This window comes from Rhinolophus ferrumequinum, chromosome 7, assembly GCF_004115265.2.
Source record: "Rhinolophus ferrumequinum isolate MPI-CBG mRhiFer1 chromosome 7, mRhiFer1_v1.p, whole genome shotgun sequence".
Classification (NCBI taxonomy): domain Eukaryota; kingdom Metazoa; phylum Chordata; class Mammalia; order Chiroptera; family Rhinolophidae; genus Rhinolophus; species Rhinolophus ferrumequinum.
This window is the reverse complement of record NC_046290.1, coordinates 11,544,742-11,688,920: the sequence shown is the minus strand read 5'-3', so window position 1 is coordinate 11,688,920 and position 144,179 is coordinate 11,544,742. Positions and strand designations below refer to the sequence as shown.

Genomic DNA, 144,179 nt, shown 5'->3' with positions numbered 1-144,179 from the left:
AACATGCATTAGTTTCACCTGGAAAAGGTCAAAGACAAGGTTTTCTCACATCACTTCAGTGTAGAAGGGCAATGATTTGGTCACAGTCATAGATTATATTGTCCTATTTGTCAACCTGTTGCAAGCCACCTTCAATCTTAGTAATTGTGGGGTGCAAGAGCTTGGGGAGATGTAAGGGAAATGCAGCACAGAAGAACTGCTAGGAGATTCTTGGTTTTGCATGTGAAAACTATGATTCCAGTTTACTAAAGACGAGCCTACCAACACCTGGAGACTGATAGCTGTTTTCAGTTAAGTTTCCCTGTTTTCAAGCTTTGCCAAAATGTCACTGCATGCTGCCCAAAGTTCCAGAAATACAACTGACAGCCAACTTCACCTCAACTACTTTGATTAGTAATCTCAACATTTGCTTGTATTTTTATCTATTTTCTACTAGACACAGATTTGTGACATGATATTAATAATCTTATTATGATTAAAGAGATTACCTTCTGAATGCATAGTTGGTTGTAATACATAGTCCACTCAATTTAATAGGTTTGCACAAAATGACATGAAAGCTGTGAACAAAGAAAAAATCTGAGAAGAAGAAAATGGGACTACACAGGCCAGGTATCCTCCAAGAATTTTGGAGTAAGCTGTCACAATGCCATCTTTGGCCCTCCAAAGAAAAATGTGTTCAGTTAAGAACCAGGGGTTAAGGTCTGGAAATTTGGAACCACACACAATTCTACTCCTGTGTGGGAGAGAGGGAAAAAGAAGAAGAAGGAGGAAGAGGAAGAAAAGGAGGAGGAGGAGGCGGAGAAGGAGGGGAAGAAGGAGGGAGGGAAGGAAGGGAGGGAGAAGGAGAAGGCCCACATCATAAAGTACCTTCCAGCACTTCACATATAATTTCAACAGGAATTGATGTGCTATTCAGTGAGCAAAGAAAAAAGTCAACATCTTCTTATTACAAATAAAGTCCTGAATAAGCTACTCATTTGGAGCTGGGAAAGTATCCAGGTGAGGAACTGAGAAGTACAGATTGTATTTTTAGATTCTAGAGAATGTTAGCATCAGATTTTTAGATGAGGTGTTCATGCTTTATTTCCTTGATTAAGGCAGCACCATGCTGCTTTTTAAACAGTGATACATGCCTGTGGCTTAGGCTTGGCTACCCCAACCAAATTAGATGGCTCTTATTGTGATAAATTACATTATTCGGGGTTGTTATTTGCCAACAACGACAAATTGGCTATGTGAGCAGAAATGGGATTTAGTCAAGGATAATAGGTAGCGCTCAGAATCTTCAGATGAGTCAGGGAATAGGTTTATAGGTCGGCTTTGTGACCAGGTACAAAACTTAAGTTATACTATCCTATGGCTACTGATATTGTCCCAAAGCAAGAGTCTTGGCCCAGTAGCGCATGACTCTGAGGCCAGTCATGCTTTCCACCTCTGCTCTCAGTTGCCAGCTTCCTCACCAAGCCAGCATGGAAACCACATGCACGGCCCCTGCTTCCTTTGGTTGTTCTTTCTAAATCCAAGCCCAACACCAATGCATCCCATCCCACAGTCTAGGTCACATGCCTTTTCTTAGTTGCAAAGGATACTACCATGCCAAGCCCTTTTGGAGCCAAAGGAAAAAGGGAAATATCTGTAAAGCTGATCTTGGCTCCCTTTAAAATTTTATCTATCATTGCTTTTGGAATTTTGTATTTTTTAAAAAACAATGCATTAAAATATTATTTATCGTGATGGCTGAGATTTTTGGTACTCCCTTAATTTTTTCTCCCGAGATATGTGCCTCACCTTGGTCCCAGCCCTGACAAAAGAAGCTAGGAAAGTGAGCTTCTGGACTGAAAGGTGATGTGGAACACAGAATGATGGCCGCAGAGACGTCCATATTCTATCCCCAGGACCTGAGAATTTATTTACCTCCTTACATGGAAAAAGGGACTTTGCAGATGTGATTTGAGATCTTGATATGGGAAAATTATGCTAGCTCGGCTAGATGGGCCTTATCTAATCACTAAAGTGTTTATGGGAGGGAGGCAGGAGAGCTGGAGTAAGAGAGAAAGAGATGGGAAGATAGAAGTCAGGAACAGAGAGAAATTTGAAGACCCCAAGCTGCTGGCTTTGAACACAGAGGATGGGCCCTCAAGCTAAGGAATATAGGCAGGCTCTAAAAGCTAAAAAAAAAAAAAAAAAAAAAAAAAAAGCCAGGAAACAGATTCTAGAAACTCCAGAAGGAATGTCTGGCACCTTGATTTTAACCCATAGAGACTGATCTTGGACTTCTTTTTTTTGAGTAACAGCAATAGAAACCTAATACAGGTGGGCAATTGTCCAGACATGGTAAGTGTTCAAAATGCATGAGGCAGTCAGACAGCCTGACAGCAGCCCAAGCTCTGAAGATTTTACATTTTCAGCCTATACTTTCACCTTTTTACTCTAGTGTTGATATACTGCTGTGGTTCTTATAATCAGGCTTCAGACAAACAGTACTTGTCAGGTGAAATGATGAATTCTCTGCTTCGCTTCCAACCATCCATTCACCAAGAGTTGACTCATTTTGTGCATCTCTGTTCAATTTTCCTAGGTTGATTTTCAGTTGTTACAGTGCAGAGGGTTTTTTCTCTATTGCTTTCCAAACGTTCAAAACCAAGACACAGAACCAGAGTTTTACATTCCTCCCAAGAACACCAGCAACAAAAGGCAGAGTAGTTTTCTCTCATGCTTTTTTTTTTTTAAGAAAACAATGACTTTATGTCTCTGTTAAAAATGGTGTTAACTTACTCTAATGTAAGTGTCCTTATTGGAATAATAACAACAAAACCTACTCTGCTTGCCTTGTGCTTTGTTTTCCATGAAAAACTGAAACTTCGTAACATTATAAAAGATAATTTCCCTGTTTCTTAGAAAAAAACATTGTGTTCTTTACCCCAGGATAAATAGAGTACACGGTGCTTTCAGCAACTAACTGAAGGCTACATTAGCTCATTTAATAAAGATGGTCTCTAACATAAATACAGATTATATTCCAAAAGTTCATTTGTTGGTCAGTCATTTGGAATTCATTTTCTCGTAGTAACAATATGATTGTTAACCCGTAATAATCATTGCAATCTCACTGTGACAACATAGAGCAAGTTTTATCTTTGTAGAAGTTGCTGCATGAATTCCATCTCAATGAGGAATTCAGTTTGTCCAGCAGATCATTTGCAGAGCACATAGCATGATGTGCCCTCAAGTTTTGTGTGATTAAGGAGGCTGAGCGAGGAGAAGTTTCAGGGCTGTGTGAAAGTTTCTCTGAATGCCGAGATGAGACTAGACTCAGGAAAGGACAAGTATTTTCTGGGGACAAAAATTTCACGAAGTTTAATACAGTTCACTAATGTCTTTGGTGGGGGCGGGTTATGGGTGCAGAGGGGAGGGTGGCTATGGAGGGGATGAGATCAGGTACAATACGCCACATCAAGCCTGGCAAAGGGCAAACCACACCGCAGGGTGTGGTTTAACCATATTCAGTAAGAACAAATGAGAACCTCAGTTCTCCGCTCCAATTCCCACCTGAAATCTGCTTCGTATCCTTGAGACCTGAGCTCTCAGCCATCAAGTGAATAATTTAATCCCAAATTATTCCTTTGTTTTCATATTCTCAAGTAAAGAGTCTCATTCAGGATGGGGCTGACAGAGGAGGGGAAATAAACCTAAACCAGAGTCACTCCATGAGAAAAGACGCTCGTGATTACATACACACAGCATTTTTCCAATGTATAATTCTGAACTGTTTGCCCTGGAGCACGACTCCAGAGAACACAGCTCCAGGCAATGTAATAATGCTCATGGTGGCCCCCAGAGGTGTACAGAGGGTGGCCCTGAAGTCAGGTTTATTTTCTCTTGAGGAAATGGGAGCTATATTGTATGTGAAAGTGGCAAGTAAACAAAAAGTCACCCATTATTTATGCTAATTTATTTATGAATAATACATGTACTATGATATCCATGTATCATGCACATTATAATATAAAACAGAGTTTTAAAGAAAAATTTTAAATATATACATATATGCATATGCACATATATATGTGTGTGTATATATATATGTATACAGGCATCACACACACACACACACACACACACACACACACACACTCCCCTAATAACTTCTTTCCCAATGCTGTGTGCACTCTGCGTTAGAGCCACTGGCCTAATGTACCATAATTCCCTCCTAACTGATCTTCCTAATTCCACTTTTGTTTCCTGTAATCTATTTTCCACAGAAAAATTAAATTAGGTCATGACATTCCTCTGCTTAAAACTCTCCCATGGCTTTATATTGCACTAAAATCTAAATTCCTTCTCCTGACCTACACAGTTGTCCATGTGCGTCCTGCCACTTCTCTGAAGCTCTCCCTCTGAGCTTTGCCACAGGGACCTTCTTTCTCTTCCTCCAACATGCCACACCCACCCCCAACCTGGGGCTTTGAATCAACTCTTCTCTCTTCCCTCAATGCTCTTCCCTAGGTCTTCACAAGTCTAACTGCCCTGGGCATACAGACCTCGAATAAGTGGCCCCTCTAAACGGGACTGTCTCTAATCCCCTCAGCTAAGGTGCTGACTGGTCACTATTTAGCCCATCGCCTTGGTGGAACTCTCAGCCCAGCATTGGCCTGCCATGTGATGTTCATTTGTGTGTGCATGTTCATATGTTTGTCTATTTGTGTATTGTCAAACAAGAGTAGAGAACTTATGTATCGCATTGATGGTGAGGTTTGACTCATAGTAAGCCTCAAAAATGTTTACTAAGTAAAGGAATGAAGGAAGTAATTCATTAATAGAAATTTGATGAACTGTTGATTTGAAGTCAGTTAAATCAAGCAGAGTATAATTTTATTAAGTCTATTTTTACTTAATTCCTTCTCACAACCAACCTATGAGAAAAAAAAAAAAAAAAAAGATGGCTTTATAGAAATAGCCTGACAAAGGCTCAGACTTCTTTGGGCTTTTTTGTTTGTTTGTTTTGTTTTGTTTTTTTAATTTAATTTTATTTTTTTATATTAGTTTCAGGTGTATGAAACATCATAATGATTAGACATTTACACCCCTCACAAAGTGATAGCCGCCCACGTCTACTACCCCTCTGACATCGTATAGAGCTGTTACAATTCCCCTATGCTGTACTTTACATTCCCTATGCTGTACTTTAATTATAAAAGACATTCAATATTATTTCACATCAGCTTCAGGGGTACAGCACAGTGCTCAGGCATCTACACAATCTACAAAGTAATCCCCCAATAAGTCCCATATCCTACATAATATTTTATGGATTATATTCCATGCACTGTATGTCACATCCCCATGACTATTGTGTAACTACCAATATGGACTTTCTAATCCCTTCACCTTTTCCCACAGCCCCCCACGCCGCCCCCAGCTAGCCATCATCATTTTTTTTTCTCTGTGTCTCTGAGTTCTAGAGAACATTATGCGAAGTGAAATAAGTCAGACTGAGGAAGACAGACTTCTCTGAAACACCTATAAGAAAGGAGTGTGAGGCTAACAAGAGAATCACAGACTTCCAAAAATAAACATCCCTTTATAAATAGGCAATCTGCCATGCTTTGTAAGGGAGCTCTAAAACCCCATTACCGAGCCATTTCTAGGAAACCTCAGTGATGTGTGTATTATTCAATAGTCTCTAATTGGCTGTGTTCTTTAAAGGACTTAAATAAATAACAGGCCTTATCTGATGTGAACTGTATCCAAAACTTGTCATTTGAAGGCGATAATGCTGACAGATATCACACTGGGAAAGGAATGTTGAACTTTTCTCTGCTATTCAACAAGATATTTGAGAGAAAAAAGTTAACTCACATTTGCTTATTGGAAAGGATTAAGATACGAGAGAAATAGCCTCACAGAATGCTAATATCTAGACAAATTGTTAAAATATAAAAGACAAAAATATTCTGAAACAGTCTGATATCAGATTCTATGTTATTATTTTGCAGACAGAATTCTCATTCAAAAACATGAATTGTACGTGGCATGAAGTAGAATGAGAATTTAATATCATAATCAGCTCTAGGCAAAATCATGTATTAGGAAGAGTTTGAGGTCCATGTCCCTAACCAAATTCCTTCTCTCTCTCCCCCCACCCCATATACACACACACACGTACATGTCCCATCCAATTTTTAAACATCCAGGAAAGTGTTTGATAATAATTTATTAACATTTTAATATGAATTTACATTGGTGTCCTAACTCTTCCAGAAACATTTTTATGTCTTTTTAACTATAGAATAAAATGTTTTGTCTCTCTGAAAAGGGCATTTGAATATTGAACATGGAGTCAAGGACGTAATTTTGGAGACAGAACCTTATCTCTTTCCTGAAATCACACCATTTGAGTAACCTTTTATTCATTCTAAGTGTGTCATTTTGGAAAAACAGCTCCACTCATCCAGAAGAGAGTTTTGCCCTCGTCATCCAGTTGGATGGAACCATTAACAGAAACAGAGACTCAAGAACTTCCACCTGTCATCTGGAAACACAAACACACCCACACGCTCACCCACCTTCTTTTGACTAACAGCTCAGATAATGGTGCTGAATTCAGTATCAATTTCTTAATTATTCATTTTGACTGTGTTTCAGTGAAAACAAAGACATTTTTATCCCCCTTGCTTTCCCACATTTTCCTTCAAAAGGAAGATCCTGTCAGAAACTACAGTGACTTGTTAGCAATCTAGTGCTTTTCAGCAAGCTACTAGGTGCTACTCAAAACACAGCCTCGGAAGAGTTTCATGTGCAGAAAACTAGCATCTTAAAGAAGCAGCCCGGACAGAGCTCGGTAGACCCAACTGAATACAAAGATAGAGGAAAAGAACAGGGTTTTGAAATAAAATAGAAATGATGCACAGCTGGCCTCCCACAAGCTCCAGGCTCGCCCCCTCTCACTGTTCTCCCCTATTGTGCAGGACTGCTCGCAGGCAAGAGGTCTTCAGATTGAGGGTGTTCAAAGCCTACAAATGAGCTTCCTAACCCTCCTGTCCCTGGCCCTATCTTTAGCAGGGAATCCGCTTTTTATTTTTGTTTTTGTAACTCCGGTACCCATTCCAACGTCAGGCAGTGTCAATGACTTTTGAGGGTTGGACAAAGGAACAGAAGCTGATTGGTCCAGGAATCAGGCTGAACCAATCAGCGCCCTTTCCTTATATTTTGGAATTTGAAACTACACACAAGTGTTACTTTCTACATAGTACAGCAGCAAGATGTAGAGTAGGAGCTGCCCGAAGGCTTGGTGTCGCCATGTGAAAAATGCTAGTCTGAGTGAAGGAGGCCAATACAGAGAGAGAAACAGAAATGAGAAGCAGAAGGGAAGAACCCTGGTGAGATTTGTGTCTGTCTTGCACCCAGCTGTGTCCACACCCCTGCCCTTCCCTTAACCTCGCAGGCCTTTCAGAAATCCCCCTTTTGCCTAAGCTGTGGTTAAGTTCAATTTCTATAGTTTGCCATGAGAAAGATTCTAAATACCCTAGTGTGTGTTCTGTTTTCCCAGCTATATCATAAGGGTCTTGAGAATAAGAATTCATGCCCTATTATTCCAGAATCCTCCATGATACACACACTATGGCATTTGGTACTCAAAAGGCATTCAGTCAACACACGGATGCTTTCCAGAGAAGATGTTCAGTGTCTCCCAGTGTCATGTAGGAGCAAGACAGATGTAAGATGTGTTTAGACAGGCGTGGAGCTGGGAGAGTGTTGAACAACCAAACTGGGATAAAGGTTCCCATAGTGGCCAGTCTTCATGGTGGCCCCCAATGATTCCCATGTCCTGATATTCATATCTTTTATAGTTCCTTCCTACACTGTACCAGGGTTGGTCTATGTGACAAATAGTATGCATCAGAAGTAATGGGCTGTCACTTCTAATATTTGGTTATAAATGACTGCAGCTTCCATCTTAAGCACTCTATGGCTCGCCAGTCCACTTTCTGGGATATCACTGACTCTGGGGAAAGCCAGTGAGGAACTGGGGCCTGTTGACACCGCATGCGTGAGCTTGAATGCAGATCCTTTCAACCCAGTCACGTGCTGAGATGACTGCAGCCCTAGCCAGCTCTGTGGCGACAACGTTCTGAGCATCCCTAAGCCAGAATCCCCGATCTAAGCCGCTCCCAGATTTCTGACCCTCAGAAACTGTGAAATGATACATTTTTTCTTTGTTTTAAACAGTAAAGTTTAGGGGGGGGGTAATCAATAACCAATACAGCTTCCATGGTCTCATAAATAAGTCAAGGGTCCAGAGGGGTCCAAGATAATGATGATAATGATTCCTACCTAGGAATTTCCATTGTCAGGGTTGACACTGGAAGCCAGAAGATACAAAACATACAAAGCAACAACAACAACAATAGAATAGGGTATTCAAGGGAGTCAGAGGGCTTGGAGATGATTGCAAATGGAAAGAAATTTCAATGTCATTTTTGCTATGAGCCAAACCACGTCTTTGGAATCAAGATATCAATACCAAAGTGAGAAAAAGAGCTCTGAGGCCTCAGTGGCTCAAAATGGCCCTAGGAGGCCTGAACAATCAGAACATAGGAGAATGCTTCCTCCTCCAAGAGAATGGTTTGCTCTGCACCTCATTAAAATTTGTATTGCACGTGTGTGATTCTGTGCCTACCAGAAAGCACAGCAGGAAGTTACAACTTATAATCAGTGTGTCATTCACTGGTAGGGCAGGGGCTGGAGACCTTGAAGGCTATTCTTTGAAATTTTTTCAGGAATTTAATTTTTATACCTCTCTAGCATTTGACACCCTCCAAAACCGACCAAACCCATATGTCTTCAGCACAGACACTTCACTGCCATCAGTTCATTGCCACTCTCACTCTTGTGTGTTCCAGGTCTAAATCACCTGTTTTTCTTAAATCCTTCAAATTCTATTGATTCTCTTAGACTCATTTTAAGCCTCTTATCACCCCTGAAATTTGACCAACTTTCTAGCCCACACTTGTCTTTCCATTCTCTAAAAGTCTCTAGCATTTAGAATGTAAACCACATAAATTCATGCCCAGTTACATACTGTGCGACTGACTTTTCCCCAAAATGCCTTACCTTCTCCCAAGACTGTAAGATATAGTTCTTTGGTAGTGTCAAGGTCACTGGTGTCCAAATACAATCACATCTCAAAATCACCTTTGATGCCTTTTCAAGGGTTTCTAAAATGAAAATACAGATTTCAAGTCCCCATGTCAGATTTATTGACTAAGAACTTGGGGGAGTGTTATCCAGGAGAATATCAAGTTATTGTTATGTTAAGCTAAGCCTGCACAGCTCCACAGAATCATGTTGGGAGCATTACTAAATGTTCAAGAAGAATTGTTTGGTAAACTGAACTGACTCTTCTAATTTGTCCCGTTGTTCTTGCTTGGAAGTGATGGCAGATGCTGCAGAAACAGGAACACCAACAGAGAATATCTAACCAACTGGAATTCTGACTGTGAAAAACCAATTTAGTCATTCCTTGCCTGGTTAGAATTCAATTCTTTACACGCCCAGGGTAGAGGAATAGATAGGTGATAAAGCAAATGCAGTAAGATGCTAATAGTACAATCTAGCTGATGAGTATATCGATGCTCACTTAAAATTCTATTAAACATATAGTACGTTAAAATTTTCCCGTCATGAAATGTTGAAAATGTGAAAAAATAAATTCCTACACATTCAGAACATTTGGCCTACCCACACATTTATTCTCTGGATTAGATTTATTCTTCTTTCTTTCTTTTGTCATTCTCACTCTTGATTATGGTCACTGAAAAAAAAAAAAAAAAAGAAAGAAAAAAATCTCGAAAGAAGCCTCCGTCATCAAGAATATGTCTCTTGGACCTGAGCTTAGTTGAATCTTTTATGAGAAATATTTTCATCTTGCAAAAGATCGACTTTGATGCTTGGGCTATACCTGCTGCCTTTGGCGCTTTAGTATAACAGCCAATCTACATAAAATAATTCCATACCAAAGGTGAAAATTATGATAAGTATACTGAAGAGTGCAATGCAAGATATGACAAAGTAAAGAATATGTGAAGTATTCAAGTTGTTCAATACTATTTTAGCATCAGCAGTCCCCAAAATGATAAGCTGGCACAACAGTAGATATGTTTCAATAAACAATTAAATTTAATATGATATAAGTATTTATATATTGATCCAAAACTGAATAGTTTCTATTGCCAGTTCAATAAGTATGTCCAATGGGCCTAAAATGGACAGTACCAAGAATGAGCAATCTATCAAAACACAACTACTGTGTATATCTGATTATATCGAAGTGCCATTTAACAAACTGTGAGAGAAGGTATGGAGGGGTTCTCTGGAGAGTTTAGTATATGTCTGTGGCTTTATACTGTCTTGATTATATTTATGAGTCGATCATATTAATGACCATATTATAACAATAGTGAAGAATCCAATATGCACTCCCAGCTCATATGGTAATGGCCATATTTTTTTAACCTCACTTACACGACTGTTTCAACAAAAATGTACATATGTTAACAAGGTTCTACCCTGAAATGACTCTCTTTTTCTCACTAAATATTCACCAGTGGAGTCCTTTCCTGCCAACAAAGTTATTTATGATTCCTCAAACACGTCTCACACTTACTTGCCTCTATGCTTTTAGCCTTTTTGTTCTCCCACAGAATACTCTAATACTCCCTGTCCATCTCCGCACCTTCACCTCCACCAACACTATTTGTACTCAATGATTGCTTCCTGTGAAACCTTCTGGATCGCTTCACTCCAGAGTCACTTTTCCCCCTCCTGAATTTCTTTGGTGCATATGCTCTGCAATATTTATTTGGGAACTAATGAGAATTTCTTTCTCTCGTATATTTTCTAAGTCATCACTTATGTACGATTTGCCTTGCCAATTGTTTGACATCTTTTTAGAGAAGACTTGATCTTACATTTCTTTGTGAGCCCAACAAGGTCTTAGTACTGGGAGATTAATCATGTACACGTGTGGCTTGATTATTGTTTATTTATGGAAGAAGGAATAGGAAAGAGATATGTAAGAATGAAAGCTAACATTTACTGTTTTCTATCTGCCAGGTACTTACTCTTCAGGCTACTATTTGTGTATCATTTAATCTTCTCAATATCCTAGGAGATAGATTCACTTATTATTCTCATTTTATAAAAGGAAGCATGTTCTTTAAGGAAAATGTCCTTCGCAGCACCACTGAGCTCCCCACGTCCCACTCATCCCCAGGGTTGACTTCAGCATTGCCTGGGGCTACTGGTGACTCCTGGCAATTCTGTCCTACCTGAAAATCTGGTTCGACTGAAAATGGTCTTATCAGCCTAGTTTCTAAGCCATGGGGCAAACACAAATAGCTTGGCCCTACCTGTTCCCATTTAAAGATTTGTGGTGAGAGACATAAAAATACCCATGTTAATGATAGGTAGGCAAACAAATTCAACTTTGAAGAGAATGAAATATGAGAATATATATAATCTTTTGTGTAAGGCAAACTATGTTGACTTACTGAAACCAATTTCCAGGATAACATCAACTTAAAAAAAAAAAAAGCAAACATTTATTTGATTGACAAATACCTGTGCATTTTCTGCAACAATCAATTTAAAAATCAGAAACTCCAAAGTAATCACAACTTGTGTTCACCTTGCTTCAGGCTACAGCCTCCTAACGCACCCAAGGAACTTCAACTATTCTAAAAAGCATAGTAACGACCATTAACCATTTCCATCTTAAAAGCAGAGCTATTCTAGGCTCTAGAAAGCTACACAAGAAAGTGAAACTCGGTTGTAGCCATAAATACATGGCTACGAGAAGAGCCTCTAAAAAACAAACTTCATCAAATGAATTGATCTCTCTCGTCCTCCTTTAGGGGATATCCAGGACATTCATAACTTATAAGAAAATTAATTATGAAACAAAGCATCCAGGAGTTTCCCTATATTCACATAAAAAATTAACGTTAATAACATTAGAGTTCCCTTCTATGGCACCTGCCTCTGACTGTCCCAGTTAATTAAAGCTTACACATGGCTTTAGCCTGGAGCAATCCTTTGAATCATATTCCCTACCTAGGTCCTCTGCGCCCAGAGATGTTGTGCTGACGGTTTTATTTCCCTGATGAACTGAAGTGATTGAACCAAAGAATGCAAAACAAGCAGTCCTCACCCTGTCATTTTCCCTTACAGTTGTCCTTTGGTGAAAATATAACTACTCTCTCAGGCTGGCTCAAAAGAAATTAAGAACCAGTAAGAGAACAGCGTTTAACAGGAAAATTTGTTGAAGTGACCACTTGGAGAGGGGTCTTGAGACATAATTTTGAAGCCAAAATTTTAGTTTATGCTTAAATTATACATTATAGTGTTATGGTTTCATAATGGTTAAAGTGATTGCAAAGTTGTACAAGGAAGGAAGGAAGGAAGGGAGAAAGGAAGGGAGGAAGGGAGGAAGTACCACAAAGTAAGGATTTCTGATGGCGCAAATTCTCAGATTTTGTTCTCATATGGTTGTAGTCAATGCATCAGGGCAGCAGGCCTCTGAAGCCAAGTCTCTGAAATTTAAGGAGAAAGTCAGAGGAGATCATGTATGCAATGAAATCTAAAGGTTTTTTTTAAAGGAGGTAGAGGGGAAGAGACGGTCAAGCATATAGGAAGAGAAACCAAGTTAGAGACACTTTGTAAGTATGGCACCAATGAGGTTAGTATAATTTCCAATTCTACTAGAGAAGACTAAACAATAACCACAGTAAAATGAACCATGATGGCATCAGCTATATGTTCCCCACTATTGTGAACTGACTTAAATCAACTTGTCTGCTCAGCAGCTACCAGCTTCTTTCAGTTCAAGTTGGGCGGTACTGTGGTAATCATCAGTGTTATTTTACAAACATTCAGATAATCCCCTCTGGGACACAAGGTAAAATTGTGCTTCCTGACACGTGGTCAGTTGAGTCATGTGACCAGCCCTAGCCAATGACTTGGGAGGAGCTGTTTAATCACCAGCATGATACTTACTAGGCTGCCAGGACGCTCACATAGGCACGGCAAGCAGTAACACTGCATCAGCCCTGATGAGAAGTGAGATCAGCTATGATGCAGAGCCTCCGATCCACCCACGCGGACACGGAATTTTGACCAAAAAATGACAACCTTTGTTGTTTGAAGCCATAGCAAAACCTAGCCCAGTCGATCTCAAAAAGTAGTCCCCAGCCAGTAGTAGAAGCAGCACCTGGGAGCCTGTGAGCAATGTAAATTCTCAACCCCCACCCAAGTCCTACTGACTCAGAAACTCAGGGGTTGGGGCCCAGCCATGTGTGTTTTAACCAGCTGCTCACTAGAGTTGGAAAACCAAGGACCTACTAACCCACCTTTCCAGACACAGAGCTACATGACTCTTCACCCAAAGCTCAATGTCAGGTGGTAGATGACAAAAAAAGCAAGTCTCTGTCCATTTTCTGATAAATGCAGGAATTTTTACTAGCAAGCAGGTGCTAAACAGTCATGAGATCTATTCTCATACTTCAGGAAAGTCCCCTCCCTACCCTTGGGCACTCTGACAAGAACCTTACATGAAACTTTCAGTCTCAGGCCAATAAAAGGATATTTTTACAAACAGGACCATCCAGGTCCTGAGGAGATATCAGCATCCTCCTTGAAGCCTAATGATGCCGGACTATGACGGCTGTAGACTTTGAGCTCTCCATTGACCGACCGTGGCAGCACGCTGGGCTTGCTAGGTCCTGTGCCTTGTTCACTAAAAACATAGGGACACAGCCAAGGTTTCACTTTGAAAACCACTCACAGCACCAGTGAAAAATTGTTTTCTGCATCCCGGTTGCAAATTAATAAATCTCTTAACATAGATTTCCAGAGATTTGAAGTGGTAATCGGCTTCTTAATATGAGACTTCACATGTTAACTGTTCACCCTAGCATGTGAATTCTGACGAAGGCACTTCAACTACGTCCATGGTATAGATTACAGTGAATTTTAACACAGGTGCTTCATAATATGTGTACACTAGGAAATATTATAACAACAAGTTATAGATTCCACAGGATATAGTTTGGGAAAAACACAAGAATCTGAGTTTGTCAGGGTATCAAACTCAAGAATCATTCAAAAAATAAAAAATAATCCTAACAGCCAGTGCTGATGGACTAACTGGGTAAAAATATGTGTAGAATACAGAGGAAATTTATCAAGCTGCTGTATTTTCTTGGCAACGGCCGGTGGTACAATCCCATGCTCACCAAGCAAGCCCTATCACTTGGTCTCCTTGCATGACCCAGGCCTCAGCAGCAGAGTGTCCTAAGTAAAAAGGTAATTCCAATTAGCCTAGTAGATACCTTCAAATTATAAAGTACAGATCACCATTAAGGTGATCTGAACATGCTCTGAAAATGCACCCCCCTTCCTTTGCCAAAGATGCCTATGTCCTAATCCCAGAACCTGGGAATAAGTTCCCTTTCATGGTGAAAGAGATTTTGCAGATGTGGTTAAATTAAGGATTTTGAGATGGGGAGATTATCCTGGATTAGTTGGGTGGGTTCAACGTAATCACACTGGTCCTTACAAGAGGAAGCCAGGAGGGCCAACCTCAGAGGAGAAGCGCTGATGGAAGCAGAGTTCAGAGAGGATTGAAGATGCTACAGGCTGGCTTTGTAGAAGAAGGAAGGGGCCATGAGCCAAGGAATACAGGCAGCCACTGAAAGCTGGAAAAGGCAAGGATACAGTGTCCCCTCGATCCTCCAGAAGGTGCCAGCCCTGCAGACACCTTGACTTTAGCCCAACGACCCTGATTTCAGACTTCTGACCTCCAGACTGTAAGATAATAAATATGTTTTTTTAAGCCACTGAGTTTGTGGTAATTTGTTGCAGCAACAATCAAACTAAAACAGTAAGTGTGCTTTATTTTACAGTCTGACAACCTTTGGGTGAACTGAAAATTTAGATTTCTGAAAGTTAAAAACTGAGCCCTGGGCCTGTGATGAACCCCTGTGATGTTCATTCATTCTCTCTCTCTCTCTCTCTCTCTCTCTCTCTCTCTCATCATGATCATCCACACAGCTTGAGAAAAATTAGAAAATAGGGACTGATTGTGTTCTTTACTTTGACTGTCTAGATATAATGAAAAAACACAAAGCTTCTATAGTTTACTGAGCTAATGTCTTCAATCACCTATAACAGAAAAAAAAAAAAGCCCGGAATTTTAAAAACTAGTCGAATCAGCTATAACGCATTTCAGGTACCAAATTTCCTCTATTTGACCCCTAGGAGAGTATCTCTGTGCCAAACCACTCTTATGAAAGATTTAAGAAGCTTAGTGATCTATTTGTCTAGCCCACTTAAGATCTACAGCCACAGATCAGAAAGGGCGTACGGAGAGCAGCTTGCTAAAAGAGATCAAATAGTAACAGAAAAGAAGTGAGAGGTCACAACGTGCTAGCATAAATGAGACATTAAAAACTCTTCTTAAAAATTGGACCCCAGAATTTAGGAGGAAAACAAAGGCAGCAGCCTGGGGCCATTCACTGAAGGATCCACCAGACCTAGACATGTCAGCGAGCTCCGGGCACTAAATGCGTTACATCACAGCACGCTGTCTGGTGCTTCTTACGAGCCAAAGTTACCAGGATGGCATTCCAGTGTGGCTTTTGTAAAATGCTTAATAAGGTCGAGAGGTATGTTCTGTAGTTGTAAAGATAATTAAATATATGTTTTAATGCTTAACAGGGTAAAATCCCTTAAGAACTCACTTCATGGGAAGCCAAATAAATGAAGCGTTAAAATTTTATTAATTTCATGCTAGTTAGTAATACTGAGAAATCAGAACTCCTTTCACTCCCTTTAATTCTTTCTTCCTTCCTTTCTCTCTCTCTCTCTCTCTCTCTCTCTCTCTCTCTCTCTCTCTCTCTCTCTCTCTTTCTTTCTTTCTCTCTCAAGAGTTACAAAGATTGAGGAAATCGAAACACCGAATGCAAGGACCGCCCCAATTCATCGCGCCCTTTGTGGTATTGCCCCACAGGAGAAGATTTGAAAGACCAGTATCACAGGCAGGATTTCACTCATCTTAGAATCTGCATATTTTACCTGGCAGGCTCTATAAAAGAGGTCTGATCCTGCCCAAGGAATAGGGAAGGAAGGTGTAACAAGAAAGCATTTTGCGCATCAGTTCTCATCTCCTGAGGCACTCAAAGCTTGGAACCCAAGCAGAGGTCATCAAGATAGTATTCAGATGTCAGATGTCATCTAGAGTCAAGTTTTAAAAAGTCACTTTAAAAACTGCTGCCCTAAACATAACTTCCTTTTCCAGGTGAAAGTTAAACCAATTTATATGACCCTACAAGTTTGCAGATGCCCTAAGCCCTTTAAAACGAGGATATGAAGTCATATTTTTGGCATATACAGATCTCCACTACCCCCAGTCCTGAGTTTCCTCAGGTGAGAATTAAGTCCATGAAATGGTTTGGTAATCATCTTTGCATATCATACAAACTGGTATGTTACATAAGTACTTAATATTCCCCAGGGACTCTGTTGGAGAAAGAAACTGGGCAACTAAAGGGTACAGCAATAAACCAGAGTCTTTCTCATCTCCAGGCTCCAGATAATTCTCACTGAGTGTCTCCAGTCAACCCAAATTCCAGAAAACAAACAAAAAAAAAAAAAAATGCTAAATGTTTCCAAAGCTTCAAACACAAAGGAGAATATGAATCACAAATCAGATACCAACTTTGTGGGCAGATAAATGGGCATTTTATTACATCCTTTATACTCAGGCTTACTGACTCTTCACCATAATGATGCCGTAAAGCCCCTTCTGCATCTATTTATTTGAAATACCACACAATCTTTTGGGGTTCTTCTATGCAACCAAAAGTTCTGGTCACTGAGACTATACCAATGAATAAGTTCCACGTAGTCCTTCCCCTCAGATAGCACAGCAATTGAACATGGGAAGAGAAAATTACAATAAAATGTGAAATGTGCTCTAATGAGAGTAATATGGGGTCCTATGGAAGTTTATAAAAGGGGCTGCATCAAATGTGAGTTGAGAAGGATAAGTGGGAGTTAGCAGCAGAAGGTGGAAGCTGGGCATGGGAGAGCTTAAAGGAAGTAGAAATTGCAGGAGCAAAGAGCTAGTGATGAAAATGTGAACTGGGCATTGCATTGATCCAAAGAGTAATGAGACGTCTTTGAAGGGTTTTAAATGTGCTAGCATCATCAGCAGGGCAGTGTTCAGAAAGATACCTCTGGCTGCAGCGTAGTGAATTCTGGAAAGCCTGAGAAAAGAAGACTTATTAGGAAGGTGTGGAATCTCTCATAGAGGATCCTCAGAACATCAGAGTGATGGGGAAACACACCCTGGGCAATATGCTGACTTCTCCTGAATTAGGCTCGGTGGTGAACGGCCTGGTATACAAAGGTCGGACAATTAGGTTCGGGAACTTTCCACTGTGTAAGCACATGGTGGAAAGTTCACCAACTTAATTGTCCGGCCTTCATATATCTATCAGGGGTGTCAATCTGACATTTCTGAAGGTTAAATCTAGTGACAAATGAATATTCCTGGCTTGAACAGTGATCATTTTTAATAAACTCAGTGGTCTTTTTAATATAGAGCTTGTCCTTTCCACCACTCTCTATTTTCCTGAAGTTGACCCAATTTATACATGTTACCAGCATGGTAACTATGGACATTTGAGTTTGTGACCCTATGAGATAAAGCATAAAACTTTTTCACATTTAATCTATAAAATCATCATTGTCCTGCTGGGCATTTGGGTCTTCATTATATGAATGATCCTATCATGTGCCTGGCAGACATTTTGGGCTCAAAAAAAGTATAAAGTATTATTCCTATCCCCAAAGTAGCTATACTTTGTCATCAAAAAAAGTACATAAACTATATTTTTTTGGAGAAGGTATAAAAAGAGGGGGATCAAATGTACGGTGATGGAAGGGGAGCTGACTCTGGGTGGTGAACACACAGTGTGATTTATGGAGGATGTGATACAGAATTGCACAACTGAAATCTATGTAATTCTACTAACAATTGTCACCCCCAATAAATTAAAAATAAATTAAAAAAAAAAAAAAAACCACTCTGAATATTTAAAAAAAAAAAAAAAAAGATAATCAGCAAAAAATTTGAATTAACATTTCACCAATGAAGTTATACATTAAAATGAGGCTTAACGTCATTAAGGAAAAGCAAATGAAAACCACAGTGAAATACCGCTTCACACATACTAGAATGGCTATACGCAAAAGGGCGGTAGCAAGTGTTGATGAGAAGAACGTAGAAACACTGGACCCCTCACACATTGCTGGTGGGATGTGGCATGATGCAGCCACTTTGCAGGACAGTTTGGCTGCTACTTAAAAAGTGAAATATGAAGTTACCGTATGACTCAGCAATTCCCTCTTAGGAAATTATTCAAGAGAAATAAAAACATATGTCCAGGGCCGGCCCGGTGGCTCAGGCGGTTAGAGCTCCATGCTCCTAACTCCGAAGGCTGCCGGTTCGATTCCCACATGGGCCAGTGGGCTCTCAACCACAAGGTTGCCAGTTCAATTCCTCAAGTCCCGCAAGGGATGGTGGGCTGCGTCCCCTGCAACTAGCAATGGCAACGGCAACTGGACCTGGAGCTGAGCTGCGCCCTCCACAACTAAGACTGAAAGAACAACAACTTGAAGCTGAATGGCACCCTCCACAACTAAGATTGAAAAGACAACAACTTGACTTGGAAAAAAGTCCTGGAAGTACACTCTGTTCCCCAACAAAGTCCTGTTCCTCTTCCCCAATAAAATCTTTAAAAAAAAACATATGTCCACATGAATGTTCATAGTAATGTATTCATAATAGCCAAAACAATGGGAACAATTCAAATGACTATTTATTGTTAAATGGACAAACAGATGGGATATCCATACAGTAGAATATTGCTGGGCAAGAGAAGTGAAGTATTACTATATCCTACAACAGGGATGACCCTCAAAAACATACACTAAGTGACAGAAGCCAGTCACAAAAGACCACATAGTGTACGATTCCATTTACTTGCAAAGTCTAGAAAAAGCAAATCTGTAGAGTTAGACCATTAGTTGCCTTGGGCAGGGTGTAGGAATGTGGAGTAACTGCAAATTAGGGGATAATAGAAATGTTCTAAAATTGGATTGTGCTGATGGTCACACAACTGCAAATTTACTAAAAAAACATTTAATTGTATATTTTAAATGATTGAATATATGGAATATAAATTATATCTAATAGGGCTGTTTTTAAAAAGATAATCAGATTTTATGAAATATACGAAAGGTAAAATCAATGGTTTAAGAAAATGGTCTTCAAACTTTTAATGTCATGTTATCATGTACCCCACTCATTAAAAATACAAGCGCTTATCCTGAAAAAATAAATATAAATATAAATAAATACACATACACACAAAGAGTGCCAAAAAAATGTATACACATTTTAAGAAAGGAAAACTGTATTAAAATTGTAATACTCAATATGTACCAACAACAAAAGATGAATACAAGTCACATTTGACTTCTGCAATTATAAGAGGTGCTCAAAGCGGTTACCATCAGTGTCCAGACATGTCTGATTACGGGAAACTATTGCTTAAGCAATGTTGACCAAAGTATCCACTTGTATACATTTTTTTTGGCGCCGCTGGTATCTTCACACATAATAAAATGAACAAATGTATCACTATATTACATGGAGCATAATACATATCCCCAAAAAATCAAAATAAAAGAAGTGGAGATTTAAAACACATAAGTAGGTAATATTTTAATACAAAATTATTGATTTGATCACGAGGTTTTTAAAGACAAAGGGATCTAGGGGTTAGAATTAGCAAACAAAGTGAATTCCAGAACAATAAACGTGAGTATGGGAAGCTGCCAAAATTGACTAAGGATTCTGTTACGGGTTTATTATGCGTGGGAGAAGAGCACCCATGCATACTAAACCCTCAGAATATTCATCAATTTGAAAATCATGTCCAAAATGATGTTGTATTTGCCTGATGAACAATGGAATGCCCATCAAAATAAGCCCAGCTGTTCGGAGGATGGCAAATACTCAGGAACATGAGACTACAACATTGTTAATAATGAATGTCTAAGAGGAGAGTTCAAAACAAGAGGACAGAGAAAGAAAAAATTGAAGGAAGGATTCACATTAAGAGAAAGTTTTCTACACAATGTGAACTGTTGCTTCCAGGTGGAATGGATTTAGTCACATCCCTCGGTCTAACCACCTACTGTGAACAAAAAGTTAATTACAAGAAAGATTGTGCCAGGTTCACCTGGAGTTATAATAGCTATTAAATCTTTAAATAAGTTTGCTACATCCACACCTGCACCACTAGCTCAGCTTGACCAGGGAGACTGCTCCACTGGGCCCCACAGGACACCTACTACATAAGGCCGCTCTACTAAGACCAGGAGACATAGCAGCTCTACATAGTACATAAAAACAAACACAGAGAGGCAGCCAAAATAGGGCAAAAAACAAACATATCACAAATGGAAAAAAAAAAAAAAAAACAGAACAAAGCTCCAGAAAAAGAACTAAACAAAATGTAGACAAGCAATCTACCAGACACAGAGTTCAAAACACTCGTTACAAGGATGCTCAATAATCTCAGGGAGAACTTCAACAAAGATATAGGAAACATGAAAAATGGAGATAGAAAACATAAAAAAGAACCAGTCAGAAATGAAAAATACAATAACTGAATTAAAGAATACATTAGAGGCAATCAACAGTAGATGATGTAGAGGATTAAATAAGCAATTTAGAACACAAGGTAGCAAAAAACACACAATCAGAACAGCAAAAAGAGAAAAGAATTTTTAAAACTGAGGATAGTTTAAGAGACCTCTGGGACACCATCAAGTATAACAACATTCACATCATAGGGGTACCAGAAGGAGAAGTAAGAAAGCAAGGAATTGAAAATCTATTTGAAGAAATAACGATGGAAAACTTCCCTAATCTGGTGACGGAAATAGACATACAACCCTAGGAAGCGCAGACAGCCCCAACCAAAATGAGCCCAAAGAGACCACCCCAATGCACATCGTAATTAAAGTGCCAAAGGTCAAAGACAAAGAGAAAACTTTTTAAGCAGCAAGAGAAAAGTATTAGTTACCTACAAGTGAGTTCCCATACGACTGTCAGTTGATTTCTCAACAGATATTTGTAGGTCATAGGGACTGGCAGTAAATATTTAAAGTGATGAAAAGCAAGGACCTACAACAAGATCTCTCTCCCAGCAAAGCTATCATTTAGAATCTAAGGACAGACAAGGAGCTTCCCAAACAAAAAAAGTGGAAGGAGTTCATAACCAACAAACCAGTATTGCAAGAAATATTAAAGGGACTTCTTTAAAAAGAAGAAAGAGAACAAGATAAAAAATATGAATAATAAAATGGCAATAACTATGTGTCTATCAACAACTACTTTAAGTGTACATAGATTAAATGTTCCAATCAAAAGACCTAGGGTGGCTAAATGAATCAGAAAACAAGACCATTACATATGCTGCCTATAAGAGACCCACAAAAGACACACACAAACTGAATGAAAGTAAAGAGGCGGAAAAAGATATTTCATGAAAATGGAAACAAAACAAAAAAAGATGGGATAGTAATACTTATACCAGACAAAATAGACTTTAAAACAAAGGCTATAGGAGATCCAAGATGACAGAGTAGATAAACACTGTACATGCTTTCTTTCATGAACACATTAAAATTACAACTACATTATATAGAACAATCAACTTGGAGAACCAGCTGAAGTCTAGCTAAATAGAAGTTTTATAACTAAGGATATAAAGAAGAAGCCACATTGAGACTGGTAGGAGGGGCAGAGACATGAAACAGGTTGTCCCCAAACCTCCCTGTGGCAGTTGAGAATCAAGAGGAATATCTTGGCTGCAGAGGGGCCCCCTAGAGGAGTAAGGAACCCCAGCTCTACACCAGGTTCCCCAGCCTGCAGTACTGTTGCTGGGAAAAGGAGCCTCTACATCTGGCTGTGACAGTGGGAATTTCACCATCCGGGTGGGACAGAATGCTGCAGGAAACTCAGACATCCTCGTAAAGGGCCTGCACACAGACTCACTTGCTCACAGGCACTCACCCTGGGCTCTATTAGAGAAACGGTGATTTGGGGGCTGTCAGAGACATTCGGAGAACAGACAGAGGTGTGTGGCTTCAAGCAAAGGCTGAAGGACAGTTGCCATTTTCCCTGTGAGAAGGCCTTCTCCATGCAGCTGGCAGATGGGCGCCATCTTTCTTGTGTAGAGCCTGCCCCCATAGGCCAAGTCTGAATCTGATTGGTCTGCTGAGTCCCACTGCTCCATCCTACTGACTCATTGGGAACCCACCCTACCCAACTCCTCCAATTCAGGAGGCAATTGCTCTCTAGCAACCAGCCCTACCCACATTGCACTCTTTCATAGAAAACTATCAAAGTCCATGAGCCCTAGGCCTGTGGTGACTGCCCTCAGTGTGCTCTGAGACTTCTGCTGAGTAGCTCCAGGTTCAGCACTGGCAAGAAATCAGAATCTACATTAACATGGTGACCACAGCTCTTCCCATTACAGTGACTCCCTGAGACCTTGCCTCACCCAACTTGTGTACCACACAAGGCTTTATCAGTGGCTGAACCTTAAGGCAGCCAGCAGGTAGCAGCAGCCCTTGAGGTGTCATGGATTTTTGCAGAGCTACCCCAGGCCTGGTACTGGTGGCAGCCATCCTCAGTTTTCAGCGCGGCCTCTTCCATACTACTCCAGGTTTAGCACAGGCAGCAAACAACCACAGATCACTTTGTATCTCCTACCAGGTAGTTCCTGATAAGTCACAGTCAGTGGCTGACCTGGGCCTGCACTGCAGCCCCTCCCAAGAGGCCCTAGAACCAATATACTTGGAGGTTGGCTTCAGATCACAGCAGAGCACTGCCCAATTAGTCCCACAAGTGGCACACACAAAGGGTGGTCTCAACAGGCACCAGCGCCTGCTGGGGTGAATCCCACTCAGTGGGGTAAGACCCCCGCACAACAGCCTGTAAGCTATTGACATGGCCAAACACCACAGCCATCAGTCCGAGGGCCAATCCAACCCACTGATGTGCCAGTAACAATCAAGGCTCAACTATACAGGACAGTACACACAACCCACACAAGGGACACTCCTGGATCATCCATCCAGTGCAGGTAACCAGGGAGACTGTGCCACTAGGCCCCACAGGGCACCTACTACATAAGGCCACCTGGCCAAAACTGGAAGACATAGAACGTAATCTAGTACATAGAACCAAACACAGAGAGACAGCCAAAATGAGAAAACCAAGAAATACATCCCAAATGAAAGAACAGGAGAAAACTGCAGGAAAAAAATTAAATAAAATAAAGGAAAGCAACCGACCAGATACAGAGTTCAAAACAACAGTAATAAGGACACTCAACTGACTTAGTGAGAATTTCAACAGAGAGATGGCAAGCATAAAGAGGGACATAAAAACTATTAAAAAAAAAAAAGCAGTCAGAAGTGAAGAACACAATAACAAATGAAGAATGTACTAGAAGGAATCACCAGCAGACTAAATGAAGCAGAGGATAGTATACTTGATTTAGAAGACAAGGTAGCAGAAAACACCCAATTGGAACAGCAAAAAGAAAAAAGAAACCCAAAAAAAATGAGAATAGTTCAAGAGACAAGAAAAAGGTAAAGGAGTTCATTACCACCAAACCAGTATTACGAGGAATGTTAGAGGGATTTCTTTAAGATGGAAAAGAAAGAAGGAAGGAAGGAAGGAAGGAAGGAAGGAAGGAAGGAAGGAAGGAAGGAAGGAAGGAAGGAAGGAAGGAAGGAAGGAAGGAAGAAAAAAAGATCAAAATTGTGAATAATAAAATGGCAATAGCTACGTATCTATCAACAACTGCTTTCAATGTAAATGGATTAAAGGCTTCAATCAAAAGACATAGGAGGGCTGAATGGATAAGAAAAAAAAAGACCCTTACATATGCTGCCTACAAGAGACTCACTTCAGATTGAAAGACACATGCAGACTGAAAATAAAGGGGTGGGAAAAGATATTTTATGAAAATGAAAACAAAAATAAAGAGAGAAAATGCTGGGGTAGCAATACTTATACCAGACAAAATAGACTTTAAAACAAAAGTGATACCAAAGAACAAAGAAGGACCCAGTAATCCCACTTCAGGGTATTTATCTGAAGAAACACAAATGCTACTTCAAGGGGACATGTGCATCCGTATGTTCATTGCAGCATTATTTACAATGGCCAAGATGTGGAGGCAGCCTGGGTGTTTGTTGATGGGTGAATGGATAAAAAGTAGGTCGAGTACATTTATATAATGGAATATTGCTCAGCCATAGAAGGGAATAGGTCCTTGCCATCTGCGGCAGCATGGATGGACCTGGAGGGTATTGTGCTGAGTGGAGTAAGTCAGACAGAGAAAAACAGATGCAATGTGATTTCAATTATATGTTGAATCAAAAGAACAAAATCAACAAAACAGAAACAAATTCATAGATACAGAGAATATTTTGAGGATTGACAGATGGGCAGGGGTTTGGGAGGATGGATAAAAAGGGAAAGGAATTAAGAAGTACAAATTGGTAGTTACAAAATAGTCATAGGGATGTAAAGTAGAGCATAAGGAATATAGTCAATAATATTGTAATAACTGTATGGTGTCAGATGGGTACTAGATTTATCAGGTTATCATTTCATATGTTATATATTTAATCACTATGTTGCACACCTGAAACTAATATAATATTGTAGGTGAACTGTAATTGAAAAAATTTAAAAAAATATTTTTTAATAAATAAGTAGATAGATACATAAAATTTGCCACATCCATTGGTGTTTATCCTTAACTTATTTTCCCGAGGTTTCACATTGCAAAAATAATGATTTCTGTTGGCTTTGATGTTTACAATATGATACTTGCAGTGAGTTACAAATAAAAAATGAATATAACCAAGACAGAGGGATCTTATTAGCGAGTTAGGAGAGAGAGATAAAATTGGATGCGGAATTTAGGGCCCAATCCTAAAGAGCCTTAAAACAAAATTATGGAGTTTGGAATTTTTCTATATAGACTCCATGGGGGCCACTAAATGTTTTTTGAGCACAGAGCAAATCTGAACTGTATGGCTCTTGATGGAATTAATGGAGTGCCACACACAGATGGACAGGTGTGTGGAGGGAGGAGAGGCGGTATTCTAAGTGATTAGAATTGTGACAAAACACAGCCCTACACAGGCTGGAGTTGAGGGCCTAGACCAAAATAGAGGCAATGAGAACAGCAGGAAAACAACAGCAGAAAGTGAAGAATGTCTAGTTGGTTGATGGTAATGTCGGAGTTTATAAATCTTGGTGCCCAAAACTCTCCAATACCAGGTTAGAGGTCAAGTTCAACTGAAGTGTACAAAGGTAATCTACAAGCTAATGCTCCACTGAGCTCCTCTGGACTAAATGTGTGGCCTGGGGCCCTTTGGAGCAGCCCCAACACCCTGAACTGCTTTATCTTTTTTAGTCCAAGGAAAGCATCTGCCTGTCCTGTCCTGCCTCATTGATACTCAGTAGCACTCTTAAAGAGGAAAGTCCAGAAGGACATGTCACCAAGATTTTGTAAAGTACTAAATAAAATCACCTTATTTGAAAAGGGGGACTTCCTCCCCATCCACATTTGAGGAATTTTGTAAGCAGGACTCAGTAAGAATTAAAAGATTCATAGAATCCTTATCCAATGATTTGAACTTAAGTGTGTTGTGGTTTACAACTGTCTCCAGCCACTCTGGGAGAGTCAAGATTATGGTATTTTCAAGAGCCTGATATCTACCGTGCTACCCCAAAAATAAGACCTAGCCAGATAATCAGCTCTAATGCGTCTTTTGGAGCAAAAATTAATATAAGACCCAGTCTTATTTTACTATAAGACCAGATAAATATAATATAAGACCGGGTCTTATATTAATTTTTGCTCCAAAAGACGCTTTAGAGCTGATTGTCTGGCTCTTATTTTCGGGGAAACACGGCTACATGTTCTATACATGCACAGAGGCTATACCCAAGTGACCAAAATAGACACAATAATCTCTATATAAAATAAAAAGCTAATCATCCATCTATGTATTTCTACTGCTATTACAAATCACTCTGGAGTAAATACTTGGAAGTCTGTCTTAATATTCCATTTTTTTACTTGCATACATAAAAACTCATAGATTTGGATTTAATTAGTGGACCAAACTAAAAAAAGAGGAAACATAAACACGATGTTTTCTATTACCTGGTAGTAAAATTCAAAACTTTAAGATAAAATTATCTACCAGATATATTCTTCCACCTTCCAACATTGTTGTGTTTTCAAGTTGATAAATGGTGCTGGCCACTCAGTCAAATTATAGAACTTGGTTTCCTTCATCTGAGTATTTATATTTGCCAGACATTCAACTTCCTATAGAGTCTGTCCTAAAGATCACACCCATAAAAATCACCACCTTCATCTGTCACTTCCCTTAGTGAATCACTTCTTTTTGGGTCTAAAGAAACATTTTCCTGTTCTGAAGATCAAAAACAGAAACCATATCTTCTAGGTATTAATCAGGTCATTAGTATCCCTTGTTGGAATGTGCAAAGAATACCTTTTTGGACAATGTATTACCTCCATTGCTGCAAGAATTGAGCATTTAGTACATGGTCAGATGAAGTTAATGCTTTTTTAACATGTTTTATAATACAATAAAATAGAAAATTTTGGCATGCAAATCTGTATATCATCATTATATAGAGAATGTCTGTTTTATTAAAGATGTATGCTGAAATATTTATGAACAAGGCTCATGATAGCTGCAACTAATTTTCAAAAGATTCTAAAAAGAGAGACAAATGGAAAAATGGATGGATGGATGGATGGATGGATGAAGAGACAGAGGGACAAGGAATGATTAGATGGATGGATAAATAGATGGATGGATAAAGCAAATATAGGGAAATGGTAACAATCTGTTGAATCTATCTGGGTAGATAGATACCGTGTTTTCCCGAAAATAAGAGCGGGTCTTATATTAATTTTTGCTCCATTCGGGCTTATTTTCAGGGGATGTCTTATTTTTTCATGTACAACAATCTACATTTATTCAAATACAGTCATGTCATCTTCTTCTGGAACATGATCATAATGTACTAAATGTGTCCATCTGGCTGATGATCTTAACTGGGGCTTATTTTGGGAGTAGGTCTTATTTTCGGGGAAACACGATAGGTGTTCACTGAACTATTCCTTAAACTCCCTGTACCTTGAAATTTTTGATCATAAAAGTTATGAGAAAAAGTAATCTGTATAAATCGAACAAAGACCTGCTCCTCAGTCCTAGGTCTTTTCTCCTTCCAAAATTTCCCACATTTTCCCTCCTTCTTTACACCAGCTGCTGCCCTATTCTCTTCTCAGAGAGCAGGGGACACAAATGAGGTTTCCTACCTTCTTCTTCAGTGGGCACTTTTGGAAAGCTGCTCTTTGTGGGGAACCAGAACTAGGTTATCTAAGATAAAACTTTTACTAATAATTAACCATAGTTCTTATTGAAATGTAGACCTCCCTTTGTATTGGTTGCCATTTGAAATGTCCGTGATGCTCCTCCTTCACTCTTTGGTGCTGAGTCTGGAACTCAGCCAGTCTTTCCCCGTATGGGCTCGTGCACACACAGGTGCATACACACACACACACACACACACACGCACACACACACTCCATTCTCCCCGCCCCACTGAAGGTGGTCCAGCGGGCCACCTTAGAATTGAGCAGTGAAATGATGAAGAAAACCACACAAGTACACAAGTACACTAACACTACATCCTTGGAAGAGATTGAGAATTCATTGACATCTCTCCTAGGGAAAAGCAACGTACGATTGTGTCATTTTCAGACACTCACGCAATTAAATTAACGTAAAACTAAAACCAAAATGAAGTATTCCTCTTCATGCTAAAAGTAGTTCCCTTAAGTAGTCGGTGTACAGTTGGCTGCTTCCACAGCACGTTAAGTGATTTAAAAGATTCACTTTAACACAAACCATGGTTTTGGTGGTGATCATGCCAGGCTTAAGCACATACGCGTACTGCCTCAGAAGAAGGCGGATGGTTGCCGGGCAAAGGAAAAAACAGAATCATCTTATTTTGCTAGAGGCAGGACAATGGTGCTCCGATTCCTTGCTTCCGTTCGCAGCACGCCCACGCGTCTTTTACTCATGAAATATTAAGAGAGGACCCTTTTCAGGAAGTGAAAGTCTGAACTTGACAGACATATAATCTCATCTACAATGACAACTGCCACGTTCCTAACCACAAGTATGCATTTCCACAATTTGCAATAATTGACCACACACATGCCAAAGCGTTCTCGACAGAACAGCAGCAGGTCTGTCGTCCGCCCCACAGCCTTTCCCACCAAAACGAGGCCCACAATCAAATGCTAAGAAAAATATATTCCCTGAATCCTGAAACAAAAATATGAATGCAAACTATATGGAAGTAATGTTCCCCGGAGCAGATACACGTAAACCTAGTTTGCATATGGAAATCAAGGTGGCTTTGCTTCCTTGCACATTATGCTAAAACAAAGGTTAACAACGTCCTTGACCCTGAGTTCCACCAGCAGATAAGAGACCCTCAATGACACTGAAGGACCCAAGCTGGCCTCAGAAGAGGGAGAGAAGGTAAAGGAGATGGAGGAAGAGGATAAAGGGACAAAGGGTTTAGAGCCGGAGCGAGCAAACTCTTTCTCAAAGAGGTCAGATAGTATATGTTTAGATTTGGTGGGCCATTTGGTCTCTGTTACAACTGCCTAGCTCTGCCCTTGCAGTGTGAAAGCAGTCAGAGATGATCTATAAGTGAAGGGGTGTGACCACGTCAGAATAAAACTATGGACAGACACTGAAACCTGAACATAAGATGATTTTTACATGTCACGAAATAGTATTCCCTTTTTTAACGATTTAAAAATAGAAAAACCATGGTTTACTCACCAGCCATCCGATATAAGACAGGCCAGACCTGGCTCACGGGATGTGGTTTGCAGACTTCTGATTTAGAGTGTTGATTTTCAAACTTGAGCGTGCATCAGAATCACCTGCAGGACGGGTTAACATGCCTATTCCCGGAAACCACCCCAGAGTTTCTGATCCCAAAAACCTGGGGTGAGCCTGACCATATACATTTCTCACAAGTTCCAGGTGATGCTCGCGCTGCCAAGAGCACACATAAACCATCAACAGGTGAAAAAGCAACAGAAAGGGAGGCAGGGAGGAAAGTGCCCCCACTGACCAGGATAGAGCAGCAATAACCACTTTGATGTCACTTGGTAAAACCAATATAAGTTTTGTACACAAATCAAGAGGCCGAAAATGATGAACCTTATTGAGTTTCAATCATCAATATCATTTGTGGCTGGGAAGTTCTACACTCAGACACCTACAGAACTAACTCTTTCACTTCCTTCAAATCTTTGCTCAGATGATACCTTCTCTGCAAGACCTATCACCCCAATCACCTGTTAACATTGTGTATGAATACTGCCCCCAGTCTCCACATCCACCCCAGCCCTTTTCCCTTACCGTGTTTCCCCGAAAATAAGACCGGGTCTTATATTAAGTTTTGCTCCAAAAGACGCATTAGGGCTTATGTTCAGGGGATGTCCTCCTGGAAAATCATGCTAGGGCTTATTTTCCGGTTAGGTCTTATTTTCGGGGAAACATGGTATTTCTCAGCACTTGTCACCTCTAACACACATATAATCAGCCGGCTTGTTGTGGGTATTATCTTCTCCCCATCCCACTCCTCACATGTTCCTATATCCTAAAATATGGTCCATTAGGGAGAGGAAAACAGATGTGTGTTGTGATGGATTGAATGATTGTGTCTCTCCAATATTCATATATGGAAACCTAATCCCCAGGGTGATGGTATGAGGAGCTGGGAACCTTTGGGAGGCGATTAGAGCATGATGGTAGAGCCCTCATGAATGAGATTAGTGTCCTTATAAAAGACACCAGACAGCCCTCCAGCCTTGTCTTCCACCACGTGGGGACATAGCAAGAAGTCAGTCACCCCATCAGGAGAGAGCCTCACCAGAACCCAGCTCTGATGCCACCCTGATCACAGACTTCCAGCCTCCAAAACTGGGAGAAATAATTTCTGTTGTTTAGAAGCCACTTTGTTATAACCACCTGAACAGACCAAGACAATATGTCTGTATCCCAAATACAAAGAACCACGCCTGGCATTTTTATAAACACTTCCATATTCTTGAATGAGTGGAGGTGTCAGTGGTACCAATCTATTTGGATTTAAAATAAGAAAATATATGAAGACAGTCTGACACTTCGATACAAACAGCTGTTTGCTTTCTCACAGTGCATCTCAGAGATCACCAAAAAAACCTGAGGATGCACCATTCTGTAAACTGTATCATCCTGGAGCTGCAAGCTTAGTCTCAAGCATCACAATTTAGCATCCAAAAGAGCACAAGCAACCCTCTCATCAAACCACTTCCTGTTACAGAAGTTAAAGGACTTTGTCATCGTTTTTTAACTCCAATCCATCCCCAAATCCTAATTTCAAGGATTTCCTCATGACTAGCACTGTCTTAGTCTCCTCAGGCTGCCGTAACAAAATACTATAGACTGAGTGTCATAAACAACAGAAACATATGTTCTCCCAGTTCTGGAGGCTGGAAGTCCAAGACCAAGGTGCCAGCATGGTCTGGTTAGGGTAACAACCTTCTTTCTGGCTTATAGATGGCCACTGCAGGGGTTCAGAACAGGCCTCCCCAAGAAGGGCCATTTTGGCATGTGAATTATTTTGAGCTGAAGTCAGTCAAGACCCTGGGGGCTCATGAGAAACTTCTACCTCTCCCTTAAGGAATTTAAATTAGGGGTTCTGCTTAGAGTAAGAGTTATCACCAGAAATTACTTTTTATGACCTATCTTTGGGCAGGACAAACATCTAATTACTAAACATCTGCTGTTCTTACATCCTGAGAACGACCTTCCTCTTCTCTGAAGCCCCAAGGTGCCTTAATTCATTCTTAGCTCAGAATGTCATATGCACCTCGTTTTCCCTCTTGTGTATGTGGGGTTCCTATATATGTGTATGGAATTAAATTTAGTCATTTTCTTTTGTTAATCTGTCTCATGTCTATTTGATTATTAGACCAGCCAGAAGAACCTAGAAGGGTAGAGAAAGTTTCTTCCTCCTTTATACTGTGGACGTACCAACCATATATTAAGAGGAAGTACTAAACACACCAGATTACTTTGTGAATTCAGCCAAAATATTAATTCACTCAACTAATTTTGTATGGTAAATATTTTTAAATATAATTTAACAACTTAAAAAAAATTTAACAGAGTTGAATTAAAACCCAAGCTTTTTGAGAAATATCAGTTCTTAAAGATGACTTACCCAAATGACAAGTTTCACATGCTTTCCTGCACATAGCATTTTACACATTATAGGTGTTTCATAAATGTTTGCAGAAAATAAAAATAAGAAATCAGGATTGACAGAGGGGGCCTGAGGCCTTACCTAGTTCAATAAAACACTTGTGAACAGAACTGCTGTTATTTGGGATCATGTCTGGTTTAATCTATTCTATTATAACCACACAAATTAAACTATGCTTGGCCAAATATTGTATTTCCTTAAATTGGCTCCTCCCCCAATTCAAAAATATTGCCAAGGAATCTCCTCATTTTCTTTAAAATATCACAAAACTCTCAGAGAACTGTGATGCTAAGCTGTCGCATTCTCCATCTTGCCCCGTTTCTATGCATCTTCCCCAGGAGTATACCCATAACCCTCCACGTCCTGCATTTCGTTCAGCCTTGCCTTGTAGGAAGTCATTTTTTTTTAGACCCTAATGTTGCATTTAAAACAAAAGCAAACTAGTACCGGGTACATTAACTTTCCCAAAAGGCACACTCCTTTCTTTGACTTGCATATTATTTATACAAACACATTTAATTTTTTACAAATGTTTCCAGCCTTGGTGGCAGTGAGATTGTAAATTACCTGCAAGGAAGAATCTGCTAAAAATTGTAGTAGCGAACTCAGCTGTTCTTTAGTCTTTCCCTTCCTTGGTTCCCTGTTCATTCTGGTAGGTAGTAGATGTGTTTTACAAACTGATAAAGGAGTTTCATTTACTCAGTTATGAACCAATCGGCTTTCTTAGAAATTGACAGGAACTCTTGAAAAAACAAAAACTGCTCAAAGTTCTAGTGTACAATGAAACCCAAAACAATTTATTTTAAAGGGACTTGTGGCTGTTGGCTGCCTTATATATGTCAGTGGCCCTGTATTGCAATGTTTGGATATTGGGCGGGGGAAGTAATCTTACCTTCCAGTATCTCATATTGTTTGGAACAGGTAGAGAGATGTTTCCTTAGTCCAAGGAAAGGTTTCATTAGAAACAGCTTGCATTGTGTAAACATAAATGAATAGCATTTCCTTCACAGCTGATCCGCTTTGACACATAAGCATGAAATAGCATATTCATGGAAATAGACTTTGCACAGACATGCCTGAGTTTTTGGACTAACACACCATAGAATGGAGCACCCATTATCGATCCTAGAGCAGTGAAATTCCAGGTCAAGCACAGTAACTCTTTCCTTCCATCTGGATAACACTTCTGTAGCTGAGAGTAAATCATAAGTAACCCGAAAGAGTTAACTTCCCTCCAAATCCTGGCAGTTAGCCCATAGAACTGCAGAATCCTTTAGAGTTGAAAATATTTCATCTAGTAGGAGGGCTGACACAAACGCTATAGGAATAGCCTACACAAGCAGCCAGGTTTTCCACGTCAGCTGAAGCCATGTTCTCCTGGAACCTGGTTTCACTCAGAGGTAACCTGTCCCCTCTGCAAAGGAACTACCCCAGTTCTGACTGTTTCACACCAGTATGTGCACTGCTCTCAGAGGACAATATCACCTCAAGTGTTTCTTGTCAACACTCATCTTCTAATCTTTCAGCTCGATTCACCTGCAGGAGCTGTTTAGGGGGTACGCTTGTCTTTCCACTTACTATAACTTCTCAGTGGTACATGGGCAGAACAAGCATGACTTCAATGGAGGTGGTTATGTTTTGGGGTTTGGGGGTTCAGGGAGATTTCTTATAGTTTCTTATTTTCTAAACTGCCAGGTGTCATTTAGGTGACACTTCTATTCTAGGTTCTTCAAGTGGTGCTTATGGCCATTTCATTTCAGCGGTCACATTGATGACGAAACACTGGATATCAACCCCATCCTTGCGGGTGTAGTTTTGTCTCTAATTCACTCTCCAGTACGAAGCATTCTCTTTGTCACTCTCCCAATAGATGTTGTGAAGTCTTCTGGTTTAGTCCAATTTGTCAGTTTATTCTTAGGGAGTTTTCAACCTAGAAAGCAGGCATCGTTAACACCTTTATTACTTGATAATGTAATATGCAAAACATTTTGCAGTTACCTATTTTATCTTAGACTATCTCACACTTATCATTAATCTACAACCTTCTATTACAATTCTTAAATATATTGTACATGCCCATGCCACTACATAAATATTCATAATGTAGAGTCAACTTAAGATTGCCACCTGTCAACCATCTGTGCTGATCTGCCATCATTCTTCCTGACATGTGTGAATTTCAGCTCAACCAGGAGTTCCACCAATGAATCCAAGAGGTCACTTTTCCATATTTTACTGCCTATAAATTTTATAAAAAACTGAGGCCTAAAGAATTTAACTAATTTGCACAATGGAACAACAGTTGTAAGGATTGTAACCCAGTTCTCACTCTCACTCTCACTCTGCTTATTTGATTAAAGTGAAGAACCATATGGAATATACAGCCAGATTCTATGCAGGTGGGGGATACAGGGAGAGGGGAGTAGATTCCAGTCCTGGGATAAGAGGGGAAAAGATGTGTATAAAATTATAAATAGTATGAAGCAAATTGTAAGAAAAAGTTAAAGTATGGTAAAAAATAATAATGCATATTTCAAAGAATCTATATAGAAAGAGGAAAGAAAAATACATTCTATAAGAGAATAAGAAACGTTCCCGAAAAGGAGAAAAAAACTAAGAACAAGAAATATTGGTCACATTTATACAATGACCTTTAGACTTTAAAAAAAAAATCAACCCCATTTTTGTTTTCATTGCAAAACAGTATGTGTCCCTGAGTATGTACTCAACAAATGTTTGTTGAATTGAATTTAAATTACTTTAGTTTGGCAAAATTATTTCTTATTCATAGTGCTCTGCGGAAAAAAATCATTAAATAGATTTTCATCCTGCCTTTCGTAAATATCTCTATAGTGCTGGCCCAATTGAGGTTTTTCTTTTGCAAGATTAGGTTTTGTTGTCTGTTGTAACCAACTTCTCTGCTCTTGTACTGCAAGAGAGACCTGCCAGGTTCCTACTGTCAGATTTCAAGGATTTCAGCAAACATGTTAAGTGTCTTGAAGCCAACTAGTTTCTTCAAGGAGCCAGCTGAACCCTGATTTTTGTTTGCATGATATTACTGTTGCTGCTCTCTTTGAAACACCCCAAGCAGAGGAGAACAGCATTTTTGCTTGGACTCTAATTCCATGTTTTTATTTATTTAGAGTTTGCATATGCCTTACACATTATTATAAATAAGAGAAATCTTTGGGAGAACTTTAGAACTCTAATTGGAGAGATCCTTGCAATTAGATCTTTCACTGATGGGCAGCCGTAAACATCCATTTAAGATGCTATCAACCTTGAGAATTTTTTTAATACAGTGCTAAATATCTTAAGAAGTTTACATCAATAAGTCAAGTTCATGAACTCACCACTTTTCCAAGTAAAGATTGTTGTCTCAATAGGCTTAGACTGTGTACCTCTTAGAACTCATTCTCTTTCATCTTTCACAAAATTATGCTACAAACATAAATTTCACGTTTGGAAGAGGTTGTCTTCTTCCTTAGACTTGTCACATGATCGGGGTTGGGGGAGAGTAGTTGACCTGATAACTGTCCCATTTAGGGTGATTTTCCATTTATGTAAATGCACAGCACTTTTTTCCTTTGCTGTATACATGTGCGTAATAATGAAAGCTTAGAATGGATCGGAGAGGCCATCTGGTCCCACCTTCAAAATTTACTGATGAGAAAATTGAGGCCCAGAAAGATTAAACTTCTCTCCTACGAGGAGGAAAAGAACCAGAATTAGAAATGAAACCTAATGACTCCCAAATGAGTCTTTCCTCCACTATATCACCATATTATTCTTCTGCATTGTTATTGCAACTTTTGTTTTCCTTTGTCTCATTTTGTCAACTAGATTGTCTTTAGTTTAGTTCTAAAACTATTCAATGAGCACCGTCTCTGTTCTAGGCTTCGTCCTATATGTTCGAAGTAAAAGATAAATGACACCTACCCTTCCCCCAAGAATGTAATGCTTTCGTGGTGCCCACGTTAAAGAAAATCAGAACTCACTACTGATGTTAGTGCATGCATTTATTCACCAAATATGTGTTATTTCTTTTTCAAATACGTGTTATTTCTATTTCTTTTCCCTGTGTCAGGCACTGTTTTAGGTACAACACTGGATAACAATAAAATTCCTGCCCTTGTTTTGATGACGTTCAGTTGGGAGGACAGGCAAAAAGGTTAACAAATAAATATAGGTCAGTTGGCAAAAAGTGCTACATAGACAAACAAAGGGTGAGGGGTCAAAACCGATGGGCCAGAAAAGCCCTTCTGATAAGGTGACCTTTGAACCAAGACCTGCAGTCAGTGAAACAAAGCCAACTGCTCAGCTCATCTGCCCTGGGCCCGGCAGGAGTGCTGTGACTTGGGAATAAAAAGGTGTGCGTATCAGAGGCATGGGACATGAAGGTCCTTTGGTTTTACTCTGGGTTTGGTCTTGTGAAATTACTACTGAGATGAAATGCACATAACAGAGAATTCACTATTTTAACGTGTACCATTGAGTGGTATTTAGTACACTCCTAATGTGGTGTAACCACCACCTCTGTTCATTTCTGAGAGGTTGTCCTCACCCCCAAACAAAACCCCGGACCCAGGAGCAGTGACTTGCCATTCCCATGTCCCATCACATTACCACCTGCTAGCCACTGACTAGCTTTTTGTTTCTGTGGATTTATCCGCTCTGGATATTTCATATAAATGGAATCATACAATATGTGAAACCTTTTGTACTGGGCTTCTTTCACTCAGCATAATGTTTTCAAAGACCATCCACATTGTGACATGTATCAGTACTTTATTCCTTTTATGGCTGAATAGTTTTCTATTGATTGTGCAGATCACAGTTTATTGATTTATGCATTGATCAACACTGGACTGTTTCCACCTTTTGTCTATTGTGACTAAATGCCCTTGTGAAAATTTGTATAGATGTTTGAGGACCTGCTTTCAAACTTATTTTTCTTAATCCTCATTCTTAATCCACTTCTAAGTCTGTTCACAAGTTGTATTTGAAACTTTGAAAAATGTTTCAAATGATGCCACAGTGATAACCTAATTTATTTAATCCCCTCAGTGAGTGCCTGGAACATCAGAAGCCCTCAATAAACAGTAGTTGTTGTTATCAAAATAATAATTAAAAGAACACAATGCTAAATAGCACACAGCTGAATGCAAACTTCATAGAGAATTGGTCCAACCTGGAGGGCAGGAGAGATAGGGGGCCAGATCCTTGTGCAGAACCAAGTTTTACACAGCCTGCCCTATGACTTTTCATCCACATCATACACTTTCCAGTGGTTGGATGAATTGGGTGGAATTTTTCCCAGCATTCACGCTGTTTATCTGCCATACTATAAAATATTCACTAGTCCCCAGATTTGGCAGTGGGCTTGCTCTGGGTTTTGCCCCGAAGTGACACAAACCTTAACTGAAAAGCAAATGAAAGAGATTGTTGGTTTCTGATTGTGTAACTTGGCATTAAACAAATCTCGAATTTATTTATTTAACATGCAGCTGCTGACATCACGGCCTGAAGCAATATCGAGTGGGTCTGATCTCAGCTTGTTTGCCACCCAAAGTCAATACCATTTCAATGAATTGTGACAATAAAAATTGTATTTTTATCTAGAGTCAAATAGCTACTCAAAGAATCATTTGAAGTGTTGGGATTTTAGAGATGCACTGAGCTAGAGTGTAGGAGAACTTGAGATAGCCCGAGTTTCTTTGTAACTTGTTTTGTGACCTCCCAGACCCTACTCTCAGCGTCATTCTGCTTCTCCATTATACTAAGGTTATTTTAACTGACCCAATGTACCTCACGAAAGGTTACAATCCTTATCCTGCTCTCATATTTATTTAATCTGTTCAGTTCAGCAGAAATGGTTATGAGTTGTTCAAGACACTACTTAAGAACATACTTAGGTTTCTAACATCAGTTATGCCTTTCATTATTTCAATGAAAGGTTTCATCATGTATTCCAATATTAATCATGTTGGTGAGAAAGAATTGTGACAACTGGACTAATTCTGTAATTTGTACTTGCTAGCCAATGCCAACTTAATATCTTCAAAGAAGTGGCAGTTTTAAGAAAGACATGTCATATTTTAGCAAATAACATGGTTCTTTTCACAACCATCAAGATCCTTGTTCATATATTTGCACTTAGGGTTCCTGGACTTACAGAAACCAGTTCTAGCTGGTTTTAGTCACTGTATGTCTACCCTTGAATACATCAGAATGAAGACAGAAGGAAGCTTTCAGAAAATTCTCCCCAAACGTTAAAAGAGAAACACAACAAGAAGCCTTCACAATCTCAGAGCTGAGTGACCCAACTGAGTTACCAGCACAGCTTAGGCCAAAATCCAAACAAAACAAAGACCATTATAAGCAACATTTCTCTACAAGAAAAATATTTTCAAACCTTGAAACCTTGTTGCCCTTGACTCAGTAAAGTGTACGATGCAGACAAACAGGAGACCTCTGATACTGGAGTCTGTCGTGCTGCAATCTGCCCCTTCCAACGTGAAGGTCTTTATGAGCCAGGATTTGTATCACTGGTGCCTGGTAATTAGTATTGTGATGCTTAATACATATGGAAATGAGTAGGTGCCGTGTTAGCTGCTGAGCAAATAGGTTCAATACATTCTCCTTCCTAGGATTTGGAAACTTAAGGAAAAAGTTGCCAGTATTGCCAAGACTATCAGAAATATTTTAATCCTTTATTTACAAATATTGAGTAGACTCTTCTGGGGGGAAAAAATTATTCTGTAAGAAGGAGCCATTTCTATTTATTTCAAACCTATTCCACTGTCTGTCCAAACAATAAATTGTTCCAGGGAAAAAGCTCTGTCTCACTCATTTGTGTAACTGCACCGCCTAGCGCAGTGCCTAGTTCCACAATAATTTCTACAACTGCTCAGTTATTGTTAAACTGAATCTTTAAGGGGTTAATCATGAAATAAATAAGGCCCCACTACTGAAAATAATTACCTCCTGACTGGTAATTTTGCTCAGAGGCAACAACAGTCCCAAGGCATTTTTTGTTGAAGGCACAGTTTTCCATCCAGTCTAAGCGAAATGGAGAGGGCCTGGGAGATTTTGACTACTTCCATTTAGACAGGCCCAAAGTCTTTCCCAAGCCCTGTCCCCATAGGAGTCAAACTCAGAGACATTATGTCCTGTATTGGTTTCTCAATGGAATTGAGGTTTCTCAATGGAATTTCAATGTTTTCCCTTAACATAAAAAGAATCAGATTTCCCTAACTTCAAGAGGATCTCCTAAGAATCTTTCACTCTAAGGTTAGGATTTCTGAGGCAGAGGATGTTGCCTACAAATGTCAACCCCCCGCCCCCCACCCAGTAACCATTCTCAAGTCAGTATAATAGACCGACCTCAAGGCAGCCCAGTCCCTCTGGACCTACTGAGAGTGGGTAAGGGCTACTGAGAAAGAGCATAGGCCCAGCTCACACCTGGGACCCCAGGAAGGGAAGGAGAAGGGAGGGAGCTCCTATGGGTGCTACTGTGTTTCTGGACGATGAATGATTGAATTTTCCAAAAGTTGTTACGTAGTAGAAATAACACTGAGAGGGGCGGGGGGCAGGGAGAGAGAGAGAAAAAGAAAACAATGGAAACGATGGAAAGAATGGAGGAAGGAAAGGAGAGCGAGTGGGCGGGAGGGAAGGAGGGATGTATGTCCACAGACGTGCTGCTCGTAGAACCCTCATAAACAAGGCAAGGCAGGTGATGTGCACTTAAAATTTCTGAGAAAAGTTTACTGACACATGGATGAAATGGCCTGGAAACAAGGACGTTTGCTACAGCAGTGTCTGAGCAACCTGTTTGGCAGTTTACCAAGAGGGGGATGATTAACTAAATTATGCCAGGTACTCCCTAAAAGCACGTGACAGCTCACCATGCCCTGCAGCATGATCTCCAAGATATGTTGTCAAGTGTAAAGTAAGTGTGATGCCTAACAGTCTGCACAAGCTCCCCGGGGTGAGGGCATCTCAACCAGGGACAGGGAGGAAAGGTTATGTTGTCTCTGCTTTGTCTCCCTGCAACCCAGTCACTCTTCTGCCCCACCCTCCAGGCCAGCGAGGGTCCAGCGTTGTGACAGTCACTCAGCAGTGCTCTGCAAATGTCTCCAGGGTGAGAAGCCCTCTACATAGAGCTTCTACATTGGAGAAACCCCAAAAGAGTATGTTCCTCCAGGGAGCAGTTTACTCCAGGTAGAAACCATAGAGTAGTAACAAGAAAAGAGGACTCCTCGGCAAGAAGACCTAGCTGCAGACTACTCAGTGTTGTAAGACTGACCAAAGAAAAGTAAATGGACAATAGGTTTCTGCAGAAACCCTGGGGCAGCAGTAGAAGTGGGGGTCACAGAAGTAGGGGGTCTCAGAAGTCAGGTCTCCGTACTTAAGAAGTGACAGTGCCAACGAAGACCTCAAGGCAATGGCTCAAACGACCCATTGGCAACTCAGCTAAGATCCCAGCAAATGCGACAGAGCAATGGTGGAGTCTTTGAAAGACCCAGGCTTGCAAGGCTGGTGTCAATGTGAAGATTCAAGGCTGGGAGGGATCCAAACAGGAGTCATGAAAATATGTCTACAGGGAGCAAGGGCATTCCTGTGGATGACACTGGCCACGGTGAGAATCTTCACGAGCACCTGGGGGCTGACATCTAAGGAAGGAGGTGTTTCGGTTTCCTCCTTTTCCCTCAGTCCATGTAGTTAAACTAGATTTGGCACAAAGCTTATGCCACAAAGCCAACTCAAAGCTGATAAAAGATCCCCACATATTATCAGCCTGAGAATTTTATTACCCAAGGCTAAATGTGGGGAAGGGGATAAAAGGAACTTACTAGTAGTAGAGTAACTATTGAAAACAAGAACTTTGCAAAGGGGTTCATATGAAGAGATTGACAGATTCATATTTACCGGCGGAAACTGGTGATAGACCAAATAAAAATGTCAACAAAATATTCCTCGTGACTGGTAGAATCCATTCTGACTTTCCTATTTCCATCATTTGATTAAAATATATTTGTTGTACTGTGGAAAAGACCGTAATTATCTTTTGCTTAATCTAAATTCTATTTCTAGCCCCCTAAATTTGCCCCCGGACACATCTGAATAGTTTAGAGAGATTTACAACCACTGCATATTAACGAGAGCTTTCTTTTGTTCTATTACGACTTCAAGTTTTTTAAAATAAACTATGCATCAACTGTCTTTCCCCTACTATGTCACTTATAACTACAGAGAGTATCTCATCTTTTTGGGAAATATATTGCTGTCCAGGGTTATTATATATTATAATTATTATATGTTATATTATAATAAATTATAACATACTGTTATTGTTATTTTTTAGTATATAACATATTATTACAAGATTACTATTGTAATCTGGTTTGACGTAGTGACTTAATATAAGCACTTGCCTTCATAGATATCTTATTGGACACAGACCAGACATGGGGGCAACACAAGAGATGAGGTGAATTTCAAAGATAGATGAGGCTGAAGTGATAGATTTGTCCCATAAACTGTTATGTTTGCTCCACACATTTTTAAATATTTCATTAAGTGACATATAAAAATTCAGAAATCTCACATAAAAATCCAAATTGGGGACATGTTGTGAGAAAAAGAATTTTATTACCCAAGACTCAAAAAGGTCTGTCATTTCTGGGCCTGTATGCACTTACAGCCACCCTCTGTGGGAGCTGAGCAGCAGACAACCCAGAGCAGCTCAGCACAGTCCCCAGCTGGCCCCACATGGCTCCTGTAGGTCCCTGGGTTTGTACCTCCTGAGCTAGGATGGAGCAGTGTTAGGAAACAAGGAAGCGTGAGGGTCCGAGTAAGCTTTATGATGACAGAAGAGCCGCAGATAAGTCACAGGTTCTGTACACTATTACCTATACAGTGTGGAAAGCACACGGACTTCACAATTTGATGTGACACCACAATGTTCTGCCTAATGTCAGAGACTGCTTGGGGCATTGCCCTGGATCCAGAGACATGAAGAGGTTCTCAGAGCAGGGGGGGAAGGGGGGGAAGCAGGCACTCCTCCTAACAGCATCCCCAAGGACAGCCCGAGTGTCTGGGGGGTGAGATGGAAAGAAACTGGCTGTGAATGACATTCAGCAGAATTTAAGCCTTTCTTTGTGCTTTGGTCATCTTTATGCACATCAGATATTTTACTGTCTGTAGCACAAGGATGCTTTCAAGTGTTTTTGAGAAGTGTTGGCTGGTTCCTCAGATTCACTTCTAATTCTTCTGCCATCATCACTTCAATATAATCTAATTCTTATAAACTTATATCTTATTGTTTATTGAGGTATAACTGACATACAACACTGTATTTATTAGTCTCAGGTGTACAACATAATGATTCAATTCGTATATACAGCTATCCTCCACGTTTCGAAAGTTCGTATTACTCCACTTTGCTTTTATGAAAAACCTGCATTAGTACCTGTTTTCTCGAACTGAAAGAAATCTGAAGAGGATTTTTGCTTTTATGAAAAAAGGTGAAAAACGAAAATAGTGTTCAGCGTTTGTTTTGCAGCGAGCCGCTCTAGAGGCAGCGAGCACCCAGAGCAGGGAGAGAGACACGCACCTCCTAGACTATATGCTAGTGTTATTTTAGGTTTTATGTGTTGTCACCTGGTACAATCTGGTAGGTTATTTTGGAGATCTGGGAATGCCTAACAAGTTTTCCATATAAGTTAACGGTAATTGCTTCTTCACTTTACACCATTTCAGGTTACAAAAGGTTTCACAGAACGCTCTAATTTTGGGTAGTAAGGGAAAGTCTCATTAACAAGCATCACTATACATAGTTCCAGATTGTTTTTTCTTGTAATGAGAACTAAACTTATATTTTAGATAGAAAAACAAACAAACGAAAAAAACGAGTTCCTGAGACCTGTGGCACTATTTGTCCCATACTTCATGGACTCAGGCTGTGATAACTTCTTCCCTCTTTTCATAGCTTTTCTGTCTCCTCTCTCCAGACAACCAATACTGTGTAATGACTATCTTTCTCATCCACTCCCTTATTTACAGAGTATTGTCTAAGCGAGAGACTGAGAACTCCAGGAGAGCAATGCCTAGTAGGCTTCATAATAGAAATTTTCTTTGATTTCTGCTCATGGTTTTCTTTGGCTTCTTTCTGGGTTTACAGCCCATGAGGGTTCACGAATCCGATCCCTGTCTCTCTCCTCCAGGTAAGAGAGATGTCATAGTCTAATGTGTCCACAAATTGTACTGTTTGATCTTCATAAATATACTTACAATATTTCATTGATTTAAAAAAAGTGTGTCTTTAAAACAAAAGGCTAATTTTTATTGTTGGAAATATGCACGGATGTGGCTACCTAAATGTTTCAATTCTTTGCTGTTTATGGTTTTAACTCCAACTATCTACTAATGAAGGATGTTTCCCCCAATTTATGAGTGATCCAAGATAAGAAATATATTTTTCTCAATGGCTCAAAAACGTATACTAAAAACAACTTTGGAAGGTCCAATCCTATTTCCATTCTTAGTTCTACTCTAGTTTTATGAAAAAAAAATGTAAATTCTTTCTTTCAGAAATTACCATTAATACAGCAATAATTCATATCCTCTGCCCTCTCAGGAGAGCAGAGAGAGATGGCAGCAACGTCACTCTTTCTGCACCTCACTGACTGTGAGGCAACACTTTCCTAGGGTCACTGATGTTTCATGATTATTGTCCATTCCTTCAGTATATTTGTTTCCACTTATACGCACCTATATTCACATGTGAACACACATATACAGACATCGTCTCCACTAATTGTCCCGTTTGTCCACATATAAACTTAATCTCAGGTTTGTGTCGAAATCTGCAATGTCCCGGTCCAATTTCTCTTTTTATCTCTAATAAATAGAGCATATCGACCACACCCTTATCTGAATCCATTATCTGTAAATAATAGTCCCTCCCAAACCATATTAGTACTTCTCTAGGAATGTTGCCCTTTCAGAGGTCTGATTAACTAGACAAACAAGGCATGGGACTCCAGCCATATTTCCAACACAGAAAATAGCCTTTCATTTTAAATTATGATTTCTTTTTTCCCCAAGTGAAAATGGTGAATATAACTTATGATGATCAAAACATAATTCTTCCTGGCACTAATTTAGTAGTGTCTCTCTGATTCTGGAAGTCAGATTTTTTGAAACACACCTGACCATCTTGAACACGGATATGAATGCAGAAACAAGTTAGGCATTAGTGTGGAAAATTCAGATTATCAAGTCAGAAAGCATGCCTCGTATCGTATTCATTTAACCAGCCACTTGCTGAGCAAGGCACGAAGCACGTTTCTGCCCAGTACTCATTACCTCCCCCTTGCAGTAACTCAAACAAGAGGAAAAATTACTTTAAAATACAATGGCAATTCAATCACAGACAAATAAGGTTGTAAGACAGATTTAAGCTAAAACGCTAACCATGAATCCACAGAAAGTCAGAAAATAGCATTATAATGTTGCAATGAACATCAAGGTACGTATATCTTTATGGATAAACGTTTTCAGATTTTTTGAGTAAATACCCAGGAGAAGGATTGCTGGGTCATATGGTAATTCTATTCTTAATTTTTTGAGGAACCTCCATAGCGTTTTCCATACTAGCTATAGAAGAGGGAAAAGGGGATCAAACATATGGTGAAGGAAGGAGAACTGACTCTGGGTGGTGAACACACAATGCAATATATAGATGATGTATAATAGAAACGTACACTTGAAACTTATGACATTGGTTTACTAACCAATGTCATCCCAATCAATTTAATTTAAAAAAGAAAATAGCATTATAAAAACATATGGATGCTGTCAAAAATCCATTTGAGATTGAAATTTCTATATAGGAAAAGAAAGAGCAAAAATGTAAGCAGCTCTTACCAAGGCCTGACACTATGAACCCCATTCATCCATCCGCCGAAGAATCCCCTGAGAGGTACTGATATCACCCCCATATTACAGATGAGGCGGAGAGTAATTCAGCCAGGATTATCGACCATTAGAATCAAAACTACACGTCAAACCCAGCAAGTGAAACCCTAGGGTCTGTTATCAACCACGAAACCATCTGCATTCATGAGCAAGAGAAGTAAAAATCTAATCTTTTTACCTGATTATGTGGCTTTCTGTAAGGACTTCTGTGGGGACAGAGTCCCAGAGAGCATTTTCCAGGCTCTTGGCCTCATGGGGAAAGGTGCTGGCTCGGGTAGTAGATGGCCGTCAGCTGTGACTAGTTGGCCATCAGCTGTAACCAGTTAGCCATTGGCCACTGATATGGCTGAGCTAGCAAGCGTGGAGTGTAGTTAGCAAGTGGGGTTGGTGGGTAGGCAGAGAAGTAGACGGCAGAAGAGGACTTGTAGCTCCTGCTTCCTGTGTCTCTAACCCAGCCGCTCTCGAGACTATAGTGGTACGACTCCCCTATCTATGGCTCTGTGGGTGTTCCTTTTGGCCTCACCACATCCTGCGTTCTTATGTGGGGAGCGGGAGCTGAGACCCCGCATGACACCCTGCGTGATAACTTCAAAATGTCAGAATATGGCCTGTGGTACTTTTCTTAAAAATACTCCTGGCCTTATGTCCAAGACTTTATATTTTATATTCAGGCAAGCAACAAATAGTCATGCCCGCAATGGGACTGGGAGATGTCCACTTCCCCAGATATCTTTCCCAGTCACTGATCACACTGCCTAAAACGACACCCCCAGAAAACTTGTGGGAATGGCCACATGTTAACAGTCTAATGGAAATGTGTCTTCAAATTGATATCTCCTACCCAATTATTCCACAGCACAGGGCACTGGAATGACGGAATGTGCTGTACCAGTGGCAGACCATAGATGGTGTTTTGATCCCCTCCTCTTCACCCCACTGCTAATGGAGGACTCGCACCCAAAAGTTATGGGGACGGCCAAACATATGACACCCAGCACTGGACAGATGAGATCAACAGCAGTGTATTAGTCACATATACTCACAGCAGTGTCACAGGAAGGAGGACACTGCTTCACACAGGGCCACACAAAGTTGTGAACAGCAGAGGCTGTGGGAAGCAGACCTTGTAGCAACAAGGGGTGAGGTGGCTCCCACGGGAGGATGTGATGGGCTTGTTTGAACAAATCCATGCACTGGCAGGGAACTGAGGCTGCTACTCGGGGATGAGCAGGACCCGTGCAGGGTCCCCAGGATGAGGGAGGCTCACTGGCTAGGGCACCTTGCTTACCTTGCCATTCAAGAGCCCCAGACTCCCCTGGATATTGAAGCAATGCAAAATATCGGGTCACATTCTAGTTCCCTGCCCCAACTCATCTGAGCTCTTTCTCCCACCTCCCAGACGCCCTGTATGTGCTCTGGAACCACAGAGTCATCCTTCTCTACCTGTGCTTTACATCTTCTCTGCCTGTCAAAAATCTCAGATAACCAATTCTTTTGTCTCCTCGGTACTCAACTAATCCTCCCCAAATGATTCCTTTACATCGATGTAAAAACTGGCTCTCTCCTATCTAAAAAAAAAAAGTCCTTTTCTTTCTTGACTCTCGGTGCTATCACTCTTTTCCCACTTGCACCCACACTTTCAAAAGAGTTTCTAGGAAACGTGGCTCAATCTCCTCTCCTCCAACTCCTTCGGGTTACAATAATCTGGTTTCAGCCTCTGTCCCTCTAATCTGACAGCTGCTGTTAGGTTGCCAGTGGCCTGAGGCTGCATTTTAAAAATTATTTTATTTGACATCTTTAGCAACTTTTGTCAGTCTTTTCCATCCTCTTTTCCTGAAACATTCTGTTCCTTTTATCTGCCATACAATGCTCTCCCAACTCTTCCCTTCACCAGTACAACTTCCCAAACTTCGAAGGCTCAGGATCCTTTATCTAATCATCAAATCAAAGGTTCAATCCCAGGCACACTTCTCAGTCAATTTTCTCCTTGATCCCCTCCACAAGTGACATTAATCAGGCTCATCGTGTCAATTACCTTCTAAAGAATGTTGACTCCCATTTCTAGGTCCAGCTCTAGCCTTTGAGACCAATTGTGGCTGCTCAGCCTCTCAACTTCCAAAACAACTCAAATTGAATACATCCAAGTACAAAGGCATGAACTTCCTCCTCAGTCCTGATTCATTTTTTCACACACACCCCCTCAGTTGGGGGTGGGGAGGTAATAATGAATAAAAGTTGAGAAACATTGGGTTAGGACCATGGCAAGTTTGAGAGAGAAAGTTTCCTACTCACTTTTTACTCCTATAGATAATGAGGTGCGGGGGTGGGGAGGGAGCTAAGTAGAGTTCCAAGTAAATTATATTTGTTCTTCCTGAACAAATGAATAATAAGAGTTGTGCAAGGTCAGAAAGAACAGTAAACTTAAAGTGTATTTAAGAAATACACATTAAAGTTTTATATCATTTTCATTGTTCTGGCCCAGTGTAAGCATTTGTCTCAGTGTGAGGACAGTGAAAGGAAGAAGGGAAAAGGAAAGGAAGGAAGGAGGAAACAAGGAAGGAAAGAAGGAAGGAAGGAAGGAAGGAAAGAAGGAAGGAAGGAAGGAAAGGAGAGAGGGAGGGAGAAAGGAAGAAGGGACATTGTTACTTTAGAATTTCATTAACTGACAAAAAGTAGAAGTAGAAAATTTGATGGGAAAGGCAAAATATAGAGGAAACAGAAAAAGAGAGGAAATAAAAGCCAAAACGTTATAATGAAGTTCCCATTAGCATCATAAATGTAAGCAACTCTTTTTTGATGTACTCTGATTAATTTGTCTTCTCATTGCTGTTTTTGGTTTTGTTTTACTATTTTGTGTACATGTGTGTTTTATTTTGAGAAGGTAGCATTTGCTCTGAATGTCAAGGCAATTCCAGCTCCTGCAAGAGAAAGCAGCAGAGTAGGTAGCAAGCAAACTAGTCTCTATTATCCTCAGGAAAAAAAAAAAAAAAAAAGCCCTCTGGGGAATTTGCATACTAGTCAGACGTGGTGTGCTGCAGTGGGTGGTTCCGGCTGAGAGGCATCTCTATTCTTAGATGTCTGTGCTGAGGCAGAATAAGATGGAAATTGTTCACTGCTGCTCTAGGACCTTCCGTCAGTTCTTTTAATGGGGTTTACCTGTCAGATCAAATTTCCCCAAAACCTCTTGTAAGCAGACATGCCATCCTCTTCTTTTCATGGCAAATCTCAAGACCCGGGCTCTTCCTGTCAGTAACATACTGAAATGCAGCCGTTCCCTTCCATGACAAGGATTGCTTTCCTTTCAAGGGGTGGAGGGTTTTTTGGTTTTTGTTTTCTTCATTTTCTTCATTATTTTCATTCTTTTTGTTACCAAAAGTGTGTTACAAGTGAAAGTATTTTCCTCAAGTTAAAAAAAAAAAAAGTGGCTTTTCCTCTGAGTACCAATATGATGGGTATCACTTTCTGGTTGTGTGGCGCTTGAATACAATCTGATCGCTAGTATGGAAGAATTTATTTAATTATGAGGCAAGTCTCTGGGGCCTGTTCAAACACAGTTTTACTTGAAGAAGTTCATAGCTGAGAAAGCCAAGAGAGAGTAAGGTTACCAATAATGAGGCTTTCTTGCTAGTGACTGGAACTCCGTCTTTTAGATCATTTTCAAAACATGTATCAGAGTATCTCAGTAAGTTTTAACAAATACATTTCTTTTTAAGCTTTTGTACACATTTCCACACCCACAACTTCACAGAAGCTTGTAGCTTAACAATGTTTGGTTTTCATTATGTGAAACTCTTGATTCAGAATTAGGGAAGTATATGGAAAATCATATTCGAGACGAGAATTCCCCAAAACAGCATTTTTACTGAGACGCTTTTACTCTCTTAAATCTTGGATGATATAAGCAAAAGCCTATGGGAAGAAGCAAATATGAATGCTCTCTAAATGATTCTAAATCTGTGCATATTGTTCCATCATTTTGTCATTTGACCATTGAACACAGTGACCTGAGAGAGTGAAAACAAAATAAATGATACATTATATAAGGCCAATTAATTTATAAGTGAGTGATATTAAAGGTGAATTTTTTTTTTATTATGAATTTGTACCTACTGGACAAACAGTTAACCAAGTTTACTTTATTTTTTTTTTTAAAGATTTTATTGGGGAAAGGAACAGGACTTTATTGGGGAACAGTGTGTACTTCCAGGACATTTTCCAAGTCATTTTCCAAGTCAAGTTGTTGCCCCTTCAATCCTAATTGTGGAGGGCGCAGCTCAGCTCCAGGTCCAGTTGCCGTTGCTAGTTGCAGGGGGCGCAGCCCACCATCCCCTGCGGGAGTCGAACCAGCAACCTTGTGGTTGAGAGGACGCGCTCCAACCAACTGAGCCATCCGGGAGCTCAGCGGCAGCACAGCTCATGGTGCCATGTACAATCTTAGTTGCAGATGGTGGACAGCCCACCATCCCTTGCGGGAGTCGAGGAATCGAATTGGCAACCTTGTGGTTGAGAGCCCACTGGCCCATGTGGGAATCGAACCGGCAGCCTTCAGCGTTAGGAGCACGGAGCTCCAACTGCCTGAGCCACCGGGCCAGCCCTTAAAGGTGAATTTTTCTGGATTCAGAGGGGAACTAAGGGGGAACACAAAGAAAACAAGGTGAAGAACAAATGTGACATTAGGACCTTAGAAAAATACAAAGGTCAAGTATACATGAGATAGAGATATGATATCGTTATTTAATTTTTTATTTCAATGTGTACAGTTAGTTGTACTATGAGTATTCTTTTTAAACATCATAGGTCTTTTTCAAAAAGATATTTGCTCTAGGAATTTACTTAATCATGTATGTGAGTGAAGTGTACAGCTTCTGAACGAAAATTGCTCTTAAAACGAAAACTGAGAAAACTTGGAGAAATATACTAAACCAATGGTTCCTAGACTTTGAGATTTCATACCCTAATAAAATTTCTATCATTAAAAAGACATGAAGCACATAATAAGGAATAGCTTTTTTAAAAACCAAAGACATATACCTTCATCAGAAACTGCCTATATTGCCCTTTTTACTTTTCCACTAGCAGAGAGGGTAAAAAAATTGACATCCTGGCCAAACAACAATGCTTGAGCTAAATATTTAAGATATTAACTTGGCTGACAAAAAAAAAATTGTTAGTTATAAACAAGCAAATTTTGCCTCCTCTTATAAGGATGCACATAGAAGTTCATTTGATTACTCCCACAACTATTAGTGGTACTCCTGTTTGATATATTCTTAAGATTACCTTTCAATATTCTGCAAATTAAAGCAAGCTCAAAATAACTGCACTGTTACTCTCGAAAAGCAAAATAGAGACCAAAAGGATAGATTAATCTCAGCAATACTGAGACACAGTAACAACAAAATACTAAATTGTATAGATTTCCCCCCCATAAATGAAACCACTGAAATTTGCTGTATGTCACAGCCCTGTTATCTATAAAAGAACAACAAAAGATAGGTGTTCCAGATGTGTGTGTTTCAATATACCGTGTTTCACATAATGAACATTAAGGTTTCAGGATGCTTTATGAAAACAAAATTTGTGTAACTGCTGGCACCTAATAACTTACCTAACTTAGGCCGCTGAAGGACGTCTAGATCTTGTCAACACCAGAGTGGACAACCAATTCTCTATTGTGCACTGAACCTGGGTCTTGACCCCACTGAAAGGAGACTCTACGAATGGCGACTGGCATTCCTGTAGCCAGGGACAAGCTGAAGATGGTCTTCTCTTAGGGTTGAGGCCAGGTCAAGCCATCCTGGGATGCCTGGAGCACACCAGCAATTTGGGATTTGGGTCCATCCTCATCACGCAGAGTCAGTGTCAGCTACTGGACAGGACCTTCGAGGTGTGGGGACAAAGCTGGCAACCTTGAACAAGTAAATTTTAATTCCTGTCAATGTCCTCCTTGCTCATAGGCACCCAACACGCTTTAGACCCTGGAAAGCTTCCATTCCTCAGAGATGCTATACACATGTGAGGTAGTGAGCTTACTATGTGGCGAGCTCCCAAATAGTGCTGCCTTCCCTTCCTTTTAGGGGGTCCATGAGGAGGGAACAATCTCAATTAATCCAAAATTAACTTGGATGCCCAACACTGTTCCCTTCCTGGCAGAACCAATCACTCCCACACATACATTTTCTGCTGAATATACATTTTCAAACTACATCTTAAGTTTTTCTAAGGTACGGTAAAATTAAATATCATGAGCCACAATTAGGTTAGAATTCTGATTTATATATTTTGGTGACTACATTTCTGTACTCTTTAATTGCTTGACCACAATTCTCACAGTTAGAAAAGAGAAAAATAAATATATTAGGTTAGTGCAAAAGTAACTGCGGTTTAAAAGGTTAAAAATTGCAAAAACTGCAATTACTTTTGCACCAACCTAATATATAGCTCAGAGTCTAATTCTCCTATACTCTACTCAGCAAATCAAAGTGTAAATAAACTGAGAAAAATGTCTACTTTGTTTCATTTCTCCCTAAGCAGTGATTTATAGTAATAAATGCTAATCCAGGAGACTGATTTGATTGTTCCAGTCACCAAAACACCTGGTGAACTTTTTAATTAAAAGGGGATGAAAAGACAGTGAATAGATAACAAATCACTTCCACTAAGCACATTTATCTGCAAGAAGGGCATGTTATTTATGCAATGTTAGTAACCACATAAATACCCTGCATGGTTCACTGAATCTGTTGTCTCTCCACCACCAGCACCAACCCGCCCCCAAGCTATTTTACATATGCTAGGAAACATCGGTGACAATCTGGACAGCCCTGTGCCGTTTTTCATACCCAAAACAGTTGCTTGGTGGTTACTGTGCTTACGTATTTCTTCCATGCTGTGCTTTCAAGCATTACAAGTTCAAATTCATTTCACTATAGAAACAAGAACTAAAAGTGCCCAAAGTGATCACAGACATGAATTGAACCCAACAGGTATATTTGCCTAATATTCAGTTCCACCATTTCTTCTTCTTCCCCAGTTACTACCCACTGGCAACATCTTAGTTAAGGTGCAGACGACAGACCACTCAGTAGGTAGGTAAGTGGAGAGGATCCCCCCTGCCCCGTTTTTTTTATTCAAGCGTGTGTAACATAACCCATTAGCACAGAATCAGGTTCATCCTCATCTACTGTATCGCTAATGCCCCTTTGGGATAAATGTCAGTATACTTACTGGTCCTTCACAGATTCTACAGAAAATTCCTCATGTTAGAGTACGAAAATGTCCTGTGTTAGAGTATGAATTGTATCACCATTACTCTGGGTGAATATCACCTAATCCTACTCTCACCATAAACCTGACATTTAACTGAGTAAAGTATGAGCAATCTTTACAGTGGTTAAGGTGAAGTTCATTTCTAAGTGTTTTATATTTCAGATTTGGTTCCTAACATCCAAATGGAAAAGATCCAAATTATTACCAAGGTCCTAGTGACAATTCCTTCTTATGTTCAAGAATTGCTACGCATGCCCGACCACTCCGTGAAAGTCGCTACTTATACCAACTCACCCATGCTTCCCCATCTGCAGAATATATGGAACCTGAGCAAACTGAGGGCTTGGGGGAGATGTCGGGGATGGAGGTGACAACACATCTGTGTACATACCTACACGTTATAGTTTAAACTACTAGGTGCCTATACAAATCATAATATACCAGGTATACAGACAAACTACTAAATATTCCAGAAGTTGAATAACAAGTCTTTCCTTAGAGATCAGAAAGCCTTAGCCCTCCTGTAGATAAAGCAGGGAAACCTGGAAATTAGAAATGACTTAAAAGCCAGGTAAGAATGGCAAAAACCAGACAGGAATTTGGTCACCATAAAAGCCAGCTGCATGCTCAACTCTCACACTGCTGCTGTCCCCTTGCCTGCTCATAACATGCAGTCCCCTTCCCAGGCTCTACCACAAATATGATAAAAAGGTGACAAAACAAAACGATCAGCAGAGGTTTCACAACTTACATACATACGATGTTTCTGTAAGATCTTATAATTCTTTTCTTCCCAACCTTCAAGATCAAATCAATTTACTGTCTTTTAATGTGTTTTATTCAAAATATTTGTTCTTTTTAAGTATAGCAATCACACCCATAGTTCTACAGGGTGCACATTCATAGACATAATAAATTTTCAGTTTAGCCTCTTCCAAGATTGACACTGATCCAGCTAACTTTCTAAATAATGTTCACAAAAATTTGAGGATATTGCTTTAGACTTTTATCCAAATATATCCAGGAAAATGCCAGGTACAGAGGGGTTCTCTGAGATGATTATGGAGGAGAAAGGGGTGGCAAAAGAAAACCAATAGTCATTATTACTTCTTTTTAATCGTTTAACTTTATTACTGTTGCACCATTTATACAATTACATATAATTTCAATGCATCCATTGTACATTTTTTGTTTTTTTATTTTTTTTTCCATTTTCCAATGAGTGGTGTGTTGGTGTCTGTGACACAGAATGGAAGAAAAACTGGAACTGCAATGAACGCAGACTTTTTTTTTTTTTTCATTTCCACTGACCAATAAACAGAACTACAGGTGCACCCAACCACGGACATGCATTAACTCGTCATGAGAAATCTAGGGAGGCTAAGTCGGATGAGAGAATGTTTATTACTCCCAAAAATACCTGGGGAGGAAGAATGGAGTATTGGCATCGAGATACAGGTGGACAGGCTAAAGTGGGCTGTCTGAAAGTTGGCATTCATCCACAACATTCAAAAAATATCAAAATAAGAAAGGCTAAAAATTAAAAAGAAAACACAGAAAATACTGTTTTCATAAAGATCTGATTGCCTTGGAACAGGCCCGCTGGGCGGCATCAAGCGCATCACCCCCAACTCCCCTTGCAGAAGACAAGATACCGGATCTTAGTGGCGGAGTGCAGGAAACAGCAGTTCACGTACAAAAGATGTACTGTACTTTCAGACACTGATCTTTAAAATCCAGGACTGAGTGGTAAAGTTGACCAAAGGTATATTAGATATTTCCCCACAAAAATACTATTTGGATTCTCCCTACCCCCTCCCTCCCTTGATGGGACAACATCCTTTTTTTTTTTTCTCTTGGGCAATACATATCATTACTTCCAATTTGAAACAAGTTAGTACAGGAGAGAGAGAGAGACAGAGAGAGACAGAGAGAGAGAAAAACAGGTTGTTTGTAAGCTGTAATCTTCTTTTCCAGAGGCTGTCCGTGTTACTCTCTCACTGCTACGGTTTGATCGGAATTAGCTGCCGGGGCGTCGGCAGGTTTAACCTCGTCTGCTGGGGCTGCGGGGGCCTGGGCCTTGGGCGTGGAACTGGGTGCTTCCGTGGCTGCTGGGGTCTCCTTGGACGATGGGGCAGCCTCAGTGCTGCTGGGTTTTGAGTCTGAAGCCGGGGCCCCGTCACTTTTCGTTTCCTGTGCGGCAGGAGCTGCGGGAGCCTCAGTCTTTGTGGGTTCCCCTGTCTCCTTGCCCTTGTCATCCACCTTGGAGGCAGCTGCGGGTTCCGCAGGGGCCTCGGCCTCGGAAGCCTTGGGGGCATCGCCTGCAGCCGGGCCCGCGGGGGCCGCCTGCTCCTGCTCCGCATCCTTCGCGGGTTCCGGCTTCCCGTCGGCGGCCCCCTCCGTCTGCTCGGGCTCTGCCTTCGGAGCGTCTGCCGTGGCCGTGTCTGTGTCTTTCTTGCCTTCCTTGTCTTCCGGCTTCTTGGCAGCGTCCTGGGCATCCTTCTCCGGCTTCTCCTCCTGGCCCTCCTTCACCTCGGTGGACTCTGCAGCCGCCTGGGTCTCATTTTCCTTCGCGGTCCCCTCTTCTTCCGTCCCTGCTCCTTCAGCCTTCTTGTCTTTCTCCTTGGCCTTCTCATCATTCACATTGTATCCCTTCTTCTTCTTGCTCAGCTTGCCTCCCATCTTGGAGTTCTGTAACACAGCACAACACAAAACAGAACAAAAAGGAGTCACTTGAGGCTCTAGACTGACCGTCTGTGTCCCCCAAACCCACAGGCTGAAATCCTAACTCCCCGAGTGATGGCATTTGGAGATGGGAGCCTTTGCGTGGTGACTAAGACACGGTGGTGCCCTCCTGGAAGGGATGAGCGCCCTCAGAGAACAGACCCCACTAGGTTCAGTCGCCCCTTTCTCCATGTGAGGACACAGCACGAAGACAGCCATCTACCAATGAGGAAGCAGGTCCTCTGCAGAACTGAATCTGCCCACACCTTGATTTTGGACTTTCCAGCCTGCAGAACTATTAGAAATACATATCTATTGTTTATAAGTCACTCAGTGTGTGGCGATTTGCTAGAGCAGGGGAAGGGATGAAGAAGCTTGTCAACTACAAAAACTAAAAGAGGCTTCCCTTTGCAAAGTAAAGGCTTCAGAACACTACTGAACCGTACACTTTCAAATGACTAGCACGGTAAAAGTTTTTACATGCATTTTGCCACAATTATAAATAAAACAGTGAATCATAAAAAGAGGTCAGTTATAGAATGTCTTTCTAATCATCCCACGTTGAGGAAATAAGCTGAGATCAAAGAATCCGCGATTAAAAACGAAGTTTGCCATTGTCAAGAGAAGTGGAGCAGTCCTGGTTTCCTATCAGCCTTCTGATGTCCGACTCAAACACCAAATATTGAACACGTGCACAAAATGGCAGTGGCAGCCATTTTAGATCTACAGTATAGCTAATAATAGGCTTTATAATTGTAAAATGGTCCAGAGAAATGGCACAGCTGTAATAAAGCACAAATTTCAAGAAAATAACCTCAAACTAAAAACTCCTTTCAAACTCCATTATTCATATATATGTTCATATAAACACACACATCTGCAAACACCAAAGTTAAGCAGGAGCTGGTATATACTGTTATTAAGTAGAATCCGTTAAAGGAAAATTATCCCCTAAGAAATGAAAAGCGTAGTATTTCCAGTTACATTTAGTTTATTAGTTGTGTCAGACTTGCATTCATTGCTTTGAAGGTTTTTTTTTTTTTTTTTTTAAGAGAAACAGTTCCATAACAATATAAAAGTCTCTGACATTATCAATGTCCTGACTAGGATTCAAACTAGATATACAAGTTCAATGGTCATTAACAGCCCTGTTCACTCCAAGTTAAGTCTCGAACTTACTGGAGGGTGACACTTTGGGCATAAGAACCTGCTTTTGTATTTGAATCGTGAATTTTTCTCCTCTGATACCAAAACGTTAATCCAGATAAATAATAATTTATAAATTTATAAATAATAAACTCAGGCCACAACTGTTGCCAGAGCTAAACAGGCATTTAATTTTTTCCTCTTCAAATGCATTTTTATGGCATCATATATGAGTGGGAACCCACTGAAATGTCTCTCTTTAGAGGAAAATCAGGTCAGTTGCTTTTTCCTGAAGAAACAGGCAGAAATCACATTCCAATATCCTTTTTAGTTATCAACAAATAAGAAAACTCCAATAGAGACAGGAAGAGTTGCCTTGGGACCCAGTGGAGGTTATCAAATACAGGTGAGACCATCTGATTCGGTTCCAGGTTAGGGCCCACTCCTGACAGAATTATAAAATACTCCCTGACCAGTCTTTTTTTTTTAAAAAAATATGATCCATTAGAACAGAAAATTTGCTACTTATTCATTACACTTCTTGAAATCATAATTCATGACAGTGAAATCACCTACACGTATTTTATTTAAAAGCCAGGTATTGGGTAGGAAAGTGCTAATCTGAAGAATTTTGACTGAAGTCAAAACTTGTCTCCTCACTCTATATGCTAATTTCCTGTCTGGGATGGCTTTAATAGTTGGGAGAGAAAAAAAGCAATAAACTGAAAGATGACTGAAATACTAGTTCCTATTCTCAAGAAAGACCTTTATTACGGTATCAAAGAAAGAATTTCTCTTACACATCTTTTTTTAAAAAGGACTGGCTTTTGGTCATAACGCACTTCAGACACCCAGCAGGCTGTATTTGACTTAATCTGTGGTTATTTCTCCCTCAGAAGTGGGAACAATCATGTATGGTAAAAATATAAGTAAATATACTTTTATCCTATAAACATTCACAAAGGCAATAAATCAAAATGTAAAGAAATCAACTAGATCAGTATTTTAAATTGTAGTTAGAAATCTTTCATTGAATTCTTAATTAGCCAGTACACATAAATGGTGTATGTCAAAATAATTTCAGATTTCATGTCAAGATAACTAAGAAATAAAAAAACCTGACAGGTCCATCTTTAGGATCTTCTCCCAATTCTATAATAGAAACCCATACACCAACTTAGAAATTACAGAATAGAAGACAAAGTGTAAATGTAGTGTGCACTGTAAACGTAACATAGGAGTGCCACTTTCCGACACACACAGCGTGAAATTCTATACAGCTATCCCCAGAGGCTTCAAATCATACTGCTTTACAAACCTAAAATCTACGTTACTAAAATTGGTTTTCTGAAACTCAGTTAAGGCCACTTTCTATTCTTTGTTTTAAGCCCAGTTGTGATTTGTTTCTGGGTAGGAAATGAACACACATAACCAAGTTGTAAGTAAGAAAGTATGTCTCCATTCCTTTGTTTTTCAAACTCACAGTTAATAAACACTTCTACTTTTTGCTAGTGTTCTTGTATTTGCTAGTATTATAGTAAAGTATCCGAAGGCTTAGAGAATCCAAGAGAACCCTGACAAAGCAAGGTAGCTGGTTATTTCCCAAGACAATATGGGTGAAAACCTTGCCTACACCCAGGGGTAAATTGAAATTCTAACTTAAAATCTATTATCTGTTTCCTGGGTCTCAGGCACGATCCCAATCCTAAACACGTTACTCAGTTATTTTCATTTAATCTTCTCAACACTACCATAAGGTAGTAAGTATGTCATTAGCACCCTCCTTTAACCCATATGGAAATTCTAACCAGCTTAGTTCATGGAGCAATACAATAAGCAAAAGACTGAGCCCAACAAAATTAGGTAAGGCAGGAAGGTACCATCTAGGAGGTCAAAGGGAACTCCACTAAGAAGCAGGCAAATGGGCAGAGCTCTCATCTCAGGAATGTTACCCCCTAGTCACAGGATGGGTACAGATCTGGGGTGACTTAGACTCAAGATGTTGACAAGATAATAAAGAAAATCCAGAAATTCAGGTGTTCTCTGTCCCTAAACTTTTTATTGTCCCACTTGCCAATGGAGCTTTGTATCATGATCCTTCCAAAATCAGAGTGATGGGCATATATTTTAATTATTTTTCTCATTTCTATCACTTCTAATTTTGGAAAAAATCAACTGGTATAAAAAGTTGGAAGCTGCAACTTTGAAGTTTAAAAAAAAGCAGTTGGGGGGGACAAAAAAAACCCCAGAAACTAGGAATCCACCCTAAAAGTCACTTAAACCTAAAACTAAGCTACAGTGTTTTAAGACGTAGGAAGGCACAGCCCTACACACCTAGATAGTATCTAATCAATATTTCAACCATTAGGTTAGTGCCTTGAAAAATGGCCACATTATCTGTAAATGAAGTTATGAGGTTTCTGGGAGCTATGTTTTAATGTTCCTCTATTTATTTCTTGAATTAAAACACTAACTAGTCTAGTTAGATGTAGGTCAGGGAGAAAGGGGGACATGTTGGATCAAAAAGAGTTTGAGTAAGAGGAACAACGACAGCATTGTCATCACCAACTTTAAAACTTCAGTCCTTTGAGGCAGGTCTAAGTAATAGCATGCCATCAGGCATCCCAGAAGAAGCCCTCCAGACACCTGGGCCATCTAAATAGCTTTCAGGAACCCTTCTGCATCTGAGTGGCAAGCAATATTATTGGTAATTAAATGTTCATCTCAGCCCACATACTGAATTTTTGATGTTTTGATAGGCAGATAATCACCACTTATAATTGCTGAATCTTCATTTTGGTAGCATTTTGTTGGTTATATCCATTAGCTAGTGTTGCGCAAGTCTTTGCATGAAAAAAAATGCAAGCCCCAGTTATAGCATTGTCCCTCTTCAGAAAATGCAACATGGCATAATGACAGTTTCCAGGAATTAACTATCCCCAAAATGGGAGATTTGTATGTGCTGTATTCTTCCTACAATTACTAATACTCCATGACACCTCCCCCATTCCTTTTCGCATTAGCATATTTTTACATTTTTGCTACTGTCAATGAACAACAAAATTCTGTGAGAATTAAAATTCACTGGCACACATTAACTGATGTGTAAAACAAGAAAAAGAATTTCCCCATATGATCCAAAAGTTACTATGTTTATGACTTCATGAGCTAGTCCTATTCACATCTTCTGTCTCTGCACTAATAATATCTAGGTATTTTCCATACGGGACAGTTTGAATTATACCAAGCTCTCATTCATTGACAAGTTTCTATTTTGAAAATACAAATTTGGATTAATTAGCAATTTAATCTAGAATAAAGAGAACATACTTCTTAAGGATGAAATCAAACAGGTGACAGTGGAGACTCCGAGACCATAGCAAAACCCAACATGAATGTACAAGAGTGTGTGTCAAAGACTGGAGTATTATTTCTGGTTTGATTGCTGCTTCATGATGTGATCAAGACAAGAAACAGTACCCTTTTGATTGTGTTTCCATCTTACAACCAGGAGAAAACATATCTGCCTCACAAGGACCCTAAAAATGCATCAATGTTTCTGGATAGTTAAATAAGTGGCTGCAGCCTATTAACTGTACCCTTGAACAAGCAATTGTCACTCTGAGAATTCAGGGCTGCAAAGGTTCAAGAGGTTTATATACAAGGCAACTATTAGGAATTTTTGAAAAGATAACATGTTAGAATGACTCATGAGTTGTATCTGCAGACAAACTCATCACCAGACAAGTTGGGTTTATAATTACTCAGGCTGAAAAAATCCAAGTTATTGGTCAAACACATTGAGATAAGAGAAAGGAAAAACACTTTTGGATCTTAAGAATTTACACAGATTCTTTTCATAAGGAAACGCAATAAATTCAAAAAATATTTTCAATAAGAATAGAGGGAAAAAGTTAAAACATTTGGTTATGTAAAACAATTTCTATTTCCAACAAATGACGGCCCTTTTCTTTTAAGTGGTCAAAACCTTTATTCTAGAAGAGGAAAATGAAATAAAGGTAATGTAGCCTGTGTGTATTTTTGGTATTCCTACCAGAATGTGCTCAGTCATAATGATTTGCTGTCAGGTTTTATCAATGCCTGATGATAACTTCCATGTTAGACATTGTTCTCAGCGCCTGATTCGATAAAAGCTTCTATTTAGCATCTGTAACATCACCAACAATTAGGAAATAAGAATCTTTTGGGGAGAGGAAACTATAGTAAGAATTGCCAACCCATGTCTAAGTTTCTAAAGTATACCTATTATCATGAGTAAAATCATAGAGAAAACACTTTCAAGAAAATTTATTCCCTTGTCACAATAAAAATGTTCAGCGCTGTAAAAATGTATAAGAAATACTTGGAAAAAAGTAAACACACATTCATACTTCTAAAACGCCATTTTCCCAAAGAAGTTTCGTTAAGATGACTTAGATCTACAAAATCAGAAAACCCTCCAGTACAATAGAAGATCAATCACAAGTGACCCGTCCATTTTTCTCCTTCATGAAAGTCCAGACTAGCTCGACAGAAGCATCCTCAAAGTATCTTTGCGGATCTCTCATCAAAAACCCAACATGCAGAACGGCCTCAAGATCTTCAGATGTTCAGAAATTATTCTAGAACGGTAGACTTGATCATAGTGGGAAAAAGAACTTTTTTGAAGTGAGTACTAATTATAAGCCATGACAGGGAACGTAAGTGAGCAAAAAGCCTACTCTAGTCTAGCCAGAGGGACAAGGAATGCAGACAATTAAAGTAAGAGTCAGTTAAGTGTCCGAAGAGAATGAAAACCAATAGAGGTTTCATTTGATTTAGGGAATCAGGAAAATGTTTTGTAGAGGTGAAGCTTGTGATGGTAGAAATATCAAAAGTACTTATATACACACACAATACTCACTGCCTAGGACTGTCTTACTACTTAGTTTTTACATGTGTAACCCATTATCTGGCCCATCAATCCTACAAGGAAGGAATTATTACTATCTCCACTTTATCGTGAGGAAACTAAGGTATGTTGCAGGTAAGTAATGTTCCCAAGATCATACAGGAAATAGTCTGGAGATGTGGGGGGAAGCAAAGCACTCTGGCTCATCTTACGTGGTCTATTAACCATCATAATCGAGTGCCTTGAAAGATGGCTAAGCTATCTCTAATGAAGAAGATGGTGAAGTGGGTAGTGTTTATGTCAGAGCAAAAACAGGAAGGGTTCCAGTCAAGATTATCAGAAAACCATATTTACATTTAGGAAACAGGTAAGGACTCATTGAGCTGGAGAGAGAGATGATGGAATATCAGTCTATAAAGTTGCTTAATAGGGAGAATGTAGTTTGGTGGCAGAAAGCAGAAAACCAGCTCTTCAAGAAGTTAGAAAGGAAAAAAATATATGTCCAGAAACCAAAAAGAGAGAGAATTTTAGAAAGCAGCTTGATGGAGTTACCTGCTGCTGCAAAAAGGTTAAGAAAGATAAGAACAGATATGTGTGATTTGATCTGGTAAGGTGCTGTCAACTACTGACCCTGGAGTGACATATGCCTCTCTTTGGAAGGGCTCAAAGAGCATACGAGGAGCCAGAAAAGTGACCCACAATGGTCGACATTAAAGAGTGCAGGCAAAAATCAAGGCAAGAACTTGCAATTTTGTAAGACTGAGTTTTGTTTCTTTGTTCATAAGGCTTTGGAAGAACTGATACATATGGGAAGGTGGAATGAGACAAAAATAAAGAGAGAAATTAAAGTAAAAAGAAGGAAAATAATTAATAGGGCAATGTTTTGGAACACTGAAAAAATAGGTCAAAATTAAGCTTGGTCGAGAGGGACACTTAAAATACAGGTGGGGAAAAGGGTGAGAACGGAGTGAGGTAAATTCAAAATCCACTGGTTGTTCCCAGACCCAGCATCACTCTCTTTCAAGTGAATATGGTCAAATCCAAATTATGCCAGACCAAAGACTCAGTAAGATCTCGCTATAGTAAATGTTAGATCACGTGTCTTTGAAATAGTCCTTTATCTCTCAGTACTTTAGGTCTTTATTTGTCCGCTCATTTATCTTCTCAGTTTCTTTCATATTACAACACTTAGGAGTTCTCAAGTACTGGGAGGAAAGACAGACATTTCATAAACTAAAATGTTAAAGAATTAACATAGTAACCACTAAACCTGGGAGGCCTTGTTGTGAAATAATTTGATGTGCAAAAGTAAAGCAAATCTGCTCACTGCATTATAAAAGGGTTTAAGAGATAAGGGAATGCACAGTTGGCATCAGACATGGATTTTCAATAAAAATAGAAAAAGGAGCTTACTTCTTAAGAATGCTTTTACTCTCTTTGTTCTTTCTTTAGTATCTTGTCATGTCTTTAGATAAGCCATCCATCTTTGGCTGTTAATCTGAATCACTACAGCTTAACCCTCTTACATTCTATTGTAGTGTGCTGGGAGTTTTAGCAGTAAAACAAATCTAGCCTCACCTGAACATTGACCAAAAGGCTTTCTTCAGATTTATTCAACACACATCTGATGACCCGGAAACAAAGATTTTGTTTTATGGTTGTTGGTGCGCGATGGGTGCTTGACAAATATCGCAGACTCATTACACACTTAAACATGCAATTATAAACTTGTAAGATGAGTCAATACAACCAGGACTATAAATTGAGTTATGTAAACTCAGCTTTCACTGAGCAGTAGAAATAACTGTGCTAAATTATCACTGAAATTTCCATTCCTTTATATGAGACCTGGCCAGTTCCAGGGGTCATCCATGACGACAACTTCTATGGCACTAGGACCCATCACATAAAGACAAGAATGCAGAAATCAATGTAATCATATGGACAAAATAGTTTTAAGTCATTATGTGCATACTGTGGAAACCAATTTTTCAAAGTGTTATCCCCTAATTGATTCTACAAGTTTTAACCATAAAACTGAATAGATGAAGCTGCTCTAAATATGGCAGATGACAGCTAAGTTTGTCTTTGAATATAAAGGTTGACTGAATGCAGACCTTATGCAGAGGGTTTCTCCTCCTTGTTTAAAACATCCTGCCACATACAGCAAACACTATCAGAAAACATGTATTATTCATTCTCATCGATAGTCTAATATGCTTTTAGAGTCTGCTGTGCGTTCACATCATTATTTATTTGCACTTAACGGGTAGTCCTTTGAAAAGCCCTAGTTGCGGCATTCTAACATATGACTTTATATGAATCACCTGCTCTTTTAGTCAATAAAGCTAGTAAGTGAACCGCAACCAGCTCAGGAAATGCAAACTGCTGAGATCGCTTCTGAACAATTCTTCTCTCCCACAGACCCAGGAAACTAATACATGTTACCACCACAACTAATTTAGAAGTATCAAGATAGAATTAAAATAAAGCACTAGAAAAAATCTTCTAGCAGTGGAGATATTTTTGCTGCTTATTAATGGACTAGACAGACCATCCTGGGCTTTGAGCCATAACAGACTTGCACATGTAACCCACCCGACAAACTTGGGCGGCTAAAAAGGGAGGAGTCTCACCTATACCAGGAAAAACTGCAATTTTATTTCCAGTCATTTCCGTCTCTGATCATAAAGGGCTAGTTCACACTTTTGATGACCACCTGAAATTGTCACATATGGACATTTTAATGTATCTTTTTTGGCATCAAAAACAAATGCAGGATTTCCATTCTTAAAGCTGTTTCATATTTTAATCCTTTTCAAGGAAAATCATCCTAAAATTCTTTATCCACGTCCTTGATTTTTAAACAAAAAAAATGTATGCTTTTTCTTCTTGGTATCATGCGTAGCACAAAAAGGGGTTCAGTAAACATTTGCTGAATGAAGAAACACGGATTAAGTCCACAAGTGAAAGGTATGTACTTCCTTACCTTCGAGAGATTACTGTAATGTTGAGTTTAAACAACACGGTGTAACATGTAATGTCACTTGTAATCCAGCCCCTCCCTACAAATCTGAATATCTCTCTCTCAGCCAACATCGCACCCCAGGCCGTCCAGGCTCACACTCCCCTCCACACTTTTGTCTCCTTCAATTGAGAGCCTCCCGGCTGCTTCACAAGGCACTCAGCAACGAGCAAAACACTGAAGGTTGGAGTCTCAGAGAGCTGTGAGTTTTTAACACATAACTGAGGGGTATTCCTTCCTAAGCTTGGAACTCCTAGACAAGAAAGACTTGATGTCTTTTATCTCCAGACCCCGTAGGGTAAAACTCCACACATATCTTTTCAATGAATGAATGGACAGGGATGAATTCTACTTGAAGCAACTAGAATGAGGAGCTTGTTCATAATGCGGATTAGTGCTCTCTTTCCAGAGATTAATTAGCGAGCCTAGAGTGGGGCCTAAGCATCTATTTTTTAACAAGTAGACCATAGAAAGCTAAGGCTGTTGGCTCAGCGGCCACTCTGAGAAATACAGACACATGGAGTTTGCAGGGACATTGAGTCAGTTAACGCTTTTGCATTATCTGTAAAAACTAAAACATGATAATCTCCTAAACCAATGTGATTACTGGTGGTTACAGAGCTGACAACAAGCACGGAAGAACACCTAGCTTCCAGGGTGGAACCTGAAGGTAAGGGTGGACAAAACAGGGGTCCCCAACCCCCAATGAAATCTCAACTACTGAGCCATTTTGTCTTTAAGTTCTCTTTGCTACTAGAATCACAAATATGTTACAGTTATCAGGGCTTATTCTTCCTCCGATTGGGAAATAACCAAGTAGGTTAGAGAATTTAAATGGAGTTGAAGGGTCTTTGAATTTTAGATTTTGTGTTGCTGAATTTAGGTCTAGGGCAATGGTGAAGCCTAGGCTGTTATTTTTAGGTCGTGAGGTACGGTTATTTGAGGTACGGTTATAGGGGTGATGGTGTTAGTGGTGAAGAATCCAGCAAAGATGCTCCCCATGAGGAGGCGTTTGATGGAGTGGTTTAGGTAGGGATTGTTTTCAGCCAACCACCCCCACCATCCCTCTACCACCCTCTGCACCACTCTCCACCCCAGCCCCCACCCTAGTGCCACTGTTTAGCCAAGGAAGAGGCACCACACAAGCAGCCCGCATAGAAGAGCAAGTCTCCGGACCAAAAAGCAGTTTTACCTGCTGCAGACAAGCCCCCATGCGTACACCAGGCCTCGGGGGGGTCCCTTGTTCCTCCAGCAACTTCAACACACTACAGTGACTAGTCACCTCTGTAAACTCCCTTTCTATATAACACGAGGCTACAATTGTAGTTCAAAGTTTAGAGCCCTCCCTGTGAAACAATACTGTTTTCAGAAGCATCCATTTTGTGTAATTAGAGTTCACATTTCAGAAAACAGGTTTTTCTCTTTTAGTTCAAATGGAACTTTGATGGCTTGCCAATGAATTTTGAGCCCTGATCCAATATACTCTATGGGAGAAAGCATATGGGCAATGGGGTCAGCCAACCAAGTTCAACTATGTGAACTTGGACAGGGATGTTAGCCTCAGCACACTCGATCTCGCCGATACAAGAAAAACGAGGGGGAAGAGGTTGTTAGTAGCAAATAGATGTCGTATTTGCTGGAAAGGCTACAGTTCAGCTCATGATACACAGTAAGTATTCAGTAAATTTTCGTTGATCTTGCTTTACCTGCGCCATTTCTCAGTCCTCTTAATATGTAATAGAGACCAACCTCGACAGAGGTGGAACAAATTACTGTAAACAGGCAAACAAATGGAAATGGATTCAGTTATAATAATCCCATTCCTTAAATATGCAAATCCTAGATTAGATTAAAGACTGTCATGTCCATTATGTAACCTGCAGATTTGAAGGGGAAGTAAATGTTACTAATGGGGCAAATTCTCACACTGGTAAGAACAGAGGCCTCGCGACGGGAAAAGACGAATGAATGCCAATCGTGCACATCAAATGGCTAAGTGAGCCCAGCATTCAGGAAGGAACATCCAGGGAAAATCAAAAGGGAGAAGAGAATGCTCCTTTAGCGCAATCGCAGGAGAGAGACAGTCTTTTCCAAACGATATTTCCATCTTACTTGCATTAGGTAAATTGCAAGGCTGTGGCAAAGGGCCACACACAAGAATCTGTTTTGCCCATTCTACCTCTTTGGAGTTCAATAATAGCTTAAAAATGGAAACACCAATAAACCTTTTCCCTGAGAAGATTTTATTTTTCATCTACAGCTATTGAATAGTACATTCAAACATAAAGTAAAGGAAAGAATTACCAGGTATCCTTCTTCAATCTCAGCCTAAAACTCAGGGGAGAAGTCAGCCACTTCTCTATTTTCTCCTACAGGTTTAGAAGAAGCGAGTCAAGAAAACCCAGTCGCCCAAACCCATGAGCACTTTTCTTGGAATCAAGGAGCCACGAGGGCCCATGGAATTGCCCTCCAACCCACCTTGGTCTTCAGCCTACTGACCAAGCACTCAATACCATCCCAACATGTGGCACTTAGCACCCATTTACTGTCCCAATGGCATCGCTCTCAGCGTGTTCAAGCCACACAATACCTCACCTGAATTGCTCTCCTTAGAAAAAGAACTCACACCCTGCACTGTACATGCTTCTGTGAACTTGAATATTTAAACGATATCTGTTAAACTTGGGCTCACCATAGCCACTTTGAACTCCCCAGGGCTTGGTTATTTCATTTGTTATATAAAAGACTAGAATTGTATTCCTGAAGTCTATCATTGTTAGTCTTTACACAAACACACAGTATTAATATGCATATTTAATTAGATTGTATTGAGCATTGAAAACCACTTACACAGTTATTTCAGAAATGTCGGAAACATCCGGACACTGTGCTGGACCCAGGGCGTCCGGCGGAAAATAAGGTTGACTCTGACGTACCCGTGGACCTTTCAAGTCTACAGTATAGGAAAACTACACCTCTTAAAAAGGTCAAAAGTAACAGCAAATGCTAGCCTGTGGGCTGGATTCTGAATGTGCTTAAACAATTTCAACAAGTTTACTTCAACGGAAAGTCAATTTATTTTGCAAGAGAACAGAAAATACATAGGCAGGGACCAAAATCTTTCCTAATGAAGCATTCTGGGCTCTCCTTGGATTTCCCTTGTATTTTTTTGTGCACTATCTAGAATGAGGACCAAGGGGGGAGCTGCTAAAGGTGAGGTGCTGAATGGCAAGGGTAGAAAGTCATGCTGATACCAGAACACGTGAAACCCCAGATGGCAATAGACACCTCAAGGTTCACTCGATCAGGCACAAATTCCGTCTGCTTAGTAGACCAAGGGTCATATCCTACGTGCCCAAACCGTGTCTCCTGCATGTCGATGTCTGGCATTTACTGTCCATAAATGTCCTCTGACCTATAGGACATTGCTAACTGGAATCCAGCAGTCACAGCGTGAGTCTTAAGCAATCCTGGAGTTGTATCAGACACATTAGAGGAAAGGGACACACTGTCTTACTAAGAAAGACTAGGCAAACGTATTGCGCATTTTAAACAGAAGGTGGAAGTGAGAGATGTATTTAATATGACACAGTTTATCTGACTTATATAAGCCAGCAAAATTCAGCCTCAGTAAGGATTCCGAGGTGCCACTACTCACTCCCGCCACCAGCTTTGCCCTCCCACAACTTCCTACCCTGTAACACCCGCAGCGGTAGTGGGTTACGAATTACAACATTTCCTGATTGACACTAGGCATCAGGGTGGGGCAAGAGATTTCAAAACACAGCTGCCTCAGCCTGGCACAGGTACCAGAGTCCATGACTCTTGGATGTAAGCAGAGTGTAGAATGAAATGCTATGACTCCTAAGTCTGGTTTTTTTGTTTTTTTGTTTGTTTGTTTGTTTTTCATGAGTGTTTTAATGGGGAAAATCCTAGTGAACCTTTTGTAATATTAAGTGGGTAAATTATTTTACTCTGTCATTACCATGACACCTAAAACAGATTAAGTTGAACCAAAGGGGGGGGAGAATCTTTGTGAGAACAGCATCCCCTAGCGCGTGTGACTGTACATCTGTCACTTATGTCTCTGGACCTACATAGTTTTTCTAGAAAACAAAGGGATTGAGCCATTTCATCTCAAAAATTTCATGTGTCTAAAAACACTACTACAATAAATACCAATAAATACAGAAAAATGTGCATGTCCCAAACTGTTTATATGTTTGCAACAATGGGTTCAAATAAATACATCAATAGATATGTAGCTGGTTAGAATAAATTATCAGGTAACATAAAGAAAAATCAAAGCTATACCTTCAGTCAGTTGGAAGGCTAAAAAGCAGCTGAGGGTAAACTGAAATTACCTAAGACCACCCATAAAAGAGGGAGCATATATTAAGATAAAGATCAGTCTTAGAACATTGTTCTTCCTTTGTGTCAACTGAACAGGCTGTCCAACGTACTATCTGCTGAAATAAGGACATCCAACATCGACGGTCCTTTAGGATTTATTCTCTCCATTTTTATACCGGACCTCTTCCTGATATAATCCTCCAATGTCTTAGAGAGCACTGCCAAGCCTGGTACATAGTAAAAATTCTTTATTCTAGATCACATGATTCACATCTTATGATGACTCAGACATGGAGTCTGACGTTCTTATCGAATTAAAATCTGAGAAATAAATATAGTTATTCAAAACTATCATTGAGTTCTTCATTGCACTGAAGATCCATCGCAAAATGGAGCTTTTTATCAACTTACCTAGCTTTCCTTATTCACACAGATGTATTCCATTTATAACATAGCTTTGAAAGTAGGCCATCCTAAAATCCAAACCATCCTCCCAGTCAGGCAAAACTGTCTTTTTACTTGGAATTAGTGAAACTTGACTGTTGTAGGTGATAATAGATTTTTAGAATCCCCCAAACCCAATCAAGTCCTCTCAGCTCCCCGTCACTCTAAGTTCAGACCTTTTGCTCCAGCAGAACCGTTTTATTTCCTGCAAGTCAGGAGGAGGCTAAAGGTCAAACACATAAACAACTCAATAGCAGTGAGAGGTCCATTTGCTAAAGGTGCATCCTGTATTATTATAATGCCTACAGCCTCTCTGGGAGGGTAGGGGCGCTTCTAAATGAACAAAGGAGGAATTACAATTATTTTAGCATAAGTTTCTTTTTCTTTTTTTTTAACAAACCACATAAAAATTATTTACATTCAGCATATGTAAAAAGTTCCTACAACTAAATAAGAAAAAGACAAAAAAAAAAAAACTAGTCATAAAATGGGCAAAGGTTACATACAGGCAATTTAAAAAAGGTAAATCTGAATGGCCAATTAGCATATGATTAGCAATGCTTGACCTCATGAATCATTTTTTAAAAATTACTTACTTAATATTATTTTATATTCATTTCAGGAGTCAGCAATAATGGTTGGACATTTATATAATTTACAAAGTGATCTCCCTGATAAGTCTAGTACCCACCTGGTCCCATACGCAGTTATTACAATATTATTGACTATATTCCCTATGCTGTACAAAAATTTCTTTTTCAATACAAATGAAGCCTTATTGCTTAAAAGAATACAGAACCTGCTTATGATTCTTTTACTAATTATGCTTATTTGTCGTCTTTAGCACTTATTTGCACACAAGATACTAAAGTCCTCCTAGTTTGTTCTTTTATGAGAAAAAGATATTTCCCTTAAAAATCCAGTGTAGTTCCTATTACCAAAAACTCAACTCTGGCACAAAAGCGGACTTGCAATTTGAACATATCGGAAAACGACCAACACGCAAAGTCCACTTACAGTGCTTTTCTAAGATCAGTATATGCATCTACATAATACAAATAAAAAACACCAGATAAAGTCACTAAAGGTGAAGGATTTTTTTTGTTTCAGAAAACCTCCTGAATGTGCAGTGGTCATCATCGGTAAGTAAGATGCATGAAACTTCTTAATGATGGAAGTATCTCAGCTTTCTGTCGGCCCAAGTTCCAGGCTGTAACACCACAGATGTCGGGGTGCACATTCATGGTGATCAAAGCAAACCAACAGCTCAGTTTGGGTATCAAGACTCTCCATGATTTGAGAGTTGATTCAAAAGGTATGGATTATTTTGAGACATTTGGGAGAAGCTTGATAACTCAGAATTCCATCCAGACGACACAGGAGAAAATAAAAATATTTCATACTTTGCATCTGTTCCAAAACGATCATTACACTTATAAAAGAATACAGTTGAGCCAATGTTAAAAACAAAATTAACTAGATGCTTTGGGTTCTGAAAATGAAAAAAAAAATGAATCTCTTCATAATTTTGTCGCATGATTTTACTTGCAGGATTAAAAGCAGAAATTCTGGAATTTAGCTTGCTTCAGGAGCAGGGGTGTCGGCAAACTGGGCCTCCAGCTTTCGTTTTTGAAAACAAAGTTTAATTGGAACACAGCCAGGCCCCTTCATTTACATAATGCAGCTGCTTTCAAGCTGCAAAAGCAGTTGTGACAGACATCGTCTGGCTGGCAAAGCCTAACCTATCTACTATCTGGTCCTTCAGGAAAAAGTAAAAAGTATGCTGACCCCAGTCTAGAATCTTAGATGAACAAACTTAACCAGTGACTCAGTTCCCACCATCAGATGAGAGTGGGATTCAAATTTAAAGATGCTGCAAGTCTTAATCAGGTTCTTTCTGGTTTGCAATATCATTATCAGTAAAGAAGAATGTCACTTGGGAATGTTTTAAGATGGGGAACAAGATAGTCTTTTGTTTACTCTCATGATTTACTCCATGTATTCTGACTTCCTGAGAGCAAAGAGACAGGTTGTAGTATCAGGCAGCGCTTACCAGGTCAAAAAGTCGGGACAAAAATTCTGGATTAAGTCACTGCACCTCTCAGGAGACCTGATGCCACAGCACAAAATCCAGACCAGAAACAAAAAATTTGCTTGTGTTGCAAGCCAAGGTTTCAGCTCATTCTGCTGCAGCTCATTCTGCAGAGAGTGAGTTGCCTAACCTGGGCCCGTTTTCTTTCTTTCTTTCTTTCTTTCTTTTTTTTCATAAGCATAAAATGGGGATAATAATAACTTCATGTGAGAGAGAATTTATAACAATTTATAAGACAATAAAGGCTTCAACGGTCCTCTTGTGCAGACAGCTGGTCTCGTGGTGCCCTTCAGATTACACCACGCCTGGCTTTCTCTGAAGTCATTTTTGTGACACTTCCACAATGTCAACAGTAGTCCACTGGTGAAAGTGAAGCTAAAGACAACACAGCTGTTATTTCCCTTTAACTTTCCTTGCACCTGTCTTTCTCATCTTCAATCCCAAACTAAGCTCACTCTTCTGTCCATGAGTTCCTTCAAAAGCTCATGGGGGCATCAGCCTTGGGTCCTCAGCAATTCAGTCGTCTTGCTTCTCCTGGGAGATTTGCCCACTTGCACATTTTCAAGAGCCTCCAGGGATGCTGAGGATTTCCTGGTCTAGCCTCTAAAGCTTACTGACTGTTATTTCCTAAGTTTCAGACACATGTACACAGTGGCATATCACTGACCCAACACAGATGTCCTTTGGTACTTCAAACCTTAGACTTTTCCCAAGGGTGCTCATTGCTACCTTTCCTACCTGCCTAAACCTATTCCTTTTCCTGTATCCCCATCCAAGAGACTAGACCCACCGTCCACTCCATTGCCTAGGCAGAAATATGGGGGTCTTTATGGACCAACAGGCCCCCGCACCACCTCTCTAATCCAATTGCTTATGTCTTTCTTCCATTTAAAATCTTCATAACTCCACTGCTAAGTGCTGGCAAACAAACATGATCTAAAGTGTTGTATGTGCTTCTGAAGAAAGATGGCTTAGAGCTCCAGCAGCCATTTTGAACTTTGAGGGCAGAAATCAACAATGAGAATGGAATTGCTGAAAGATAGGAGCCTAGTGTCTTGAAAACACCACTTAACTGCCACATCAGCCCTGGAGCCCATTTCTGGAATTTTCTGTAAAAGAGAATTAAACTTCTCTCTCATGTAAGCCATTAAAAATTTGGATTTTCTGTTCTATCTATGCAGCAAAATCTAATTCTAACAGAGAGTACATTTTTCAAAACCACTCTTCAAGCACCAAAAGTTCAGGTTAAAATATCTCAATATATTTGGCAATAAATCATTCTATGACTTACCCCCACCCCCACGATTATTAATCTTCAGGTTATGATACCACTGGAAACTACCAAGTCTTCTAAGTGAAGTTTCCACAGAAACTACTACTGATGCTGTAAATAAGAAATAGTAGCAAAGAATTAGGTTGATTTTTTGATACTTACTATAAAGTCAATGCAGCTAATCTCAGAAAACAGACAAGTTAATCAAAGAACACACGTTCTACGAAGTACAAGGTTTTTATAAAAAACAAAGTGACCTTTTGTAGTCGAGTAGAACATACTCAAATTAAAAAATGTTAGTATATGAAAGAAGAGCCATTCCTAGAAAACATGCGAGTCTAAATTGAAGTTTAAAAGAGAAAAGCGGCTGTGTGTGTAGAAAGTGATTTTAGGTTGGGTTAGAAAAATGTATGGTGGGAAACTGCCTTAGCATTCATAGAATGGGATGGAAGGGTCTCATGGAAGTAGTACCGTGTTTCCTTGCAAGTAAGACCTAACTGGAAAATAAGCCGTAGGATGATTTTTCAGGATGCTCGTCATAAAAAATAAGCCCTAATGCGTCTTTTGGAGCAAAAATTAATATAAGACCTGGTCTTATTTTCAGGGAAATGTGGTAGGGCTTATTTTATATGACGACATCCTGAAAAATCATGCTAGCGCTTATTTTCGGGTTAGGTCTTATTTTTCCGGGAAACACAGTAACTGAATTTGGCTTTTCAAATTCTCAGGCAGATAATACTCCTGTTCATCTAGACTTTTGCTAGCCTCACAGCCCAGGAGGTAATCACCTTGCTCTGAACATTCCAACTCAAGGAGATAACAGCTCAGATTTGCTGCTGCAGTTTGCACAAAAGAGGAGTCAGTGGCTCCTCACCTTTGACCACATTTTTTCCTGAGTTAAAAACAAGGCTTTGGAAAGACTGACATTTACTGCACCCCACCCAGGTCTGACCCACCCAATGGAAGGCCAGCAACAGGGATGGTTCCTGAGACAGCCCCAGCAGGCACAGGGCAAGGGTGTCTGAGCTCACAAGGGCCCTGGAAAGCCTGTAAGTTTGAAATCTCCAAGAAATAAAAGTATCTCCAAAATACAAAAGACCTCCAGATTTAATGGAGTGTTTAAGTGTTGCTATAGACCGAATGTTTGTGCCCAGGTACCCGAAATTCATATGCTGAAACCTAATCCCCAATGTGATGGTAGTATTTGGAGGTGAGGCCTTTCAGAGGTGTTAGGTTATGAGGGCAAAGCCTTGATGAATGGGATTAGCCCTCTAATGAAATAGGCCCCAGAGAGCTTGAAAGAACACTTCCGGCTGTCTGAACTTGGCTCTATTATTCCTCAAGTTTTTGCAATGAGAATGTTCAATTGTAGAAAGCACATGGAACCGTCCTTAGGGTAATCACTACCACACCCCAGACTAATGCAACTGGAGCTGAAGCAAATTTTTTTTTAATGGTGCTGCTGAAATGACCTCCCATTTAAACTCATGCAGCAGAGTCACCTAGAGAATTAAGGCCACATATGCAATCGAGGCACGGAAATAAATTTTCGTTACACAATCTTTATCCAGCACACACAGCAACATACGATGAAACATACGATGAAAAAAACAATCTTTTATTTTAAAGTATGGCGGAATTATTTTCACATCAAGTCAACAGATGTAGGTCACAGCAGAGGCTGCTCTGACTCTCACACTTATTGGTCACTTTCTACAGGTTATAGTCATTGGACGTGAAGTTAGTCCTTTGATCGCAATAGTTTACAAACAACAACTAAATTGAAGTGTGTGCCAGAGAGATTGTTTGTCACACTTAGAACTAAAGTGAGAATGCTGATAATAGGACTACGGGCAAACATCTAAAATATATTTACAAGAATACTGACTAGCATGAAACCATCTGTTCACCATCCCAGATCTGGCATATTGGTGTGTTTGAACTGAAATCATCATAAGCAACTGGGAACAAGACAAAGGAAGCCTCGTGACCCTGGGCTATCGACCAGTCTATGCTTACGATAGTTCCATGGTGGCCCAGCTGCAAAGAGAATCACCCTTTCTGTGATCCCTTATGCCCCCTTTCCGGAAACAGTGGAAGCTGCTAGAGAGACCACAAAATGCTAGATATTTTCCAAATCCTCTGCAATACGCGTATACTTATCCAATTCTCATAACATGAAGTTCACCAGTTCTTTTTTTTTTGAGGTGTAATCACCTTTTTTCAGATTTTTTAGAGCAACAGAAGGATAGATTAATACCTGTCTTTCCAAGTTAAGACCTAAGACTGTTTCCACAACTTCAAATAAGAAACTCCTTGAAGCACAAGGATAATCTGAATCATCTTAAAGCATCAATAAAAAGTAAAATATAAATTTTTACTAAGAATTAAAACAAATACTTAAGTATCACAAACACAATATCAAGAACTATATCTCTAATTTGGAGTGAGCATTTATTTGCACAATTACAACATGGGGACAAACCCAGGAGAGGAGAGCAGGCCTGGCATTTGCACCCCCAGTGCAATGGGTCATACCACTCTCACGAAGCGCAACACGCAAAGACCGTGTTTCCCCCAAAATAAGACCGGGTCTTATATTAATGTTTGCTCCAAAAGACACATTAGGGCATATTTTCAGGAGATGTCTTATTATTTCATGTGCAACAATCTACATTTATTCAAATATAGTCATGTCATCTTCTTCTGGAACCTTGTCATAACGTACTAATTGCGTCCATCTGGCTGACGATCTTAACTGGGGCTCATTTTTGGGGAATCACGAGAGGTTGTGGTCTGTGGGTGGCAGCAAAGTTAAGGGAAGCCCACCCATTCTTTTAGGTTAAACCTGGGACATATCGAAGTGCTGTGCTTGTTTCCTGCCACGGTCTGATCCTGAAAGAGATCCAGTTTCTTAAATTTGACGGAGGGGTTATTCCGTCAAAGGCAGACTGAAGTGCGGGCCCAGGAACTTCATATTGGCCACATCAAAGGTGATCCCCAACCACCGGGACTGTTTGAAGAAGCAGCATTCCTGTTAAGTGACTGTTCTGGATCAGTTTCAAAAGCCTGCAAGTATACGGAGTACACAACCATTGGGCAGTCTGGTATTCTACTGACTTCTTCCATAGTTGAAGGAACACACAATGACATTTATGTTTCTCTGTCTTAAATGAAAATGTCACCATCACATCCCGTAATTGTACGTATGAACCCTGGATCCACATCGTTTGTGGAGTCCGTGGAGCACTTTCTCCCACTGTGGGCCCCCGACCAAAGGCCTCTCAGATCCAGTGGCCACTACTTTTGTATGTTCAGAACTTTAATCCAAGTAAGAACCCGACATTCAGAAACCCAAATGACTTTTGAAAGATCAACACCACTTTCAGAAATGCCAAATGACCTTTTTATAAGGGGATACAAAATGACTAATAGAAGACAGGGCAATTGTCCTCCGTGGTCACAGCCAACGAGTTCAAAGCCCCAGGGGCTCCGAGGGAGAAAAATGCAACTTTTGAAAAAGGACACATTACAGAAGGTTTGTAAAGCAAATTGGTAAATGGACAATTAGGCCCCTCCTTCAGATTCCGCCCAGTCACAAACATCCTTATAAGCCTGTATCTAGTTACTGAGATGTGAACAAACCCAAGCATAGCACCATATCTCTAATAATGAGTTGTATTTAACAACACTGAAATTAAATAGCGATAACTGAAATATAACCGGGACCCCATTCTAAATCGAAAAATCCCTCTCCAGTTCACTAGCCTGCATGTAGATCAGCCCGTGGCTCATGAGTTTCTTTCTCTCCCACCCACTTAACAAGGATTGGAGAGCTGCGGATTGGAACCATGACACAGCTCTATTAGTATTCATGCTCCAATGAAACACCAGTCCCACCGGCCTCCTACTGCCACCACGGAGGCTCAGTTTTCAACCTAGTTTTCAGGATGTCATGACTCCTATGATATAGAATCTCTACCTTTCCAAAGGTCTTTTACAGGGACTGTTCTGCTCTTACCAAGACAATCGAGACTGTCCTTTGAAGAGGCTAGGCCCATCCTCAAAGATGGGGCAAGTTGTGGCTATTACTTACGGTGGAAAGACCTTCTCTAAACACCTTTGAGGATGTTGGTGCTCTACCATGAAGCCATCTCCAATGCTTCTAGAAAATTCTAGAAAAATTCTAGAAATTCTTTTCTAGAGTCCTCTCGACATTTTTCCTCTGTCCATACATTTCATTGATATTATTCAACTTCTCAGTAATTTACTACTGTGCCCCAGTCTTACATTTTGACTCCATGAAAGTGAACACAGAAGCTCAAACATCACACATGGTTCTAAATCCTGGTATTTTCATTTAATACCTGAGTTATCTGAGCAATACTTTCATTCACTCTGATTTCAAGCTCTTCTTCTATCTCTCCTTTTTCTCTTCTTCTCTCCCTTATCCCTTTCTCTATTTTTGTCTTCTCCCACCCCAGCAAGCTTTCTCTGTATTTTTTAAAAGTGAGAAAACAGTAAAGACCAAGAAAATTCTCTGCCTAGAGGGAAAAAAATTATATAATTTTTCTTTGCGAGCTGGTAATTTTTAAAGGCCTATGAAATGTATTCAGAATCTCACAGAGTCAACTGCTGGGGTGAGAATGTTTACAAAAGCAATGAATTAATAATTGAGGCAAAGTGGTATTGATTACCATAGATTTATATACAAATACCATATATTTGGCATGATTTAACATTTATAAAATGTCTAACCAAAGAGTGTTAATGAAATGTGCAGCTCCAGAAACAAAATAGTATCAATAAAGATAAAATAAACTTAATCTTCAAAAATGAGAGCAAATAATAATTTTAAAGAAATCAAATATTAATTTGAAAATAATGTTCATACGTTTTAAGTGTTAAATTTAAAAATTTAATATAATGTATTTGATAGCCACTACAGGAAAAAAAATGTCTTATCCCAACATTGATAATTATCTTTTTTAAAAATCATGATTATAGCATCTTCAATGCACATAAACACAAACATATATTCAATGCCCATACATCTATCAAGCCCCATGTAGGTAAAAATAAAACTTTAGGATCTGACAGTATGTACAGTAGCAGTGTGCCTGGGCGTAACTCATAGACTCTCTGTCATGAATCTCTCATCCCTAAAGGGTGAGTTGGAAGAGACAACTCCCAGGACCAGTGTCAGACCCCAACGTGGCAGGAATTACTAACTAGAGTGCAGAGCCCCAGAGCCTCACAGATAATGTACTCATAAGCCAGAATGTGTTTTCCTGATACCAGACAACACTCTTATGTTTTGTGCACATTTGAGGTTCAATACAATTTTTACCTGTACACTCAAAGCAAAAAAACAAAAAATGACACTATATAAAGTCACAAAACCCAGTCTGAAGTTAAAGCAGATCACTCATAAGCATAAATACAATTATACTGAAATGAATTAAATTACTTATTTGAAAAAAGAATATGATGTTGGACCAATTTTTCACCTAGTTATTCTGTCCTCCAGATCTTGGGAAGGCAAAAAAGAAAATGTATCTATTCTTATCAAGAAGGTATATATCAGAAATAATATAGATTCTCACCAGATAGAAAGTTATCTTCCAATACTTGAGAACCTAAAATGTCAATTAAAAATCTTCTACCCAGTTTTATAGTTTATAGTTTAAGGATACATTACAAAGAATTAGCTTTACCTGATTTCACATAGTACCTAGCATGCACTGCATTGAAGAAATTGTGCCTGATGACCATTTTGGCAAGAGCTCTAGTGTTTTGTTTAATATTCATTGAGGACGTACAAGGTGCAGGGTGCTGGAAATCCAGCCATGCATGACACAGACCCAGGGATGGAGCTTACATTCCAGGCTAGCAAGAGAGACAGAGTCACACACAAAGAAGATATGTTCACCAACAATAAGATCATACGATAAAACACAGTCTATGAACAAATAAGACAAATTCACAAATCAAATAATTATCATTTGTCATAAATGTTGTAAGGAGACAAAGATCTACATTAGAGCTGGAAAGGGAAGGACAGTAACTACCCACCTCTTCTTGAGGGGTTAGTCTGTGCCTGGCTAATCATGACCATGACAGAAGGCAGACATCACTCATGTCAAGTTAGACACCAAAGTAACTGAAGCTAAGAATGGTGGAGAAACTGACCCAAGCCAACGCAGACATAAATAAGGCACGGGACAAGGGCTTACTGCTATTTCAGTAACACTGTTTGGTTAGATATTTTATAAATGTTAAATCTAAATGCCAACTGTATGGCATTTATATACAAATCTATCAAATCTATCTTGGCCTTTCTCTGTCACTCAGGAAAGCATAGAGTGTGAGTGAATGAGGGAGGTGTTTTCTTTGCGGTAACCACTTATCCTTAAAAGGCAGTACACCTCCAATTCTGTGGGGAAACCACAGTATGGTTCAATTGTTCAGTCAAGAGTCCCCTGAGTTAATTTTTTAAAAAAAAGCTTAAGCTTGAATCTCAGAAAACCCCAAGTTTGCACGCTGTCTCTGTGTCCTAGTTTTGCAGCTTTGTCCCCAAAGCCATCAGTTCTGGGTGGGTCAGTGGGTCCACAGCCTTTGTTTTGTTTTGGTGAACTGACCCAGAGGCCTGACACCCACCCAGCAGTCTGGAGAAGGTGGTATCTGGGGCCCTAGAGGCCCACAGGGACACACAGGAAGAGGGTCCTCTGTGCACACAGGCTCTGCTCCACGTCTGGAACAGGTCCTGTGAAAGCGTCAGAATCTCGTTCATTTCCAATAAATGCAGCTAATGTATGGCACTTTTTTTAAGAAGTCAAAGAAAAGTTACCCAAATTGGAAGCAATAAATTAAGCTTTTTTTATTTACTGGGAACGCTTCTGGCAAGTTGAGAGTGTGGAATGTGGACCAGAAAGGACTGAGTCACACTGGTTTCGGAAGCCGTTACTTGTTTTTCTGTGCCAAAGCTACCCCTTTCGTACAATGGGATAATAGCAGGACCTACCTCACCAGGTTATGGTATCTTAGAATGTTCATCTTTGTGAAGCTTAGGAACACTGCCTGCTTTGCGCCTGGTAATAAGCCTGTGTTCACTAAACTAAAAGGTTTTGGGGATGGGCTTCTTTTCTTTGCAATTTATAATTAAAAGAGATTACAAAACATTGGGAAATGTCATTTAAAAAACAAACCTTTGCAGAGCTTTGCCTTCCCTGTAACTTACCAATAACCTAGAATCAAAATCACAACAATCCAGGCTTTTTATTTAGTAGTCTTTGAAAATACATCTCTTTCAACAGTTCCAACTACAGAACTACAGACTGAAAAAGAAAAAGCAAACACCACCAAACGACTGAGGTGACATTTCCACCAAGGCAGTTACCGGTAAAGAGGAGTCTGAGTAAGTACAAATTCACAGATTGGGAGAGGAGGGGGTAGGGAAAGGGGGAGGCATCCAGACTAGCAGAGCTTTGCTTTACCAACTGAAGCTTGTGTTTTCAACCATAAGAGGACACTGTCAGATGCCAATGTGCCACCCATTTCTGAATTCCTATCTGTGTATGAACTAGGATCAAGTTTACTTTGCAAGGCCCTGGGAGGAATATAACTGAAGCTGCAATACTGAGAAGCCTGGACTATCTCAATAAATCCTTCGGGACACGGAGGCCCAGATCCCAGGGTGAGTGTGGGGTCAAGAGTTCTCCCCAAATATACAGCCTTCTATTACATGTACATTAGTTCCCACTTATCTACAGTTTCAGTTACCCATGGTCCGAAAATATTAAATGGAAAATTCCAGAAATAAATAATTCGTAAGTTTTAAATTGTGTGCCATTCTGGGTAACGTAATGAAATCTCTCACTGTCTAGCTCAGTCGCATTCGGGCGGTGACTCTCTCCTGCCACTTAGTAGCCAGCTAGGTTATCAGAACAACTATCACAGTATCACAGAGCTTGTTATTCGAGTAAGCCTTATTTTACTTAATAATGGCCCCAAAGCACAAGGGGAGTGATGCCAGCAATTCAAGTAGCCAAAGAAGTCATAAAATGCTTCCTTTAAGTGAAAAGGTATGAATGTATAGGCTAACACGTAGTATATATATATATAGGGTTTGGTACTCTCTGAGGTTTTCAAGCATCCACGGGGGTCTTGGAAAAAATTCCCTTGCAAATAAGGGGGCATGACTATACTAGCTATCATTGACCTATTTTATTTGGACCCTGAGTTTGGTGACTTCAAAAATGGTTTACCGAGAATAAACAGAGTGCGGGGACTTTTCATACACGCCGTACTTCCTTTCAAAAGGAGCTAACGGCAGTGTGTAATGTTTAGTCAGGTCTGATGGATTATTCAAGTAAGGATAAGGAGCTGGGTAACTTTACCCACCCACCCCCAAATCATTTATACATTTTATTGGCTGGAGCCAACTAAATTGGCTTCTTACCCGGCTAAAAGGAGCAAGCAGTAAATCCTCCTTGTCTAGGCATTTATCCGATAACCAGGCAGTCCTCATTTGAGTGGAAAGGTACTTCAGTTTACTGAAGATAACCAAATTCGAATAGAAAGCAGGTGATCAATAGTTTACCCTCAAGAAGAAATTTCCAAATATTTGAAAAGTCACCGTCATATCAATATTTAAACACAATCCATAATGAGTCATGTTTAAATAGGTACATCATTTATGCCACACTTGAGATATTTATCAGAAATTGTGAACAGTTCATGGTGCTGGAAAACCAGATGACAAACTGGACATGGTGTAATGCAGGAAAAGAGACGGCAGGATATGAAGAAAAGGTGGGTCAAGTTCAGATGTGAAATGAAACGGCTGTGACTGCATTTCAGCACATTCAGTTGAGACTATGTGGGGGCCAGGTAAGCATTTTTACCCCTCGCTTTCACGGATTCCATAGAAACCCATGACCACAGAGCGTCAAATGCTCAACACAGAATATTAAAGCCTTCTGCACACGGTTCAAAAGCTTGACATTAGTCTCCATTAACACTTAACTACATGCTTCAGCAAATAAACATCAAATTATTTCCAAGATAAACATCGGTAGGTGTTAGTTGAAAGGGAGAAAAGGGAGGCTCAAGCTTCTTCAGTTTCTTTGAAGTTTTATTTTGGTTTCAATAAAAACTCAGCTAGGCAGCTATTTGTGAACTGAGTTGGTTGAAAATTGTGACCACTTTTCCCGTCTAAGAAGGCTGAGGTGATGAGGAGAACCAAACGAATCTGGTTTGACTTTAAGGAGGGGGAAAGTCCGGTGCTGTTCTGACAAAAAAAGAGTAACTTAAATAGAGAAGAAATAGAAAGGCACCTAGACAACAGAAAAAGTGTACTTCACACAAAAATTTCAAGTCACAAACCAAAAAGGTGTCGTGTCAAACTGCTTAGATCCATCCAAGAGAATGTGACAGAGAGCTGGGAAAAGACAATAATCCCCCAAATAAGGATTTATATGATTAAGCAGACTCAACACACACATTATGCTTCGTACTAGTTTGATGACACCCTAAGTACTCTGGCTTTAGAAAGCAACATCAGAGCACACCTAGGAAGGGCCACGATGCAGAATCCTCATTTACACCCCTCATTTCCAGAGGGCCACCACACCTGGAATGCCTGCGAGCTCAACAGCTGACTGAGACAGCTTTCCTTCTTCAAAAGGAAAATTATGAACGTTACTCATATTAAGAATAGAACTTACTCTGTGTTCTAAAGCAGAAGAACATTCCCGATGAGCAAGGAGGGTTCTTTGTGCCCCTATCAGACAGCCTTCCTGATAGCAGGCTTCCTTACAACACCTCTATGAAGAATTCTTGGCTGTTTACCACCACAGCCTGGGCTGGAAGATTCCATCAACAAGCCTTCAAGACATACAGAAAAATTCCAGCTTGTGAAAATTTCAGGGAAATTACACAGTAGCACAAGCAGTGTTTTGATACACAGAATTGTGATTCATTTACATCAAGACTACCTAATGAGAATTTTTTCTTAAGACATAGATGCAATTAAAAGTATTCATTACTCACCAGACTTGAACTACTCAACTCTTAGATATTAGGGTCTAGGAGGACTTAATAAAAATCTCTAATTCCTATTATTAAGACATTTCTGTTTTTATAAAACAATAAATGAAAACTAAACTCTGAGCACATGCTCTCAGGATGTATTCAGTAGCCATTTAACTCTTTAGGAGAGAACATTGACAGAGAGCCAACACTCTAATTCCCATTTATCAACCAGGAAACTATCTGAATGGTTTGTCCAAGATCCCTACAAATGTATACATTGGTTTAAAGACATGTAAGAATAAATCATTTTTGCTTTTCTCCTCCAAGATAGAATAATCTCGAAGGTGTGTTGATTGATTCACATCGAGCAATTACTGTGGGCTCCCTACTGCCTGAAGTTCTAGGAGAAACGACAGTTAAGCAGAGAGGACTCCTATGTCCAAGGCATTTCCCTGTGGGGTTGAGAAGTAATCAGTTGTCAATCAGTCATAACAGAAGACAGGTCATACAAATCAGACTAGAGGTGAAGGCTAGAGGAATGATAAGAGATTGGTTAACAACCTTGCCAAGTGTGTTGAGAGACTTCAATTAAAAAAAAAAAAGTCATGTCCGAGCATCGCAGCTACCTCTGTAAGAGATTTGCAATTCAGGAGTCAAGAGAAACCATCACTTCAGGGCAAAAAAGAACTAGATACGTAGGGAAATATAATTCCTATGACACAACATTAACAGCAAAATGATCTGTCAACTTGAGCACTGCATACTTACCCCAAAGAAACTCTGGAATTAACATCTTCCAAAGTAGCTTTTATCAAAATAAAGTGTTTTGTTTGTATAAGACACCCTTTTTCGTCATATGTCACAGGCAATTTCAGAGTCATTTCCGGACACCCTGAACCTGTGTTCCCAGAGATCTCTCTGGAACAAAAAGCACCACCACTCATTCATTGGATTCAAGAAGTAACTTCCTAGAAGAAAGATTTAAAGAATCCTGCAAACCACTCTGTGCTTTTCTTGGAATCTTGAAGTCAGGAAAACAGCAATTCTTCTTGTTTCTCAAGCTGACTAGCCTGTCCGATGGCAGTGAGGCTGGCAGGAGGGAGTAACTGCGGGGACAGTTCCCCACATGGTTCTTCAGTTACTGTAAGGAAGTGCTGCTCGTGATCAAAGGATATTCTTACTGTGTTTTAAGAACTAAGTATTCTTGGAAGGCTTTTCCTTCCATTTATAATCCCAAAGTACTTTGTTTTTCATGGAAATTTAAGATATGCAAATATCTTTTCTATCTAGTGATTAAGACATTAAATGAAATCAATCCTGACTTTCATATTCTCAAAAGTGATATTCACATAAAATTCTTTAAATAATGGCCTGTTGAACTTGGAATATCTCACATGGCTTAGTTAAGTGCAAGAGGTGGCTCTGACAGCAGAGTAGGGAAAGGACAGAGGTAACGATTGATCCAAGTCGTTAATTTAATGACTCTCCACTAGTTAATATCTCTATCCCTGTTCTTTACAGACTAACACTTGTCTCATTGAATTACTGGTGTTCTTGTTTGCCTTCACTGACTGTAAGCTCCTTAAAAGGAAGGAAACAAGTCTTCGCATCTCCAGCTCATCCAATAAACAAACTTTAATTGTGCAATATTTTAATGTGGTTTGTCTTTCCCCACAATGCATGTAACAGAGTAGAAAAACCCTACAGTGTTTGCTCATTTGAACTGTTTTTAAAAAGCGTAGTCTTAAAAATACGCTTACAAAAGCCACTAATCTTTAAATAAAGAATGAATTCATCACAAAAGCAATATTTGTACCTTTTATAACTATATGAACTTTTTTTACTTATGACTTCAAATGAATAAGTGTACATCATGTGTGTCCAACCCAATAACAAATTTATAGAGCAGAAATAGAATAACCTTCACACAATTGAAGAGAGGTGAAATATGTCCCCACAATTCCCAAAGACTGAGGCCCATGTAGATTGTCTCCTGGAGTTGAGATGTCAGAATCTAAACATCTACACAACTCGTGCCATGCAGCCACAGCAACTTTTGTTTACATTCCCCAATTTTGAAGCCATAATGATACTTTCATCCTAGCAAGTCACATCAGAGGGTTTGGAAATACACATCAAAATGTGTATCAGTCATCCAGTTACTCATTTGTGTCACAAAGTACTGCTCAACCATTGATACCAACCATGTCATTCCAGCTAATTATGCATCCCAAGTACACCATCTATAACCTGGGCCGAGCCTTCAAAACAAAACAGGAAGTTTGAAATGGCGAGTTAGGGATGCCAAATAATACATAAGATAAAAAAAAAATTAATTACAAAGATCTATTACTGCCCTTTCTATTCTGCCACTCAAATTAAATTAAACTGACATGACCTTACGGAGTTGATGGCCCTCGCTGTGCTTTTTCTTGTCCTGATGGCTGGCTCCTTTAGATCCATATGGAAGTGCTATTCTGTATGTTGCGGGGAGAGGCAGCAAAGAAATGGCAGGGAGCTAAAGGGGTCAAGGCTACAGCAATGCCACTGGCTAATTCATAAACTGAATTCATTTCAAATGAGACCATTTTGAGAGACAGTACTGATTCAACAATAAAAGTAGCAAGTGTTTATGGTAAAAATTATGTAGATGTATGAGAATGTCTTATGCCCCCACTCAGCTCACAGAGGTAGACAGTTAAGACCCTGCAATCACAACTATAACTACACTTTTAACATGTGAAAAGGCCTACTAAAATATATCCAGAAATGTTTTAGAATAAGTTGTATCATCAGATTAGACTTGCTTACTGGAACCCTGTGTTACTATTTCTTAACTACAGGTTACTTTGGAAATCAATTTCATATCATTGTAAAAACAACTACTTGTTTTATAATAAGAATTTCATCGATAAGAATTGGCTTTAGAAAACTAGACAAATCAGGGTTCTGTGAGAGATCTCAGGGTTAACTATCTTCTAATGTCTTCAAGTCTCCATTAACTCAAAAATATTTATCTCTGATAATCTTAGTTCAAACTAAGGCCAATGACATCCAGGAGTGAAACCATGAAAATTGAATGCAGACCATCAGGGAGTACTTGAAAACATGGAGGGCAGGGAGTAAATCACAAATGTTGTCTTAATTGTGTTCCTCCCCCCTGCTACCCTCCTTTTCCCCCACACCCTCCCAAAGAAAACACTGGGATGTTTGCGAAAGATTCATTACAAACTGGTTCCTGGATGTGAAAATAAAGCAAAGGACAACATTCTGACATGTGACTTATTTGTACAGCACAGAGTCAAGGGCCATGAAACATGCCCTTCTGTGCCCTCAGCCCACTACTGAACCACAGGTTCTGTGGGAGAAACGGACATCCAGACATGCATGAAGGACTGGAGGAACTCACAATTTAGAGTTAAGTGGTCCCAGCACAAAACCAGGGCTGGATCCTATTTACTTTGTTAGGTTTACAATAAACCAATGTGTAAATAAAGATTTAAAGTCACAAGCTCAGCTGGGGGTCCATGCATGCAACTTCACAAAGGCTTACAAAATGCTGCTGAGTAATGACCAATCTGGAGCAGACTGTCATATTCAATGGTTTGGGAGAAGGGACGAAGAATGCAAGGACAGTCAGCCCAGCTTCCAGTCCCTGTGGTTTACTTCCAAAGATTCCATAGTGTCATACTATTTGTTCCCCTAAAACAATATACAATTTTATTCTTCCTTTGAGAATGCCTTGGAAGGAAGCTTACTTAGATGCACCAGCCGTTAGTACTAATTACTCGTAATGTCTCGGGGATTTAGAACAATTACTACCAAGGTTACTGCCTGGAAACAGAATAATTACACTAATTGGAGTTCATCAGAAATTCATCTTCATCGTTAGCACCACTGATAAGGTGAAATTTACTGTCCATAAATGGAAGTCACCTCAGCTGCCAAAGGTGACTTTCAAGACACGTGCCCTCCATGACTATAATGTACAGTAGGCAACCTTTGACACTGAACAAATGTGGAGAGCTTAGTATGTATCAGAACTGTTATGGGTCAACAAACCCGATACATCCCTGCCTCCTGTGTCGTTTCATCAAGAGACATTAAATAATCACATCAATTTTTGATATATGCAGGGACGACAATGGCAAGCGCTACAAGAAGTGTGGGGACAGTCAGGAAAGGCGTGTCTGAGAAAGTGGCATGTAAGCTGAGGAATATTTTGGACAGTGAGAAAAAGAATATTCCAGACAGAAGGAACAGTAGAAAAGAGTTTGGAGCACTGGGGAGAACTGAAAGGTGGGTCATGTGGTGAGAGTGAGGATGAAAGAAGGCTGAAGAGGAAAAGAGAAGGTGCACGTGCAGGAACTCGCAGACCAGAGGATTCTGGTATTTTAGTCTCAGTGTAACTGAAAGTCATGCTATAAAGTCTTAAGACACAGGAATGCACAGATTTAGAAGAGTATTAGGGCAATAACCAAAGACAGGGCTAGAAGCTTGGACGAGGTTCATGGCTCAGAGCAGTGAATGAAGGGAAGCAGAGTTTGCTGCCCCACAATATGCCTCTTTGGGAACGTTGGTGATTTGGGGCTGGTTAATTTTAAGAAACATCAGACCCGGGAGAAGCTCTGAAAACCAAGTAGAAGTTATCCTTTGTAAAAGGATATTTACATTTGTGAGGGCAATCTCCCTTTGTAAAGAATTAGCTTATCTTGAGTAAATTAAGATAGAGGGATCACCCTCTCCGTACCTGGAAGAGAGGATAACTCTAAATCTCTAGAAACCCTTGGCGACTGAGAAGGCACGGACTTAAATCTGAGAAACAATATTAAATCTGAGAAACAATATTGCCCTCGTTACCTGTGCTTTTCTTGGTCACCTCCCATAAATGACTCTTCACTCACAACATCTTTTGTCTTTAGCTGAAGGTGGTATTTAAGGTGATGGCTTCTGCCATTTTGGCAAGTTTCTCAGTGTTCCTGGGTCTCTCCCATGTATACATGAGATATACGTGGTATTAAACTTTAATTTTAATCTGTCTCATGTCAATTTGTTTATTAGACCAGCCAAAAGAACCTTGAAAGATAGAGGGAAATATTTTCTCCCCAACAAGGGAAATGGACGGATGTGTGAGATAATTACAAGGTACAGTCTATACAGCTTTGTTACCAGGAAGAGGCCAGCTTTCTGGAATGAATGGACGGTGCTACTGACCAAGAAAGTGAGCATGAAAAGAGGACCATGGACATTGGCTTGAAAAGAGATGCTGCAGAAATTAGAGATAACACATTATACGGTAACTCACATCACATGTTACATGCAAAAAATTTAGCAGTGAATTTTTTTTTCTTTTTTTTATGAAAGATATTAAACAGCAGCAACTTTCAATTGTTGTAAGGCCAGTGGTTTATCTGGTCAAATGGAATTGTTATATTCAATTAGACTGTGGATTAATGAGGTAGTGTTTTTAGGGCCATAGTTCACACAATGTTACATGACCTGAAATTTGAAACAGAAAGCAAGGATTGCATCACTTGAGAGGGCACCCTCAAAAGTTGTAAATTGCTTTTTTAAAGAGTCTTTCAAAACTGTTAAATGCAGACATACCCACATCCGCTTTTGCTGAGAATGCCCCTCAGAGAATCCCTTAAGTATCACTATTTGTTTTATTGCTTGGAAAGGCCCAAAAATCCATTAGCCTTGACTTTTGTAGTCAAAGACTTCGTATGATTCCTGACACTTCTTACTTCCTGCTCCTCAGTGTCTCATTGTATAGAAACCTAGCAAAACTCCAGCCATGCTTCCCACATTTGCCGTTGTTAAAGCCTCTATCTTTTAATGCCTTCAAGTCTCCACCCAATACAACTTGCCCCACAGTAATATTTGGTATGGAGAATCCCTACCACTAGGCAGGGATACCAGACTAGGATTTTTAAACTGGCCTGTACTTCTGGTCAATTCTTCCATCTAGAATAGGAAGGGTCTTTACCATTGTCACTTGATTGGAGATTTTTCAATGGGTTACCTCGGAATAACTCTATTTTAATTCACTCAAGACAAGCTAACTCTTTACACTAGATGCACTAAGTAAATTCTTCTCTTTTCTTTTATTCACTCTCTTGTAATATTTGAGTACATAAATAACCTAATGGGAAAGTTTTCAGGCAGAGGAAAAGCAGGATAATATACAATATAGTCCTAGAATGAAAAATAGGTTTCACCATGTGTTAATGCGTATTGATTGGTTGAGAAGGATCCTGAGGCCTCTTTCATGTACGTGTCCATCACGTGCACAGCAGAGGGAATGGCATCTGCACACACTGTGCTACCCCCGGGACAATGGGGCCACAGAAACATAGCTTTGAATCCCACACTAGGCTCTACCTTTTCTAGCACTGTGAACCTTCAGGAAATTAACTTCTCTGTATCTTGTGTGTCAGATGAGGACATGTGTCCTTGTCCCACATGGGCCACTGAGGATTAGATTACACCAGGGGCTCAAGTATTGTTGAGTCTCCCCACTCCCTTCTTGAGGGCGAGAAATGAAGCAGCATTTTGCACAGGAGCTTCAAATTGTTCTTCGCTGTAAATAAACCACCTTTCTTGGCCTGCAACAGGAGTTGTTATCAGCTGAGTTGTATCACCCCAAAGTTCATTTGTTGAAGCCCTAAGCTCCAGGACCTCAACTTGTGGCTGCATTTGGAAAGAGGGCCTTGAAAGAGATGATTAAGTTAAAATGAGGCCATTGGGGTGAGCCTTAATCCAACAGCATGGGTGTCCTTATACAAAAGAGGTTAGGACACACCAGATGTAGCAGGGATGCAAGCACACAGAAGCAAGACGATGAGAGGACAGAGCAAGACGGCAGCCATCTGCAAGCCAAGGAGACAGACCTCAGAAGAAATCGAATCTATCAACACATTGATTTTGGACATCTAGCTTCCATAGCTATGAGAAAATCAATTTCTGTTGTCTAAGCCACCCAGGCTGTGGAATTTTGCGATGGCAGATAGAGCAGGAACAAAGCGCAGTGTGTTCTACCACTTCCATGACTGATCTCCACCCCCTCTACCCCGGCCCTTCCTCTTCTCATATCCCAGTCACCTGCGTCCCCTTTCTGCCCATGCAAACAGCAGGAGGAGAGAGCAGTTGGGGTCAGAAACAAAAGGTAACGAACTGATGATCCAGAACAATGTAGTTTTGCTTCCTGTATCGTACTTACCAGAAACCCTGCCCACACAGGGGGGATACGTACATTCTGGGAACTAGAAAGGAAAGGTGTTCCGCTCTCTCCATCTAGAAACATGGCTGCAAAATTACCATGTTGAACTTCCCTCCAGAACAGTTATTTCCTCCTTATCAGAAAGAAAGGTGTTTGTTTTTTTTTAAACCTCAATATTTAGTAAGAAATGCTGTTGCTCACAAAGGCCTCTCCCTCTCTCTCGTTTGGACTGTTTAATCAGGTAGGACGGTAGTTACATGTGTTATCAGAATCCAGTTTAAATGGAAATGCATCCCCAGCCAATTAAGCCTCTCACTAACCACAGTGCATATTAGTGCTCTGAAACATTCGTTCTCTTAGAAATTTCCTCTACCAAGTAAACTATGCAAACAATTGCCAACATGTCAGGGCCTGCTGGTTTGCTACGCTGCATGCTGGTAATGTTAACAACTGTCTAAATACCAAAGGAGTTTAGGCTTTGGTTTTGGTTTTTAGATCTGTCTCCCCAAGTTCACATCCTCTTCCAACAGGAATCATACCCAGCTCAAAACTGGCGTGAGTTTTTTTCACTCCCCTTAGAAATAACAGTAACTTTTTTTTTTTGCAGTATGACATAATTCTGGACTGCTATACCCTTTGTCTGACATGTTTGGCTATCTCACTACAGAAATGACAATCGACGCTCCCGTGGTAGTTAGTTTGCATAGCCAATGGGATCGATACAAGAAAGAGACCCACAAGTAGGGTCTACTGGTCTAAAGAAGGCAAGTGAAAGGGGCAGCATGAACACAATTGTGCTGATTTGCCAGCTGCTCCCTCTGATCACCACTTCTTCTCCCCTTAACGTGGTAGTACTTGTTGCTGGAAGCAAGGAGGCAGCCAAAAAAATGTGTTACTGTTGACAGCATTCAAGTTTAAAGTACAACAAAGTGGTATTTTTTAAGCAGAAAGGACTAACGAAGATAGTTGTATGGGTGAGGGGCAGAGATGTGAAGACCGCTGACATTTAAATTCACTTTTTTTGTTAAACTCACTTTTCTGTTGTATTCTCTGCACTCAGAGTTTGTAGTAAATTAAACCTACTATCTTAGAAATATTAATAGAAGGGCTTACCCATGAGAGCGCATTGCACTTGAAACTACCAGTCTTACCTTAGTGCAATCATGTGTTACAATTCCACTGTGTAGTTACTTCTCGCTGCATTGTGGCCAGTTGAGGTCTCCTAGGACAACCGCTCACCCAGGAAACTTTAGCGCAGCTGAAATCAAAGCTAAGCTTTCTGGATGGTGGAAACAAAACCAGTTTGAACAGAAAGGGAAGAGGTGAATGGAGTGAGCTATTAATGTTTGTGTCTCTTACACCAGTGAAACCTTCAATGAGACTTTTCATTGGTCAACCACTGGACTGCATGAGGTAGAAGAATCACCTTCAGATGTGAGTCACGTGAAGAAACATACACCTGGGAAACCATTATCAATCTTGTCTTAACAACCTTTGGGAGAATATCGGGCCAAACACTTATTGCTATTTGTCTGGAAACCAAGCACTGAAAGTTCTAGAATCAGGTTTCTAAAGTCCACCTGGGTGAGCCCTGGGAATTCAAAGCCTGAGGTGTCTATAAAAGATCACCCGGGCAACTGAGGAAATGCTCTTGCCACAGGAAACCTGTCAACAGGGTGGTCACCAAGGCTGGGTGATCACAAGACCCAGGAACTACCTGTCCCCACAATTGTTAACTGAGATCCTTTCTTTTTTCCTTAGGAAAATAAGTCCTTCAGAGAATATTCCAGAACCCCTTGTTTAACCATACAATATATATAGTAAATACCCAAGTGGTCACATAACCTCACCCTACCTTCTTGATGAAATGCAGGATAAAGAAAGGGAGAAAGTCACCTCTAATCTCCTGTAAATCACCAATTTCTCTACATTTTCCTTTTCCCCAATCATCTTAAATATGACTAAAGCAAATACAGAAGCTGTTTATCCTCTATTGAAACAGCTGAGAACATTTGTAAAGGTCAAAGACAGCAAATATACCTACAGCCCTTCCAGTTTCCAAGATAAGCTCAGAGAAGCTTAAGACAGTACTTTGCAAAGACTCAACAATTCTGAGAACCTTCCTATGCACCCTGAAGAAACAGGGATGTCCTCACAGCTACTAGATGATTGCTGATGTTTTCCCTTTTCTTTTTTTTTTTTTTTTAAGAGGAGTAAAGATTTTTACTAAAGCGAAAGTACAGCTCTCTCGTGAGAGGGGATACCCGAAATTGGGATGCCCCTGTTTTCCCTTTTGATATACCATTTCCCTAATTAGATCTTGTCGCTATTTAACTTAGCTATTATACTAGCTTAGGTGGTCATGGTGTTTTGAAGGGCTGTCAACGGGTAAATGATAGGAGTCTTTTCAAAATCACTTTGCCAAGCAATCCAGGAAACTTATCTAGAATGTTCAACCAGGAAAAAATATTCTCTCAGATCTATTTCTTTATAAACTTAAAAAAGAGGTTTTGATTTGGGTTTATTTTAGGGAGATATCCTTTTCTGAACCTGCAAAACTATAATAATTAACAGAATTGTAGAAACGGAAGTCACATGTTTATTGCAGATTCCCTGGGGAAAAAATGTAAATTCATTAAAGCTTATTCTCCACTATTAAAATGTCTAAATAGATCATTTTAAATATGAAATTAAACTTGTGTCTCATCTACGACTGTCACAGTTTCACCATATACAAGTGTAAACTTAACATTGTTAAAATTAGTTTCAAACATCTGCATATTAAGTTTTGCAAAGTGTTTTAACAACTCGTACCTAAGTTCCATATTTTAATGACTACTTCAGAAACTTAGAGCTCTTCTGAATCCTCTACACTGGCCCAAATACTATAAATGATAATTCTAAAGAAAAGAGATTGAACCTCATGTTTCATGCAGCTCTCAAACCAATAAGCCAGATAGATAACGCTAGTAATCCATATAAAAGCTCAAGTCCATCCATCACCTCTCCACAATACTGCATGCTGGATTTTCCAGGAGTTTCCTGAGCATTTCTAGGGCACAATGCCTGATTGTTCCACTCACTCCATAGCCCCCAAATTAGTCTAAAACCAACTGATTTTCTTTTCAAATGTGTAACTTCTACCCACAGCCCCCCAACTTTGCACCACTGTTCATTTTAGGAGGAAAACAAAGATGACACTAAAATTTAGTTTTATGAGTTATTTTAATGCATGCCACAAATTCTTTGGCTTATGGAGGAAATCATGTGCCTATAATGTAAGAAGCAGAGAGATAAGCAGAGGGAGGAATGGCACATACATAAAGCAGTAACAGGTAGCACCTGGAGACAAGGGACACAGAAGCGTATGAAAGGCAGAAGATGGGATGGGATACAGGGTAACAGGGAGGGACACAAAATCAGATTTGGATTTTCAAAAAACTAGTAGGTTTTTTTTTTTTTTTGAAGTAGCAGACAGTGAGTAAAAGTTTGACTCAATTAGACAGAAGGGAGGGACACGTAGGAGGAAGCTTTATTGGGAAATCACCTGGGTTTCCACTCAGCCAGCTCCTGGGACCTTGAGCAAGCCGAGAATTTTCCTAAAATCCTTTTGAGCTCCAAAATACATGTTTTAGTCATGAGCTTCGAACCTTTTGTTATGGTGACACAAGTATTTACAAGGACTCAGGTTGTAGTTAGGATAGTATTTAAAACAGCCACGAGTTTTTTTAAGTGAATCCTGCTTGGAAGCAGAATGAAAACTGGTTAACAAGTTCAGGACTCGGTTTAGTTCTATCAGGCAACCCTAACTATATAGCTGGAGGGGGCGCTGACTAGTATCTGATTAGTATCTGAAAAGTAGAATTACAGGTAAGGTATCTGAGTTACTACCTCCTCCACCTGTGAAGTATAATGAGAAAAGAGAAGGTGGCCAACCAAATCCACCAAATTCATCCACAGTCCTTTTAAGAGCGGCCATCATCATCATCCTAGAAAAGGCATGACTTGAGGGTACTAGTCCATGTTCACTATGACAGGAAGCACTTCTAATCTATGTCACTGAATGTATTTACTGATTAAATATGTATTCCATGCAGCTCTTCTATGATACATAATTTTTCATTGAAGAACTTAGTATGGGTCTCTTTACATGACTATTGAAGATGTTAATATGTTAGAAGGTTATCCATTTTTATCCTCCAGTCTCCATACTGCACAAGGTAAAATGGCCAAGGCTAGCGGGAAGTCCAGTGTACGTAGCATTGTGGAGAAGAGGGACCATCAGACATAGGCTTGAATTCTATCACTTTCTAGTAGCTCTAGAATCTTACGCCCATCATTTAATGCTCTGTTTTTCATCTGTTCGCAGGTAAAATGCATCTAATAATTTGCTTGAGAGAATAAAATTCGAGCATATAACATACAATAAATAGTCAACAAATGTCCAGTTCCATCCCTTAACTGCTCCAGTTAAAAAAAAAAAAAAAAACACCTCAGTGCTGGAGGAAATTTTTTTAAAAAGATACAACTACCATATCCAAAACCTCTTGCCTACAGTGAATAACTGACAAAGTAAAATAATCTCCCTCCTAATCCATAAGATTCAAAACATGCTTAAATAAACTATTAAAAAATGATTTAACCAAAATGATAATGACTTTACCTTCACTCAATAGCAAAAACCCGGTGTCCAGAAGGCCAAACACCAATCACCTGGGCAGAATCAAAGGCCTGACACGTTGGAACTGATTGGAGGATGTACCAATCCCAAATATCTGGAATTCTCAAGCACTTCTTTTTTGTTTCTAAGGACACAGTGACTAAGGTCTCCATGCAGATAATTACTTTCAAAGATTTTTGTCAACAGATGACAACACCTTTACATTCCTGCATAATACAAGCGTCAGTTTTCTTCCTGGAATGGGGGTGACAGCAACTTGGGAAAGGGGGAAGGGCATATACCATGCCCGTCCTTGGAATTGGAAATATCTCAGTTGGTTTATATCAATCTTAGTACTACTAATGCTGAGACACTCCTTTCAAATGCTAATGCTACACCTTGATGGGGACACAACAAAGCCAACCGAGTTCTTTAGGAATCTGAATGCATTACCTCTATCCCCAAGGTCATACAATGAGCCTTTCTCTGAAGGTCTTTAATTTTCCAGTACTTTCACTTTTTTTTTCATTTTAATAGCAATTCTGTAAGGAGGCTGGGGTTTCTCTTCACCTACCCACTTTAGACTTTTGAAACTAGGACAAGTGTTCTGGCAACATATTCAAGGTGTCATACACTTGCCAGGACAAGTGTTCTGGCAACATTCAAGGTGTCCTCCAGCTATACCTGGAGGATTTTTCTAAACCACAGACTTCAATATCCTACGAACTACTCTTCAAGGCACCACCATGGCCTGTCTGGCAATCTGACCTCTCTGAAACAAGCATACGAACAGCTACAGACCTAGAGGATGAAGTAAAGAAAACTGGGCCTCTCACCACTTTACGGTGAATGTGCTAAGTAAAGATGGAAAGAATATTTATGAGGCATTATCCTAAGTGTTGGAGGATTTTACTTAATGCATATAATAACTCTGTATTGTAACCTCCATTTTACAGATGGGGTTTGAAGCACAGAGAAGCTAAGTAATTGGCCAAAATTCACACAGCTAGAAAATGGCTGAGACAAGATTCTTGACCCAGTGAATCTGGCTCCAGAGTCCAACTCCACCACACCTAGCCTTCCTAACCAGCATTCTAAATACCACACTCCCTCACAAGGTACAAACAATGGCTGAAATATACATTTCACAAAGAAGTCCAAAACACAAATCCATGAAGCCCAGCCCTTCCTCCCTCATCCAAAATGAACAACCACAACCAAAAAATCAATTCAAAAACAAGTTCATAAAATATTTAAGTGATAAGGGGGAAACACTGTGCAAACGCGTTGCTCTCCCCACTGCACACCATTTTCCTATATTATCGTGAAATGTTTCCTTATGCCTTGTACCCGCTGTGCTTGCAGATGGTTTCCATTTCTCAATCTCTAAAGCTTTCAGGAATTTATTCCTAGACTTTGAAGCTTGCTCAATGGCAACCTCCCCACACGGATGGCCTTGACTAGTCAAAAAAAAATCTCTGCTTTCCCTGTGTTTGTTCAAAACTCTATTGCCTGTGGAAAGCTTGATTTTTTTTTAAGTTACTTAAATCCTTAGGGTTCAGAAAAAGGAACACACATTCTGAGACACTCTCGGCATCCCCTTTCATCCAATTTCTGACTTCCAGAGGGAAAAACAGAATGCCGTTTAATCACAAGGCTCCTTGGGCTTGCGCCTTCTCAAAACTGCAATTAAACTATTCTGGTAAGAATTTGGCTCTATATGATTGTCTTCTACTCTTCTTAAGGTTCACTGGACAATTTTTCTCATGTGACACTTACCTAGATGTCTGTCTTAATAGCTGTGGAAGGAATGGCGTTTAACAAAAACCTTCCTTTGGCAGGCTGGGAACTTCCGTGGTTTTAAAATTACCCCAGTATTTTTTTCAAAAGAATGTAAATGCCATCTCTTGTGTTACATAAGCAGCCATGGGGAATTCAATGAGGGTGGCCATCCTGGTTTCACTCAATCCACTTTGGGGCAAATTCTCATACAGTATCTCAGAATTTCAAATACATACATCCATAAGGACAGAAATTAGGAATTATGATATTTGAGCATCTTTGAGAATGAGATATCCAATTTCTGACTAAATATACCCAAAACTCTCAGATCTTGATTATTAGCATGAAACAAAAACACAGTTCAATATGCGGATTTTAGTTAGTGATGTCAATCACACTGTGTATTGAAATGCAGACTGAGAGGTTCTGGAGCCCCTACCAGCCAGCCATTGTACTTATGTACTTTCTACACATACGTGTGGTCCTTATTATAGCCTGAAAGTAGGAATAATTATCCCAGTTTTATAACTGAAGAAAGTGAAATCCAGAGAGGTTTGAAATAATTTGCCCAAAGTCGCCCAGCCAGTGCCTAGGGTTTTTCCAAATCCAGTTTCTTTCCACTATACCCTAGGAAACCTCCAAAAAAATCTCCCCAAAACACATCAAGTGTACTCTTTTAAAAAAATCTGACTATTTACAAACTCAAAGGCATTTCCTGATATGTATCCACCATAATTAAGCCAAAGAGTAAAGTTCACATTGCATTGGGTTATCTTAAGCCTTAAGAGACAGAAGAAATGGAAATGATCCAGTAAATTGAGAAAACTTGATAAAATGAAGAAGTTTCCACACCATTTCCCCAAGAACTTCCACTTGTGTATATACACAGGAGTTTTCCTCAGCAGTTACCTGGTTTCTAGTTTATCAGCGAAGACAATCATTAAGATGTTAATCTTTTGATAAAGGTGTAAAACTGAGTAGGTAAAAACTACATGTAAGAAAAACAAAAGCCTAAACAAACCAAAGCACTTCTTTCAACAGAACCAGACACCAAAAGCAGTTGCTTTTAACAAATAATAGTTGACAGGCCTTTTGGGGGATATTTTCCAAAACAAAAATTTCCACATATCACAAAAAAAAGACAAAACAATTTTATAAATCCTTTATTTAGATAGCATTGTTTATTACAGCTTTTAATGTTCAGTGGTGCTTAATGTGAGTTTTTAAGCCTATAAATGAACATCTTAATTTAAGATATACAATGCAACCCATTTGTTTTAGGAGTATACTGGTAGAAATCAGAAGTAAACTTCTTAGTAGGCTAGCCAGGCTCTCTCCCTTTTATAATACAAACATATTTAGAAAGAAAATGTATTATTTTCCAAAGACCAATAAGAAGCACTTATAAAATATTCTATACCAACTAGTTTACTTTTATATGAGTACAATTTTATTTTATAGCATGATTGCATACATACACATATATGTGTACATATAAATGGTTTTGGGTTTTGCAATTTTTTACAAAACTGCAATGAAAAACAAAAACATCTATTTTATAGAGATCAAATATCCCCCAAATGTTTAAGTTTTTCAAACTCCACTTATCTTGACCATGGCTTAATGGAATGAAAATGGTTTAAATTGTTCTTAATGTGAATTTAAATTAAAAAAAAAACACAAAAACTAAAGAGATAACAAATCATGTCTTACACTATAATATGGTTTGTTCTGGTAAATCCAGGAAGATAGACTAAAGTTGCCTCCAAGGATAGGAAGCTAAAGCCCTTTGAGCTGAGGTCTTCCATTGGACATTTTAATTTGAGTGATTAGGGGCTGGGGGAGAGTTCTCTTCCACATGCCACAACGAAAGCATAAGCATTAGTTAAGGACAAAAATACCACAGTCCATATAGTCACCTTTGATGCATTTTTTTCAAAAGGCCCAATTAGCTCCCTTTCTCCACCTGCTAAGTCTTGACAAAAAGTTACCTAGCTAAAAGAATAAGCTAACTGATCTTTTTTATTATTATTCCATTTAAAAATTATCATGCTCAAAATCCTAAGATTCATTGAATTTGGGGTATACTGGTATATATTTGCTATTGAATTTGGTCTATATTCCAGCTCACCTCTCCCTCAAAAACACAACCTACAGAAAAAGAAAAAAGAAAAAATACTACATATATCCCTCTAAACCATAATAAAACACTCAACATTAAGGAATAGAGAGGGTACCAGGCAGCTACCCTACCAAGTACAGGCCCTGACAAACAAAGTTCAAGTTTTTATTAAAAGGAACAAAAGAGATGATTTCCATTTTCCTGCCACGTGTTGTCCTATCAGGCTGTACCAAGAATGCTTCAGCATAAAATTCTTTTAAGCATATGTACCATTGCAAAAACATAATATTTAGCTCCTATTTTATACACGCAATGTCTCCGTTTGGACAGTAAAACAAAGTAGCCCAAGAAAAAATCTACAAACCTATAATCTGGATAATACATTATTGGAAAGAAAATCAGCTATCAAAGGTATATGCATTATGGCTTCTGTTAGATATGGCAAAAAAAAAAAAAAAAAAGGAAGGGTGATGAACTTAACCATATTCACCCCAGCAACCCTAACTGCCTTCTTCCTCCCCCAAGAGTGGCTTTCCATCTCCATGGGGTTCGCCTGGATTTCTAATGAAACAATGAGGTAGGAATCAAGAGAAAAATGAGAGTTAGAATCATGACAAGGTAACCATTTTCTCTATTCTGGGTTTTGTAGGCCATCTTGTTCCTATAAACGCCAAGATGTCTCAATTTTTCCCAAGTAGTGACACTAGGGGCAATACCCACTGTCCGTTTGGAGACCAATGTCCCTTAATCAAATGACCAGCAGCAAAAATCTGTCAAACAGTTAATTAATGCAAATTAGGAGAGTCACCATCACTGCAGTGCAATATGTTACAGGAATAAGAACAATGGACAGTACTAGAAAGGAAAATAACAGTGTTCGATTAAAAAATATTTAATTCACAATTTGTCCTCATAATAACGGCAAATCTTCTTTTTCATCAATTGAATCACTAAGAAAGCAAAAGATGAGAGATGGCCTAATAAAGAAGAAACATACACATGGGATGGGGAGAGGGGACTGTCATTTGCGCCCAAGGGTTTCACGCAACATTTAGGGCAAACGCCTTTGTTCCTCGGCCTCGGAAGACAGAGTGGGTGGGTGGGTGATGGAGAGATCAGCCCCGGCTGCTGGGCCCTCCACACCCTGCTCTGTGGCGCATGCGCGAGGCCAAGACAAAGGAATAGGTAATTACAGTCCCGATTCATTCATTTTGTCCGCAGTACTGGGGATCTGTTAGCCCTGGCTGTACTCCCGGGGGGAGGGAGCGGGGTGTGGGGTGCTGGTCACACCCCTATAGTAGGAAGACCATCTCGATGCTAGTGTTTCATTTTAATCGGCCACGTCTGTGCTACTGGCCTCGCGGGAGACCGAGGTGTGTCAACCATGCTCAAGGTACTAAAAATGCACCCATGTGCGCTGTGCTAATTTCAGCAGGGTGAAAATTACACAAGCAAAGGCTGTCCACCGAGTTTGTTTCAAGGCAGAAATACCTCTGGGGAAGCGGATAAGGAGCCCAGCCAAGCGTTCGATGAATATTCATGAAAAGAATGCGGTTTGTAGCCGCGCATTGTGTGTACGACCGGATCCAGGGATTCTGCAATTTATATTTTTCGGGATGGAAGGGACTGGAACCGCGCGTCAGGTTTCAGCGTTAATGCTTTACGCAAAATCTGCTAAACCTCAAACATTCGCTCACTGCCGGGCTGGGCCGTCAGGGGCCGCGCGCTGTCAGCTTCAAACTCACACTCTCCCGGCCAGGACCGCGGGTGTAGGCGCCCAGTACGTTCTCTGAACCGAAGACTCCAAAAATTTAAATGTTCAGAGGTGGCCCGTGGGTTAGTGGGAAGGCAATTCAGCCACGTCCGAGGCTGGGTGTTCCATCAGCTCAGAGGTGCTTCTGGAGGCACGTTGTCATGGGAATCTCGCATTCCTTGGCCACCCCAAGCCAAGATTCAGGAGTCCCACGGGTGGAGGAAACCCATTTGCTAATCCAAAAACCACCTCCTTCCTCTGATCAGACCAGATTCCGCGTATTCCCTCTCCCCTTAATCCCACCCCACCCCACCCCACCCCCACCCTCCATCTTCGGCTGCTGCGCCCCTCGCACCAAGCGCTTTCTTCCCCGCAGTGGAAGGTTCCGATGACAGATACGCTCCCTTCAGCCCCACAAAACCGTCCCTTCGGGACTCAGTGTGCTTAAAGGGCTTCGCATTAGGCAATTTCCTCAACTAGCACCTTCTCTCCCGCTACGCACCCACCCCCAACTCGGTTCTTCAAACTCGCCATCCCTCCATCCTCCCCACCCGGCGAGTAGCTGAAGCCACCCACTTCGGGGGCTCCCAATCACCCCAGATCCCAGAAGTGCGACGGAGCCCTGGTGGAGGGACCCCACGCCCGGCGCCGTCTAATCATACCCTGCACCTCCACCCACCCACCTCCACCCGGCTGCAGCTCGGAGAGAGAAGGGCGGGCCTGGGGAGCGGGGCGCGGTGCGGTGGAGTAACGGACGCCCCCGGAGTTGCGGGCGCCCCTGGTCCGCGCCTCCTTACCGGCTCTGGGTGCCTGCGCCGCCCGTGGGTGAACGCGGTGCCGCCGAGGGGCCCGGGTCGCTGGTGTCGTCCGGCCTGGCGTCTGGCCGCTGGAGGAGGCTCTTTCTCCGGCTCGACGGCGGAACCCGGAGCGAGGAGCGACTTGGAGCGCTGCCGCCGCCGCCGTTGCCGCTGCCGCTACTGCCGCGGCGGCTGCAGCCTCTGCTTTCCTGCGCTCGCGCTCCCCCTCCCCTTCCTGCCCAGCGCCCTCCCCCGCCGCGTCCGCCCGCCCAGCCTCCCTCCTCCTGCTACCCCGCCCTCCTCCCTCCCTCTTTCCCCTCCATCCCGGTGCCCCGCCCTCCTCCATCCCTGTGCGCTCCTGATGTCCCTCCCCTCCATTCCAATCCCTCCACCTCCCTTTTCCATCCCTGTGGACCCCCTTCCCCTCCCCTCCATCCCTGTGCCCCTCCTGCTTCTCTTCATCTGCCCTCCATGCGGGTTTCCCACTCGCTCCCTCTCTCCCCTGCACTCCTCTGGATTCTGGTGCCCCCCGCCCCTCTTCCCCTCCCCCGCCACCCCAGCGCTGCTCGTGGGTCTCTCTCTCTCTCTCTCTCTCTCTCTCTCTCTCTCTCTCTCTCTCTCTCTCTCTCTCTCGTTCTCGCTCTGTCTTTCTCTCTCTCTCTCGAATAACAAGTACTCGGGCACTCGCTCAGACTTAAGGGGATGCCCAGAAGTGATGAATGACGCCCCCTGCCACCTGCTACCCTCCTCAGCACCCAAAAACCATTCGCTCGCTACTTCCGGCTGAGATTCCTATACGCCCGCCGACAGTGAGGCTGGGGGTGACCTGAGGGCTCCCCCTCAGCCTCTAAGGACGGATGTCCGAGGGCTTGAGGGTGGCCTCCAAACAGCAGGCACGTCCCGGAGGCGCCGGGCGGACGAGGCGCGCTGGCCTGAGCCGGGAAGGCTGCGGCTTCTAACGAGCGCCACCGCTAAGGTCCAGCTGGAGGGGCGGGCGGCGACGCCCTGCAAGGATGCTCTCTGGACTTGGGAGAGGAAGAAGGGAAGACAAGAGCCCGAGGAATGGAACCGTCGGGTTGTTTGTTTGTCTTTTGTGTCTGTGCTTTCAATGGAGGCCATCAGTTCTCGGAAGACTGGGTTAGCCGAGGCAACCCGCACAGAAGCGCACAAGTTAAAGCCGGGGCCAACCGCGGTGTGTCGGGGAGTCCTGGGGGGCTGCCACTTTGTCTAATACCGGGATACAACATGACCACCTGGGTAGGGAGGTATGCTCACGGTGCTTATCTGTTGGCATGAAGCAAATGTAAAAGAACATAACATGACGTCGCTTACAACGGTAGCTCTTTCTTTAGCCAAAAGCGATTTTACCTTCCCGCAAAACCGGTCTGAACCTTTGGAACTTTTATTTGCGGTATTTTGGCGCCCTCTGGCTGTGTTTGTGTTGCTTTTATACTCGCCTGTATCCCAGCAAGGAAAAAGATCGAATTGCAGGTTTTCCTCCTGGGTGGATCTGCCTTCCTGACCTAGGCGTCGATTCTTCTCGGACAAAATTGTCTTCCAAAATCCTCGTGACAAAATGTAACCATGTTTAGGGGGGCAGTCGCCAAAGGCAAGTGCATCCGCATTCAACTGGGGAAAGGTAAGTCCATTTTCGATTACTAGGGGGAAAAAAAACTTATCCGAACTTAACTACATTTAAATTAAGCGGAGTGGCCATGTCAACCCAGAGCTACGCCAGAGGTTTTGCTGTGGAAACACTTGTGTACCCAACTGAACAGGAATTTAAAGTTTATATGCGGCCACACCAAATTAGACAAATGCATGCAAGCTGGAAATGTTCACAATTTAACCAAAGGGCGGTAAGAAAAAAGTGGGGGCTTTGTTTGTTCTTTTTCATTTTTTTCTTTTCCCTTTTTGCCATTTAAATAAAACAAGTAAATGTGGCACAAGAATACGGAAGCAAATTACAACTAGGGTTGCCTTCAAAGCATTTTATTTATTTGGACATAAATATTTATTCAGTGATTTATGTCCAGTGTGCCCCTCATTCCAGCACACTGTCTATGAGGCTAGATGCAGGGTTTCTCAGCCTCCTGTTTGGGGCCGCTAATTTGGTGGGGGGCAGGCTGTCCTGTGCACTGGGACGTTTAGCATCATTGCTGACCTCCACACACTAGTTACACACTCACACACAAACCACCACCACCATTGTGGGGACAGAGCCCCAAAAAGCAGTTTCCAGGCTCTCGGCCTCACATAGAAAGGTGCTGGCTCAGGTAGTAAATGGCCATCAACTGTGATCAAATGGCCATCAGCTGTGGCTAGTTGGCCGTCAGCTGTAACCAGTGAGCCATCGGGCACTAATATAACGGCCGTGGCTAGGCTAGCAGAGAATGGGGCGCTAGCGAGAAGATGGTGGCTGAGCCTGCAAGCGGCGCAGTGAGGGTTGAGAATTGTGTGGCTCCTGTTTCCTGTTTCTCCAACCCAGCTGCCAGTGAGAGTATAGTGGTATGACTTCCCTACCTATGGCCCCGTGGGTGTTCCTTTTTGGCCTCACCATGTCCTACGTTCTTGTGTGGGGAGCGGGACCAGAGACCCTGAAGGCCGCCCCGCACAACACCATCATAGACATTTCACCAGTTGTGACAACCAAAAATGTCTCCAGACATTGCCAAATGTCCCCTGGGAGGCAAAATCACTCCAGGTCGAAAATTACTTGGCTATAAAACTTTAAATCATTGTGAGCAAGTCTCTAAGTTTTTACCCTATCGAATTAGTGGGCATTTGCAATTTTATGCTCAAGACATTTGTTGAGTGTGTTTGTTAGGGTATCAGAATAGTTATTTCATTTAGCACTCAGTTTTTAGCCCTGTGGTCTTCTAGGCATGAAAATTATCTTAAAATTAATAAGTACTCGTACATGATAAGCCCCTGGATGTTATGTTCTGTTTTCTCTTTTTCCAATTAAAAAACAACAACAACAGCAACAACATAAAAATTAATGTTTGGTACCTTCAGTGCTTCTGGGTAAATTTTCATGATAGGGAAAACAAGCCTTTCAAAGGTGTGACTGGACTACAGATCACAGGTTACCATGGAAACAGGAGGCAAAAGCTTCCACCAATGAGACCGCAGATCTTCTCAATTGTGTTTTTCCATCAGGTATTTTAAGGCATTCTTTAATGAAATAATGATGTAACTGGCTGGCAATGCTCTTAACCTGAAGAATGGAAGCTTTTCCAGAATTTATAGACATGTATCAAGTGGTAGCCAAAATGTTACATCTCAATATGTTACTATGTAAAGTCCAATTTGGTGATGTTTTTAGTGGTTCATCTCACATTTTTAAGGTGCGTGCTCCTGAAAAAACATCTTGAAACACACACTTAGGGAATGAATGAAGAAGCATTTGAAGCTCTGGAGTTTAGAAAATTGTTACCATTAACTATTGTGGATGTCACTAGCTATTTAGATTATAGACTAACGGACGGGGGAGCCTATGTTAAAGGTGTGATTTATGACCAATTTAATTACCTCTCAACATTACACTCATGAAAATAAAAACTGTTTTACTCTCCAAATGAAATAAATATATTTTTAATAAGCAAAGCTGGATTGCCTGGGTTGTAAAATGAATTCCTTTGTCATTTTCAATTGCTTACATAATTTGTGCCGGTGAAACATAACCTGCATTATGAACATATTTATCAAAAGCATAAATTATTCTGTGACTACTGATTTCTGCTAAAGTATTTGCCATAGAATTACTTGTAATATAATGGACTCATCATCACCTAAATTACTAGTCAGTTTATAAAAATTTCAGTGTGTGTTCACCTTTTTGAATTGTATCTGTTGTGTCAATTGAAATGTCTACAATAATTATATAGACCTCATCTCATCTTCAAACCTCACCCAGGACTCTCCTCTCCGTGCCTCCCATACCATCTACCGAGTCCCCGTGTCTTCCTCAGTTCCCCATCCTTTCCTCCTAAATAGTTCAAAGAGAATGAAAGTCCCAAAGAAAATATGTCGACCAACATGAATGAAGCTAAAGCACGGTGACAGCAGTGTCACCTGTGTTACCCCAACCATGTTTGCTTCACATCTTTTTGGCTAACTTCTATCCAAGGCCACTAAATTAACCCAAACCCTGGGAGACTCATGTAGAGAATTTGATAAACTCAGCTCTACTGGTAAGTATTGGCTGGAGGACCGAATTGCTATAATGTGTTCACAGGATCTTATGTACAAATTAGAAGCTCAAGGCCAGAGAGCCAATATTATATGAAAGAGTACAGCTGTTTTTATATATATATGTGATTCTTAATTACAGGAAAACATTGAAATCTGTATAACATTTACTCCATTTTTCTCCCTTCTTACACCCCCCACACACATTATTACTATCTGACCCTTCACATAGCCAAGCGAAGGACTTCCTCTGTTTCAATCAGTGCTTCTCCAGCAGGGGCTCTTTTGCTCCCCAGGGTACCTTGGCAATATCGGAGGCATTTGGGGAAAGGAAGTGTAAGTGGGGAAGTACTCCTGGCATCTAATGAGTAGAGATCAGAGTTGCTGCTAAACATCCTACAACGCGCATAGAATACCCGCAACAAGCAATTATCCCATCCAAATTGTCAATAATGATAATGAGGTTGAGAAACGGTGATTTAAAAGAGCATGAAGTTGGAAAAGACCTGATTTTTGTTAAGAGCACATGTTCCAAGGGGAACTGCCTCTTGCTGTGGTTTTGGGGTGTCTTTAGCAGGCAGCAGGTTTGGAGGTACAAAACTTTATCAGAGATTCTCCTTTGAGCAGGGTCCTGCAATGCACCCTGAGCCCTTCACTGACCACCTTCCTTGGCTGTAGCACAAATCGAGGCAGTCATTCCAGGAGCAATGCCGGAGATTCACCTCCGGCTTTGGAGTTCCACTCTCTATTACTATATGCTGAGCAAAGGGGAGAAAACAGCTTCACTGCGGTTCCCTATGTCACTTTCCTCCTTATGTTCTGTAAAAGGATAGCTGAGAAGCTTTGGCAAACATGTTTATTATGAAGCATTAGACTTGAAATGGAAGGAGCAACCTGTCCTTAGCTCTACATCAGGAACATATTTGCCCAAGATAAAAGGTAGATAAAAAGCAATCTTATATTCTACCTGAGTAGTTTTTATTCCCAACTACCTTCTCCCTGTCATAGCCCCAAGCTAGCCTTTCAGTCCCAAAGTACTTTTTCTACTCACCAGCATTTTCTGTTAAGAAAACACACAAAACCAATGATAAGAGGCCCTTTGCCTCACTAACCAGGAAGGGCTTCTTCCAGGCAGTGCCTACCTGTTTCTACAGGACAGGGGATTAGAGCAGAGGGACCTCAGTCCTGGGGAAACAGTCCTTCATTCTTTGGCTGCCCTTCCCCCATAATCACTCATTAAACCTTCAAAGAACAAGTTACTTTCCACGGCATAAAGAATGCTGTTATTATTATTCACATGGTTCCACTTCTAAATGAGTAAGACTGTAGAGGTTCCAGTGTTAGATAGCCTGAGCCTTAAGTCTGGCCCCTTTCCTTGTTATTACATGCTTCTCTCCTCTTATATCAGCCCCTACTGGTAATTAAAATAGTTTTACTTTCATTCCAATGCCAGGAATGATGCCCAAAATAAATTGGCAAGTGCTCAAGCAAGTTGCCACCCAGGATGCAGAGAATGCATATTTTTGCTATAAATTAATTAAGGCTTTTCCCTACTTCTCCAAGTGCAAATGCTGTCCAAATTCTAACATCTATCTACCTCCGCTCTTTAGATAGACTCCCTAAGACTCGCAAGCAGATGTCATAACCCAATTGCTTCTCAAGCCCAGGAATCTCCTAGTCAGATAAACTCATGTCAGAAAGAATCATTTCTCTCCAAACAAAAAATAATTAGATAGTAAAAAATGAGAGAGCCAGACTTAAAATGTATAAAGGAAAAAGCTGGCATTAAACAGTTCAGGATATCTAAAAACAGAAAACAAACAAAAACAATCAGCTATGGTGTCTGTAGTTTCTCATCTTAAAGCATCAGTGGTCTTGGTGGACTTGGAACAACAACAAAAAAGCAATTTCGTTATCATTAAAATGTTCACGCTATCAAAATCAAACAGAAGGAAAGAAGTCAAAAACGACTTAAGTGCCTAAAGCAAGTTGCTGAACAGTATACATGGCACTGTCCCATTACGCTCTAAATAAAATCCTGGCGAAATGTCTGCAGGATTTTACCCCAAACTATTTCCAGTAGCTCTCACTGAGAATTGGCGTCGTGTCAGAGATGGGGTGAAGGGTTGCTTAGCTTTCCAAGGCCATGTTTTAAAGTTCCATGCTTTTGCAATGGCCATTCATTACTTTGGGAAGAATATATAATTTTGTGGATTGTTCAGGAGACCTGTCCCCGGCCAAGAAATCATTACCTGGAGACTGCCTTCTCATCAGCTTTCCCTGCACTCTGTGTGTGAACTCTGCACTTGTGCTTCGTGCATCTTTCTGCTTCTTCGCCTTTAAATTAGGGACTTCGTTTGGATGAAGAGTCTGGCCCCAGTCCTGGCTTCTCTTTTAGCTGCTAATCCAGGTCTCTGAGGTGCCCCATGGCAGTTCACTTCTAATGCAGAAGACCTCCTCTCAGCGCCAGCTTTTGAAGTGAATGCAGGAGCAAGAAGATTTTAGCCTATAGTCAGTCCCTACTATGCCATCTACATATTAACTTAGTTTTTGCATTGGTGGCCCCATAACCAACACAAAGCTCTGTTTTCTATATAACTGGTTTTTGTGTCTTTCTCGATCTGTCTGAATGCTCTTCCAGTACATAATATTGTTGCTGAATCAACATCACTTAAGCATTTTGTCTTCTTTTGAAGGCCAATTATCTTCCTTTCTGTTTTTTACTTCTAATAATGCTGCTGTGACAGCTTTAAACACATAGTTTTCATCTTTTAAAATATTTCCTCAGTTTAAGTTTCTAGCAATGGGATCCATCAATCATCACTGTGCTGATTTTTATGGCTTTTTCTCTCGAATGAAATTTGAAAGTTCAACATAACCAAAAGAATTTAAGAGAACCCACTTCCCCAGAGCTCCAACACCAATACATTTCACAACTTTTCAAGGGTGCAAAATGGTTTTTAGTTGCATATATTTAATTACCAACAAGATTAGACTTTGTTTTTCTAATATGGATTCACTGTTTGGGTTTCGTCTGGGAAAATTGATTCTATTCTTCTGTAAGAAGTTCTCTTTGACATCTGTTGAACTCCACTGGAATATGACCAGGAGAGACAGTACATCTTAGTGGTTGAGTTGACAAGTTTGGGTTTTAGATAGCAATAGTTTCAAATCCTCACTTTGACTTTGCTTTCTAGCTTTTTGAATTTGAACGCAATTCTTCCTGTCTTTTAACCTTAGTCTTTTTCTTCTGGGAAATGGGAGAATTCCAACTTCACTGGGTTGTTCTGAGGATTATGTAAGAAAATGTATTTAAAGCCCTTAAGCAATTCATAAAACAAGCTCAGAAGCTGTCCTAAAGAACCTGATTTTGTAGTACCACCAATAGGATCAGGAAGGAGATCAGAGTTAAGAACTGAATCAGGGAGGACGGGAGGACACAGAGAGCTATGACGGAAAACCTGAAGTATGTTGCTATGTTTGCACAAGAACTTCCCGGCAGCCAAGATTAAAAAAATTAAAATATTAGGGACTATTAATTTCTCTAGTAAAAGCAAACATTTCCAGTGTGTGTCAGGAGGGACAAGTCTTCCTAGCAATCGACTTGAAAGGAATGTGTTGCTCTATCCCTTTATGTAAAGGGTACTGAACTGTATAAAGGACAATTTTCAGTAATGATTTTTACTGGATATACAGAGTTTTTCTCATGAGGCCATTTATGATATGAACCTACAAACTGCAGAAACTATTATAATTCTGCTAAAGCATTTTTCTGAGAAGGTGAATACAAAGTGGTCTGGACAGGCAACCTTGTCCTATGTGCTGGAGCACATAGAAAGATTTTCCATGGATGGGAGGTGCAGGAAAAAAGCAAGAAGCCTCTCTTTAGACTGGGCAAAATGTCCATCAGGCATGCAAGATCTATTCAAAACAAACGTCCACCCCACCCCCGGGGAGTCTCAAGCAAAGGTTCTCGAGCTGGGAACTCCAGATTCCCAGGGGACTTAGGGGTGACCATCATGGAGTTCACCCGTCCCCCTTAGCTTCTCTAAGTGCCAGACCCTGTGCTGTCAAAACAGACATGCAGTGCAAAAACTGACTTCTTGAGTATGTGTGGACAGAAAAATAAGAAGAAATATTTGTATGTTAAGGTTTTCTTCTTCTTTTAAAACTCAACTTGTATTTTGGCCCAAGGGAAGGGGTCCCCCATTTCTGCCTAAAGGGGTGCCATGGGAGTCTGGCAATGGACACCCCACATCTTGTTGGCAGCTGCTTCAAATCTGCTCACAGGCCTGCACATTGCTGATGGGAAGCCCCGCAGGCTGGAAGCCCTGAGGATGCAAGGGGCAACCTGCCTCAGGAAGATCTTTGGAGGGAAGTTGTTCCCTAGCAACCAGCCAGATGGACTCAAAGTAACTTAGTGGCACCTGGGGAAGGAGGAGATCAGGAGGGGAGATGCTGGGCCATGCCCTGCTGTGCGAGCTCCCTTCTGGGGTGGGGCCTGCAGGAGAAGCCAGCTGAGGGAAGAGTTGCAGAGGACACAAACATTTCTCTGAGGGCAGAAAAAAACGGGGTTGGCCTAATGGTCCAACATGAAACTACTACTGATAGAAATGGGTAAAAATACCACCCACTGCATAAATCCATTTTTACACTAGATTTCTTAAAATTGTTATTAACGGATCATTTCAAAGGCCCTGATACTTTTTAAAGAGAAATTCAAAACTGAGGTTAAACATAGAGTCCCTGCCTTCAAAAACATACAGTCTAATGGAAAAGCTTATAATCTAGAAAGGGCCAAACAGTGGATATTGTAGGTTTTGCAAGCCATGGGATTTCTGTGGGCCACTGGGGGACTTTGCCGTTGTATCAGGAAAGCAGCCGTAAACAATGTGAAAACCAATGGACATGGCTGTGTTCCAATAAAGCTTTATTTACAAAACACAGGGCAGGTCAACTTTGACACAAGAGCTGAAGTTTGCCAACCTCTGATCTAGATCATTAATAATTTCCTGCTGCTAAAATCACTGGTCACTACCCAAAGTCAAACTGGGTAGTGAACACACAGTGCAATACACAGATGATGTATTATAGAAATGTACACTTTAAACCTACATAATTTTATTAACCAGTGCCACCCTAACAAATTTAAGTTTGGAAACATTTTAAAAATAAAAAATTAAATTACCCATCACTATCTTTTCTTTCACTAAGATAAACTCCATACATTCTCTTAAATCTTCAAATCCATGCAGATGTTTTTGAGTTTTTTTCATCCACTCAAGAGATTTATGACTCTTTGACACATAAGGTGATGAAAATGTGCATTTGATCCCAATTTCCACTAAAAAGGGCTTACACTTTCTTCTGAGGTTTATTTTATTTTAATTTCATTAATTTCACATTTATTATCCCAGTAATTGAAATCTAGCTTGAAATATTTGTCAGTCTACTCTGGAATTATCTCCTTGTGAAGAAGCAAAACAGGGGTGGGGGGAAGCAAGTGAAGTCAACCAACCAGGAGGGAAGGGAAGATAAAACATCTCAGTGGGAAATAAAATACCAAGCATAATAAATACCAGACTTAGTTCAGGACATTTTTCTGAAAGGAACATTTTTAAATATTATACAATAAAATACTTTTCCTTCATGATACCAGATATCAGATGAACTCTGGGTAAATAAACAGATGCAAATCTGTTTCCATTTATCTTAGATTCATTCCTGGAGATTGCGGTTTATCATTCTGAGTCTGAGTTTAATTCTTACTGTATCATTAAATGTTGAAGACTGTTCAGAGGTTTAAGTCTAGTTCAAATCCAAAATGCAATGGAAACAACGTTGTGAGATTCTGCCTTTTAAAATCGCTGTTTACATTTAGAGCAAGAGGAAACCATAAAGTCCAGGAATGCATGGCCAGCACCGCCTCCGACACCGAGGGTGGACACTGCTGACCAATCAATATCATTCAGTCATAGCATTCTTTCTGGGGCCAAAAATCTCTTTGTAATATTATACCCAAGATACTAGTGCCAATTAGATATCTTACACGATACGTAATTGCCATCTCCAATGTAGTCCAGTCCTCCTTTTACAAATTGGGAACCCATAGGTTAAAGAATCTTCCCAAATGCTAAGCATAACTCTCATCAATTTAATGCCCTATCTACCTCTATTTTCCCCAATACCAGATTATCCATAGACCAGGGCATGGTGGGCAATTGCCATGATTGCAATATGAATTCATATGCAAACTAAACATAGTTATGGAGCACCAGCTAACCGCCAAAAAATATTTCTGAGTGCCAGGGATTCAGCACTAAACAAGGCTGATGAGATTCTTGAGAGCACAAGGGATAAAAACAAAACTTCTGAGAAGTTTTATTGTGACAGAAAGCAGAGAAATGCAGCATTAGCTAGAAAGAATTTAGGATTAAGGAAAGTTTTGTTTTGTATTGTTTTTGTTTTATTTTAATGAAAGCCATTGGAGCCAGTGTATACATGGAAGGGGGAGTGCAAGGGAGAGGAAGCCTTTGAGAATGTGGGAGAAAGAGGGGATCACTATAGATGCAAAGTCCTTGACCCATTGATAAGGGAAAAAGTGTTTGGATCCAGAGAAAAGAAGAAGAAAGAGCTGACCTTTATAGGAGCAGGGATAGTTCACTCACATGTAGCATGTGGAGAAGATGGGAGCACATGTAATTAGGATGTTAGGTTAACAGGTTATGGAGGTGGACCACATTTCCAAATTTTAATTTATATACACAAGTCCTTGTGCAGTCAGGCATCAGCTCTGGGAGGGCGGGGATTTTCATCCATTTCATTCACTGTTATAAGTTCAGTACCTAGAACAGTGTTTGATACACCTTAGGCACTCAAAAAATACTCATTGAAGGAAAAGTACTGCAGAGCACTGGTTTTGCCAAGTCTGGTTTTCCATATAACCACTAGGTGGCAGGCTCGTTCAAGAAAACAGCAATACCTGGTTGGCTAATTTCTATAGTACAATAAATGCTAATTCTAGAGAAGTGGTGACTTTTTAATAAAGATTCTAATAAACTAGAAAACTAATTATAGCATTGGGATGTGTATGCACTTATTTGTCTTGTGACAGACAAGACTTTATGCAACCATGAGAAAGGAAATACAATGCAGACTGACTAGGTTCTCATGAGTTTAAGACAGGCTTCTCGTGAAGTGAAATTATTTCCTCTTAAAATTATCTCCCCGTGAAACAATCACACTTACTGTCTCTCAGCTATTTCTCACATTTGGCAAGTTTCAGAGTCACATGATGAATGTAAAACATTCGAGAATCCCCAAAGTGAAACAGGATCCTCTTTGAGACCACCTAAGCTGTCAGAAATCTAGATTTTAGAACCTGGATTTCATTTGTATAACATTAGATTGGCCCTTTTGTAAGGCAAACTCTTGGTGTTATTGCTCATAGTATCTTAATGTTGTTGTTGTTGTTTTATTTTTTTTTTTAACTATACCCTGGAATGATAACATACAGATGAAAATTAATTACTTCTCTTTTTAAAAAGTGGCACACAGGGTTTGATTTTAAAATTTCTGCATGATTACATCCTTGACGCTGCATTTGTGTTTTGTTTTCTCTATGGTAGATTGTATCATTCAAAATATTTGCTGCTCTCCCCGGTGGACGTTTGATATCCGGCTGTCCACAGGACTTGAGATGCCCCTCCACGAAATAGAATAAAACCTCCCTGACTCACTAAGGTCAGGAGCGACCATGTGACTTGCTTTGGCCATTGAATCAAAGGGACAAGTGGCATGTGTCACTTCTCAATAGAAGTTTTAAGAAATAGCTCATGGTTTACCATCCCTTCTGTCCCTACACCTGAGATTACCGATTTTCCCGGGCGCTCCTCCACCTTCTAGATCCCCAGTCATGCAGCCCCATGGTGGACATGTCATGTGAGTGGAAAACATGAGTTGTCATTAACCTCTGAGATCCGGGGGCCATTTTGTATTGCAGTATAACTTACTTAATCTAAGTTGAGCGACACAATATCTTATATGGTGGTTGTATAAATAAGTAACTAATACCTATAAAATACTTCATCCCATGTGTGATATATGTTAAGCAATGGAAAATTTCAAGGTATTAATGTTATTGGTCATTATTTATTCATTCATTTTGCCTGCCATTTTCATGACAAAGACATTTAGTCTTTATCTAATTTGTGTTACAAGGATGTTAGCGTCATGGAGCGGTTTAAAATGAGATTTAGAGTCCGATAAAGAGACTACAATGTCTTCTACATGGAAAGCGATGGAATGAGTGGATGATTGACTGCCATCATTGGGATGGATGCACATAGTCAAGAATATTTATTGAACAATTAGTGTTAATTTCCCTGGGGCCACTGCTATGGTTTTCCAGCTTCTGTTATTCAGAAGGTACACATTTCTTTGACTGTTAAATACAACCAATAAAAATAAACTACTTAACCTAAAACATTGTCATTTTTCTATTCCATTCCATGGAATAATTTTGTTCTCTCCACTTATGATAGTGAGTTCTTGGCATCAAGGAAAGAAAGTGCACACCCCTCCCAGCCTATCCCCGACCTGGGGGCAGAGCATCAAAGCAAAGTCTATCTGGTGCCAAATTGGAATCATTTTTACATTCCCTTGATGGTTCTGCAGGAATACAATCTAATGTCCCAAAGAATCCAACTTTCCTTTCAAATTGGTGACAACTTAGAGTTCTTAATACAGTTTTGAATAGTTGCCTGTTACCAGCCAATTTCCTGAGTGATGTAGATTCTGCCTGCAGTTCCTGCTGATTCTTTCAATCCAGATCAATCATCACAAATTCTACCCCATCAGACAATTCACAACAATACTTTTTTGGTTGGGTCTCTTTCATGAAAACAAAAATCAACAACAACAACAAATATGGTTTTAAACTGTAACCTTTCCCAGGAGGGCTTGAAAGCCAGTTTGCCCTGCAGAACTTTCAAAGGCCCAGGACTTAGACCCAGAGGGGCAGTGCAGGGAGTTGGTCCAAAGTTTCTGTGTAGAAGGCATGTACCCCAGATTCCCTCCTAACCATTCAATAGAGGCAGACACCTCCATGCTTCCTGGTCCCCACTGTTGGCTAGAAACATGGCCTAGAGAAACTGACTCCAGGAAGGGCCAGTCTAATAGTTACTGGTGAACAAAGAAAGAGTGAGGCACACACCTGAAAATAAGGAAATTAACTGAAAGTCCACCTAATGATAGTAGACCATCCAGCACATTTCCAAGAACCTGATGCCAGAAGGTCACAGCCAGGAAAATACCCCCCATCAAGAACTGGATGCTTCACTGAAGAAACAGATCCCTAATGAAAAGACCAGTTGACCCCCAACCCCAAATTTTAGTTTGGCACCTATTGTGAAGCCCACTTGTCCACAGCTCTGCCCACACAGAGAGAGCTAGCAAGTTGCTTTCAAGTATCTAAGTCTTAATTATAAAAGGGCAATCAAAGATCACCAGGTATCTAAGAAAACTTGCAACATGAATTACAAGAGACTGTCAGGAAGGATTGCAGAGGAAACAGAAATGATGCAGGATCTGGATGCGTGTGTGTGTGTGTGTGTGTGTGTGTGTGTGTGTGTGTGTATACCTTCAGAGCCATTAGAGAAGAGAGTTAATTCATAAAATAAGAGCAGGAAGATAGATGTGAGAGAGCAAGAGAGATTCCTTGGGAATTAAAAATAGGATAACCAAGATGTAAAATTCAACAGAGTGTTATAATATATTATGGAATAAATCCTAGAAAGTAAAACAAAAACATCAAAAAATAGAAAATAGAAGAGAAAAAGGACAGACATAGGTCCAAAACAAGAGGTCCAAAATTTCTGGAATTCCAGAAAGAGACCAGAAAGGAAGAAACTATCAGAGATTATAGAATTTTCCTCAGAACTGAGGATGACAAGTCCCCAAATTAAAAAGACACACTGGGTGCCTAGCACAATAAATGAAAAGATCACAACATCTTGAAACAACGGAGATAAAGAGAAGATGCTAGAACCTTCCAGAGAAGAAACATATAAATGGAATCAGGAATAGGAGTGAAAATACAAGAGGAGGATAAAACCTTCAATGTTCTAAAGGAAATATGTTCTTAATCTAGGATTTTATACCCAGCCAATCTATGCACCAAAAGGAAGGATAAAATAGACATTTTCACACTTTAAGGACCCCACCAGAATGAGGGTTAAAACCAAGGAGAGATGAGATATGGAATCCAAAAAGGAGGGTGTCCCACACAGGAGAGTATCAAAGGGAAGTCACAGAGTGACAACAGTGCCACAAATTCAGACAACAGCTGGTCCAGTTAGAGCAAGTCGACAAAGTCTATGGGGGGGAGGGGGGCAAGGTCTCCCAGCAAAACCTGAACTGAACAATTGTGTGATACTTTTGAGAATTTGGAAAATAATGCCAACAGGCACTTTGTAGTACTGTGAGAGCATTTGGAAAAAAAACGTGATGATAGCTTCAGAGTCAACAAAACAAGTGAGAAAATGTGGCAACTTCAGGAAAAACCAAAGTTTGTAGAAAGAAATGAACTTATATGCCCTAGTTGGCTCAGTGGTAAACTGTATTTATATAGTAGTCATAGTAATGAGAATACTGACTAATAACTGAAAAACAAATTGTGATATATTAGGAAAATGCAAGGATGAAAAGGGGGAGGAAAAAATGGGAGGAGGAACAAGCAGAATACCCTATGCTCATATCCCTTAGCAGAAACTCAGTAGATAATGTCTGCAAGCAATGATGCAAGAATTAGAGAATGGGTAGCAAAATTTGGAGGAAACTGTCAGGAGAAACAACTAAGATTTGAAAGGGAATACCTGTAAGGAAGATGAAAAGAAAGGGGAAAATATCAGTAGGAGGATGGTGTGTTTCATTATAAGCCTTTTTGCAATGATAATGTCTTAAATTATGTGCACATATTAGTCTTTTAACATTTTAAATTAAACCATGATAAAACACACAGGCTCACTATCAAGGAACAAGCAATCCAGTTGGAGAGATAAGACACAAGCCTCTAATTTGGAATATAATCAATAATATTGTAATAACTGTGTATGGTATCAGGAAGGTGCTAGACTTATCATGGTCATCAGTTATATAAATGTTTAATCACTATGTTGTACACCTGAAACTAATATAATATTGTATGTCAACTGTAATTTAGAAATAAATTAAAAATGTTAAAAAGACACGAGCATGTAAAAATAGAACAATCATAAAAGTTTCAATAATAAGGACAATAATAGAAGACACCTCACCAAGAAGTGTGACTAATTGCCAAAAGACTGTTTGCAGAGTCAGAGAGGAGTGCTCACTGCAGCCTCAAGATTATAAGGGAAGAATGAAGAGGTGAGATCTGGCCTGAATTTTCTTAGAAAGGTAGAATTGTTTATTTGAACATGGGGACTTGTTAGAGACAAAAATAAGGCATGTTGGGGGACAGTGGGCAATCCATTTCGACTAAAGTCTAACAGCATATATCCAGTTTGGGTCCCGTAGGGGACATGCAACCATTGGACCAGGAAAGGCCAATGAAGACCAGCCTGTGAAGGTCTAGAAACTCTGACTAAAAAGTTTGGACTTTATCTATAGATAGTGGTCCCCTAAAGATGAATGTCCCCCGGGGAGGGGCACAAAATGGGAGACAATAAGAACATATTGATTCTTACTTTTGTGAGCATTAAATATAGAAGTTGACCCTAATGCTTTCACTCAACCTGTATGTCAGATGGCCAATGAGTTTGTGAGTTTATCCCAAAGTGGTGTGAGTGACAGAGGGTGGTGGCTCCTCCCCATTTCTTCACTGCCCATTTATTGTCATGTTTTGCAGCACAGATGGCTCATGTTTTAACTTAATTAACCCTCAAAAAATGGACGAGTGGTTTAAAGATTCCTGGAAAGAAATGGCATATTGAACATGGTAGAATAAAGCAAGTACAGACAAACAGCCAGAAAATGACAGAAGGTATACACATCTACACTTCAGCCTGAGGTGAAAACAACAATAATCAAACCACCTCTGACAATAAGCTGGACAAAAAGCTTTAAATGACCAAGAAGATGCATTGTCATGAGGGTCTGCACCCATTATGATTAAAGAGGAACTTTGTCCCAAATGGAGAACATGCCTTTAGAGGGCAGCTCATGACGGGGCTGAGCATCATGACTAGAAAGATAGCTAAAAATACTTTCTGTTTCAGCTTAAACTCATCTTTTCCATTGTCCTGTCTTTTATCACGTACAGATGATTAGGATAATAGTATTTGTGTATCATTTATATGGCTTGTTAACTTTTCTTCCTTTGATTGAGTGCAGGATTAAAAGGGCTCAAGGTCAGTGCTGTAGGCGATGAGAATTTCAGAAAGTTTGGGGGGGGCTACAGAATGCTATGCCCAGAATTCTGCTGGAGGGAAAACATTTAGTCATAGGGGCAGGGGTTCCATGAGTATTCAAACAGTGCAGGCATGAAGTAATCGTGAGATGAATCTTCTAGCCCTTGAATTGAAATGATGAAATCAATTTGAAAAATACTGTAAAAGGTCAAGAAAAGAGACAGAGTGGCTGGTTTAATAAGAGGGGGCATTTGTCATTACACCGCCTGTTAAATAACGGCTATCAACAGCATAATGCAGAATAATCCCTACTTGCTTTGTGAGGACATTGTTGTTCACCCCTAGATAAGTACATATAATTCTGTTTGGAACCTTATTTTCAGGTTCATACAGCGTTCTATACCTGGCAGCCCTTGCCTCAAGTGAATAATTTAAGGTTATTAAGTTATTAATAACCTCACTATTTAGTCCTTCGCTATTTTTTAGGTGCTTTCACACTAATTGGATGTTTAAGGTATAAACACGTGAACTATAGGTAACACTTCTGTGGCGTCCAGCACACTCCTGGTGTCGTTCCAAGAACTCCACACACATTATCTCCTTAATCCTCACCAAACAACCTTGAGTTGGTACAATTATTAGACCCATTTCGCCAATGAGGAAATCAAGGCCCAGATAAGATGAATAACTTACCACAATTAGTTTGTAAAGCTGGGTTCCAACCCATGGAGTCTGGCTCCAAACCACACACTAACTGCTATGTGGTACAATTAGTGTAATTGCCCTAAAACACCTTCACATAACGCCTGTCTTTCTCCGAGACATCAAACTGTTCAATTCTATATGTTCTCCAGGCTTTTGTTCCAAAATTTGTGAATTAGAAAAAAACCAATTTATTTTCTGTTGATTAGTAGAGAAACAGAAGCCTTCAATTCTGGACACAGCCCATCAATTGACAAATAAGAAGCAATGACGAAAATTCACACAATGACTGAGATTCATGACCTTAAAGGTATGGTAAATGTTGAGAGTTGGAAAATAGCATTAAATGTCGGGATAATGATTATATATAGCAGAATAAATCACTGTATAGGAAATGTGTTGAACAAATTCTTAGCATATTGGAGACTATATAAGCTTTCTGTGGCTGCCTTAAAAAATTACCACAAATTTGGTGGCTTAGAACAACAAAAACGTATTCTCTCCCAGTTCTGGAGGCCAGAATTTCAAAACCAGGGTGTTGGCAGCCCACAGTCCCTGGAGGCTCCAGGGGAGAGTCCTTCCTTGTCTCTTCCAGCTTCTGATAGCTGTCAGCATATCCTGGCCTGTGGCTCATCACTCTGATCCATCTCTGCCTCCATCTTCACATTACTTTCTCCTCTGTGTATCTTTGCCATGTGTGTCTTTTATGAGGACACTTGTCATTGGATTTAGAGCCCACTGACATAATCCAGGATTAGCTCCCTATCTCAAGATCAGTAACTTAACATGCCCACAAAGTCTCTTTTCCCAAATAAGGTCACATTCACATGTCCCAGGAATTAGAACGTGGACATATCTTTTTGAGGGGCTGTCATTCAGCTCACTACAGAGACACCATCAGAAAGCAACAAACTGAGTTAAATAGTTGAAATATACAACTAATTTAAAGGTTAGGAAGACAAAACAAGGCCAATTAAAAGATACACAGCAAATAAAAATATAAGCAAGAGTATTCTATGTACAGACTCTCAATGCACAGAATAGGGGACTGCATAAATTGTGTGAATAGTCAATAGCAATTGGACGTGAGGATATTGTGGCCCAATTGGAACAACACTTGTGAAAAGGGAACTAATTTCTTTTAAAAAATCAACATGTAAATATTTCTAAAATAAGTCCTTTAAAGAAAGGGTAAAAAGTTTGAGCATGCTAAGACAAAGCTTAGAAGATAAAATAATAGATTCCAGCCCAGCAGGGGAAGGCTCTCGAGAACGGCCTCTGATGTGGGCTTTTCTTCAGCTCATGGGGGGACTAGCAGGTTAAGGGTAGGGGTTGGGGGTCGGTGTGAGATATGTGTCAGGAGTCCCCAGCCCAGCCCACCCACCATCTGAGAAGCACATCTGTGTTCTGGGCAGTAGTGTTGGGCTATGTAGAGCTTACGAGGTAGTGTCAGACTCTCAAAGATAATTTTAGTGAATCTCTGCTTGCCCTTTGCCTCTTTCAGGTGAATTAGTGACTTTGTAACATGAGGAAATTCAACTATGTGATTTTAGGTCCAATTCTGGCTCTACATTTCTGTGCACTTCCTTCTTGAGAGTGAACATTCCTGAGTGTTGGAATGCAACGTCCCGGGATGTTTGGAAATCATTCCTCTGAGGCCTTGAACACAAGCACTTTCCCATCTGCCAGGAATGATTGATGGACACATGCATCTGCACTAAACTGGGAAGATTAACCAAGCAGTTCTCTAGGTCCTATGGTCCCCAAGAGTCTCTGAGGCCTGACACTCTCACATGCCCTCCACAGCAAGCAGAGGCCAGCAGGCAACAAGTTCTGTAACCCTAGAGGGCCACTCTCTCTCATCATTCATCTCTCCTTACACAACACTAGGAGGGGGCTCAGTGCTAATGTCGAAGAAATAACATAATAGCACTCCCCAAATCATGCAGGAAATGGGAAGTTCAGGGGCAAAGTTCTCACACTATCCCCAAAAGTCAGTCACAGACTTTTGTGTCAGTTCAGGAGAAACTTTTCCCTGTTTCATGGTGAAATGTAAGGTAAGACAGGAAAATTGTCTCTCTGTATGTCTCTCTGTATGTGTGTGTGTGCATATATGTGCATATATATATATACTCACATAACATATATAAAACACATTTTTGAGAGATCTAACATGGTAGAGTAAATAAACACTGTGCAAGCTTCCTTCCACGAACACATTAAATTTACAACTGAATTGTAGAACAATCAACATGAAGAACCATCTGAAGTCTGGCTAAACAGAAGTTTTATAACTAAGGATAGAAAGAAGACACATTGAGACTGGTAGGAGGGGTGGAGACGCAAAATGGGCTGGCTCCAAACCTTCATGTGATAGTTGAGAATCAGGATGGATATCTCAGCCATGGAGGTCCCCCCTGAATGAGGGACCCTAGCCCCACACCAGCCTACCCAGCCCAGAGTACTGGTACCAGGAAGACGAGCCCCAACATCTGGCTATGAAAAACAGTGGGTATTTCGACTCTCCGGGTGGGACGGAAGGCCGCAGGAAACCCAGACCTCCTCTGAAATGGCCCGCGCACGGACTCATTCACTCGCTTGTACTCACACTGTGCTCCGTTCGTGGGATGGTGACTCGGGGGTGTCAGAGGCATACGGAGGGGGCAGAATTAGTTGTGTGGCATTGAGACAAGGGCTGGAGGACAGTTGCCATTTTCTCTGTGAGGGCTTCTGCTCCCATGCAGCCATCAGGCAGGAGCCATCTTTCCTGTGTTGAGACCTCCCCCACCACAGCCAAATCTGAATCTGATTGGCGTGGTGAGCTCCACTGGGACCCCCAGCCCACCCAACTCCCCTCAACATCAGAAGCACTTTCTCAAGAGCAGCCAGCTACAGCCGCATTGCACTCTTTCTTGGAAAACTATCAGAGTCCACAAGCCCCAAGTGGGCTGCAACTAGCCTCAGTATGCTCTGAGACTTTTGCTGAATAGCTCCAGGCTCAGTACTAGCACCAAACCAGAGTCTACATTAATCTTGTGACCACAACTCTTCCCACTCTAGTGACTCCCTGAGGCCCAATTAGTATACTGCATGAGGCTTTATCAGTGGTTGAGCCTTAAGTGAGCCAGCAGGTGGCAGCAGGCCTTGGAGTATCCTGGCTTTTTGCAGAGCTATCCTAGGCCCAGTACTGTGACAGCTGTCCTCGGTTCACAGCATGGCCTCCCCCACATGCCTCCAATTTTAGCACAGGCATTGAACAACTGTGGATTGCTTTGTAGCTCCTACCAGGTAGTCGTGCCCGGTCACAGGCAGTGGTAGGTGACCTGGGCCTGTACTGGAGCCCCTTTCAAGAGGCCCCAGAACCAATATACTTGGAGGTTGGCTTCAGACCACAGCAGAGAACAGCTCAACTAGCCCCACAAGTGGTACACACAACGAGTGGTCTCAACAGCCACCAGAGCCCACTGGGCAAATCCCACTCAGGGGAGTAAGCCCCCTGCCCAGTAGCCTATAAGCTGTGGACATGGCCAAACCCCACAGCCAATCAGCCTGAGGGTCAATCCAACACACTGAGATGCCAATACCAATCAAGGCTCAACTATAAGAGGAGAGCATACACAACCCACACAAGGGACACTCCTGGAACACCCAGAGCAGGTAACCAGAGAGGTAGTGTCCCTGTGCCCCACAGGGCACCTACTACATAAGGCCACTCAGCAAGATTATAAGATATAGCAGCTCTGCCTAATACAGAGAAACAAACACAGAAAGGCAGCCAAAATGAGGAAACAAAGAAATACATTCCAAATGAAAGAACAGGAGAAAATTCCAGAAAAAGAACTAAACAAAATGGAAGAAAGCAACCTACCAAAGACAGAGTTCAAAACAATAGTTCAAAAGGATGCTCAAGGAACTTACTGAGAACTTTAACAGAGAGCTAACAAGCATAAAAAAGGACATAGAAAACATAAAACAGAACCAGTCAGAAGTGAAGAATACAATAACTGAAATGAAGAATGCATCAGAAGGAATCACCAGCAGACTAGATGAAGCAGAGGATCGAATCAGCAATTTACAAGATAAGGTAGTAGAAAACGTCCAATCAGAACAGCAAAAAGAATTCAGAAAAATGAGGATAGTTTAATGGGCCTCTGGGACAACATCAAGCATAACAACATTTGCATCATAGGTGTACCAGAAGGAGAAGAGAGAAAGCAAGGAATTGAAAACCTATTTGAAATAATAATGGCTGAAAACTTTCCTAACCCGGTGAAGGAAATAGACATACAAGTCCAGGAAGTGCAGAGAGTCCCAAACAAGATGAACCCAAACAGGCCCACACCAAGACACATCATAATTAAAACACCATAGGTTAAAGACAAAGAGAGAAACTTCAAAGCAGCAAAGAAAATGGAACTAGTAACTTATAAGGGAGCCCCCATAAGGCTATCAGCCGATTTCTCAACAGAAACTTTGCAGGACAGAAGGATTGACACAAAATACTCAAAATGATGAAAAGTAAGGAAATACAACCAAGATTACTCTACCCAGCAAAGCTATCATTTAAAATCAAAGGACAGATAAAGAGCTTCCCATAGAAGAAAAAGGAGTACATCACCACTAAACTAGTATTACAAGGAATGTTAGAGAGACTTCTTTAAGATGGGGGGGGGGGAAATCAAAGTTATGAATAATAAAATGACAATAGATACATTATCTATCAAAAATTACTTTCAACGTACGTGGATTAAATGCTCCAATCAAAAGATATAAGAGGGCTGAATGAATAAGAAAACAAATCGCTTACACATGCTGTCTACAAGAGACTTCAGATAGAAAGACACACACAAACAGAAAGTAAGAGGATGGGAAATGAGATTTCATGAAACTGGAAATGAAAAAAACAACATAAAAGCTGAAGTAGCAATATTTATACCAGACAAAATAGACTTTAAAACAAAAACTATAGCAAGAGATAGAGGAGACAGTTATCCCACTTCAAGGTATTTATCCAAAGAAACCCAGAACAGTACTTCAAGGGGATGTGTGCATCCATATGTTCATTGCAGCATTGTTTACAATGGCCAAAATGGGAGGTAGTCTGGGTGCCCCTTGATGGAAGAAGGGATAAAGAGTTGGTGATACATATATACAATGGAATATTGCTCAGCCATGGATGAGTTCTTGCCATCTGCGGAGTCATTGATGGACCTGGAGGATATTGTGCTGAGTGAAGTATGTCAGACAAAGATAGATGAACAAAATAAACAAACAAAAACCCAGAAACAAACTCCTAGATACAGAGAACATTTTGATAGTTGCCATGTGGGAGGGGGGATGGGGTGTGGGTGAAAAAAGGGAAAGGGATAAAATACAAATTGGTTGTTAAAAAGTAGTTATGGGGATGTAAGGTATAGCATAAGGAATACAGTCAATAATATTGTAATAACTATGTATCGTGTCAGGTGAGTATTAGATTTATCAGGGTGATAGATAAGAGGGGGGTTGGGAGGCAGGGTGAAAAAGGGGAAGGGATTAAGTCGTATAAATTGTTAGTCGCAAAATAGTCCTGAGGGTGTAAAGTAAAGCACAGGGAATATAGTCAATGATATGGTAATAACAATGTAAAATGCTAGGTGGGTACTAGACTAGTCAGGGGTATCACTTCTTAAATGATATAAATGTCTAACCACAATGCTGTATACCTGAAATTAATATAAAATAATATTGAATTTCAACTGTAATTGAAAAATTAAAAAGGGGTGGGGAAGGTGAAGGGGAATAAGAGGTCCAAATTTCCAGGCATAAAACAAGTTAGTCATGGGGATGTAACGTACAGCATAGGGAATACAGTCAATAATATTATGACAGCATGGTACGGTGTCAGATGGTTGCTGGCTTTATCATGGTGATCACTTCTTTAGGTATATAAATCTTGAATAATTATTGTATACCCCAGAAACTAATATAACATTGTATGTTAGCTATATTTTTTTTAAATCTTTTTAAAAAACATAAATTGTTCTTTCTTTTATGAATGGATTATGATAGGTGACGGTAGTTGTTTAATTATTAGTGAATTTATTCTTAATGCCACTACAGGGACATTTTTTTAATTAGCATTTTTTTTAATCCCCCATTAAAACCATTTTTCCTTTTTGGCTTGTTTGTAAGGTCTAAAAATCTGGGCATCTCTGCAATAGCTTTACAATTACTTCCGAGAATTTAGCATGATTTGAGAACCCCTCAGGTCTATGTCCCATAGAAGACAATCCATACTGGATCCCTGGACTTTGCCGCTGTGCAATCTCCTGGAAGCTGCAGAGCAAGGAAGTGAGGCCAGACCTTCACTTTCACCCCAATCATGGACTAGAATGAGAAAGAGCCCACAGGACAACTGGAGGTCCTGGTCTTAGCTGAGTAAGTTGGGCCTCAGTCACAGGCCGGACCTCTTGATGCAAAGCAGTAAGAAAGTAGCCTGTATCTGGGGGCCTGCTGTTCCCTTCCCATCCACCTATCACAAGTCCTCCAGAAACAAATAGATACGGACCCTCACCAAATTAATTTATATCCCTATCTTGCTTAAATATTTTTTAATCATAATGTTCTCAGCTTTGAAGCTTCACTGTAGTCATACTTTCAGCATTTTATCTTTCTAGATACATGTAGCATGTTACCAACCCCGCTTCGATAGCCCTTAATGTGACTTCCTGCTGTGCCCATTTTACTACGTCTTCTCTCCCCTCTTTCCTGAAATGAGGAAGGGGGCAAGTGCAGAAATTTTCATGGGGACAATCAGAACGTTATATATACACAATATGGTTATGGGTTGAAGTGGACTTTAGTTGGGAAAACACCATGAAACAAAATATGAACCCACTTTAGGAAACAACGCATTTGTGACAATGCCGCCTTAGATTCCTGCGAAAATTCATAGAACACAAAAACCTTGCATAGCATCAAAGTTTCCACTAGGGGGCACTGCAGTCAAAGCCCACAAGAATGGACCCAAAACGTGGGTAAACTCAGGTCATTTCATTAATACTGTCAAAGTGAATTGTTTTAACAAAATGAGAGGCCACTATTTTCACTTCTTGCTGTAGGAAAAAAATCCATTTTCTGGCAGCAGAAGCTAAAAGATAGCTGACTTTTGGCATCCAGAATTGGTCCTATACTAAGGTCAATATACACGTGTTCAGGAAACCTGAACCCACTTGAGAATGTGAACCAAGGTCAGGCCAGAGATAACATTCCGTTCTTGTAAATGTCACACTGCTGAAAATTGTCCTCCCTTCCCCCCACCCTTCCCGTCACCCCTGCTGATAGTCATAGACAAGAAAATGTAGGTGGCTCAGAGAAGCTTTAAAGTCCATCGAGGAAGCGAGGACCTTGAATTTCATAATGCGTCTGGTCTCACCAGCTGACTGCAGCTGAGTGACGGCATAACCTCCAGGGAGCCGGGCTCCCTGTGGCACGGAATGTCAAGAGGAGGGCTTCATGGTGGCTGCAGCAAACGCAGAGGAGAAAAAATGGGGTGGAGTGTAAGAGGCTAGAAACACATGCTCTGATCTATTTTTAAAAACACATTTGAAGTTTTCATTAAAGCAACTCCATTTCTTAAAAGCATTTATTTGTTAAACTAAAAATAAATTTCTTGGACAGAGAGGTGAATAATTGAGGGCTAGGAGAGGGCATGGTGAGGACCCAGAAAAGGAGCTGCCGCGAAGGCATCCTAAAGGCGCTTCCAGCCCAATTCAGGTCATTACAGCGGAGTCCCTGAGCTTCCTGCCTGCCCTGGAAGGCAAACCAAGAGGCCTTACCCACACAGAGAAGACGTCAGTGCCTGGGCCTCCCAGGCAAAGGGAAGATTTCTTTTTTAACTTGGTTGGTGTCGTGGGTTGAATTGTGTACCCCCCCACCCCCAAATATGTTGAAGTCCAATCCCTCCTCCATTTGAATGGCACTTTATGTGGGAAGGTCTTACCAGATGCAATCAAGAAGTCATTAGAGTGGGCCTAGTCCAATATGACTCTTGTCCTTATAAAAAGAGGAACTTTCGACAACAACATGCACAGAGGGGTAATGCAAGACAAGGAACACGAAAGATTGCCGACAGCTACTGATGGTTACGAGAAGGATGGACCGGATTCCCCCTGAGCCTGCAGAAGAAACCAGCTCTGCTCACACCTTGATTCCAGACTGCCAGTGTCGGGAGTTGAGGGAAAAAAAATTTCTGTTGCTTTAAGCCACCCAGTTGGTGGTACTTTGTTACTGCATCCCTAGGAAACTAATTATTTAGGACCAAATTCAGAAACAGTAGGATGGAATTCTGGGAATGGCAATGAAGAAATAGTTAACTGACTAAGCACGAGGTTTTAAAAAAATTTTTTCTTTCTCCCTTTTTTCTTTCCTTGCTTTCCTGTCTATACAAACCAAATATTCCAATGTTTCAAACATGAAATATTATTTTTACTTATCTGCGCAGCTTAGTGATTTCTAAAGATGTGTTCATCATTCTCCTTGTGCATTTTGTAGGTCTTCTCAAATACCTCACAACTTTACAATCCAGTTGGCATTTTTAAAGCCCTTTATTCCCTTGAGTTGCTCAAAGTATTTGACATAAATGTTCCTTATTTTTTGTGACATCTTAAAGTAAAATATTTTTTATTATTATTTATGGGACAGTTGTTTTAAACCTCAGGAAATATAGAGCCCCCCAACTCCTTGTTTGGTCTCTTTTAAACCTCACTCAATTGTATTTTATCCTTAATTATTCACTTAGAAGAGTGAATACATCCTCCAAAATTATGATCAATTAAGAGTTGCCTTTTGAGTACCTTTTCTACATTTTGGATAGAAATGTCTCTGATACTATGGGAATTTATAAAACCTCATACCAAGTGGTACAAGTATGCTGTCATGTTCTAATTCCCCAGTCAGGCACAAGCCCAGTGAAACTTTCTCTCCATCTTTCCTGGACCTACGTCGTGGAGTATGAGTTAGCCATGAGTTTTCTGACTCTGTGCGCCAAGGTCCTTCAGCTTTCTTTCTGGTCCCTCTGCCTTCAATACTCTGCCTCCCAAAGAGGAGTGCCATCTTAAAGGTCTGGCCCAGCTGGGACAAAATCCCTTATCCTTGCTGTGACTCAAAAGGGTTGAGACATACCACAATTTCCAAAAGTATAAATATGTATATATATACACTTCATAGAAAATTAATGAAAGTCGTGGTAACACAGCTGAGCTTGTCCAGCTGATGGGGTTTGTCCCACTCCTCATCACCCACTCCACACACTCTATTCAGACGATAAAGGCCACTGTGTCACCTCCTGGTATCCCAGCTCTGAGTCTTTGCCATGTGAAAAGTGTCATCTCTCCCCCCTGCCAAGCCAGTGTCTTAGACCATTTCCCACCTGGGATCAAGGCCATTACTGGTATAAAACCCAGTCTCCAGATGAGAGGTCGATGATGCGATTCTTCACATGTGATCTGGGCAATAAGGAGTGGTTTAGCCCTACATTGGTCCTTATCATGGAAGAATTACGAAAATGTAACCAGAGAATAAACACGATATTCATGCAAGTGAGTGCCATACATACACATCACAGCCTGTGTAAACTGCAGTGGAAGTAAACCATCTGACCGAGATTGAAGGGTTCCAGGCTAGTGCAACAGAAACACAAGGGTATGATGGATAAGAAGGAAGCAACATTGGCAGGAAGGAGGATGGGGGTGGGGGTAGCGAGGGGGACATGTAGACCAGGAGGTTGTCATTCAAACATGGGATAGGCGTGAGGTGGAGACACATGTCCCCAGTTAAAGAAGGCAGGGATCTCTGGTGGGGACCAATCTGTGACGTTCCAAAGAACACTGATGTTTCCCCAAATGATGGCGGGATTTGGGAGGGAAAGCAAGCAGGCCAGATGTGGTAATAATGAACAATGGCTGAGTTACACCAGAAATGTGCTAATCAATGTGCTAATATTTTCTTATAACATTCTCACATCACCCCTCTGCTGTCGGAAGTACTGTTATCCATATTTTATAGGTGAACTAATAATACTGAAAATGTTCAGTAACTTGGCCCAAGTCACACAAACTAGTGAGTACAACGCTGAAATTAGAATCCAAGCCACAGCATATTGCAGCCAGAGTCTTGGCACTATATATATTCACACATACAAACACATGCACTCATGTCTTAATTGAATTAGAGAGGTAGAAGGAAGCAGTCACCAGGACATCCCATGGGGGACAGCAAGGAGGAAGGGATGGGGAGAGGAATCGCAAAATGTCAAGGACGCAACAGAGGGGGGATATTTTCCAAAAGGAGGAAGAATCATAGGTGGCGGGTGGTCGTGGACCATTGGTATAACGCTGAATTCCCCACCCAGATGATGAAATGTGGAAAAGTGGAAAACCAGGGTAATCTGGAGAGAGCCAGATTTCACCAGAGTTAGATCCTTTGAAGACTCTGAGGACACAGAGGGATTACCCACCATGGAACAAGGACCCCGCACAGCCGAGTGGCAAAGGTTGGCGTGGGAACAGAAGAGGAGCCAGGCGTCCACAGTAAAAACCCACAGAGAAGCAAGGTGCATGAGTACAGAGGAGACATTACCGGAGCAGCTAGAACTTGGGTGATTCCTGAAGACGACAGGATGGCAGGCAGGATGAGATGCGCCAGCCTCCAGAAGCCCCACAAGTGTCTGGTTGTTTCTCGTCCTCTTGGCTGTCAGGGCACTGGGGCCTGTGGTCAGCTGGTGCCGCCCAGGTGGAAGGGAACACGTTACAGTGCAGGAGGAAGGAACTCTGCTACGCCCAGCTGACAGCTGGGAGCTGCCAGTCCTCCAGGAGGAGAATTAGCTGGGCTAGGAAGCTTACCCTGGCGGGACAGCGGGAAGGTAAATAATCTCCCTAATATACATTCCTTTTTTCCACCGGAAAATCTGGAACAGAGAACAATTTGCTCTAAGCATGGCAGTACCTAAGCATCTAAGTACCTTCTGCTTCTCTGGAAGGGGTTTGGCAGGGAGCTACCCAACAGAGCAAGACTTGTAGTAATTATCATGATGAAGAACCTAAAACTGAAGCCCCATATCCCAGCCCCCAGGTAAAGTTGAAATATGTGGCAGACGCACGACTGATCTCTGGGTCACTGGTTTCATTCTATCTTTCTAATCTTCCGGTCATATTGCTATTTGGGAACGATCTCAACCAGCCACTAACTATATGTCAGAGGCTTTCTCAACCATTTTGTACTCCTGCCATCTCTGACCCCTGCCAACCCAGATCATGTTGAAACATTTTTGTTAGTGTGTTTTTAAGGTTCCAGGAAAACACTGGGGGAAAAAAACAAAAAAAAGCATCCTTGGAAAATGAATTTGAACTAAATTGCCGTTCCTGCTTCTGTTTAGCTCTCGTCGATGGCTCTTGAAAGCTGAGGACAGCCCAATACTAAGCCGTGATCACTTCTCTTGGCCTGTTTCCTTTTCCTTTTTTAATTATGGAAAGTTTCAAACATGCACAGCCAGCTTCAACAGTTATCAACTCATTTTGGCCACTATATTCAACAGATAATGTTCCTTTAAAAAAAAAAAAAAGAAAGAAAGAAAAAGATAAAAAGAAACAAAAATACATTAAAATGTAAAAAATTTAGAGAACGTCCCCTACTCCCTCTATATTTCCTCTTACGTTGTAACCCAGATTGAAATAGTACAAATTACATACAATCTGCTTTGCAAACTCTTCCTAGATTCTGAATCTCAATTAGATTTCAGAGAAATCATCAGGTTATAGGAAGTAGGAACCTCCTTAAAAAGGAATTTATCTCATTGTAACTTATTATTCTGAATGTGACTCTAAAACAAAACTGATTATTTATGCCAAGCTCACATTTTACTTATTGGGGATTTTAACCACATGCAGCAAATTCCAGTAAGAAGATTAAAAATTTTCCCAGCTAAAGAAATGCTGGAGGTGGCAGGATTGGGGTTGGAGGGGGGAAAGGGTGAGAGGGAGGAAGGGGGGGTACAAGGAATATTTCATTTCTAAAAACTCCAGCCAAGTCATGCAAGTTTATGTTTCAGACCATTTCAAGAAAAAGAAGCCATGGGAAGATCATTTTAGGGTGAGTCAATGGAGACTGTTCTAGAAAGACTAAGAACTACCTACCACTATTCCTGTGTAAGGAAGAGATGACCTATCTGTTGGGAGTTTCTCAGAGGTAGCGTGTGATTTCCTTCCTTTCTCTCTTGATTTTGTTTTTGTTTTTAAAAGAGCATGGTCTTATTTAGTAAAAGAGAATTTATATCATCAGTATTAACCATCACACAGCCACTCGCAGAGATCTTCTCTTTTCTGTTAGCAGGTGAGAGTGAAAGGAAAATATATGAGCAGTAGGGGCCAATTCTAGCTCAAGGTCGAGCCATGTTATTTATTACCAGACTCATTTGAAGCCTCCCATTTTGGGATTTGCTGAATCAACAGACTGCCCCCAAATACTGACCACGTCTACATCCCGGCAAACAAGAGGTTTGGCATGAAATAGATCAGGGCCTGAAATCTTGGCTGAGGCATCTCTACTTCACTTCCTCTCTAGAACAAAATGCTCAAGGCAGGTATGTCTGTAAAGTAAATGCAGCCCCACGGAAGAGGGTGGATCTATAACACACACACACACACACACACGCACACACCATACAAAGAGACCCAGTCTCTTGTGGCAGGAATGTGCTGGCACACCTCTCGCCGTCAGTCTAACACCCTGGAATGGAAGAGTTTTCTCAAGGACCCAGAGGTGAGCTTTTCCCATTCTTGACCATCTGTACAAGTAAGGGGGAAAAGACCACCCTCGGGAGAGTTAATGGCCTGGGTTTTGTCTGTATTCCGTTAGGAATGTGCAGCTACTTGGAGTTTGGGGCTTCCTTTCTAATGTGAGGGCAGGAAGCAGGCCAGCTGATTACCGAAGGTGTAAAGGCAGCTCTACATCCCTGGTGAATCATGAATACAGCAGAGGGCTCGGCTTCTGCTGGTGTCAAACCTTAGCGCCACATGTCAAAGGTATGTGACTGTCACTTGATTCCTTCCGTAAACTAAAGATAGGAATACCTATGTCACAGTTGCTTCTTAGGATTAAATCCTCTAAACATATATAAAGCGCCTGACTTAATGGAGTATGTCATAATTCTAGAATCCTCCTTCCTAAAATGCTATGATTTCAAACATGAAGGAATCTGGGAAATTTGCCTTTCTGGAACACAGCTAGATAATTTAGTCCAAAATATTTCCCACTCAAACTTATTACTCATTGGAGCACAAAAATCTGCGTCAGTCCTACTGGAAAGTACTCGAGATTGACGTATTGCATCGTCCCTGTCTCATGTGAGATCGTTTACATATTCTTTTTTCTTATGTGTTCTAAGTTGCTTAGAAATAAAAGAAATGGTATACATTAAACCAAGCTGGGAAAGTGAAGTCTTTACAGAGTTCACATGGCTAATTAAATTAAGGTTTCTAGAAGATCAAGGACAAATGACTGAGTACAAGAAAATATTTCCTTTGATCTCAAGATTTTTTTTTTTGTTACTTCAAAGACCAGCCAGCGGGATCATGCAGGCGGCTGCCAGTGGCCCCTCCTCTCCCTACAATGAGGGGCTCGTGGTGAAAAAATAACTTTCAAGGGTCTGCTACAGAGCGGTGTGAACACCTGCGGTGGTTGGCCCTGCCCAAGCCAGACGGAGTGAGGCGTCTTAGAGAAAAATAACGGAGTCAGGAGACGTGGGCTCAGGCTTGGGTCTGCCACTACCTACATCCCACGAGCTCCTCACCTGACCTCGGTCTTCCTGTTCTGCCATGTGAAATGGGACAATAACACCTAACCTATTTATCTCACAGGTTTGGTATAAAGATAATGTTAGGTCTTTGGATACACCAAATCCTAAAATAAGTCAAAGGAATAAAACCCAGCAGGATCCTATAGCTGTTTTGTTTTCCTCCCAGGAAAACTTTTTCCTCCATTGTACCTCTCATGCTTTTAGTGGCGGGTGCTCAATAATCCTGTGCTGAATGAGTGAAGGAATAAATGAGTGTGGTGAGGGATGAGCTCGGGGACTCTGCTACTTAGCTGTGTTCCGCCCTCTTCTTGGATCACCCCATTCATTCTGCCGTTGTGGCCCTGGCACTACTTAATCTTACGACGTAGTAAAAAAGAAATACCAGGGCTGCTGGGGTGGGAGAAGGGCAGTGGAGAAGGTCGGGGGCAGGGAGAAGGGGCCAGCAGCAGCAAGGAAGGAAGAAGGGCGGCTTCAGGGTCGGAAAGGGGTTCCCTGCAGCATCTGCTAACGGGAGCCTGTGCTGTTCCAGCCCAATGTCTTGTGTGCTTTCATGGGCAAGACATTTTCAACACTATCCCCTTGAGTCCATGTTTACTTCTGACTGAATGGATTGAACATTGATAGATCATAAAAGTTTCATAAGCCTGGAAAGACAAATACCCTATTTATTCACGAAAGGCAACTTCCGGGGGGCCTGAATTCTTAGTCACAAAGAGCTTGGGAGACAGGGGAAACCCAGACGTTGACTCCACAATGACAACATAATGAATAAACTTTAAGATTATACATTGCAGGCTTTCATAGATGTTTTTCAAGTCTCCCTATCTCTTGGAGTTCCTCATTTCCATAATACCTCTGGACAAACTTCATTTATCAGAATCAGAGAAAATGGGCAGATGCTGGAAAGCTGGGCTTTGCTCTAAGCTCCTGGGTGGGGCTGGGGTAGACTCCCCATTGGGTGTCTCCATGTAGGCATTTTAAGTCGGGCGCTCCCAGGCCCTCAGAAGGATTGTTCTGCCTCTTACGTTGGGATGCTTTCCTAATCCATGACTGCTGTGAATCAGCCCTCGATGGAAGAGTGAGTCAGGGGACTAGCATGGGCGGGAGCTCAGGATGAAAGAGACCCACTCAAAGATATGGCATCAGTTAGGATGTTTGAGGCTGCAAGTCACAGGAAACCCAACCTAAAATAGCTTTAAACATAAGCACATGTATTCAGCTCACAGAACAAGAAGTCTAGAGACAGGGCTGTGCAGTTCTCTTGGTTCTAGAAAGACAGCCTCGTGCAATGATGAGGGGCACAGTGTCTGCCATCAGTTCCCCTGGGTTCAAATCCCAGCTTTGGTGCTTCTTGGTGTGGGGCTTCTGACATCACACAACTTCTCTGAGCCTCAGTTCCCTCCTCTATAAAATTGGAGATACCAATAGCACCTACCTCCCAGGGTTGTTGCTAGCATTAAATTGACTAGTACAGTAGGTCCTCATCTAACATCATCGATAGATTCTGCAACTTTAAGCAAAACAACATATAATGAAACCAATTTTACCGTAAACTAGTTGATATAAGCAACAGTTAAGTTTCTACAGCCTCTCATCAAGGTTACAACAAAATAATGTCAAATGAATTCAAAGTCCTGCTGTATATGCGAACTGCTTAGCCAGGACCTGCTGTGTCATAAGCACTACATAAATGTTAGTTCTTATCTTTTTTTAATTATTATTATTAACATCATCCTCTCATTTTCACAAGAGAGTTCCCAAAGACGTTGGTGAGATGAGTACAGTGGGCGTGAATGTGCTAGTCGGGGAGAGACGCGGAAAAGTCAAGGAAGGCCCATCAGACTTCAGAGCACGCTTTCTTCTCTGCCCAGTAGGCTCCCTACACACAGGAGCCCCGCTATTGGACTGCGGTGGAAACTGGAATTATCAGGAAGGACTTCTTAGGCCCTCATCTGAGTGGTTTCAGTTACGATAGGACAAAAATGAATGTCCAGCCTGCCTACCACGAGGCTCTGCAAACACCACGCTGAGGATGGCTATGTTTATGATTGTCATGTAAAATGGGGTAATAAAGAACATTTTCCACTTCACATAATCACCTTCGGGCATAAAAGATAATGTAACAGCAGCCTCAAGGAAGTCCTGCAAAACCCGGCACCAGGATCGTCATAGGCTCCCCCAGAGGCTTTGGGGAGCAGTAAAAGTCCTCCGGCTATGGCAGAAATGCAGCTGGAATAATAACAACAACTGACGTGCATTTGTGCTGAACTTTATGCCAGGATTTGCCTGAGGTCAGGAAATGGCAGAGTGGGATTCGCGCCCAGATGTTTTACTGCCAAAGCTCTGGCCCTCTGCCATGCTTTCTCCCCAGAACTCGAGATGACTGAGCTCTTCGGGGATCAGTCAGAGCCATGGTTCTCCAATTCCACCATGCATCAGAATCATCCCGAACGATTGTGAAGGCCCAGCTCTCTGGGCCCGCGCTGTGCTGCAGCAGTTCCACCTATCAGCTCAGGAGAACGGACGGTGTGCATCTCTTCCCAACTCCACATTCAATGACATCACAGTGGTAGCTTGCAATCAGTCGGAGTGGGAGAATATAAACCACAGCAATCAGCAAACTCGGGCGAGCCAGTTGTTAAACCTTTATCAGCACCCCATTGACGAGTCCTCATCCCCAGAGGCTCTGACTCAGTAAACATTGGATGGGGCCTGAGAATTTACATTTCTAATAAGTTCCCAGGTGATGCTGATTCTGCCGGTCCAGGGAACCACAGTGTGAGAACCACTTAGAACAAAGTTTCAGCGAGCCCTGAAATGGACAATAGTTTCTCGTCCAGACATACGTCATCATTGGTAAGAAGAATGCTGGTGGTCTCCTCAGGGAGTGTTGGCTGCAAACAACCCTAGAGCAAATTGACACGAGTAAGAGCTAATGTTACAGAGTATTGACCGGAGTCTGCTACTGTCCTAGCCTTCCCGTGTATTGACTCATGTAATCCTCCCAACAACTCTAGACAGCAGGTTGTATTATTAGAGTTGAGGCCAAAGCACAGAGCAGTCCAATGCCTTGTCCAAGGCTGTACAGGAAACAAGTGGTGTCGTTGAGACGTGAACTTAGGCTGTCTGGTTCCAGAAACTGTGAACTTGACAGCTACACCACACATCATAGGTGAGACCTGAATGTAGTTTTGCCAAACATACATCTAGTAACAGTTCTCTCAAAGATCAAAAAGGGAAGTACTTCAAAGAACACACCCAGGAAAGGGAATTCAAATTTGTCTCTCCCAACTAGACTTTCCTGACTTAAAAGAAAATGGGTAAAGTTTTTATCCCACTCATTGTGCTTCCACCAACACCCTGAATTCACATTAGTGAAGGACTACATTACTAGTTGATGAGAAAGTAATTCTCCTGAGTTTGGGGTCAGTAACTTTTTCTGTACAGGACAAGATAGTAAGCAAACACTTAGGCTTTGCAGGTCATATGGTATCTGTTGCAGCTGCTCAACTCTGCCATTGTAGTTTGGAAGCAGCCATAGAGGGTATGGAAGACTGAGTGTGGCTGTGTCCCACATAAACTTTGTTTACAAATGCAGGCTTTGGGCCCTGCTCACCTGTGGGCTAAAATTTGATGACCCATCCTAGATTCACCTGCAAGGTACTCCTTATTCCTAAAAAACCTTCCTTAACGTTAGGCAGAATTTTAGCAAAAGCAAACACATACACAAAACACCAATATATCTGAGTATATCACTTAAAAGATACCAATGGGAACCTCCTCAGAAAATAACCCATTTCTCTGGTTCTAATTTGGTTATAGAAAGACTTCCATGGTTTTAGATTAAGATAGTTGGCTGAAAAATCATGCTACTGAGATAAAGGTCCACAGAGCCAAAGTTTAGTTCAGCTTTAGTTCTCTTGGTCAAGAGGGGAACAAGACAAGTAGCAAAACATGACCTGTTTTGATTACCTCAAATGCTTATGACTAGCCTAGAACCGATTCAAAGTATAGCTTATAAATCAACTGTGTCATCTTTCATAAAGATAACATATTCATTCCATTTTATAAACCAACAGCAATGCCAAAGAATGTGATAATGGTCTATAAGGAATTTGAAATATGTCCCATTTTCTCCTTAACATTGAGATTGCCACCATCTTGGCAAATGTCCCCATAACTCATCTCCTAGCCCTAACCTCTTCTCCTTGCCGCAGAGTTCTCACCACTCCTGATTAGCTTTCCTTACACACATACCTGGTCCCTTTTCACTCACGAACAAGAAACTCTCTCTGGATGACTACTGCATATTGATTTAACGCCAAACTCCTCAGCCTGGCATCCAAGACCTGGTATGACCTAGGCTCATTTTTCTGTCTCTTGGTTTATCTCAAACTTATCCGTTTTGTACACCCACATAGCCGCATTTTGAAGGATGCACTAAGAGCTTAGTCAAATGAGACAAGTATTTCAACTAACACCACAAAATCCACATAGCCCTGGGAGAAACATAATCACAGCCACGAGAAAGACAAAGCTGGAGGCAGCAAGACAATCTAGAAATCAAAGCGAGAAACTGGAACAAAGTTTTAGAAATAAGGAACCAGAATATGACATTCCCCTCATCTCTGGTGTCTAGTACTTGGTGTCTGGGAAGATCTGGGGCTGATCCCCTTGGTCAGCGCTTTCCAAACTTACCCTTCCATTGGACTCATTTGGGTGGCTTTTAACTGAAAGATGAATAGTCCCCATCCTAGACCCAGAAAAAGGACCAGGGAATCTGGATTTTAATAAATTCTTAAGATAATTCTTAGGATTGCTCAAGTTTGGGTAACTGCTGACTTCACACTAAAGTCACCCGGAGGCCATGCAGAGAGACCACACGGAGGTGTGCTGGCTGACTGTCCCGCTAAGACTCCAGCAAACAGCCAGGCTTAACCGCCACGTGTGAAGATGCACCGCAATGACTCCAGGACCCCCCAGCTGAGGCCCCAGACGTTGTGGAACAGAGATAAGTCATCCCCTCTTTGCTCACTGAATTCCTGACCCACAGGATCCAGGAGCCCAAATCATCTGGAGAAATTTTTTAAATGCTATAGCTTAGGTCCTGCCTCCAATACATCCTGATTTATTTAGTCTGGAGTAGGATCTGGTATTCATTTCCCCCCACTTTTGTTATAAAAAATTTAAACATCAAGAGGAGTTCAATGAATAATACTTGGAAATGTGTGGACCCATCACAGTTGTCAATATTTTGCAATATGCCAGATAGATAGAGAGAGAGATAGACAGACAGATAGATAGATAGGTAGATAGATCTGAACTTTGAAATCTTGGAAAATAATGTGCAGATATGACATTTGACCTTTAAGTACTTAAGCATAGAAATATCCAAAAATAAGAGCATTGTCCTACATAAACACAGTACCGTTATCATGCCTAAGAAAATAACAGCAATTTTCTAACATTCAGTCCATATGTAAATCTCCCCAATTATTTCAAAGATTTCCTTTTCCTCTTTTTTGAAAATAAGCATCCAATCAAATTTCACACATTACATTTGCTTAAGGATTTTGGTTTATTGTGCTCCCTTTTATTTGTTTGTTTGTTAAATTACACTGACTTTTTAAATCAACTAGGCCAGCTGTCTTGTAGAACAGTTTACAATCTATATTGGTCTGATCGTCAATTCATGGTATCATTTAATTTATGTCAATCCCAGTGAGTCCTAAACTGAAATTTAAGTCTAAAGATCAAGCATTTGGAGAAAGTATAACTCACAGGAGATGCGTACTTCACATCACACCAGGTGACGTAGAATGTCAAGTTGTCATACTATTAGTGATGTTACTTCGATCCCTTGATTAAGGGAGTGACCACCAGACTTCTTCATTAAAATACATTTTTCTGTTTACAATTAGCAAGGATTCTATGAGGTGGTATTCCAGCACCAACAAAATTCCACTTAGTAGTTTGAGCATCCATTGATAACCCTTGCCTGAAAGAATTGTTTGGTTGAGAGTTACAAAATGGTCGTTTTTTTTTTCCACTCTTGTATTAAGGCGTAATTCACACACGGAAAAAGTTCACTCTCTTTTCTATACAGTTTTGCAGGTCTTGACAAATACATGTATACATTCGTGCAACCACCACAACCATTAAGATATAGTATAGTGTCCAATGAGTACAAGACTTATCAGGGGGGATCGCTTCATAAATTATATAAATGCCTAACCACTGGGCTGTACACCTGAAATATAAAATAATACTGAATGTCAACTGTAATTTAAAAAATATATAGTCACGAAATGTAAAGTACAGCACAGGGAGTATAGTCAGTGGTATTGTAATAGCTAGGTGTGGTGTCAGATGGGGAGTAGACTTGTTGGGGTTATCACTTTGTGAGGGATGTAAATGTCTAATCACTATTGTGTTTTGTTCACCTGAAACTAACAACAACAAAAAGAACAGTTTCACCACCCCCCAAAAAAATTCCTCTTTATCCAATTATCATCAACCTCTCCCCCAACCCCAGCCCCTGGCAACCACTAATATGCTTTCTGTCCCTTTAGATTTGCCTTTCCCAGAATGTCACGTGCATGGAATCATACATTGTGTAGGTAGCCTTTTGGGTCTGGCTCCTTCCACTTGGCAAAATGCATTTGCGATCCACCCATTTTATCACATCTATCAGTAGTTCTTTCCTTTCTGTTGCTGAATAGAAGGTCGTGGTAGGAGTGTGTTGGTTTGTTTGTCCATTCCCAAGTTGAGGGACATTTAGGTTGTTCACAAGTTTGGGACAATTATGAATAAAGCCATGAAAACATTCTCATCCAAGTCGTCCTCTTAACATAAGTTTCCATTTCACTTGGTTAAATACTTAGGAATAGGATTTCTGGGTTGTTGAGTAAATATGTTTACTTTATTCAAAAAACAGCCAAGTTCGTTTCCACAGTGGCTGTACCACCTTCCACTGCCACTCATAATGCAGGAGTGTTAATTAGTGGTTTTTAAAATTCTGTCAGCCTTTATATTTTCTAGCTGGCAATCTCCCACGAAAAAAAGCATTTACTCACAAATAAATGCTAATTCTTTTTGCTTAATTATCAATTTCAGAGTGAAGAGTATTTATAATAGCCACCTCCAAGGGTGGGCAAGCAGGGTTTTTCTTTTCCTTCCTCTGTTTCTTCTCTTTTTTTTTCTGTACCTATGGACTTACAAATTTTTATTTATCCCATATTTGACAATAACATTTATCATTCTTTTTAATTCTCACAGTGGCCCAAATTTGCCTAATGGGAATCTGTCAAACGGGTCCTATGAACTTTTGACATGACTTCATTAGCTTTTGACACTTTTTTTCTGTCTGGTACAATAAGATACCCATTTCACCTTGAAATTTCCTGAACCAGGCCTAGAATTAGCCTTTTCTCCAAGATGATGGATTCCTTTAAATAATATTTAGAAACTCAGTCTAAACATCAGGTGTCTCCTGGTTACTGGGGTGTCAACACTTTCACGTTCTTTCAGTCGAAATATGCACACACACACACACACACACACACACACACACACTTTAAATCAAGAACTAAGATATACACATGCATACAAATCATGAACTCATACTAGTATTTTGAATTAAAATTTAGCCTTCTTAACTTTGACTTTTTTATTTGTATTTCTTTTCCATTTACCAGAAATCTTGATTCTTAATAAAATTAACATACTTAATAATTTGGTTTATCTCATCCTACAAATAAGACAGTATCAAAATCGCCATGCCAGTATTACTACTAATGATAAAACTGCTGAGATTTCTTTGCAATTCTTTTCATCCTTACAACATTTCCCGTTAGGTATGTCGAGTCAGAGTACCAAGTTCAAAAGTCACTTTAAGTAATTCTTTCCCTGTGTGGTTCTGTCTCCAATGTGATATACCATTAGGTGTATTTGTTCCCATTGTTTTCAATTTTATGCTCTGGCCTCAGTATATTTTAAAAGCTCCCCAGGGGAGTGCAGTATTCAGCTATGAGTTGACCAGCAGTAACTGGATTTCTTGCTCTCTCTCCCCTTTTCCTCCCCCTGAAATGGTTTCTCTCCCATTTCCTTTCATTGAACTTCCACCTTTTTTTAAGGCTCCCTTCCTCCATCTGTAGTCCTTCTTTTGATCCCATTTGTCAAACATAGCATTTCTTTCTTCTGGATGCCTGTAACCTTTTGACCATTCCTGATAGGACTTGCACGCAAAATAAAACATTTCAAGTTCTACCTTGCTCTATAGTCCTTGAGTCAAGGGTCGGCAAACTTTTACCATAAAGGGCCAGAGAGTAAATATTTTAGGCTTTGCAAGCCACGTAGATCTGTAACACACTCTTCTGTTTTATAATGTTTCATATTCTTAGCTAGAAGGACCAACAAAACCAGACCTGGCTCTTGGGTATTTATCAAGACCTCCATTATGTCATGTTCTTATGTCAAGTACATAACTTGCACACGAAAAGTCCTACTCATCCTTATATGCCCCACTTACAGCAGAGCACATGGGAAGGAACGATCCCTAAATGTTTGTTAAATTTATGAATATACAATATTATTAGATGGCATTCTTCTAAGAATGTGTTATTAATCCAGAAAATTGAGCTGTACAGAACGATAAAAACACTATGTGTAAACAGACAGTACCCTGTAGGCAATGGCACCCTACGTGTTCAGTTACAATGCTTTCTCCCAAGGGTGAGAGGAGGTCGGTGGGAGTGTGTGAGTGCTCATGGCCGTGGGCGTGGAGGTTCTTGGGATTCTGCAGGACCATCCAGGAAAGAGCGTTAATGGCTACAAATGGACAGGAACAGACAAGAGAGCAGAGGCGGGAGCAGTTCACCTTCCCTCCTTGTAACCCAAAAGTGGCTCCCAGTGCCTGCGAAGGCACCACCTCCTCCCCAGGAGAAGATGCCAACAAGATGAGAAGGGAGCTGTGTTTTCTAGAAGCCTGAGCCCATTGTCATCTATACCTGAAAGAGGAATAAAGATTGATCCCATCTGGAAGAGAATGGGAAAGCCCCGTAGCTCATGCCCAGCTCTTAGGCACTCTGAGATTCTTAGGGCTAAGGCAAAGAAATTCAAGCACGACTCATGGTATGAAGGAGGCCAGAGTGTTGTACTAAACGGTCCTCCCTGAGCATCTGTTTTAGACCGCTCCTCAATTTGCATCTTAGTGCAAAATGCTAATTTTACCAGAATGGGGAAAAAAAGAAAACACTGGAAATGCATGTTAAAAATCTTTGTCTTGTGTTCCAGGAAGTTTCTACAAACACGAAATCGCTGCTTCTGATCTGAACCCTGGTGTCCAGGTGACGTTACTTCATACCGTTGGGCCCTCTACCCTGAGAAACACACATCTCACATTAAAAAGTAGATGTCTGTGTGATTACTGCCAAGAAATTTAAGAGTCCATTTGAAGTGCTTTTATTCTAAGAAAATTTATTTCCATATGTACTTGGGATGAAAACTATATAAAATCCATTCAAAAAAGGTGGTTTATAATAGCGACGTTTGAAGTTACAATTTTATTTCTTCCCTTAGCTCGTCTTATCTTAAGCCATAGGTTGCTGTAAATTAAAAGGAAAGGGCATTTCAACCAAATGGTTTCTCTGAATAACATTAATCCTGTCAAGAGTAGTTTGTGACAAAAGCTAAAGATTGTGCTGTTGCCTTTTAAGCACAACCAAGTTAAACATCTGAACTATTTCTGCTGTCGCTTAAATATTAAGATGTAACACATTTGGGATATTTGTTGACATTTGTTATACTTTTGATGAACAATTAGCCTGGAAGAATATTAACAGGAAATTCCATTCATGAGATAAGCAGCTGTTCGTGCAAAGCTTCAGCCCTATCATGGGACCGAAAATCTTCTTTATGCAACTACTGTTTGTTGAATAGTCAGCATTCCTTAGGTATCCAAAAGGAAATGCTTTGAAAATAACTTTTATGGCTAATTTTGACTACTACATTTTTGTAAGGAAAAAATAAGTTTTACCATTCATTTGGACTCGTAGACTTGCAGTTCATTCACTATATAAATTTCAAATAACAGGCATCAATAAGTGACTAACCCCAGTAATTTCCAACCTGTGATGCAGAATTAGAAGGCCAGTCTTAAACACCTTAATTCCACAGCATATCATGGTATATTTTTATATCATTCTTGAAGCAAAGACTAAGAGCGCCTACCGTTATACGGAGCACTCCCTTACTCAAAAATATGTACCTCTTCCATTTTTGAGCTCTGAAAACATTTAATGCAACATTCCCATTGCAACATTTACTTAGCATCCACTGCATTGTTAAGCATACAGCTCCAAAGACTGAGAGGAAAATGACTGACAAGCAACTATATTCTGATGTGATAACAGAAATGATGGCATTCTGTGGAAGTACAGGAGGGTAATACACTCTCCACCAATGGGCAAGGGTGTGATCAAAGATTCACTCACAAACCATCAATCACCAAATCCTAAATACCTTTGCCTTCTGCCTCTTCCTCTTTCTTTCCACCTGTTTCATCTCGCCTTCCTCTCTACCCCACCATGGACAAAAAAGGAAATCCAGAAGGGCCTTGCATTTATTTTCAAGCCAAAGCAAGCAAAAGACCATAATTGTGTCCCCATCAGGAAAAAATTTCTGAACAGGTGTTCCCTGCGTGTGCACATTTATTTATAAATTATACACGTGTACTACTCTCTGAAGTAGCATATTAAATATTAGTAACGTTTAGTGTCCTTTTTCCCCCCAGATTAAAGACCACATCTGCATCCAATTTTCTTCTAATATTTTTTGCAGAACTTTTTGGGGTACAAGCCTCCGTGCAACTGTGAGACCACTGCTCAAAACAGCCACCACAGCAAACTTCCTGAAATGCTATCTGATCATCATTAAGACCCTGTCGAAAGTTCTGCAATTGACAGTCTTCAGCTTTTCCTTGAGTTTATTTTAATGAACCGAAGACCCTTCTGAATTTCCTTTCCTGCCCATGACAGCCTCAGATGTGGGCACTGGCTGTAACACTGAACAGGTGTTTGCGCAGATAAATGGACCCCACCCCTCCTCATCCTCATTTTCATCTTCATACCCCACCTCCCCAGCCCTTTGCTCCCGTCCGGCTGAGCTTCTGGTGGTGAAGGAGTTAAGATAGTAAAGATGCTGCCAACTTCTGGTGGTTCTTGCCTGCCAGACGCCAAGCTGTTTTCCAGTTGAGGACACCCCTGAGTTTTCACTGGCCCAACGTCTCAACTACCACTTTTCAGGAGGATAAAGAAGTGTCCCTTTTAGCAAAGGTAGTCAGAAGGTATAAACTTCTAGTTAGAAGTAAGTCCTGGGGATAGAATGCACAGCATGGTGACTACCATGAATAATACTGTATTTTATATTTGAAAGTTGTTCAGAGCGTAGATCCCAAGAAAAAAATTTGTAATTATTTGTGGTGATGGATGTTGACTAAACTTATTGTGGTGATCATTTCACAATATATACGTGTGTCAAGTCATTATGTTGTACACATAAAAGTAATGCAATGTTGTATGGCAATTATATCTCAATTTTAAAAATAATTCTTAAAAAAATAATTACTTAAAAGACTCTTTTAAAGCATTTAAAAATCCTGGAGTGTGAGATGAAACCTGTTCTATGACAGATAGGAAATGGGCCCACGTATGTTCTTACTGGCTCCAACTGGCTGTAACGATTAACTATAAATCCAAAAGGTGAGCTCGGTATGCACCCAAAACCTTACCACTCCACATCATTCATGCCATTTCAATCAGTTCCTCTTAAGTTTAATAGAACGAACATGGACTCATTATCCCTGAACCCCAAGCTCCACCGGCTCTCGTCAAGTTCTCCATCAATGGTAGCACCACCCACCCTGCGTCCCACGCAGCAGACCAGCATCTGCGTCAATGGACCCTCCCCTTCCTGCCCGTATCCATTTACCAACACCTCCCCACTTCACGTTAGAGAGGTCTCTTATCGCCAGCCTTTCCCCTTTGACACTAAGTAATCCAGGCCTTCAGCATTGCTTGCTTGAATAATTACAACGGTCTCGTATTTGGTCCACCAACCTCCAGTTCTCTGCACACTAGCTTCAGCTCCGCTGCCCAGTTACCTTCGTCAAAAAATATCAGGCTATGTTTCCTAATGACCACTGACTATAGAGGTTGTCTCCAAACACTTCGGTTCACATGTCTCTGTTAGTGAAAAAAAAAAAAAAAGAAAAGAAAATTTGAGCACACACCTCTAAAATATGATTATTTATTCAAAAATTATGAACATGTGCTACAGTGCTAATGTATTGTGCATGTTATAAAAATAACACACATGAAAACACATGGAAAAGTATGACATAATTCCTTGTGTCATATTTTGGGCTGATGAAACTATCCCGTGTCCTGATTATGATGATGGAGTAATCTACACATGTGTTAAAATCCAGAGACCTGCACACCGATACAGAGTTGATTTTACTACATGTAAATTTAAAAATTAAATTTTAATAAAAGTGTGAGATAAAACTCAAAATAAATAGCTTTAATATATTTACCCACTCTTAACTGGATTACCTTTTGCATTTTCTGAGTATACATACCCAATCTGGGGGTCACAGCATCAAATTCAAACACCTTAGATTTTCTTTTTTGGCTGCTATTGTAAAAGAAAGAGCAAGAAAAGCCTCAAAGCATTGGACAGCTTTTCTATTCATTTTGTGATGAATCTACTTTCAGTTGCATGGTGTTGGGAAAATACTGAGAGCAAATATGGATCACTGTGTGCCTAAGTATTACAAAATTAAAGGTTATTTGTGTTGCTCTTCTAGAACAT

The 144,179-nt window shown here is 40.6% G+C and overlaps 1 protein-coding gene across 1 annotated transcript; it reads right to left on the bottom strand.

Annotated features, from left to right (window-relative positions):
• Nucleotides 1-52,975: 52,975 nt before the first annotated feature.
• On the bottom strand, nt 52,976-100,422 carry BASP1 (brain abundant membrane attached signal protein 1). The gene is made up of 2 exons (XM_033111232.1): nt 100,188-100,422; nt 52,976-54,559 (listed from the first exon to the last, which is right to left on the bottom strand). Exon 2 carries the CDS (start codon nt 54,548-54,550, stop codon nt 53,858-53,860), a length of 693 nt encoding a protein of 230 aa, XP_032967123.1. The 5' UTR covers nt 54,551-54,559; nt 100,188-100,422; the 3' UTR covers nt 52,976-53,857.
• Between the last annotated feature and the right edge of the window lie 43,757 nt (nt 100,423-144,179).

Excerpts from the sequence above, each read along its gene's own strand:
- BASP1 (XM_033111232.1), bottom strand. The coding sequence starts at position 54,550 with ATGGGAGGCAAGCTGAGCAAGAAGAAGAAGGGATACAATGTGAATGAT.